Here is a 125,344-nt window from a genome sequence, read left to right as displayed (position 1 = left end):
CAACTCGCCCTTCTAAGGACCTGCCCGCAGGCAAGGAGACCTAAGGTGGTCTCGGTTTTTTGCAGGAGCCCCCTGCGGCCACCTGGGTCCTGCTATACCCCGTGCAGGCTGGCGGGGGGGGGGGGACGCAAAGGGGGGGAGGCGGTACCGGGACCGGAGGGACGGAAGACGCAACCAGAACCCCGCGGCTGACAGCGGAGGCCCGCGTTCCAGGCGGCGCGGACACACGCCGGCAGGCCCACGCCGACTTTCCCTCACCGCGCGCGAGTGGCGAGCCCCACAGCCCTTCCGAAGGATCCCCGACCTGGGCGGCCAGGAACGCCACCGCCTTCTCCACACCGGACCAGAAGCCGCTCCACAGCCGCACACTTTCGATTTCAAACTCTAGACCGCCGCTACCCGCCAGCCAGCTCGCCTTCTGATTGGCTGGCGGCGTAGGCTCCCCGTGCAAGGATTGGTTGATATCGGCCCGAGGAATTCTCGCGGACAAACAAGGAGCAGGGCATTCTGGGCTTCGTAGTTCTTAGACAGACTATGGATCTGTAGTGAGGTAAGTGGAAGGACTTAACCACAGGACGAAGAAAAATGTAAACATTGAAATTTAATTGCATTCTTTTATGAAATGTATACCCCTCTTCTTTGTACTCATTTTAGTTTGGAAATGACAAAATATTCCTGAACTGACTCCAGTTATGGTTGATTAGGCAGCAACATCCTGAAAGTTACCAAATTATTTACCAAAACGATTTGAATTTCCCAATCTTCTCTAACATTGCTTTATCTTGAGTATTTTACTTATTAAATTTCTATGTTTGCGTGTGTTTATTGAACAGGGCATCGGATTCTTCGAATAGTTGCAAGACATTGGCAATTGGCTAGTCTACAGGAACAGCAGGCACTCTCCATCCTTGAGCCATCTGCCAGTCTGCCACATGTTGATTTTTAAACCTACTGGTCACAAGAACAATATGCTCCTGGATCTTGCAGAACTTCAAATTGAATGGGACCCGAATACTATCAAAGTAACCCATGCTCCCTGAAGATAGACAAGTAGGAGACACCAAGCTATTTTAAAACACATACTTTAAAAGTAGTATCAATAATAAAGATTTAAAACTAGATATGGTAGTTTGAATGTAATTGGCCCCCATAACCTCATAATCTCTCAGGGACTGGGACTATTTGGAGGTATGGCTTTGTTGGAGTAGGTGTAGCCTTGTTGGAGGAAGCATGTCACTATGAGGGGTGGCTTTGAGGATTCATATACTCAGGATGCTGCTCAGTGAGTCAGTCAACTTCCTACTGCCATCTGGTCAAGATGCAATCAGCATCAGGTCTGCATGTGGACTAATCATCTGAAACTGTAAGCTTCCAATTAAATGCTTTCTTTATAAGAGTTGCTGTGGTCATAGTGTCTCTTCACAGCAATAGTAAACCCTAACTAAGACACTAGGACTTGTTGGAAGCAAACTTTCAGTGGGGATGTAAACTTCACAGGTGAAGCAGACTTGCTATTTACATTTCTTTTTGTAAAACTGAGAAAAACAGGGAGTTGAGAATGTGTCCTATAAAGAAAGGGAACTAGAGATGGTTACTATTGAAAGATTAATTTATTGTTACTTTCATCTTTGCTTATGATACTGTTTTTGAAAATAACCTCCTGCTTGAAGATCAAAGGTCTTTACCATACAACTGTTTCTTTTGATTGCCTCGAAGTATCCAAACAGCAACTGCAAGATTAAGGTATCTCAGGGATGCCAGATTTTGGCCATTTAATCCTCAAGAATTAAAAATCAAGATTTATGAATCAGGACAAGTTATCATCATTTAGCATACCACAGTGTGTCTGAAAGTCACATTCTTGCCTGGGGCCTGTTAGTAACAAGTTTAGCCACCTTTGCTGAGGGCCCAGGTTGTGTTCTTAGTAACCACGTGTCTCCATGGACGCTCCCATTCATTTGTACATATAGTGCCCCAACAAACACGACTTTTATTCATTTATTTATTGTGTATAGGTGTTTTGCATGCATATATGTTTGTGTGCCATGTGAGTACATAGTGCCCTTGGAGGTCAGAATAGGACATCAGATCTCTGGAACTGTAGTTGCAGACAGTGAGTCACCGAGTATAGAGGCTGGGAATGGAATACAGGTCCTCTGGAAATGCGCCAGTGCTCTTAACTGCTGGTCTATTCCTCTAACCTCACAAACACATTTTCTTAAATTAAATTAAATCATTTTAATGATTTTTAAAATTGGACCTATAGTTTGCTGTGAAAAGCCTTTGATTTTAAATGTGGATGCACTAACCTCTGCTTTGGGGTATGTGGTAGCATTCATCTTACCTTTCGTGTCTTGGGTGCCTTAGGTCTTCAACTGGCTGAATGCTAATACTTGCTCTAGTTTTTCCACTGACACTAAGATTCAAGGCAGGGTGCTATCTGAAGGCCTTTTCCTGCTCACCTTTCCACTGTTCTTCCTTTGGCCAGTGGGTGATGAGAGTCTAGGTGCCAAGGACTGCAGACTGAGAAAGAGATTGCCTTTAGCAACATAAGGTTTCAGAGTGGCCTACTCTAGGATGGAGATTGCTTTCTTTGTGGGAGTCATGGAGGTTGAGTTGTTTCTGTATTTGATCTTGCTGTGTAGGCTAGGCTAGCTTTGATAACCCTCCCTTCCTCCCTCCCTACAACCTCTTATTCCCTCTCTTTTTTTCCATATTCAGTTTTGGACAGGTAGCCTGGCACATTCCAGACAAGCAGTCTACATCATATCTCCAGTCCTCTTTTTTATTTAAAGACAGTCTTACTATGTTGCTTAGACTGATCTTGAACTTGTAATCCTCCTGCCTCAGCCTCCTGAGTGGACTAGGCTTCTGGCCTTGATCTCTGTTCTTCCTTTGCTAGCCTCCTGAGTGCTTGTACATCATTACACCTGTGTGTGTACATCATCATACCCAGCCATAACCACTGACTTTTTGTCCAGGCTTCTTTTAAACTAAGATATAAGAAAGAAATCGATATCATTTGTCAAATTTCTAGTATCTGGAAGACTGGATAGAGAAAAATATGCCCGCCACCACCACTTCTTCTCATCAAGAAATAGCTTTCTAAGCCTTTGAAAGGAGAAAGCAGAACTTTTCTATCACCATCCATAAACACTGTCATCATATCCATCACTATATTCATATGCCATTCATTTCAACCCAAGCAGTATTTATTGTGAATCTATTAAGTTGAAATGAATGCTGCCTTCTCTGGAATATATATGGTCTATGACCTGTGTTGTCTTTCTTCAGGGTGGTGAGGAAAAAGATATTACATCTTGCAGTCAGTGCTTCTCAAAACTAAGGTTCCATACCTAATAACATCACCACTCTCTGAGAGTTCAGTAGACATATACTCGAAGGCCCTGCTCCATTACTACTAAATCTAAGACTCTGGAAACAAGTTTCTGAGGTATTGGTTTTAACAAGCCATCTAAGTGAGGAGGATGCAAATTAAACAGCAAACTCACAGCAACTTTCCTGCTTCCGTCTCCCTAGTGCTGGGAACAGGTGCAAACTATCATGCCTGACTAGCAACCAGTTCCTTGAGAGAGAAAGTAGAAGAGTGGGTGCCAGTGCCCAGGAGATGGAGAATGGGATTTATTGTTCAGTAGCCAGTGAGATATGTGTATTCGGAGTTTTTGTTCTGCCTGGTCCCACAGCTGTTTAGCCCCAAATGAACACACAGAGACTTATATTAATTATTAATCTGTTTGGCTGATGGCTTAGTCTTCTTACTGGCTAGTTCTCTCTTAATTATTAACCCATAACTACTAATCTATGTATGTCTACATGATTTTATCTCACCGAGAATTTCCAGCATCTTTTCTTCCCAACAGTTACATGGTGTCTCCTGATGGCTCCTCTCCTCATCTCGTAGCCCTGCCTATACTTCCTGCCAATCAGTGTTTTGTTCATCAACCAATAAGAGAAACACATGTACAGAAGGACATCCCCCATCAGATATAAGTGGCAGTAGTGGTGGTACAACGGTGTTAATATAGTATCTATGCTACTATGCTTAAAAAGAGTTAGGTTGTAAATAATATTTATTTTTATATATTTTACCACATTTTCGAAAACCTGAGACGACTGTGTTGCAGAGGAAGTGCTCCCTCAGCCATCTAACATGAACTCAACTACATTAGACCTTAGCCACACCAAGAAGAAAATGAAAAGCACTATTCCCTGGGCAACGCTATTGGTTTCTCTGTGATCCAAGTCTCAGCTTATGGGTATATAGGTCATGATCAGTTCTAGAAAGTAGTTCATAATGAGACTAATGGAAGGGGTACCTGAAAGCTGTGGCAAGATAATTTATAATAGTGTCATTACTGAATGTCAGTATTCCTGGGATGCCAGCCAGAATGGAGGTAATTATTTTCTAAAAGTCACTAGAGTCTAAACTCTAGAGTCTGAAATAAATCCACTTACTCTGCAAGGCGACACTGGAGAGTTCTCAAATATGATTTATTTTAGAAAAGGCGGATAGGTTTGTTAGAAAAGGATAATGGCCATGAAGACATTTAAGGCCTATTTTTGTTTGCTTCTAATACATGATCAGTACTAGCCAAAGTCAAGCATGTCTGAATGGTGCTGAATTGCAGCAGCCACTATAACTCAGAAACAAATAGTTCATTTTATGACAAGAACATAGCTTGTTTTTTTAAAAAAATATTTTCTATGGTAAAACATACTGGGGAAAGTCTGCCCCATATAGGGTCCCCATGTTACAGTCTAAAACAAGCAGGGTTTACTTAAAACCAAGGGAAAGTTTAAATAAACCAGAATGGGACCATCTGGAGAGAGCTGAAAGTATTCCGTTACTAGAACTCACTTTTAAACAGGCAACAGCATAGATTTTTTTTGAGACTGGCTACATTAGTGAAAGAAAACACCCCCACACAGTCATTAAAAGGAAGTAAATCATTAGCACAAGCCAGTTGCACTGGAGAGAATGGAATATTGAAGTCATCTCCAAGGAAACCCAGGGGAGGAGGGATCCTGGGAACAGGCACAGTTTAAGTGTTTGAGTTAGGGGTTCCATTGACAATCTGATGAAAGCTATGGCCTCTTTGAAGAAATGTAAGGACAAACATTTTGCATGTGATTTCAGGAAGTTCAGTGACCTCTAAATAAATTGCAGATGTGACTGAAAAGATTTGCCCAAGACTGGACCCCAAACTAAGGAAAATGTTTTCTTTTTTTCCCACACAAAAAAATGCTTTTATGGCATAGCAAAATTCTAGTTGTTGAAAACCTAGAGAAATCAGATGGAGAAGTAGCCTACAGCAAGAGGAAAATAGACTGACTTTGACGGAAATGGTCGCTGGCGGTGTACGTTTGAGCACTCTTTGCTTTGTGTAGGAGAATTTTGTGTGTGTGTGTGTGTGTGTGTGTGTGTGTGTGTGTGTGTGTGGGTGGGTGTGTATGTATGCCCAGGTGAGTGGGGTCACTGCTCTCCTGTCAGGTGTGTTCCTGAGCTTGAATTCAGGCTCCCAGGATTGGCAGCAAGTGTTCATAGCTGTTGAGCTATCTCATGGGCCTTGGTTTAATTTTTAAGTGCAATATTGGACAATCCATGTTTATTTGGCTAGGAAGTGTAAAGATGGTGACCAATTTGAAGATCCAGATAATGTTAGAACTGGAGATTCAAGGTCAAACTGGATCGCCTGTCTTAAACAATTAGAGTGAAAAGTCTAGATAATTAAACCTCATAATTTATGTGAAAAGAGGTGAGACAGGACAGCGAAAGAATAAGAGAAGAAACAAAGACAGGAAAGGAGAGACAAGAATGCAATGGGGACAAGTGCAGAGGGGACACCATGTAAAGACATGCAAAGTCCCCCTTCCCCTCCCCCTTCCCCTCCCCCTCCTCTCCCCTTTCCCCTCCACCTCCCCCTCCCCCTCCCCTACCTCTCCTCCTTCTTCACAGGGTTTCTCTGTATTTCTTTAGAGCCTGTCCTGGAACTCGCTCTGTAGACCAGGCTGGCCTCGAACTCACAGAGATCCGCCAGCCCCTGCCTCCCGAGTGCTGGGATCAAAGGCGTGTGCCACCAACACCTAGCTTCATCATAAACTTCTACTTTCCATGATTATGAGAAAATAAGTGTGTGTTTATCTTGCCCCCCCCACCAGTCTGATGCTCTCATGATGCCCTAGAAAGGATGATGCCCTAGAAAGGATGCCTGAAAGTGATGGGGATTTGTTCAGAGATGGCAGCGCTGAGACAGTGCAATGAGAAAGACATGAAAAGACTTGGCAAATTATGATGGGATAAGAAGATTCTGCAGACCATATTAGAGGAAAGGGGGCACTGAGATGCTTTTGCTTCTGTTAATTATCCTATAATCTACAGAGCCTGTCTAAATTAACTACTTGAGATGATCAAATGTGCAGTCAGCTTCATCACAGTCCATAGACTACAAAATGTTGAATGAGCACAAAGTTTAATTTTTAATTGTAAGACAAAATGTATCTGAAATCATTTGTACCCTGATTTAAGGACGAGACACTTCTGAAGAAAATGACTATCATGAATTATGTAGCTCAAACACTTCTGAGAAAAAGAATAAAGGGAAGTTATGTCCTTCCTCATGGCTCATTAGAGAAATTATGGAAATTAGGGAACCTGAATATGCATAACAAAAAAGTCTGGAGTAGACATTGGTTGGTCAAGTCAAATGCTTTATCTGGTTTATTTTAGCACAGTTATTCTAAGCACAGGTTCTACATTGTAATCACTCACAGTGTTTTCATATGAACAAAGCCCAAATCCTACCACCAAGAATTCAGTAGATCTGGGATAAGGTAAGGCCATTGCCTATGATAGCCTGAGGTATCTACTTGCCAGTTAAGAATAACTCTACTAGTGTATGGGACTGCAGGCAGTGGGACCGGGAGCCATCCCTAATAAATGAACTGGCTTTTTGGAACCCATTTCCTATGGAGAGGTACCTTGCTCAGCCTAGGCACTGGGTTGGGGGTCCTGGTCCTGCCTCAATGTGGTTATGGCACAGAATTTGTTGACTCCCTATTAGGAGGCTTTACCATCTCTGAGGAGCACATTGAGGGATGAGATGAGGGGAAGGTGGGGGAGAAGGGAGGGAGTGGGAACTGAGATTAGTATGTAAAATAAATAAATAAAAATGTAAACATTATCAGAAATAAAAGAATAATTTACTAAATCCATTTTTGTTAAAAAGAAAAAAAGGCCAATATTCCTCCCAGTTCCCCTTTGTCAAAAGAACTATGCCCCCAAACATTTTAATGGTCAGTCAATCATTTATTCCAGGGGATGCAACAGAGGTCAGCGAGGTACCTGATGGGATATCATTAGAAGAACATCACAGTGACAGCTGTAGCTGTTGTTCTTCTGTTACAGTTATAAGAATAAAACCTGGAGAAGGGGTGGGGGGAGATGGTCCCGAGTGAGGGTCCCAAGTGAGTGGGGTCCCAAGGTAAGGGACCACGTGGGAGAGCATAGCAGGTTCCATAGCAGGTGAGGGTGACAGAGGCATCGAGGCGGAGGGAAAAACACGCTAGGCAGGTAGAGCTTAAATGAGGAGTTTAGACAGGGGAGTGAGGGAGAAGGGAAGAGACATAGAGGCACCCAGAACAGAAGAGGAGAGAAGGAGGCAGAGGGGGGGTGGAGAAGAAGAAGGGGGTAGCTGGTGGCCAACTGAAAGCAGGAGAGAGAGAGCGAGAACGAGAGGGAAAGGGAAAGGGAGGGAGAGGGAGAGAGAAAGGGGGAGGGGGAATGGGAGGGGGAGAGGGGGGAAGAGAGGGGGGAAGAGAGGGGGGGAAGAGAGAGAGAGCGAGCACAAAAGAGAGCTTAACTGGGCAGGGCTTGACTTTTAAAGGGTCCTTTACACCTGCTAAAAGACTAGTACTCATAGAACCCTGGGCTGACCAGGGTACTGCCTGAGTGCATTCTGCCAGGTGACAGGGGCAGGCCAGCACAATGCCTGAATCCTTACAGTAGCCAGTGAATGCAGTTTCTAGTAAAGGAAACTGCAAAAACAACTATCTGATAGAGGGATGAATAGTGCATTACTGGCCACACATTCAGCACCTGGAAGGGTTTAATTGACCCATCACCAACCCTGCTAGACAGAAGTGGAATCTCAGTTTCACAGGGGCATATAGGTCTCCATGATATACTCTCAATGTAAGTGTTTGTTTGTTTGTTTGTTTGTTTGTTTGGGTGCTTCCCATTTACTTCTAACGAGCAATTTTCAACAATTTCTATCTTTGTCACAGTGCAGTTTCCCAAACCTCACAACTGTATTCTCTAGTTAGTTAAAAACAATATAGAGCCAGGGAGATGGCCCAGCAGTAAGAGTGCTTACTCCGCAAGGCTGGTGACCTGGGTTCATGCCCTGAAACCCTAGGTGCAAACAGAACTGATTCCTGAACTTTGTCCTCTGACCTCTATAAATATGCTGCACTATGTGCAAGCACCCATAGACAGACAGACATACACACATTGTAATAGTAATAATGATAATAATAATTTAGTCTGAACACATTTCTATTACCCAAATAAGTCCAAAGAAGTTCGTGGGGTTTTTGATTGTTTGCCTTTTGCCTCTATTTTATTTATTTATTTATTTATTTTGCCTCACAATCAAACACTTAAATAACGTATGTTCCTGCTGAGTTCCTTTTCTTTGTTCCATATATATCCTGTCATTCTTTATTAGTGAAGATATACCCAATCATTTGTTACTTTAAAAACCTATGATCAGAAATTAATCAGTCAAATCATAAAAATTTTCAAATGAAAATTTCACTCTCTCATTTTCCTGAAAGATGCTGTAGAACAGTTGGAAAGCCACAGTCCAGCTGAAATTAAAATGTGTGGCTTTGAGGCTTATTTGACAAGGAATAATTATTTATGTAGACTGCTAGACAAGCATAGAGATTGCTAATGTCTGCCCTTGAAGGAAATGAACTGTGTGAGAAATTTCAAGCAAACATGATCCAATTGTTCATACAAAAGAAGGAGCAGAAGAAACCCACGTGCTTCTCTCCAAAGTGCTCCCAAATTGCCTCAGATCAGCACACACTGCACCTCTTTTCCAACAACTAAAGTCATAAACAGGTGAGCTTGGGGGGGGGCATCATGCTTCCTCCACAGATGGCCAGCATCACATGGCACAGTGATGGCTCAACACATCACAAGGGTACCATATAAAGGCACCCAAACTTAGTGCTCTGCAGCTCCAGTTGCTTCAGGATTAGAACTGCATCTTTTCAAGATGGATTTCCTTCATAGGAGTGGAGTACTCATCATTCAACACCTACAGAAAGACTACAGGACCTACTACGATTTTCTAAATTTTATGTCCAATGTTGGAGACCCCCGGAATATCTTTTCTGTGTACTTTCCCCTTTGGTTTCAACTGAATCAGACTGTTGGAACCAAGATGATATGGGTAGCAGTCATAGGCGACTGGTTCAACCTTATATTCAAATGGTAAGACTGCTGATTTTTTTTTCCTAAAAACTTATTCTTAAATGGGTAATTTTAGCTTAACAAGCAAGCTACAGGTGAATACGGTTTGACTTGGAGTGTATTCCAAACAAACTGGTTACTTTGAGACACCAGATTCCTAAGTAGAACTTAGAAAAAAGCATAGAAATATTTACTTTGACTGAATGACAAGTGATTCTAAAACCCACTAACACATGATAACCAAGAAGTTAGCAGTATAGTAGTGTCATTGATGATCCTAAGGACTGCTTTGATAGTCCCACTCTAAGTATCCAAAGCAACCACAGGACTTCCCTGTTTATGGGAGGAGAGGGTGTCCAAACCCCAGCTACTACCATCTTCTGTAATGATGAGAGACCAAAACCCAAGTTATTTCCGGGTGTCTTAATTATGAGCTTTTCCCCTTGACTCATTTCTTGAGTAATTTTTTTTCAAGAATCACCAGTCTTCACTTAGTTAACTGTTGTATTTAAGTAGATGTGAAACTCATATGCTTATAATTACAGGATATTATTTGGGCATCGTCCTTACTGGTGGATCCAAGAAACTCAGATTTACCCAAATCACTCAAGTCCGTGTCTTGAACAGTTTCCTACGACATGTGAAACAGGCCCAGGTAAGCAACTAAAGAAGCCTCATTTTACTGAAGCTACTCTAAGTCTTTATGGTGATTAGCGTCCTGTAATCATATGGTATCTAGGATCTCAAAGAAGATGTCATGAGTGGAGATGCTTAACATTAATTGTAAAAATTGCTAATGAGGAAGGCAAGCATTTTATGAATAATCAAATTCTATATTATTTGTGAATGACTGTGTGGGGAGAATACCTCCCAAATCATTTTATACCTAGGTATTTACTTTTTGAAGGAATGGTTTGGTATGATGGTTTGGTATGAAAAAACAGTAAGCTAGAACAAAGTCCCAAAGAACTACATTTAAGAGTCTACAAATGGATGGACATGGTAGTGTACACCTTCAATCCCAGCACTCAGGAGACAGAGGCAAGTGGATATCTGTGAGTTAAAGGCCAGCCGGTCTATAAAGTGAGTTCCTGGACAGCCAGGGCTTTGTTCTGTTACACAACCCTGTCTCAAAGAACCAACCTCCCCTCCCCACAGAGAAAGAGAGAGAGAGAGAGAGAGAGAGAGAGAGAGTAGAAATGTTGATTTGTCTGTTGTCCAACAGCTTCCTGGCTACAGGTTTTCTGAGAATCTCATGAGGGAAAGACATGTTTTGTAGGAAAGGTGAGGACTTCCTTGTGTTCCTGTTGCTAGTATAGTGTCTCTAACATTTTCTTTTCCTTTTCTTTCTTTTTTTCTTTTTTCTTTTTTGCTCTTGGTTGTGTAGCAGGCTTCTTAGGCAGTTTTTAACTTTCAAGATCTGTATTAATTATGACACATTATGAAGTTGAATTTAAAGAGAGTAAAAAGTATATATAATGGAACATTCATTACATGTTGCCTTAAGTTATGTGAAAGTGTTGTATTGTGCCACATCATAGTTTGTTGAATAGCATAAAATACTGGCCATTAGGCAGTCCTTTGAAATAAACCCTAAATGCATGAGCTCCTGATAAATTTTCTGAATATCTTCCTTTGCTCTCATGAAAGCATACACTATAATTAATTCTTTAGCTATCTGCTGCTCCAACTGTATGCCCCATTAGCCAAGGGTTAAATGTATTTCACACTTGTGTAACCTATATGTGATGAGTAGGTAGAGGGATCAGTGAACAGCTTTGGGGGTGACTGAAGTGCTCTTTTCCTTCATCCTGGATCTTCCTAGTGTCTATTCCATCCTGTGAGAGAGAATTCCTACAGTGAAAAACGGGTGCATCCATGTTTACCAAAAAAAAAAAAAAAAAAAAAAAAGTGACTAGTGTTTTGTTTTGTTTTTTTAAGATAGTTTGATATTTAGCCTGAGTGGCTTTCTGCTGGGTGAAAAGTTATGTCTGAGTAAAGTGGTTAAAAGTAAAACAGTATAGGAAAGCTATCAGTTCTAGTAATAAGGAAAGGCCTGATGGCAGGTGTTTTCTGTTGAGATTCACACCACTTTTAGTGTCATTGTAGATTGGATTCTCCATTGTTTAGCAGAGATTCTCACAGCAGTGGCCACAAAACTCTGGTTTCTGTATGCACACAGCAGTTGTTTGTGAGTCAATAGTAAACACAGGCAGAAGACTGTTAGCTTAAGGAAAATAAATCAATTCAAGATCAAGCAGAAGTACTTTAATTTTCTTGTCATTTGAAAACAACATATGAAGAATGAGTAAGATTCTGTTAGATTTGGGTGCAACTGTCCATGCTCTTAATTATACTTGAATATATTGATTTGCAGAATCCAATCAGCTTGAAAATCTGGAGGAGAGAAGTTAATACACAAAGCATTTTCATTAAAGAAAGTTAAGGTAGAATTTCATAAAGATATGGTTGATTATATATATTGTAAGTTCATGATATTCACAACTTCTCATGGCCCTATTATGTCGTGGAATTGTCAGAGAAGTTACATTCCCTATATTTGACATGGCAATTTTAATTCTAACCATCATTATCCATATTATAAATGATCAAGAGTGGGCTATTTAGGGACAAAGAGGAAAAATCAGATATTTCTAGCAATTTTCTCTATGTTCTTTCCTTTTTTTTTAAAGTGTTTTTTAAATGGTGAATTTGAGTCTCAAATTGACTCAACTTTTATCTACTTCTGTACCGTACATATTAACCCATTATTGTAATTTTCACGACAAATATAACATCCTATTGTCTGATACTTAATTCAGCCCTTTTTGAACAATGCTTGTTACAGGAAGTCCATCTGGTCATGCAATGGGCTCATCATGTGTCTGGTATGTCATGGTAACAGCTGCCCTAAGCTACACTGTCAGCTGGCTGGATAAGTCCTCTGTCACTCTGCACAGGTCAGTTCGCTCCACATTAACAAGACAGAGTTGAATATGTGAAGTTGTTTCTAACTATTCACTTTAATACATTCTTAGTTGTTCAATGAAATGTACTTATTCTATTCTTTCACAGCCCATGTAGCAGAATGAGTGGGAAATGAATATTCTGCTTTAAGATAATGTCCTAATTAACTCACAGTTATTTCCACTTTTATAATCGAGTTGGAAATGTTTATCTGATTAATGACTTGCTAAATACGCCTTTGGGATTCTGAAATTCAATTATTATTTTGATACCTCATAAACAAGTCATCTAAAATTGCATAAGGAAACATTTTTGCTTGAAGGTTCTCTTGCCTTAAGATTAACTTAAAATTTTAAGAATCATCGTTGCTCTTGAATGCATTGATTTATCTAGTGAAATTATGTTCCCTACTTTGAACACCCAATACTTTTAAGATCGCTAAAATATATTCTAGCTGTTAAAAACCCATGCAGTCATTTTAATTAAAACATTCTCGAGGCAAAATTAAATTTGCATGTTAGATTTACTGCCAACAGATTTCTTAATGTGTAGCCCCATACAGAACTTTAAGATAGTGCACCATTGTAGAAACTGGCTTTTTTCTTCTGTGCTTCTTTTGAAATTCTTTGTAACTAGAGCAATCCCAAACACCACTTTAGTCATAAATTGTGCAGTTTTGGTTAGAAGCAGAAATCTTATCAAATATTAAAATCAAACCATTAAAAGAATTGCAAGCCAGAAATCCTCACATGCTATGTTGTTGACAAGCATACCAAAATTTAGTTATAGAAAGAAAACATGTCAATCTTTTAAAAAATCTGGTATACAACCATTACCAATATATAAATTTCTTCTAAAATAAAGAATTGAAAATACTATCCACTTCTTAAGAGTGGGGATGAAAAATGTAAGAAATAAGTCTATGCAGGTCATTCTTTCCTTGAATTAACAATCCTAAAAATATGTTCGTTCTAAAAAAAAAAGTGCTCCTATTCCTTTTGATGTTTATAATGGCAATATTTTCTTCATCTATAACACTTTAGAGAGTGGGAGATGAAGAGATGGCTTGGTGGTTAAAAACACTTACTGATCTTGCAAGGGACCCAGATTCAGTTCCCAGAATCCATATGGGGGCTCACAACCATCTATGACAGCAGTCCCAGGGGATCTGATACCCTTTTCTGGCCTCCAAGGGTATCTGGGTCACATGCAGATGGCGTTTGATACATACATGCAAGCAAAACACTCATACACATAAAATAAAAATCAATTCAATCTTTAAAAGAAAATGTGGTAGGTTCCTACACTTTAAATCGACATTTTCAGCCCCTTGTTAATTCTTCTTCCCTTTGGATGAACACTGATACATCTCCTTTGACAGACTCATTTCTTCTTTTTAATCTTTGGTTTTGCTATAACTAAATTTTGTTCTGATTGTCAACAATAAACCATCTGAGAATCCCTAGCACTAAATACAGCTTTTTTTTAGAAATGGATTTTAGTATTCTACATTTTTGTTTTGTACATTTCTTCTTCGAATTGAACGTATACAGTATGTTTTCTTGTTCCTTCTTTTTCTGTACCTCATACAATGAGTCTACAAGATTACATAATGAGGTCATGGGCTCAGTGGGACATCCATGAGCTTTTCACCTTTCCAGTGTTTTCCTCAAACAAAGGAAAGCTGAGAGTGGAGGGCAGAGAGGAAGCACACATGAAAGTAACATAAATCTTTATGGTTCATTCACACATGCACACACACACACAAACACACACACACACACACACACACACACACACACACACACACACACACACACCAGAACCTTCCTTGTTTCTTTTTTCCTATTTTAAGGTCATCAAAATGCCTTCATCTTTAAGAACAATATTTATAATTCTTCGATAATTTCATACAATGTATCTTCATATTAATCTCCTCTCATTCAACTTCTCCCAGATCCAAACCTTCCTCCTTACCAATCCAATTTTGGGTCTCTGTTTCTGTGTGTCTTTCTCTCTTAAACTCATCAAAAGAAAATTGTGTTATTCAACTATTCTTGGGTGTGGAGCCTGACTGGAACAAGGTGGACCTACCAGGTATCACACACTTAAAGAACAACAACAAAACTAACTCTCCCCTCCCTGTGACTGTCAAATACCAGTAGCTCCTCTGTTGAAGTAAGATTTCATGCCCACATACCTGTCCCCCATGCTGGAATCTTGACTTGAATGCCTTGCTTTTCAAAATTTATTAAAGTCTTAGGAGATAGCATTAAGGAATGTGAAGTTCTGTGCTTATGCCTTTGAATCCATATGAGGACGTGTGGAAAAAGAGACTCTCAACTGGGTTATGTGGTGCCTGGAAGATTTCCATAAAAACTATCAGGTGTCACCCACCTAAGTTTATAGGTGCTGTGATTTCTCTGCTATTCACAAATGTGTCTGTTCTTCCATCACAGACTGACCTGGTCCTTCCTTTGGAGTATTTTCTGGTTAATTCAAGTCAGTGTCTGCATCTCCAGAGTATTCATAGCAACACATTTCCCTCATCAGGTCATTCTTGGAGTCATTGGTGGTAAATATATTCTCTTATGTCTAGTTGTGTTAGTTCACCTCTGCTTTGTTTGCCACATTGTGGTGTCACATGCTACCTAGCCATTGGTTTTCTGATGTCGGAGGTAGTTCTATCAAGCCACTAACACAAATGCTACCACAGGGGCTTAGGTGATTTACTACCTCTCTCCTGTGAAGTGTGAATTCTAATTTGTCTTAATAATAAAAACCTGGAGTCAGCTATCAAGGGCGAAAGCTGAAAGATCAGAGAAGCAGAGCAGCTGGCCACTAGAGTTCTTACCTCCACCAATGCTTAGACCTAAGGGCCATCCTGTCTCTATGAATCCTCAGACTGAATGCAATTAACTCTATCTCCTCCCGCCGTATATTCCTCTCTCTGCCCAGCCATATCACTTCTGTTTCCACCTACCTAGTGCTGGAATTAAAGGTATGTGGCTCCCAAGTACTGGGATTAAAGGTATGAGACACCACTACCAGACTCCATTTCTCTTTTAGACTGTATTACTCTCCTGTACCCCAGGGTGGCCTTGAACTCACAGAGATCTGTTTGCCTCTGCCTCCTGAGTGCTGGGATTAAAGGTGTGTGCCAACTCTGCCTGGCTTCTATGGCTAACTAGTGGCTAGCTCCGCACTCTGAATTTCAGTCAAGCTTTATTTGTTAAAGAACAAACAAAATATCACCATACTCCTGCACCTCTGTGTTCATGCTGACATAGTTTCTCTCACTGAAGTAAATGGGTAACTGCATGGTAAGATGGGCCTTTCTGAGGTGTAATTGGAGTGAAGTCCGTCTCCCAAACCATCATGTCATATACTGTGCTATTGGGGACTTCATAAAGATCCTGCAACCCACTCTGTCTGAGTTATCTAAGTTCTTATAGCATGGCTTAACTCCACTTAGGGACAGCTTTGTATTGCTCAGTGTTCTGCCTGCAAAATGGGTTGCCGTTCAATGCTATTGACTTTTAACTGATCCTTCTTGGCCCATGTAGGTAGTTGAAAGATGATGGGACTGTCCTGATTTCAATTAGTGTCTGAAAACACTTTAGGAAATTGTTAGAACCTGGCTGTCTAAGGCCCTCCACAGTGCAGAGGTGAGGGATTCCTGAAGGGCTCAGGGTCACACACTCATGTCAGCATCTCTTTGTAATCCCTAGGGATGCTAGTAGCAGAGGCCTTTGAATACACTCCAGGAATCCACATGGCCAGCTTGAATATGTACCTGAAGACCAATATCTTCCTCTTCCTATTTGCACTTGGCTTTTACCTGCTTCTCAGACTGCTCGACATTGACCTGCTGTGGTCTGTGCCCATAGCTAAAAAGTGGTGTGCCAACCCAGACTGGATCCACATTGACAGCACGCCTTTCGCTGGACTTGTGAGAAACCTTGGGGTCCTCTTTGGCTTGGGTTTTGGCATCAATTCGGAAATGTTCCTTAAGAGCTGCCAAGGAGAAAATGGTTGCAAGCTGAGCTTCCGGTTGCTCTGTGCTGTGACCTCACTGGCTACATTGCAACTTTATCACTTCCTCAAGATCCCGACTCACAGGGAACCTCTATTTTACCTGTTGTCTTTCTGTAAGAGTGCCTCCATCCCGCTGACTGTGGTGGCTCTAATTCCTTACTGTGTCCATATGTTAATGAGAGCCAGTGAGAAAAAGACTATATAGAGCTGTGCTTTGTGGTCCCAGGATCACCTACTGCCTGCATTCCTCAATAGAACCACAGAGGAGGGGTACTGAAAGCCTCTCTGCCGAGGTCACAACATGGTGGCCACAGGTCCTGCCCCACCCACAGACATAGGTTTAGTCAGCTTTCTCAGTGGCATTTGAAGTAACAGTATTTGACCAGGTATAATAACATCCATATTTTCTTGACAAACCTGACAATATGGCAACATAAGAGTTAGCATAACCCATGTAGAGACAATGGACAGGGAGTGAATGCTGACTGTCCCAGTGAGTGTGATGGCTTCTCCTTTTTTATCACACTCTATAGCACTCAACAGATCCTCCAGTGTCTGATGCCTCCATGATCTTAAGGCCTGGTTGCTTCTGGCTCCCATGGGCCTGTTAGAGGCATCTACAGCCGAACCCTATCTCTTCCTGTATCCGATAAGGAAATGGGGTTCATTCATATCAAGTAACATGCCCGTAATGCTATGTTAAAACTAGAATTAGAACCTGAGACTTCTGATACATATCTCTGTGCCAATGACTTGTTAAGAGCAAATGCATGTGTTTATGGTCTATGATCGCCATGTGATACTCCTATTTTTCTTTTCAGAAATGGCATTGAAATGCCACATCTATTTGACTTAGATGCAGATTGCAGAGTCTTTTCCAGGCCAGCAATGGCTGTGTATGTGGCACATATATCCAGGGCAAAAGAGCAGAACAAGCTCCAGTCTGGACCTGGAACTCTTAACTGCTGATCTCTGTTCTATAGGAGTTCTGTCAATGTTTTAACAAACCCTGCTGAAGTCAACCCATTGGATTACTGTTTACCAGAATGAAGGGCCCAGACCCTCACACAGCCCCCTGCTTTCACAGCCATGACAGGCTGCAGAAAAGACCCAGCAAGATACAGGCCCATGACCTAGCAACATGTGCTGAGCCCCCAACCTTGCCCCACCTTGCCCCACCTTGCCCTAATCACTAGGAAGCCAGATACCCTCCATGTGGCAATGAACCAATCAGAAGTTAGCTGGCAGGCTCTGGATGTGCTTAACTGATAATAGTGGAATGCAGAACATATCAACCACCCTGGGATGACCTCTAGGAATAGCAACCCTTCTGCAGCTGCAGTTGACCAATCAACTCAGGATAGGTTGCCCAAACCCAGAGGTGCACCAATCCTGAGACTGTTGCTATGCAACTAGTGGACTCCCCTATCAGATACTTTCCTTGCTCTACCCCAATATATGCTCTGCCCCACTGCTGCTCAGGGTCCCTCCTATACCACCCACTGTGTCAGTTGGATGGAGGACCCGAGTTCATTCCAGTTAACTCGTTAATAATAATAATAATAATAATAAAAGACTCTTTGCTTTTGCATTGGATCATGTCTCTTGGTGGTTATGGTGGTTTAGAGTCTGGGCACAGCAGGCACGACACTGAAAGGCCTCGTTTCTTCACTGTGGCATCCCCATGTTTTACTTTTAAGAATCAAGTCTTTCAAAATCAGGAAAATCAAATTCTTCTACCTCAGAAAAGCTATTAAATACTTGTGCATCAGTTCATTGGACTAATCTCTGTGCTTTACAAAATTAATTATGGGTTATTAATATTACATCAAAAACTTCTCAGAAAGCCTTTTTTCTTCCTTATTGAATTCTGGACTTTTAGTTGATAATGATGTCTTTCTGATCAAGTTCAAAGATTGTGCATTTGTCTTTGCTAGATTTTTATGGCCTATGGTCTCCAACAACACAGTCTGTAACTCTTCTTAAGAGTATTATACATGAATTACTTTAGGTAATCATACACTAAATAGGTCATAAATATATATGAAAACATACCAGTTGATAGCAGTCATGGAAAATTACATCACCAACACCTAATAATTGGCTGCTTTCCAAGTGTATTTATAGAAAAGATACTGTCGGTTTTACAAGACACATTAATTATCATTCTTTTTTAAAAAGGCAATTGATTCCTTAAGTGAGGGGTGGGGGGTAGCCAGGGCAGAAGAAGCTTTTACTTGAGAATACATCCATCCTTTGTTGATTGGGGAACTGGTGGGAAAGAAGTAGGAAAGAATTGTTCTTGAGGATTTCTTCAGCATTCCTTGCCACTGTCTCTGTACAAGTCTAACGTAGTCCTCAAACATTGTGTTTTTGTCAGTCCCACCACATCTTCTGCAAAAGTAAGAGGTCTGCTTCCCTCTGAACTTTTTTTTTTAAAGTTTCCTGTAGAGTCAATAATGTTCATCTTGAATCCTCCATCCAAGTACACTGTGAGCCATCTTTCACCTGGGCCTGAGGGGACTAGGACATCAAGTACCAGGGGTTTCCTCTGCTGTGCCCACTCTACCAGTCATTCCCTGTAGGCTCCCATAGAGGAACTTTCTTCAGCTACCCTACATGGCTGTCTGTCAGATGACATGTGATCCTCAGGGTATATGGGATGAGGCATGGCTTATTTTCAGTAATTAATCTCCAGCAACTCTACCCCTGTTTCCCATGAAGCCTTTGAGTCCCTTGTGAGGAAATTTTTCTTTCCATCTAGTTGAAATCTCCTGGAGGAATCCATATGGAGGCAATTTGCTTTTGTGATTGAAATTGCTTAGGCAGCAAGAGGAACAGCTCTGTACAGCCTTGGAGGAAATGCCTGATTTTAATCATGATGGAGAAGACTTTGGCTTTCAATTTATTCACAAGAAATAAGCAAAATTGAGCTCATTTGACTCGCTGTATCCATCCATTCACAGTGTGTACACATCTGCATATTCAACAGAAAAATGTCAATATCATGAGCTGTCAGGATGATAAAATCTAGACAAGCGGCTTGAGAGGCTGTCCCAATCAAACTTGCATTTAGAAGAAATGCAAGGGAATGTATTATTGCTAAAACTAGCTACCAAGAAGAATGTTGAGTCTCTTTTGGTAGCCTATTGATTGGGCTTTTCCCTTAGAAGGTTAAGTTGGTGCCATCTCTGTGGTATGTTCCTATATACCCTAAATTTTACAAGTCCAACTTTTTAATATAAAGTTTGAGACCAAATAGACACACACAAAAAACTCTTAGTTAAACAAATTTTAACTTTTGATTCATTAAATATATTCAAACTACTTTCCTAGCAGTTTTTAATTGAACTTTTTAGAATGATAAAGACATCTGCTTCTGTATAATATTATAGTTTCTGGCTAATACAAATGAGGAAGGGTATTGTCTTAGAGTTTCTATTGCTACAATGAAACGCCATGGCCAAAAGCAAGTTGGGGAGGAAAGGGTTTGTTTGGCTTACAACTGCTGTGTATCATGAAAGGAAGTCAGGACAGGAACTCAAACAGGGCGGGCACCTGGAAGCAGGAGCTGATGCAGAAGCCATGGAGGGGTGCTGCGCCCGTACAGACTTGTTCTTCATGGCTTGTTAAGTTTGCTTTGTTATAGAACCCAGACTGCTATCCGAGGGATGGCATCATCCACAATGGGCTGGGCCATTACGGCCAGATCTTATGGAGGTATTTTCTCAATTGCGGTTCTCTCCTTTTAGATAATTCTAGTTTGTGTATTAAGTGGACATAAGAAGAACAGTTAGCACAGGTGCTATAAAATGTTATTTATTCTTAGTTAATTTAAATGTGTGTCTAGTAGATCCTGAATTGGATATTACAAGTCCAACCCCACAGTGCTTTTCTGTGAAAAGCAAAAGAAAATTTATGTTGTCCTCTATCCCAAACTACATAAAGGTGAGGCTGGGAGTTTGTAGCAGGTTGACATTGGGCTCTACAGCATTTTCCAGAGGTTACCACAATAGAGACCAGACCCCTTCTCCTTGATCCCATCCTCTGAGATTTGGTGTGGGTTAATTCTCCCTGCACTATGTCTTGGGAACCTAATGGCAACAAAACTGTGTGCTTTATCCATAATTCATGGCCATATTCTGGATAACTGGATGACTCCAGCTGCCCTGAAGACTTTGTCTTCATTAATAGTCTTGGTCTCCTTGTAAACTGTACACAGCATTTTTGGATGCATACCCGAATCTAATGTTGTCAAGGAACTAAAGAGCCATTCCCGACTGTTCTCTTATCTTTAATGTGTCATCTGATGACCTCCACCCCACGATGAAGGTCAGGTGAGGCTACTTTGTCAAAGTTCTCATCCTGCTTCTATGAAAAGAACTTGAATGGTAGAAAGATCCAGAAGCAACTCCAGCGACAACTCAGGAGAAAATTCTAAGAATAAATGTTTCATTTTGGGCTCTGCAAAGGACAAATGCAGTTATGTCAAATCTGAGGCTGGTTTGTGAAGAGTACTAATTACTGTCTTTGCTGTCCTTTGATGGGGATTGCAGTAATGATTTAAAAGGAACCACATCTCATTTCTTTAGGCAGCACAGAAGTGATCTCCCTAAAGTAGGGAGAAAACTCAAAGATTGGGGTTATAAAGGTTAGCAAGAAACCAATTAATTCTGTTCTGTTATGAATTTTTAGCTTCTTAGGGTCTTTCCTTTTCCACCAACACTTTGCCTTCTGATTCCTGAAGTACTCTGTCTTCAGTTCAAAGACTGTGTTGCTTCCTCTGAGAGGTTGCCAGGACAGGGTCAGGAGATGAATGAATGTGGCAGCCTGGGCCCTGCTGGGTTAGGTGACACAACTAGGGGTTACCTTGGCTCCCACTGCTCATCATCTCATTTCCAGTGCTGACCCAGATGAGGACTGACCCCTTCTCTGGGATCACCTGGGAACCATGTAGGAAGAGCAGGTGACATGTGTGCCTGAGAAAGAACCCACCTCCAAAAGAAGAAAATAGCCCCCTCCTAACTCTTATGTGCTGTAGCACATTGATGGCTCCATCACACTCTAACTCCCAATCTAAAATTGACTTTCCAGGTCCTTCCTGGGCTCTGTTTCCTAAACAGCCCAAGCTGTCTTCCAAGACCATGCATCCTGCTTTCACTGGACAGTGTTTTACCCACCACTGCCAGTAACAAATGCTGACATCTCTAAGTTTAGCAATCCACATTAAAAACGCATGGTCTTTGAGATACTTTTCCTTTACAAATATTCCTAGCTCTGCCATTAGAAAGTTTGGGTGGGTGAAAGAGTAATGGAGTTGTCAATATTTTCTTATCTAAAGACTTAGAAAAGAAGACGCCGTGTATCTTATTCTCTTAGCTTTGGCATCCTCATGCCTTTCCCATCCTGGCCAATCAGGAGGCACAGTTATAGCTCAATCTGTGTGTACCAAACAGCATTAGAATTCGGCAGGTAGATGCCAGCAAATTCAAGGGCAGTGGATGCACAAAGGACTTCATGGAGCTTATCAGTCATCACCTTGGACAAGTGTCATCAGTCTTACATTACAATCTAGTTCTAGACTGTCATTCTGAGACCATTCAAAATGAAGTATAAGTTTAGTAAACATTTCAAAACACTTTTATTCTTTGAGAATTTCATATAATATAATATCATACTTCTTAGTTATTTTCTCTTGCTTTGAAGAGACACTATGACCAAGGCAACTTATAAAAGAAAGCATTGAATTTAAGGCTCATGGTTGTAGAGGGCAAGAGTCTGTGACCATCACAATGGGAATTGGCAGCAGGTGGATAGACCTGGCGCTGCAGCAGGAGCTGGGAACTTCTATCTAATCTCTGATCACACAGGCATGAGGCAGAGGAGAGAAAATATACTAACTGAGAATGGCATAGGCTTTGAATACTTCAAAGCCTACCCCCAGTAATATACCTCTAACAAGGCCACACCTAATCCTCCCCAGTCACATCAACTTCAGGCCAAGTTTGAGCCTATATTCAGTCCTCCCCCTCACCCTTTTCAGATCTACTCCTGCCTGCCTTTACCTTCTGCTTTGGCTTCCATCAATGATGAGCTGTAGCCTGTAAGCCAAGTAAATCCTCCCCTCACCCCAAGTTGTTTCAGGTTAATGGTTTATCACAACAAGAGAAAACAGACTAGGACACCCATTGAGTGAGGCCAATTTGTGCTACCCCTATACTGCTAAGTGTGAAGCCATCCACTGGAGTCTGGTCAACCTACCAGAGACCACAGCCTTAAAGAAAAATGACTTTTCCTCTCTTGAAAGGAATAAACTGTGCATGCATCCTTGGCTGTGGGTTGGGACCATGAACCACACCCCATATTCTTCCATGCTACAATGATTGGGTTGATCATGTGTAGGTAAACACACCTGTTTCGAGTTCATGAGTACAGTATTCCTGTCATGTCCAGAAAATATCCGTGTGCTCCAACCCTCTTCAACTTCTGGCTCTTCCAGTCTATTCGCCTCTTCTTCCTCCATGGTCCCTGAGCTTGGGGAAGGGGCAGTTTACTACGGATGTCCCATTGGTGGCTGCTCCACAGTCACGTGTTCTCTTTGACCAGTTGTGAGTTTCTGCATTAGTCACTATCCACTGCATGAAGAATCTCCCCTGATGAAGCCTGAGAAGTACACTAATCTATGGATAGAGAGGTGTGGATAGAGGGCGATTTGACACTTCATCCATTAAGCAGAACAATACTTTATAAATCTTTTTATTTATTTATATAATTATTATTTTTTCTTCTTTTACATATCGATCTCAGTTCCCTCTCCCTCCCTCCCATGCCTCCCGACCCCCCCTCCCATTCCTATCTCCACCATAACTCCACAGGGAGGGTGATGCCTTCCAGCAGGGATCATCAAAATCTGTCAAGTCATTTGGAGTAGGGTCTAGGCCCTCCCTCCTGCCTCTAGGTTAAGGGAATATCCTTCCATGGGGAATGTGCTCCCAAAGTCCTTTTGTGCATCAGGGATACATCCTGGTTCCACTGTCAGAGGTCCCTTAGACTGTCCAGGCCTTCTAACTGAAACCCATGTTCAGGGGATCTGAGTCGGTTCAATGCTGGTTTCCCAGCTATCAGTCTGGGGGCCCATTAGCTCCCTCTTGTTCAGGTCAGCTGTCACTGTGGGTTTCTGTAGCCTAGTATTAATCTTTTTTCTTATCACTCCTCCCTCTCTGCAACTGGATTTCAGGTGTTCGACTCAGTGTTTTGCTGTGGATGTCTGCTTCTGTTTCCACCAGCTACTAGATGAAGGCTCTAGGATGGCATATAAGTTATCAATCTAAATATCAGGGAAGGGAAGGGCATATAAGGTAGTCTTCCACTATTGCTCAGATTGTTAGTTGGGGTCATCCTTGTAGGTCTCTGGATATTTCTCTAGAGTCAGTTTTCTATAATGCTCCCTCTATTATGGTTATTATGGTATCTCTTTTTTCTTTTCTTTCTTTTTCTTTTTGCTCTTATCTATTTGTCCTCCAACTCAATCTTCCTCCCCTTCTCTTTCTCCTAACTCCCTCTCAACTCACTGCCCCCTGCCCACTCCCAATATGCTCAGGAGATCTTGTTCCTTTCCCCTTACATGAGGGATCTTGTACGAATCTCTTAGGTTCCTCCTTGTATCCCCGTTTCTCTGATGGTGTGAATTATAGGCTGGTGATCCATTGCTCTATGTCTAAAGTCCATATATGAGCAAGTACATAAGATGTTTCTCTTTTTTGTGACTTGGTTACTTTACTCAGGAAGGTTTCTTCAAGTTCCACCCATTTGCCTGTGAATTTTAAGATTCCATTGTTTTTTTTTTTCCGCAGAGTAGTATTCCATTGTGTAAATGTACCACATGTTCTTTATCCATTCTTCAGTTGAGGGGCATCTAAGTTGCTTCCAGGTTCTTGCTATTACAAATTATGCTGCTATGAACATAGATGAACAGATGTCTTTGTTGCATGGATGTGGATCATTTGGGTATATGTCTAAGAGGGGGATTGTCGGGTCCTGTGGTTGACTGATTCCCATTTTCCTGAGGAACCAGCATGCTGATCTCCAAAATGGCTGTACAAGTTTGCACTCCCACCAGCAGTGGAGGAGTGTTCCCCTTTCTCCACATCCTCTCCAACATAAGTTGTCATTGGTGTTCTTAATTTTAGCCATTCTGGCAGGAGTAAGATGGTATCTCAGAGTTGTTTTGATTTGCATTTCCCTGATAGTTAAGTATGTTGAGCACTTTCTTAAGCCTTTTTGATTTCCTCTATAATTCTCCCTTCAGTTCTGTACCCCAATTTTTAATAGGGTTATTTGGTGTTTTGGTGACTAGTTTCTTGAGTTCTTTGGTGTATTTTGGAGATCAGCCCTCTGTCAGATGTAGGGTAGGTGAAAACCTTTTTCCAGTTTGTGGGCTACCATTTGGTCTTGTTAATTGTGTCCTTTGCCTTACAGAAGCTTCTCAATTTGAGGAGGTCCCATTTATTGTCAATCTCAGTGTCTGTGCTACTGGAGTTATGTTCAGGAAGCGGTCTCCTATACCAATTTGTTCAAGGGTACCTCCTACTTTCCGTTCTAAGAGGTTCAGTGTGGCTGGATTTATGTTGAGGTCTTTGATCCATTTGGACTTGAGCTTTGTGCATGATGATAGACATGGGTCTATCTGCAGTCTGCTGCACACCATCCTTAACGAAGTTGTGTAGCACAGACTAAGATCAGAAAGTTCATTCCAGCTGTAACTCAGGTTCATATCCAATTAAATATAATATTCTCTGGCTCTCTATCATTAGTCACTTCTTGTCACTGTCACCAAAAGCCCAACAAGAACCAACTTAAGGGAGAAAAGACTTACTTTGCTACCTAGTTGAGGAAGCATGGCAGCAGGTGGATCCACAGTGGCGAGAGCTGGTTGCAGCTGCTTGCTTACATTTCCATGAATCAAGAAGCAGTGTGGAGAGAGGAAATGGTTATCAACTTAAAGGCCCGCCCTTACCCAACCCCATCACCCACTTTCTCCAGCCAGGGCCCATCTTCTAAAGGTTCTGTAACACTCCCCCCACATCTACACATTGAGCTTATAGGGATCATTTTAGATTCAAATTGTAACCCTTCCTCATATCCCTCCTTTGTTTGCTATTGGGAAGTACTGTCTTGGTGGAAGACATAGGTATATTATTGCCATTTCTCTTTAAAAAGGAGCAAGAACGATGATAGGAAAGGCTGCAGCAAATGTATTTCATAGGTACTGTTTTAGTTTTACTTAATGAGTAGAACAAGCCTATAAATCCTAATCTGAATTGAAATTTGCTCTTTTGTTAAACAATTTTGGATCTATAAAATACATCTTGGCCTTTAAAACATTCTATACCAATTAAAATTCAAGTTTATAGCTATGCAAGGAAATACGTGATGATGTGAAACAATTCAACTGATATAATGAGGCAAAATTATTAACATGAGAATATTCATAGACTTCATGCCCACTGATTGTTCTTATAATTAAATTACCAATTCCATTCTTCCTCGACACTTTAAGATGAAAATTCTTGCTGGAAGAGATACTTAGTGGTTAGCAGATATAAAAAAAAAAAAAGAAAGAAAAAATACTAGGCTGAGTGAAAGAGGAGACTTTTTGTGGTGTTGGAAATGTTCACTCTATGAGAAAAGTGACTCTATGTTTGAACTAGTGTTTTCATAATTTACTGATTGTGCATCTCACAACCAACTTGTTATTCAATGACAAATAATCAGCCTTGAAAATATACATGAAAGCAGCAATATACAGACTTAGATGGCACATGTATGTATTTAGGAATATATACAAATATATGCACATGTATGTAGCAACAATTATTGAGAAGAGACCAAGAATTGGAAAGAGTTATGGAAGGGTTTCAATGGAGGAAAGGGAGGTGGGAAATAATGTAATTATGTCTCAAAAAAATTAAAAACATAAAGATAAAGACATATTTTAATTTTCCAAGCTGTTGGTATGTGCTTCTTGAATGTAACACAACTCTATCAGTTAATATTATGATACCAAGGTAATTGAGAATAACCATGTGAAAGAAATACTAGAAAAGTTTCAAAAACTGTTCCAAGATCACCCCAGGGTCAAATTGGGCTTTTCTTTTCTAACCTTTCAACCATCCATTTGATGTTAATCAGGTGCCTTGGGGTGCTGGAGGTGTAGGGATGAGTCATGTCCTGGGGTCACACACTGCTATCTTAGAGTGCCATAGCCTTTGCTGTGAGGAGGGTCCCATTGTTTCCCCACCATCTGCTGTAGCTCTAATAAATGCTAGGAATGCTTCTATCTGGTGAAGCTGAGACATTTTAATTGAGTCCAAAACTGGCTATGAATTGATTGGTGATATGACTTCCCATCCTTGTAGGCTATCCTTTCAAATCTACTCTGTCCTTTATATTCTTTCTTTCCAGTTGTTTAAAACCCTTTAGGTGGGATCCAGATGTTCCCAGTGTAAGCCCAATACACTTATTGAGGGGTAGAGAATATAAGCATCATAGTTCCAACACTATGATGCCTAATATGAAATGCCTAATTAACTTCCTTTATTTAAATCAGGGGAGGTGAAATATATTTTGAAAAACCACTAAAATAAGCTATAGGAATATTCGCCCTCCTTTCCACAGTAGTAACTTGTAAACAGATGAACTGGTTTCTCCTTTAAATTAGTAACTTTGAGATTACTCTAAAAGCCAGGCATGCTAGCACAATGCTAACTATTCTAGCACTTGGAGATTAAGGCAGGAGAAACATGAGTTCCAGGTAATCTGAGATATGTAGACTGTTCCGGGATAGACTGAGTCAAATAACTAGAACCTGCCTCCCAAAACACAAAAATAAGCAAAAATAATTTTAGAGTATCTCTCAATATAAAGGTCATATCTGAAGGTCATTCAAGCACAGTATAGTTTAGTTTTCCATCTACTTATTCTTCAATATCCTTATGAATCAAAACCTGTTTTTAAAGCTGTGTTAATTCATAGTTAACAACCACAACAATGATGAGTTTGTTTTTTATTCCTTACTCTTTTTGCTTTTTTGGAGGGCCACCACCCAGCTTCCAAATAAACCATACACAGAGGCTTATTCTTAGTTATGAATGCTTGACCTCAGATTGGCTTGTTTCTGGCCAGCTTGTCTCATCTTAAATTAACCTGTCTACCTTTTGCCTCTGGGCTTTTATTTTTCTCTATTTCTGGATACCTTACTTTACTTCTTACTCTGCGGCTGGCTGTGTGGCTGTGTGGCTGTGTGGCTGTGTGGCTTGGTGGCTGGGTGGCTGTGTGGCTGTGTGGCTTGGTGGCTGGGTGGCTGGGTGGCTGGGTGGCTGGGTGGCTGGGTGGCTGGGTGGCTGGGTGGCTGGGTGGCTGGGTGGCTGGGTGGCTGGGTGGGGGCCTCTGATGTCCTCCTCTCCTTGTTCTCTTGCTGCTCATTTCTTTTCTTTCTTGTTTCTACTTCTATTTATATAGCCCTGCCTGTCCTCGTTCCTGCCCCAATATTGGCTGTTCCCCTCCTTATTAGACCATCAGGTGTTTTAGACAAAGAATCATAGCTTCACTGAGTTAACCAAATGCAGCATAAACAAAAGTCACATACCTTAAAATAAAATTTCACCCCACAACAAAGTATTTTAGGGCCTTATGCAAACAAAAATGTGCTTTTTATCTTTTGTCAAGGTGGTTGAGGTAAGCAGCCAAGGCTGGTGAACCAGCTGGGGGATATACAGGAATCAGGCTTATTCTTTTTTGCTCTGCTATCACAGAGTAACATAGTCCTTGTCCAAATGATCTCAATGTGGCTGCTTGCATCTAGACAAGAAGGGAAACGACTGCTTTCCCTGTCTGGGCTTTATTTAGGAAGGAAGAGCGCACACAGAATCTAATGCCTATGTCCCATAAGCTTGACAGGATCACCTGATCTTCTCTAGCTGCAAGAGATTCTGAAAAGGTAAAGAAATTATAGCCTTTGTAATAGAGGAAAACAAAGGGAAACAGTGTAGCCAATAAACAGCACCTGCCATGACAGTTTCATTAAATATATATATATATATATATATACATATATATATATATATATATATTGTGTGTGTGTGTGTGTGTGTGTGTGTGTGTGTGTGTGTGTGTGTCCTCTGCAGCTTGCTGATTTCACACTAACATATTGAAATTATAAAGGCAAGGTCCTCTCTAAATTATAAAATGCTTTACAGTCATATGGAAATGATTATTGGAATTTTCAACTTTCATTAAAATTTAAGACCTTGTTTATTTTTACTTTGATTCTGTACGTCATATAGTACAACTCCATACTCTCAGCTAATGAACACAAAGTTTTTTTTTTTCCTTTTTGTATCTTTTCATGGTAATTATTGGAACTTCTGTTTCATATTGAGTGTGCATTTTTCTTTTTCTATAGAGGTTTTGCTGTTCTTAGATTTATCTCTTTGTGTCTGAGTAGGAATTACACCTGAATTGTAGAAAAGAGAAAACTGTCAATTCACCAGCTGGCTATGAATTCGCCTTTCCTTTTATAAGGCACATTTCGTCCTAACTCTGGTTTATTGGGTTGAGTAGCTACATCCTGAAGCTACCCATGCCAATCACGTACACCCTGATTACTAATTATGAGCCTTAGGATACTACACAACTCACTAATGAGCACATTTTAATGCTGGACAGTGCTAATTAGATGATAATCATGTGCATTATTTTATTTACAGTCTATCCATTTAGATTAATTGGGCATTTAATTGAGCACAGTTTGAAAGAAATTGCAATTGAGTTGTTTATTGAAGTTCCTTTCGCTTGTCATCTCATATGCAGGTGAGATTATTCACTTGCTCTCAAAATTCAGAAATATACAAATGAACATAATGCCTATTTTGCAATGGTGCCTGTGTGTATGCAAATTGCTCTCAAAGTACGATAGGAAGCAGCAATGAAATTCACAGTTCTTTTAAAATTCTCTACTGACATCTTTCTGTGGCCTGATTACAGAGAGATTTGCATGCATAAGAAATATATAATCAACCAAACCCTTAGGTAAATGAATGAGATTATATCCAAAGCCAGCCTTGTGAGAATGTTCCGATCATTTCTTCCTTTTAAAAAAGGTAGAGAACTTTAAAAGTTATATATATTTAGTGTGTATTTGTGCCCGTCTCTGTGTGTGCACACATACATATCCATGCCTTTATGCACACATGCATGTACCATCCATGTGTATGGAGGCCAAAGTCCAAATTGTATGAGTCTATTATGGTTCTCTTCTTCCCCTATGTGGGACCTGATGATCAAATTCAAGTCATCAGCTTGTCAGTAAGTGTCTTTACCCACTGAACTATCTCACAAATCCACCAATATTTCCTAAGATAGAAAACTAAAATCTAACTCTTGACTAACATATGGCAAAATACTCTTAATTTGGATCCCATGTATTTTCCTGTACTAGGACATGATATCAAATATCCCACTGCTGAAACTTGCATGTTTGCATGCAGCTCTAAATTCATGGTGTCCTTTTGCTGAGATGCTTTGTTCCATGTTCTCACAGAGCAGACGCAGAGCGATTGGAGTTGGAAGAGATTTGGACAAAAGAATCAGGAGGTCCGTTGTATCAGTGAGGATTCTACTACTGTGATAAACATCACAATCAGAATCAACTTGTCCAGTCAGCCCTTTCCCTCTCACCAATTACTTAGAGTCACTTTATTTAACAGGACAAATTTTATCCATTCCTCTTGAAAACTCCACAGATGTCTTTCTAGGAAACAGCCACCCTCCCAGAAAACAGGCCATCCTCGCCCTCTGCAAACCTGACAAGGGAGTTGTATTCTTCCTTATTAAAGAGTTGAAGATGAGGATGAGGATGGGTATGTGTTTACTACAGAGCTTAGTTCCTGTCTGGCAGTAATTTATTCTGAAAGTTACTTGCCCTAGAGGCATTCCTCCACCCTCTGACTCCCCAGCTGACCTTTCAGGTTAACCTGCTACCCCCCCCTGCAGTTATTTACCAGGGACCATCAAATGACAAATAAAAACAGCGACAATAATTGTACATTTCCAAATCTCACAACTCAGTCTTGCTCTGTAGGCAGATAGTCATTTGGTGGGCATGGGTAGATGAAGTCATAAGCAGGATGGACTTGAGAGGAAGATGGACGAGGAGGAGAAGTGGTGAGAGTATGGCCCATGGGAACCGGGCCCTGGGCTGTCCTGTTACTTCATTTTTCATCTCTTTTATCAGGAGCCCTTTTTTTTTGCATAGTGTGTGTGTATATTTTCTGCATAGTTAGTGTGTATGTATGTAACATGTATATACATGTGTGCATGCATGTGCATGTATGTGTGTGGTCATTTTCATAGACCCCTATTTTTATTTGAATAGAGAGAAAACTCTCTTGTCTCATCTCTGTTTTCCCAATCTCTGCTTTGTCTGTTACCTGCCATTTCCTTTCTCTTGGTGCTCTGTTGAAGCTGCTTTTGCTTTACTTGTTCAAATGTGTCCTACTGATCCTAGCCGGTCTTTTTCCTCCCAAGAGAGACACTGAACAGCCAGAGAAGAGCAGACTCAGTGGATACATGTTGCTAGGCTCCATGGTAGGGTGGTATGTGGACAGGGATATTAAATCTCCCTAGATCAGACCGTAGAACTTTCATTTTTGTTCTGAAGAACTGCTCCAGTCATAGAGTCATTCTTTGATCCCCTGCCAGACAGGGCAGCTGCAAGATTTTCTGTTCATCTGTAGTCTTACACCCAGTCCCTCATCTCTTGCATATGACTCACCCCTTCAGCTGTAGTTTATGTCTCTACACTCAAGCCTTCCTGTGGTCAAGGGAAGCAGTAGCTACTGTTCTTCTGGTACTGAACAAGGGCTGCCAGCCTGCTGCAGAAATGGGTTGTGCACCCACAAAATTGACACAAATTTTCAGTCCATTCTTCTAACTTTGGGCTCATCTGTTCCTCTTTCCCCTCCTTCCAGAAGGACCCTGAGACTTTTGCATCCTAGCTTTTCCAGGGGTCTGAAGTAGGAAATGTACCTACAGGCTTGGCCTGGCTAGTAGATTACGTGTCAGTTTCCTCTGGTCTTTGAAATTCGTTGTTACAAATTTAGCTCACACACTTTTTTTCCTGGCATCATTCTGAAATTTTCTATATTCTTAAGGCTACAGGTGTTCTTCGATACCATAAGAAGTGGTATTTAGTGGTATTCTGAAGAAAATGACAAACGTGGATGTTTTTCTATGATGCTTAACTGGATTATTATGTAACAACTTCAGATGGTGATGCATTTCCATTGCATGACTAGGATTTCATAGCAATGAGGGACATCAGGTGATGCAGGGGAGGGAAATGAATAGTAGGAGTCCTGGAAAAGAGTTCCTGCTCCACACTGGCAGATCCAGCTGTAGTACATGGTGACAGCAACACCTTGAGTCTTCATTCTAAGTCAGTACATCTGTCTGGTGACCTCTACTACTCAGCTCACGCTTGCCCTCCCCAAGCCCGAGAGATTCCAGAATGTGAAAGCTCTCTTTTCTCTACTCACAGGATTAGAGGTAAATGGATTTGATTCCATATAGAAATAAACAAAACTTAAGAAATACAAGTAGCCTTGATTCCTCTGTCCTTGACCTTGATCTGACTCCAACAACAGTTGAGTATGGACTACACAGCGGGATTAGTGTACAAGGAGCTTTCACATGTGCAAGAGATAGTTCTCTGCCCTAAAGGAGGAGTCCATGTCCTCTCATTAGGTCCTAGATGATGACAGCGATCAGCTCCCACCCAGAGCAGCACTGGGTAGTAGGTAAGCAGCTGCCTGACCTTGGATTTTCACTCATTCTGACCATGGGCTCTCACTTTTCTACACAGACATTTCAAAATGAATTGTTACTAAAGGTCACTCAAAATTAGTTTGGATCCCAGTGGGCGACTATATCTGTAAAGCACTAACGATTCTCTGTATAGCTGCAACCACCTGTAGCCCTCCTGGAATTAATGCATTGTTATCTGTGTGTGAAGGTCTTGAGTCGGATCAACTGATGGGGGCTCCAGTGCTGACCAGCTTGTAGTACGCTCCATTTTGAGCCATCAGTTCTTCATGGGTCCCCTTTTCAATCACCACCCCTTGTGACATGACAGCGATGATATCTGAGTTCTGGATGGTAGACAAGCGATGGGCAATGACAATACAGGTCCGACCCTCTCTGGCTTTGTCCAGAGCAATCTGCACAGTCTACGAAAAGAAGACAGAGAATTCATGAAAAGATGAAAGATTGTTCCCAGCCCACTACTGTGAGGGTCCGTTTCAAATAGCACCTGGCAACAGCTCTGTGCTTAGGCGTAACCCCAAAGACTGAGCACTTAAGGAGATTAAGCAAATGGCTGTGCATGCAACCCAGCTATGCTTTATTTAAAGTCCACACACTGAGAAAGTTCAGTGATGCAAGAATGAGCTAAATACAATGTGACTGTGTAATTTCACAAGACTAAATTGTCCAATTTACTAAGAAAGAACCAAAGAGCAAAGCATGGGAACAGTCAATCGTGTCTGATACTCCCTTCACAGAGGACGTTAGCACGCTCGAAAATGGAATAATGATTTTAAAGTCATAGATTATAAACTGAATTTCATAGTTGTTTTTCTCTCTACTACATGCTCTACTGTGGAAACTCCACAGGGCTACCACCTCCTTCTAGGTGTTGCGTATGGCCTACTTACTCTGTCACATAATTTGAAAGCTATAAAACATGTTATGTTTCACAGATGACCCAAACTGTTTTAATTTATATAAGGAAACTAATTGCTCGCCTTTGGGAAAAACCATGTCATTTAACGTAAAGCATCTTATAGAACAATTATTTTAAAGTACAGTTCTTTTTAGTGGCAGTAACCCTGTTAAACTGTTATTTGTAGTTTATTGTCTTTTTCTTCCAAAGAAAAATCTTGTCAGTTTCCACTACAAATGAATAAGGCAACTAAAAATAGTGTCGTTTTATATGCACAAATCTTTGAGCAAAGACTCTTCTCTAGCAACCTCAGGGTTTAGGAAACTAACACGTACCTTTTCACTTTCTGTGTCTAGGGCAGACGTGGCTTCATCTAGTAGCAAGATTTTAGGATCTCGTACAATGGCCCGGGCAATAGCAATGCGCTGTTTCTCCCCTCGAGAGAGTTGAGAGCCCTGGCTCCCAACATTAGTATCATATTTCTAGAAAACAACATAGTAAGTTTGAAAACCAAAGAACACAGCCATTGCCCCTGTGTTGTTTGGAGCCCACAACAATAACTCTTCTGTGAGTTTACATTTTTTTTGAACTCAGAAACAGTGATTGAGTGCCATAAAATATATCAAATCTGCTTAGAAATATTAAAATATGAAGTTTGGGCTGGAAAATGGGGTTAGTAATTCCCATCTCTACATTTCCTTAAGGAGTATACTTTTGATCCCTCCTATGTTTAGCTGAGATTCCACATAGCAGCTCTTCCTTGCTTTGAGATTCTTTGATTTCATCCAAAGATCTTTTGCAATATAGGCTAATCCCAGGGGTAGAGAAGCCTGTAGGGCTTTCTGGTTGACTCTTTCCCTTGAGAGAACATTTTGGGTCACAAGGCTTGGTTTGAAGGTATGTTCTGTTGTTAACTAGCCTTGTGAACATCAACAACTTGTTTAAATGTCTCTGAGCAAACTTACCTGTAAAATGCAATGTTAGTATATTTACTGTGATTTTTTTTTTTATGAAATTAGGAAAGAAACTGCCTGGCTAGATACCCAGTACAGAGAAGTTAAAAATAGATAACATCCATACAGTATTTAGTCTGCATTTAGGATTGTGTAGTTGTTGTTGTTACTATTCTTCCTTCTCTTCCTCTTCCTCCTCCTTTCCCTCTTCCTCCTTTTCTTTCTCTTCATCCTCTTCCTCCTCCTCCTTTCCTTCCTCTTCTTCCTCTTTCTCATCTTCCTCTCCTTCCTCCTCCTCTTTTTCCTCTTCCTCTTCTTTCTCTTCACCCTCTTCATCCTCTCCCGCCTCCTTCTTTGACAGAGTGACAAGGTCTCACTGTGTCCTGGAACTCTCTACAGGATGGCTCCAAGCTAACAAACTCCTGTCCCTGCCTCCCAATTGCTGGGATTGAAGGTGTGCACACCGCAGCTAGCTAGTTATTCTGAGTAGAGTACCATTTCATAACAACAGACATTATATCCTTTTGATTCAGTACATTATAAAACTGAGGCAAAGAGATGCAAGACAATTGCACAAAGGCAAATAAGCAGTAAACAGCAAATACGAAGTGAAGTCTTGACTTATCTAGTTCTGATCCTCTGTCCTTGTCCATTACTCTAAGCTGCCTACTTATGTTTCCCGTCCTTACCTCCTGAAAAAATTCAACTAAGCCAGGAGAGACCCAAGAAAAATTATTATTATTTCTTGTACTTCATAGGCACAGTACGTTTTGTTATCACACTGCAAAATGTCTACGAGCATTTTGAATAGGAAAACACTGCTTTAATAAATTAAAAAAAATCTTTGCTTTTAGGCACATGAGCAAACACAAGTGTTCAAAATGTTCCTTTGCTTTTCAATTTAGGAATTTCAATATGCTTGCTTGTTAGGCTGCCCAGCTATGAGCCTCAGATTGAAAGAAACTATTAAAAGAGCAAGCAAAGAAAGAAAGAAGCACATCACAAGTAGACAGTTTACAAATGTCACAATCTAAGAAAAAAAAAGCAATTTCCAAGTGGTGTTGTAAAAACTGTAGTGAAGGAGGCCTATAACTTAGATTTTACGTATTTTTATATTTGTTTCTTGTAGATAAACAATTTTCTTGCAATTAAACAAATATTTCTTGTAATTAAATAATCACCAGGAAAGATAGCTGGTGAGTGGGAAAATGCATAGTAGAGGACACCAAACTCAGACTTGGCTCTGCAAAAATAAAAGGTGCCATGACAGATGCAATTTAACCCATCACACACATGCTGCAAGTAAAGGATGGCCGTCAATTGCTGCGAGAGCTTTCTTTGTGTGGCTAATTGTTGAACCCAAGGTTTCATGCATGAGCTCCACCAGTAATCTATTTCCCTAACTTTCGACCTCAGTGCCCCCTTTTAATGTTTTGGGGGTTTCCTTGCATTTTGCAGACAGAATAGACAATATCAGATAGGATAGGTAGGCCTCCCAAAAATTACACACTCAGGTAATAAATGAGAAAGCTTGCATTCAAACCCATGTTAAACCTCTGGATTTCTTTCTACCAGGCTTTGTGGGTATTGTTTTGTAGGCAGCAAATTCTACAGCATCCATTTTGTTTGACACTATCATACTTTCTAACACGTGGTTATAGAGGGCATTTATTTTGCATAAAAAAAACAAAACAAAGACAACATAAGACACTGGAAAATAAATTGTGTTGCCCTTGAACCTCAACCTGAGCCAAACTCCTGCTACTTTCTGGGTTTCCTTCCTCTACACAGCACTGTGTTCCAGTACGGAACAACAGACTTGGTGCTTACCTGTGGGAGTGACATGACAAAATCGTGTAGCTGAGCCTGCTTTGCTGCAGCTATGACTCTCTCCATAGAGATTTCTTTGGTGTTGTCCCCATACTTGATGTTGTCCATTATGCTGCAGTCAAACAACACTGGCTCCTGGGAAACAATTCCAATGTGTGAACGGAGGAACCGCACATTGACTTTTTTGCTGTCATGACCATCTATCATCTGCCAAAAGAGACGACAACAAAGGACAGGAAGTGTTAGCATGCCAGCAGTGAGGGGCGGTTCCTATGGTGGAGATAGGTGCTGGACTGTGTATTTGTTCCACTTAAGAGTGGACATCCCTACAGACCTGAGGGAATAAACCTCACTGCCTGTGGCCTCCGGAACTTGTTTCTGACAGTCATGCCTTCAAAGTTGATACTGATTTCTCCATTGTTTTGATGTCTTTCCCTCAGACTCTAGCTCCACAGGTGTTATATAAATGAGAAAGGTTCTCAGGACAGTATTTAGTTAAGAAAGAAAACTCTCCTTATAGTTTGGCATAGCCTAATCTGCTCAGATATGCTTTTTGTATTCTGAGGCTTTGAGACTGGCAAGGGAGAGGTTAGGGGCCAGGGAGAGAGACAGATGCTAGTAGATGACATGAAGATCAAACCTGTGTCCTTGGCTTTATTGACATTCTCTGGACAGATGAGCTAATAAGTCCAGGGTAAAATAAAATGGTTCACTTAGTCCCCATCACATATGGAATCATCTGCCAGGAGGCACCATGTAAACAGCCTGTGTACTGTATGAGAACGCCATGTCTGTTTCCTAGAAACTCACAGTCGGGAGGTTAGATAAGTTCATCCACAAAATATGTGCTATTTAAGCTGGTTCACATAGGATTTTGAAGATTCTACTCCAAAGGTAGAGTAAATCTAACTTATTAATTGTAAAGTATTTGACAGTGTGATTTCAGAAAAAAATAGATCACTTTAAATAATGTGAGCAGGATATATTTCAAATAATTCCTAAGCAATGGAAAACACTATTTAAAAAGAAAAGGGCGAGGATAGCAGCCCTCAGTTAAGAGTTAGTCCTTGCTCAGCCTGAGGTATTTCTACAAAGCGTAACTTAATGTTAAATCAGAAATTGAGCTTTTTGCTAATTGCTGTTTATGTGCTATATTATAACCATACAGGAAACAGAAGACATGTGTTCCATGTTGCTGAAGAATCTCCCATAGGCTGTACTGGTCATATCATAGATGGCTAATTAAATATTGACCATACTGTAGCTATGTTTGGTAGCTTGTCTAAAAGCAAAGAGGATTGTTTTTAATGGATTAAAGCAGTATTTTTTCTACTTAGTGTTCACAGATACCTTTTACAATGAGTTGACAAAGTGCATTGTGCCTCTTAAATGCAAGAAATCATAAAATGATTGCTCCTTCCAGAGACCAGAGAATTCAATGTGAGCAAAAGGGAAGCATGTTAATGTCGAAGAGGTCAAACATGGTGGGTTCAGGCTGCAGCAGTCCACATCTACCTGGACAATAGGCATGGCAGGGCTGACATTTTGGAAAATGGGAACTCTTTCCCTTTTAGAGATCAGATCTCTAAAGCAATGTACTTCCTAGGTTCGTCAGTCACCAAATACTTGCGAATAAATTAAAATCTTTACATCTAAAATCAATAACAGCAAGGGTCACGAAGCACAGGCAATCGATTCCTACTTCTTATTTTCATACCCTCCTGCATTCTGCCAATATCTGCTTGCTTTTTGTCTTTGTTCCATGCAAGAGAGCCTTACCTTTCTCTTGGTTTTTCTCTTCAAAATGTTACCTGTCCCCATTGCAGTGAAGATTACACTATTCAGGAAGATCAGAAAGAGCATTTTTTAAAGCACTGGGGTGGGCTATTGAGGGGAGGATAAATAAAGCAGCAGTGATTCTAAGTTAGTTAAATTATGAAAACAGAAATTGGAACAATTAGAGACACAGAAGTAAAAAATATTAGAACACGAAACATGAAGTGGTGAAGGGAGTTGTCTTTGAGCAAAGAAACACAGAGGAAGGTTGCTTTTGATTAAAAACTCTTTCTTATTTGATTGTATAGTCTGATGAATATATTACCCGAGAAGATGGTGGGGGAGAGGAAAAAGTACTTTGGAGAACAAGCAATAAAGTAGATCACCAATATTTCAACTATCCTTGCTAAAACTTTACCAATGTGAGCTTATTTATTAGATAGGCTTCAGCTTCTTGGACCAGATTGTTTCAAGTTTTTCATGCTTGCTATCTTGTCTTGCTTACTTATCATTGTGTCCCTTGTCACCCTACTTTTTCCATCCCAGCCATTAGTTTCCTGATTAGTCTGCACTTTCTACTCCATTTACAGGTAAGTAAATAGCTCTCAAAGACGCCGGCCTCCAGCTTTGCAGTGTGTCCAATCTTCTTTCCTAACTGGTCAGCAGGCCATCTGGAACTGGGAATAATATGAGACGCTGTGGGGTAGAATCAGGTCAACCAGCAGATGATGGAAACGAACACACCCACAGACAGGGACAAGGGTCCAAGACAAATAATTCCGTCCAGCAAGGTTCAGCCTTGGAGACCACGTGAGGGCAGATCGTACACAGAAAGCAAAATTCTCAAAGCCATTTGCCCCACTTACCACCTTCCCCTGATCGGGGTCATAGAAGCGTTCCAACAGCTGAATGCTGGTGCTTTTGCCACACCCACTGCTTCCAACAAAAGCCAGTGTCTGCCCTGGATCCACAGACACCGAGAGACCATTGAGAACTTGGATATCAGGTCGAGAAGGGTATGTAAATTTGCAGTCAACAAAATCAATCTTCCCTTGGAAGTTGTCCTGTGAATGAGAGGACTGGAATGATCTGTGCTCCTGCTGGAGCCTAGAACATGGGAAATGGACCTAAATGTACACAGTGCTACGAAATTATGCATCATGAAACAACAGCTCAGTGGGTGACACTCTAGTCGGGATAGTGGCACATATCAGAATTCCCAGAACTCAGGAAGTAGAGGCAGGAAGATAGTGAGTTCACTGGAAGCCAGCCTGAGCTACGTAGAAAGATTCTGCTTCAAACCAAGCAAGCAAGGGAATACCACCACAAAATGACATTTTCCTCCCAATGCTGGCAGGTATAGCATAAAGAGAGACAAGGACATTAAAGACGTTTGACCTCTTAACCTCTTTCTGAACTATTCCTTTGCAGTGAAGAGTGGAAGAGAATAGCAAAGTTGATGCACCAAGGAAGTTAGCAATTCTTTGAGTTTTTGTAACCCTGTTCTTTCAAATAATGAATTAAAAACAAAGTTGTTTGGAGTCTGTGCTACGACGATTAAAATTTAGGATGTTTCAAACTACCTAGTGGAAAACAATAGCTGTTTTCTGGCTACTTTGACAAGTGCCATATTAACACGGTTGTGAAAGTGTCTCTGTAGTGTGTTGACTTCAAGTATATACCCTAGAATGGTATAGCTGAGTGATAGGGTAGGTCTATTTTCATTTATTTTAAAAAGGAAACTCCATGCTGATTTCCATAGTGGCTACACAAGTTCACATTCTTATCAGCAGTGAATTAGGGGTTCTCTTTCTCTATTTCCTCACCAGCACTTACTGTCATTTATTTTCTTGGACCAGGGTCACTCTGACTGGGGTTATATGGTCTTTCAAAGCAGCTTTATTTGCATTACTCTGGTGGCTAGGGGTGTCAAATACCTTTTCAAGTGTGTTTTGCCATTTGTATGAGGACTGTTGATTTAGCTCCTTAGCCCATTTATTGTTTGGATAATTTGGTTCTGGGAATTTCAGTTTTACAGTTCTTTTTTAAATCCCAAATATTAATCTTGTGTATATTTGGGGATTTTTTTTCCCTATTCTGTAGTTCCTTCACTCTGGGATTGTTTCATTTCATGCAGAAGTTTTTAATCTCATGCAGTTCCATTTTTCAGTTCTTGGATTACTCTGCCAGCCTAGATATCTGTCAACAAATAACTTCATAAAGAATATATACATAATGGAATTTTACAGAGCCCTAAAAAATGAAATCACGGCATTCTCAGGCAAGAGGAAGAACTATTAATCATTACATTGAACAAAATAAGCCAGATTCAGAGAGGTAAACACTATATTTTTTTCTTATATTCAAAACCTAAATTTATGTGGGCCAGAGAGATGACTCAGAGTATAAGAGCATGCACTATTCTTCCAAAAGACCGGAACTTGATTCCAGCACCCATGTTGAGTTAACACTAGCCCCAGGAGACCCAATGCCATCTTCTGACCTCTGTAGGTACTGCACTCACCTGCACAAGCCCACATATACACAAAATTTAAAAATAAAATAAAATCATGTATGTATGTATATGTGGGTATGTACTTGTGTGTACCTATGCATAGCTTATGAAACTACAAAGGAGAAAGGAGGGAGAGATCTGAGGACAGGGTGTGGGGACAAAGCAATATCATGCATGTAACCAGAAAGCCGAGGGGGGCAGTTTAGTTGCTGGAAGCATGGAGGGGTGAAGGAGGAAGTGAGAGAGGGGAACAAGTGATCATAAAGTATAATGATGTACACGCATGTAAATAGTATGACAAGCCCTGTTACTATACATGGTAACATAAAATATTAATTTAAAACACTATCTGAATTATGAACTCTAGAAAAGGGTAAACACTTACAGAGAATAATTCTATCAAGCTGAAGGAAAAATAGGTCACTTGTCCAAAAAAATTAATAATTTAGCTTAGCTCTACTGGTGTTTTGTTCTCTTGAACTTATGGAAAAAAAATTAATGGGCAGGGAAGATTAAAAGACTATTGATATTAAATAAATTAAAAAGAAAATATTTTTTTAAAATGTTGACTATTTTCTGTAATTCACATGAGCTAAAACTTGAATCTAGATGAATATGAATCAAATCCGTATTACTGGACAAAAAAGACCTAGCCTTTCTATTTCATACCAAAACATCAACAGAAAGCATGGCCAGATGGGTCTGAAAAGACAGGTGTCTTCATTCATCCTGTAGCTTTGGTTTTTTTGTTTGTTTGTTTGTTTTTGTTTTTTTTTTAAAGATTTATTTATTCATTCATTTATTTATTTATCATATACACAATATTCTGTCTGCATGTATGCCCTCATGCCAGAAGAGGGCACCAGATCTCATTATAGATGGTTGTGAGCCACCATGTGGTTGCTGGGAATTGAACTCAGGACCTCTGGAAGAGCAGCCAGTGCTCTTAACCTCTGAGCCATCTCTCCAGCCCCTTGTTTTTGTTTTTTGAGACAGGGTTTCTCTGTATTGTTTTGGAATCTGTCCTGGAACTCGCTCTGTAGACTAGGCTGGCCTCGAACTCACAGAGATCTGCCTGCTTCTGCATCCAGAGTGCTGGCTAACTGTGTGTTTTATATTACACAAAATTCAGCATTCACCAAGACCCTGATTTATATGGAGGATGTCTCACAACAGTGTTTATGTGGACCCCACCAGGTGTAAGAAGTAGTACAGAACACTTAAGAGGTAAGAGGCTAATCTTGGGATACAGTGGTTTGGTCCTTGATGGCATTGCTCTCAGAACAAAATAATGCCATTTTAAAGAGAACTGAATAGTTCCTGTTAGGAAGTGATATACTGGAGTAACCATAGGAGCCAGGAAAGGAGAGAAAGACCACTGGGGGGGGGCAGGGTGGCGAGAGGAGCTCTAGAGAAGAGAATGCCAGAACCTAGAAAGGGTAATAGCAGAATATGGTTACTATGGAAGAGGAAATTGGAAGTGGGTATTAAATTGAAGATGGAAAAGAGAGGGAGAGAGTGGGAGACAAATAACACCAAGGATATTTGAAAACGCTGTAGCGATTCCTATTATTTTATAAGCTTACTTTAAAATACTTACTATATATTTATACTTATAATTTTAATACAGATACCCCATACAGTAGGATAATGCTCCTCCAGAAGCCATAGACTGTCTATCTAACACAAACCTCCAGAACTAGGTACAGGATACTTTGCTATGAATTGTTGGACAGTAGTGGGGTTCAACCCCCCCCCCCAGACAAGATAGACTATTGCCTCTGCTGTTGGTTACCTGCAAGCACGAAGACAAAACTATTGCTGAAGATATCATACACTTCAGTTGCAAGACTAGGGGAAATCAAGCCAGTACTGACCTAGAAACCTCTCTGAGGGCTAATTCTCATGCTCTTGGAAGACACTATTCAAACTACCAAGGAAGAAGTTACTCATGACCCTGCCCAGCTGCAAAGCCTGAGAGCCACAACAGTGGCAGACCAGCAAGATTCCCTACTTGGTGCAGTGGTGGCACTTGTATCTTGGGGAAAACAAACAGCTATCTAACTGTACCTACAGCCTCCTCAGTTGGAAGGAAATCATACCTGGTACGATAAACCTAGCAAAAAAAAAAACCAAAACAACCCCAACAAACAAACAAACAAACAAAAAGCCTCTCATGGCTCCAGAAAGAGAGCCCACAGACCTTAGGGAAGAAGCTACTGCCATATTTCTACAGTACTGTAGCTTTCCAGCTGCTTTCTAACTACGCATCTTTATATCCATAGGCAAGTGCAGCTCTCGCGTTTCATCAAACTCTTTTTAAAAAAATTATCTTTTTGCAGCAGATAAAGACTATTAGAAAGGTCCACAACTGGTCAAAACATAGAAATTAAGTGACCGAGGTATCCAGCCCCCAAATGTAACATCTATAATATGACTCCTATATCTAAGACTCAGGAAACATCGTGAAAGAGGGGCTAGAAAGATATGAGAGATACTACGAGCCTGAGAACAGTGCTGTGTGATGGTTTGTTATGGACAGTAGAGGAAAGTGGTTTCCCTGCACTCTCAACAAGACTGCTGCCTGCACAAGACCTGCAAAGACCACACCAGATGGCAAACCAAGTTAAATGGAAGGAAGTCCCACAAGGTCTCTCCCATAGATGAAGAGTGGCAGGCGGTCAATGGCTACTGAGGAAGGGAGAGCCAACATACCACCCATTTTTCCCCAGAAACAAGGTCTTAATCCCAAGGGTCAACCTTAAACGCCTGCAAATAAGGACAGCACTACTTGAACTTAGTAGGTAGTGTAGTGGGTGTGTGTGTGTGTGTGTGTGTGAGAGAGAGAGAGAGAGAGAGAGAGAGAGAGAGAGAGAGAGAGAGACTAATACAGAAAAGCAGTTGGGGGAACATGGGAGGAGTTGGAGAGGGTGTAGAAAGGATGCAAATACAATGTACTCATGTATGGAATCCTCAAATCAAATAAGACGGTGGTCATAAAAAAAAAAAACAACAAAAAACAGAACTTCCACTCACACTCTGGCTTTCTGCCTCACTGAGTGAGCCTTGCCTCAAATGCCTTTCTGTCAAACACCACTCACTATGGTACATTGTAGCCCTGGGGTTCTAAAAAGACTGAATGATGGCACCACCAGATTGTGCACTTTCAGACTCCAAACTGAAGGTCAGGTAGGCCTCAAACTTGCAATCATGGTGCCTCAGCCATCTGAACTCAGGGGTATACCAACATGCCCAACAAACTTCTTCTGTATACATTGCACATCCTTGAGCTGTGGTACTGGCAAACCAACTGATATAATTACATGTTGTAATTTGAATGTCAATGTAACACCTGATTTTTCATGCCAATCATTTCCTTCCTTTACATTTATAAATCCATTGTTTCTGGGTGTATATGGATCGATACAGGCTGCTAAAATTTAGAATCTAAAATGGAATCATCTGACCATCTTCAATGGCTTTCTTTTCTTTTTGTATATAAACACATGCACACTCATGAACATGCATGGCCATACACGTACACACACACACACACACACACACACACACACACACACACACACACACGCACCTCTCCCAGCCCGGTACTTACCCACTTTTCACCTGCTTCACTGTACACATTAATTGGAGGTTTTCTGTCCAGCAGCTGAAAAAACCGTGCAGCTGATATTTTAGCTTTGGCAAAGCTCGGGGTATAAGAGAAGGTTCTTCCAACAGCTGTTGCACTCAACATAACTGAAGAGATAGACCTGCAATCAAACACCCAGGGAGTGAGAGGTGCGTAATATGAAGGCCTAAGAGGCCAAAGCTTTAGATGCTAGAACCAAAGAGCTTAAGCAAGTCATCACTTCAGACATGTCTGGTCTTGTGGGAGTTAGAAAGGTTAGTGTCTTTCAAACTGAGGTCTCTGAAAAGGGTCAATGGATAGGGTGAATGGGGTAGGCCTCTAAACCCTAGATCTGCCACATTACAAACTTTTGTGTGGGGGGGGGGTGGAGGAGACTTTTTAAAATAATTATTTTAGAGAGGAATTTGAAAGGTGACCATATTAAGTTGGCTTTTCTTCCCATTGTGCCATTCCAGGAATCACTGACAGGTGTGTAAAAGACAGTGGCAGTGGTGGGCAGCGAAAGTACCTATTCTACGCGGGACTCCCATAGAAGCAGTGCTTCACGTGGTATAAGGAAAATGCAATTGCCTATATCCTTCTTTTTGGCCCTGCTGCTGCTAACTACATCAACGTGGACTTCAGAGATGAATGAACAAATGACTCAATTCATTATGAGAGACAACCATGCTGCTGTCTGGCTCCTTGATGTGCACAGCTTGCCCCTCAGTACAATCTTTCACAGAGGTCTTCATGGGGTGGGATGGTATGTAGGTAGGGGGTGTGCAAGCATGTAAAGCATGTAACTTACTGCTCAACTTGTAATCAATGATTGCTTCAAGGCCAAGGCTGGAAACCCACATTATCCAGGAGCCCAGGATAAGGCTTAAGAGAATGAAAGCTTTTGGGATGAGGTAGGAAATGCTAAAAAGATGACTGTCTAGTTGTTAAAGCAAAACCACATATTGGAAGTTTTTTATAGGCTCTTGATTCTCACATGCTGGCCAATGATTTGTTACCTACCTCATATGAACTGACAGAAAGAACTCAAGAGTTGTTGTTTCCTGGTCTGGGTTAGCAGCTTTGAATATGCAAGGGTTTAGAGAAGAGACTTCCCTAGTTGATGTGGGAATAGTAGGCTAGCTGGAAAGCACTGGAAGGTACCAGTTGAGAGGATCATGCCTCCATGCCCTCCAAACTTAAGATTGTCTCTGCCCTCACGACTACCCTCATGTGCACCCTTAGGCTCTCCCCTCTGGAATTAAGCAGACCCTGCCCTGAAGAACAGAGACATCCTTCTTTGGCCTACACTATCTCCACTCTGAGAAAATAGATGGAAATCAGTTGTCTTTTCAAGCTTCAAATACAATAGCCCTTGGGTCCATCTTGTTCCAGGCCTTGAGAATCTCAGCTTTAATAAGTGTAAAAATAATTACAACAGTTCATCTTATGATTCTTCTGTTTGTGATCATTTTTTTTTTTACTCCTCAGTCCAAATGTGGATTTAATTTCTCAAATCCTTAAACCTAGGCTTCATTGTGTCAGTTTCCTTTGCCAAAGAGACCATGGTAAATGAAATATGGAGGCGAGCTTCTTTTGTTGAATATGACCCTCTAAGATAATCCATGAAGGAAATGAACTCAGTTACTACTAAGGTCTCTGGAGACAGACATGCCACCAAGGCCTCCAGGAGAAAGACATACACACAGAAGTCTGTGAGGCAGCCAAGCCCAGAAGAAGTATCTCATCCTGTAGAGCTTTGAAAAAGAACAAACCCAGCTGCTTTTAGAGGGAATGGTTTGGTGGGCAGCAAGGAAGTTCAGTGACAGATCCAGGCAACTCCCCGCTAGAGTATCACTCTCATATGGCCATTTTGGATATGGCTCACCTGAAAACGTGGCTGAAATGTAGCCCTTCTTCGGCAATTAAGTAACTTCCAAATCTATAGCCAGAAGAACTTGCAAGAAATGATATGGCCTGGGAAAAGGCAAAGCAGAGTCCATAGACATTCGCCTTCCAAACAGCTGTTTGGTATGACCTTTCCAGCTCAACTTCAAAGGTTTTAATAAATCTCCTCTCCACGCCCATTCCTGCAACAGTGCGGATGTTGCCAAGGGCTTCGCTGGTGATCTGAAAAGCAAAGAGACAGAGGAATGAAAAGGTAGTAGGAGTATCTCTTTTTATGACATTCAGTCATTACACAGATTAGATTTGTCTCAAATGGTAGAAAGTAGCAGAGAGAAATTGCTAGGAGTCAACTCAACTGGACCATGGGGCCATCTGTCTCTTAAACTCAGTCCCTAGTTCTAGCATGGCTTCCTTGCCTTCACTTACTGGGGGAAGAGACAGTGTGAGACAAGGTCTCCCATGCTTGTCCTGGACAAGCTTTAAAATTTCTCTGCTTTGAAATAAAACATCCACTTAATACAAATTTAAGTTACTAGAGATGATTTTCTAAAAAGTTGTTGCCCAGCAAGCCATCCTTTCTAAAAACAGCTAACTGAATATTACTAAAGTTAAATATAAGTTAGCCTTGGGTCTACAAGGTGGGAATGTGTTTAAATACAGTTTACAGTCTACTCTTTATGCACTGGGGTATACCTCATTAGAGATGGTATTTTCTACACTGCTTTGTATTTATTTCTAAAATGCTTTGAGTACTTGGACAGCATCATGTTTTCTGTCTCAAAAGAGCTAGAACAGTCATGAGTGAGTTTATGAAGCATGAGTGTGTGACTCAGGCCTGGTAGTAAAAGCCCAGAATACCAATGCTTGGGAGGCTAAGATAAGAAAGTCCTAAGTTCAAGACCTGTTTGGTCTCCAATGTGAATTCAAGCTGTCTGGGCAATAGATAGATAGATAGATAGATAGATAGATAGATAGATAGATAGATAGACAGATAGATAGAAAAAAAGTAAAAGACATTAAATAAAAGGATTAGGGTATAGCTCAGTTATAAAGTGCTTACTTTGCATGGTAAGCTCTAGTGCCTATGTTCAGGCTCTAGTATCAAAAAGAAAAAAACAAAAGGGATGCATATTATATGTGATTGATTAATCCCTCAGTCCCTATTTCCCTCTCTTCCTCTCTCCTTACTGTCTAGTGTGTTATTGTTGTTTGAGACAGCATCTCTAGTAACTAGGTAGAACTCTAACTTACTATGTAGCTGAGGATAGCCTTAAACTTCTGATCTTTTTGTCTCCACTCCCAAGTTCTAGGATCATTGCAGACAGTGTCACCATGCCCAGCATATGTGTGTGTGTGTGTGTTATTTTTCAATTGACAAATGTCTATGCCACCATCCTCACTTATTCCTTGTGTTCAGATATTAATTAGGATATAATAATTAGAATACCTAAAACCTGAGTGTACTTGAATTCTACTTTGTAGCTCATGATTGTATTTGAGAAAGGTATTTGCCACTAGTCCTGCAAGTGATAAAATGTGAAAGTTGAAAAGTATATTTTCTGTGTGTATAGCAATACTCTGGGTAAACATTAAGCTAAGAAAACAACAACAACTCAACATAACAGTCCACCTCTGCAAGTGAAAATATAGAAAATGTAAGATGAATAACTAAGAGGAACTCAAACATACACGCTTCTGTTTACCATACTTTCTCCTTGCCTGATCAAGCTTATGTGTCAAAGCCTTATTGTCATAGCCTTCAGACAGAGGCACATGTGTCTCTTTGTATTTATCATTTTAAAAAGTTTACTTTTTAAAGTAAAGCCATAAGTAGGAAAATTAGGTTCATAAGATTACCTGGCCAGCCTTCTCCAGAGCTTGCTTGTCTTGAGATGCAAATCCTGTCAACAATTTTGTTTGTAGGGCTCCGGATAAAGCCAAGAAGGGGAAGAAGCATAGTATGAGAAGACTGAGCTTCCAGGTAAAGAGGAAGGCAATGATTATGGCCATAGCAATGTTAGTGAAGGAATTGACCATCATCCCAACTTGAGAGCCAGCAGCCTGCAAATCAAGAGCAACCAACCCATCTCAGACATGGTCTCTTGTACCCAACATTATTATGTGATATTTTATTTTTGATATTTTATATAAAAATAGATTATTCTTTATTGTGACAAAATGCATATGACAATATTTTGCTTTATACATAAAAAAACAAATACCCCTTCTAATAGAAACAAAGAAACAAAAAACACTCACAATGGAGTGTGACCATCACATCTGTACTCAATCTGTCTCATCCTCTCCACCTTTAAAACTCTTTACCTATCAAATGATTGCCTCATCTTCTTCTCCTGAGCCACTGGTAATTGTTATTCTACTCTCTGTCTGTATGAATTGCCTATTTTTAGATACCTCAAATAATAGGGTTATATAACATTTATCCAAGACTCATCTACATTGTGGAACATATTACAATTTCATTCCCAATGAAAGATATAAACACTTGGTTGCATATATAGACAACATTTTGTTTATCGATTCATCCACCGACTGTTGTGAATAATAATAATTTTAAAAAGTGGTCATCAAAATTTTTGAAAATGAAGAGCCAATAAGTTAGATTAAAATATAGTTGGAAATTTACTAACAGACTACACCAAGTAGAAGAAAGAATATACAAAATTGAGGAAAGGTTCTCTTAAACTATCATATTCAAACAAAAATAAGGGAAAAAAAGAAAATGAAGTGTGACTACAAGATCTTTAGGATGCCATTAAAAGATCAAATGCAGAAAGCTTCCTTAACCTTGGAGAAGGCATGAATGTCCTACAAATAGGATGCCTATAGAGACCAGAAAATATTCTCAACCCAGCATAGTCAAGACTAGCAGAAAAAATTCAGGACAAAGATAGAAGTTTAAATTCTTGAAAAGAAAAGCACTAAATCATAGTTAAAGACAATGATATCATACTCCAGCAGAAACTATAGGCTAGAAGAGCATGGGATGGCGTACTTTAAGCCCTGGGAGAAAATTACTTCCAATATAGATCACCACACCCAAGAAGGCAATCTTTCAGAATCAAAGACAAAATGAGGACCTTCTCCTTAGTCAACAACTAAGGGTATTCTGGGCTGGTAAGATGGCTTAGCTGGTAAAAGTGCTTGCTGCCAAGCATGTCAACTTGAATTCAATCCCTAGGACCCCCATGGTAGAATGGAAGGAACTAATTTCTGAGAGTAGTCTTTGACTTCCGAGTATGCATAGACACATGAATACAAAAAGAAAGTATTGTAATTAAAAACAAAAAACAACAACTAAGGGACTTGTGACTACCAGAGCAGGTTAATAAAAGATGCTTAATGAAGTTTTGTATCCAGAAGTGGAAGAAAGAAATGTAGCAAGACAACATGTAAAATTATAAGCCCTGTTTGAAGAGTAACATCCTTTTAATCCCAGCACTTGGGAGGCAGAGGCAGGCAGATTTCGCCTGGTACATGGTGAGTTTCAGGACAGCCAAGACTACATAGTGAACTCCTGTCTCAGACACAAACACACAAGAAGGAATGGAAGAAAGAAATGAAAGAAGGAAGGAAAGAAGGAAATAAGGGAAAAAGATTATGGAAACAACTATTATGGAAACAGCTATTATTAAAAGCAAATGGAAGTTCCTCAAAAAGAAAACTAAAAGTGGCTGTCTCACAGGATCCAGTCACCCAATTCTTGGGTATATATCTAAATCTGTGTATCTACACTTATTGGAGAGTTACAACAGTTAACGTGTGGGATTGGATTAGGTACTCATCAGTAGATTTATAGATAAAGTATTGAATATACATCAAATGGAATATCATTCATATATAAAGAATAAAATCCTGTTATCTGCAGCAAAACAGATGGAGTTAGAGCATCATGCTAAGTGAAATAAGCCAGACACTAGACAAACTTTCATGTTCTCTTTCATATGTGGAAGCTAAGAAAGGTGTGTGTGTGTGTGTGTGTGTGTGTGTGTGCATGCTTGTGTGCATGTGCGCACATGTGCACACACACACACACACACACATTTTGCACTGCAAAGGAATGGGGCAATTGTTGAGGATTGTGAGTTATGGTAGATGAAAGGAGGGACATAATCAATGTGGGACATATGCGTAAGAATCCCATTAATCTGTTGAATTAATTAGTGTTCAAAAATAAGAAAAGTGACAGTTCATTAAGATTATGTATTACATTGTTTTAAAATTTCCTTTCAGGAGGATATATAACAATGAAAATCTGCTTCTATTAGAATTTTTAGGGGAATAAAGAAAGGCAGAAATAACCTACTTAGAGTGCTTCTAAGTCTATGAAAAACATGTCTATATATAAAGGATAAGAGAATCAAAGAATATGTGTTTCTAGGAACCTTTAAGATGATTCCAGGGTCATTGGACATTTTTATAATTTTGGTTGAACTAGCTAGGAGTTGATGCAAACCACAGCACTCCTAATATAGGGAGGATTGTTTTTTTTTTCCTCCCAAGCTTCCTAAATTATGCTAGTTGTCTTCTCATTTAGAAAGTGAGAAGAGATTTGGGAGATAAGTTCAGCTGGCATCACTTTCATCCCAACCCCTTGGCTTTAAAAAGGTCCAGACTGATCATACTCAAGTGTGTTGTATCTCTTCACAAGGTTGTGGGATCTAGATACTACAGCTTTGTCTCCATGGGTTCCTGGGTCAGAAATATCGCTCTTTGTAGTCAAGGTGGGAAGAGAAAGAGAGGAGAGAGATACTCACACACAAACACACACAGACACACACACACACACACACACACAGAGAGAGAGAGAGAGAGAGAGAGAGAGAGAGAGAGAGAGAGAGATGGGGGAGTATAGACAGCAACCAAAGGGGCATCTTTCAAAGACTGTTCACAGCATCATCACTCTGGATGCTCAGGTGAAGATGTTTCCATGCACACTTTCCTTCCACTTCTAGGGGGTGCACTTGAGTCTGATGAAATCCAAGCTTCTATATCTTAGAAATGTCTGACAAAGCATCTCAGTTGCTAGACTCAAAAGATGAAATCCCAAATCCTAGCATATTAATGGGTGACATAACACTGATTCTAGGCACTGCTTAAGGGACATTGTGCATTAGCCATTGTCACAAGACTCTGGGTTATCCCAGCCCTACTAATTTCATTCCAGAGGAAATGTGTAATTCTCAGAATGTTCTATTGTAAGAACATCTGTGTAATACACCCTTACTCCCCACCCCCCACATACTATAGCTGAATGTGATTCTTTAAAATTCATGTTGAGATGCAGTTCCCACTGCAGAGTATTCTTGTTGGAGCCTTTGGGCGTGATTGGATTGTTAAAACTCTGTCTTCCAAAACAGGGTGAATAAAACCAGGGGAAAAAAAAGATGATCTCCAAAATGGATGTACTGTACAAGTTTGCACTCCCACCAGCAATGGAGGAGTGTTCCCCTTTCTCCACATCCTCTCCGTATAAATTGTCATTGGTGTTCCTAATTTTAGCCATTCTGGTATCTCAGAGTTGTTTTAACTTGTATTTCCCTGATAGCTAAGGATGCTGAGTACTTTCTTAAGTGTCTTTCAGCCTTTTTGATTTCCTCTATTGAGAATTCTCTCTTCAGTTCTATACCCCATTTTTAAAATAGGGTTATTTGGTGTTTTGGTGACTAGTTTCTTGAGTTCTTTGTATATTTTGGAAATAAGCCCTCTGTCAGATGTAGGATTGGTGAAGATCTTTTCCCAGTCTGTGGGCTGATGTTTGGTCTTATCGACTGTGTTCTTTGCCTTACAGAAACTTCTCAGTTTGAGGAGGTCCCGTTTATTAATTGTCGATCTCAGTGTCTGTGCTACTGGAGTTTTGTTCAGGAAGTGGTCTCCTGTACCAATTTGTTCAAGGGTACCTTCCACTTTCTCTTCTTCTAAGAGGTTCAGTGTGGCTGGATTTATGTTGAGGTCTTTGATCCATTTGGACTTGAGTTTTGTGCATGACAATAGACATGGGTCTATCTGCAGTCGTCTACATACTATCATCCAGTTATGCCAGCACCATTTGTTGAAGATGCTTTCCTCCTCCCATTATTGAAGGTTCCTCAGGAAAATGGGATCAGTCTACCACAGGACCCAACAATCCTACTCTTAGGCATATACCCAAATGATCCACATCCATGCAACAAAGACATCTGTTCAACTAGGTTTGTAGCAGCATTATTTGTAATAGCAAGAACCTGGAAGCAACCTAGATGCCCCTCAATTGAAGAATGGATAAAGAAGATGTGACACATTTACACAATGGAATACTACTGCGGGGGGGGGGTGGAATCTTGAAATTAGCAGGCAAATGTATAGAACTTGAAGAAACCATCCTGAATGAGGTAACCCAGTCACAAAAAGAGGAACATGGTATGTACTCACTCATATATGGATTTTAGACATAAAGCAAAGGATCACTAGCCTATAATTCACACCATCAGAGAAACTAGGATACAAGGAGGAATCTAAGAAGATTCATACAAGGTCCCTCACAGAAGTGGAAAGGAACAAGATCTCCTGAGCATATTGGGAATGGGCGGGGGGCAGAGAGTGGGGAGGGAATTAGGAGAAAGAGAAGGGGAGGAGAGGAGAACATGTGGGACCAGGGAGATTGAGTTGGGGAACAATTAGATGAGAGCAAAAAAAGAAAAAGAAAAAAATAAGAGATACCATAATAGAGGGAGCATTTATATCTTTGAAGAGAAAACTGACTCTAGAGAAATGTCCAGAGACCTACAAGCCTGACCCCCAACTAACAGTTTGAGCAACAGTGGAAAGGCTACCTTAAATGCCCTTCCCTGATAATAAGATTGATGACTAACTTATCCACCATCATAGAGTCCTCATCTAGTAGCTGATGGAAACAGAAGCAGACACCCACAGCTAAGCACTGAGGCAAACTAGAATCCAGATGCAGAGAGAGAGGACAAGACCAGGCTACAGAAACACATAGAGACAGCTGACCTGAATAAGGAGGAGCTAATGGGTCCCCAGACTGATAGCTGGGAATCCAGCATGGGACTGACTCAGACCCCTGAACATGGGTCTCAGTTAGAAGGCCTGGGCAGTCTAAGGGACCTCTGACAGTTGAACCAGAATGTATCCCTGGTGCACAAAAGTACTTTGGCAGCACATTCCCTATGGAGAGATACTCCCTTAACCTATAGGCAGAAGGAAGGGCCTAGTCCCTACTCCAAATGACTTGACAGACTTAGACGGCATCACCCTACATGTGGAGTGTGTGTTTGGAGGAAGAATGGGATGGGAGGGTGGTCGGGGGGTGGCATAGGAGAGTGGAAGAGAGGGAGGGAAGGATGGAGAGGGAACTGGGGTTGATATGTAAAATAGGAAAAATAAATATTAAAAAACTGTTTATGAGCATAGACAGATGACAAATGCAGGAAGAAACCCAACAAGAGGAAAAATCATACACTATGTACAACATTATGCTAAAGTGAGAAAATGGCATCATCACAGAAAGCAAGCTTCAGGAATTATGCTTCAGTGGGACATTCAACAGAGACTGATAACAATGTGGTCAGGTAGATCATTGCCAGAGAGATGGTTAGAGGAGTATTGAAGAACAATCGTCATGGAAAGGCAACATGCAGACATTGGGATCCTGTTTGTGACAGGTCTTCTGCACAAAACCTAGGGTGTAGATAACCATAGACCAGACCCAAAGAGTATGAAGAGTGGAGAAAGAGATTCATCTTAAAGTAAAAACCCATAGACACAAGCATATGTTCACACCATCTGCCTTGTTTGCTTTCTTATTGCTGTGACAACACACCAGAACACATTTGGGTGAGAAAAGGGCTTTTGGGGTTATCCTTTCAGGTCCCAATCCATCACCAAGGGAAGTCAGGACAGGAAAAAAAGTGTTAACAGCCAGGAAGTGGTGGCATACCCCTTTAATCCTAGCACTCCAGAGGCAGAGACAGGTGGTTCTCTGTGAGTTTGAGGCCAGACTGGTGTACAAAGCAAGTTCCAAAGCTATACAAAGATACCTTGTCTCGAACCCTCCCCCCAAAATAAAAGAGTTGATGATAGAATTCCAGCCCTTCTAACCTTCTAACACAGGCAGGTTGAAGGAAGGTGCCATCTTCAAATGATAGAGAATATACCCTTACCAGATGTAACCTGCCCTGCCTTAATCTTAAACCTCCAAACCTACAGAATTATAAGAAAAACGTGTCTGTTATCTGTACATTGTCTCATCTAACATATTTTGTTTTCACATCCACAATGGACAGACATACCCAAGGCTTACCCCTTGAACTTGGGAGGCATCTGTAGCAAGCCTAGTTGTCAGTACTCCAGGGTTATTTCTGAGGTCATCAAACCAGCCAATGTCTTGTCCTAACATTGCTTTGAAACCAAATTTACGCAGCCTCTTTGTAAGGAGCTCTCCGGATTTGGCAAAAGTGTAACCCTAAAGCATAAAGAAGGAGTCTTCAATGAGATTTTTATATGAAAATAGAGGGAAATAGGCAAATAACCTGATGAAAATAAAATTACCTGAAGAAACTGTGTGAAAATGGATACACAGCCCAGTACGACAAAAAATAGACACATGTTGCTAATCTCTGACCTTTGTTCTTCTTTATCAGGTAGTGAAAAAATCTTTAGAAGATAATAAGCAGGGAAGAAAGTTTGTTATTATAAACAGTAACAGAATAAATGCATTTATTTAATGTGTTCGGTTAAGTTCAAATTTGCCCAATCCCATGGAATGTCCAATAAGAACGAACCTCAATATCAAGCCATACTAAAGATGAGAGAATCAAGACATGTCAGTGCAGAACAGCAACTCTACTGAATGGACCCCTGTGGCCTAGGATGCTGGTGATGGAAAAAGCAGGAGTATATGGAAAACCTCTGGAACTTCCTCTTAATTTTGCTGCGAAACTTTTGAAAGTGGCTTCACTTTGAACACACTAGTTTTTAAGCCAAATTTAGTGATGAACATCATTGTGCAGTATTTTTAATCTCCTATGTGACAAAGTTCCTGAAATTTTTAAACAATTACAGAAGTCCTCCCCATCCCTCATTGTGTTATTTAAGCAGTAGTATTAGCTTTGTTTTCTGACATTGATAAAAAAAAGAAAAGATGACCAAGTGAAACTATCCTTTAAGAAATAAGGGGTGAAAAAGAGGGAAGAAGAAAAAGAGGAGGAAAAGCAGAAAAGAAAGGGGATAGAGGACATTATTGAGAATGCCAGTCTGTGGAAAAACATACTTATTGTTTCAACTCTTATTTCTCTCCAATAAGGAACATAAGATGACTTTTAGACTCAGATCTTATATTTTACTAGTCTTATAAATATAAACTAGTTTATAAACTAGTTTATAGTTTATATAAAATATATATATTCTAAAGCAACCAACTATTGCACAGCTAATGTTAGCCTATGAAAGAAAAAGAGAGAACTGAGCCTGATATTGTTGCACTGCAAGAAACTGGAACTATTCTGTCCTCAAAGGCATGGAAATTGTGACTAGAGTCTTCCTGGGCTTTTTTTTATTTATTTATTTATTTATTTATTTATTTATTTAGGTTTGGTTTGGCTTTGGTTTTGGCTTTTGGTTTTTGGCAACAGGGTTTCTCTGTGCAGCCCTAGCTGTCCTGGAATTTGCTCTGTAGACCAGGCTGGCTTTGTGCCCACAGAGATCCGCCTGCCTCTGCCTCCTGAGTGCTGGGATCAAAGAAAGGCGTTTGCCACCACCTCCGGGTGTGACTAGTCTTTAAGGTCTATTTTGATCAGTAAATGACATTCATAAGTCTGTGATGAATTCACTGATAGCACCTAGCTGAAAACCAAGCTGTTGCAAAAATAGGACAGTGACTTCTGGGAGCAAAGGTCTCCAGTGAAATGGATTTTAGTCACAACAAACCTTTGTAATTCACACTAAAGGAAGCACCTGGGAGAAGCCAGGAAACTTGTAGACTGGAGAACATACAAGTTCTTATCTGCCCCCCACCCTGTTCGCCTTTCCCTCACTCTCCCCCTCCTCTCCTCTTTCTCCCTCTCTCCCTTTCTCTCTCCAGGCTCTCTCACTGACCTGGAACTAGCCAGTTTTTCCAGTGAGTCCCCAAAAGAATCCTCTGGTTTCCCCACTGCTGGGATAACACACATGTGTCCCAACATCTAGCTCTCTGTGTGGATTCTGGGGATTGAACTCAGGTCCTCATACTTGCATGGGAAGCCCTATATTGACTCCAGTCCAACAGTTCTGAAATAATGTGAATAGCTGAAACAATGCCAATATAGAGTTTCTCAAAGAAAACAATTTATTCAACACATATTTGCTGAATACCTACTATGTGTCAAATAAATCTCAAAAACAATATGTACAATATTGCATCAATAAATCTTTTCTGTGAAGTAAAAATCATCTATTTCTCTTTCTTTTTTCTGTGTGTCTGGTCTCTGATTCATGTGATTCACAGAAACAGAAAATACAGGTTTCAGGACACATTTTACATTAATGAATAATAATGCTTGATGCCAAACAGGAAGCAAACTTATCTCCCTTTCTTCACAATCAATGCAAAGTTTACAAGTTTAATGCATTTTCATTTTATTTAGCATCATTTATAGTCTTATTGTAAAAACCTATGATGCTTTGATAGTAATGGTTCCATTCAGGTCATTATTTTGACCTGATGTTTGAGTGTTCAAAGGGTTGTGTTTTTGTTAGTTTGCTTTGTATTAATTCCAGGTCTTACAGAGCAGCTAAGGCAACTATGAGGACATTAAAAAATATATATATCATAAAATGAAAAAAGTTAAAAAATAAAATTGGAAAAAAAAAATGCTGTTCTAGCTGTCCCAGGATTGAATGCAAACTGCAGGGGGATTCTTACATTAATGAGATTTTACTGTTTCTAGGACAGTTTCTACAGCCTTAATACTTTCTAGAAAATAGGTTCTAAGACACCACAGTAGTTCTTGCCAGACTTGTGCAACTAACCACTTCAACGAATTTACAATTTGAGATTTAAAAAAAAAAATAGTTACACAGATATTCTTGGAACCTCAAACTGTTATATGCCAATGACTCCCCCCTACCCCCGAAGGTCACAGGCTGTTACTGTGGATTACAGATGAGCCTACTTAACTCATAGAAAACTGAAGTCTGAATCCATCCATCTGTGAGTTATTTGTGAATAAGGACATTGCCAGTTGCCAGCTTCAGGTACAGTGACTTTCTTCTGGGTGTGCCCTTTGGCTTATGGTATTGTCTGCATTCTTAGAGTCCAGATAGAGTAGCTATGTTAAAATCCACATGACTGTTTAATTCAAGATTAAGCCTCAAATCTTTCTCATAGTTTTTTTTGCCACAAAACCCTGTCCACAAGTTCTTTGTACATTCTTAGTTCGGAAATGCATTCCAAGAGGCTATGCACCCCTGGAGCCTGCCATCTTTAGACCAACTGTGGTTCAGAAACTTATCTTCTGTTTTGGTCATCGTGACATTTGTTTAAGGAGAAAGGGAGTCATTGGATTCTTGCTACGTGTCACATGTCAAACACATGGCTTAACCAATCTTAAATTAGGAGGGCAGGGATTCTTACTGAATCGTTATTTTTCCTGATTTGGCTAATTCACACTTATAAGACTAGAACATATCTTTAAGGTCATTGTTATCAACCCCTATTTTGTAATGAAACTGAGTCCCAGAGAAGCAGGATGTGACTACAGGGTGCTGAGGACATGGTCAGTAAATAGCAGAACCAATTTTAGGAAAAGGGTCTCTTGGGACTCAAGAAATGTTCCACAGTGGCTAGTATAGTCTGAGTAAAATTGAGTGAATATCTTGATCCCACTTTTGTTAAGGTTTATACCTTAAGCAGGCCTAGACATACTGCTGTCAACATATACTCAAAGGACTCAACTTCCTACGTCAGAGATACTTGTGTGCTCATGCTCACTGCAGCTCTAATTTCAACAGCTAGAAAATGGAATCAGCCTAGACGTCCATGGACTGATGCCTGGATAATGAAAAAGTGGTTTGTAGACACAATGGAATTTTACTCAGCTATGTCACCCTTCTTCACCCCAACACATAAAACTCAGAGTACAACATATAGATGACAGGAGAGCATAAGAGCTGGAGGATCAGTGGGAGTGCAGTGAAATGCTGTCTCCTGAAGGAGCACGGCCATTGTGGCCATGGGCTCACAGCAGCTCTGTTGACCTGACCAAACCGAACTTGTCAACATTCCAGTACGGATTAGGAAGAGGTTCATGAAATCTCACTTCTAATTGATGAACTATTGGAGTTAATGGTTTCTGGGAAAGAGAGAGTCATTTTTCTTAGTGTTACAGTTTCTGATAAGATTACTCATGCTTCTGTAAACAACGCCCCCCCCACCTCCTGCTCATACAGGCAATCCTAATTAAATCCTTTAATAAAGGTCATTGTTAATAAACTGTGAAGGTAAGACCAGTCTTATTGTGAAGGAGACCAAAGTACATGGGAGGAGGCTAAAAGAGGGGACAGGGGAGGACATGACCAAATACTAGATGTGAATATGAAACTGTCAACAAATAAATACTTTTAGAAAGAGAAAATCAGTTAAGATGCCAATATTTAGGGTTTCCTTTAGACAAGCCAGCATCAAGGTATAGGCTTCTACATTTCAGACTCAACCATACTCTTTCTATTAACATGGGTTCCTCTTGCTCAGTGAAGTCCATCTAGAGTCTCTCCTTTCTGGAATGGTAGATAAAGAGGCTAGGCAAGACCTGATTTTGTCCTCTATCTCAGGCCAGCACCAGCAATAGTGGACAGTAAACAAGCCATTGATAAATATTTGTTGAATGGTGGCTGTTCTTTATTTTTCTTTCTGTTTAACAATTGCCTCCCTCACTGCCTGGAAATCCCATAGAGAAAGTATCACAAATATAATGATATTCTCATATCGCTGGCATGATGTCTACGGGAGACCATCAATAAATGCTTGTTGGATGAATAAAAGAACATGTGCTTATACTTGGATACTGTGCCTTCCAGAAAATTAAGAAATACACATTAGTTATTTTAAAAGATTTTTTTAGCATGAAACATTGTGGCACTGAGTAACCAGAAACTCAATTAACCCTAGCTGTGTTTCCAATTGCCTGACTTCCTGAAAGTAATGAGATTAAAATGGCCAGCAACATTTCTATCTAGAAGATTCTACTAGTGGATTATTTAGGTCTTTCTATACAAGTTATATCCATTTATTTATTTACTTACTTACTTACTTACTTATTTATTTAATTATTTAGTGATCCTAGTTTCTGTCAGAGAGGGATGTAGAAAAAAGTGAGTTTTTCAAAGTATTGCTCTGACAGTGTGGTGTACTGACAAGTCCTTGAGAAAGTTGACAGTGTTCTTAAGGACGTAGTATTTCTTTGTTGAACTCTGTGTGTGTGGGGGGGGGGAGGTGCGTGCGCACGCATGTGCACTGTGAACTATGAAAACACAACAGCTTTTTAATGACTAATTTTGTGGTGTACACAGAGCCTGGCTCTATATCACCCTGACTGAATGTGAATCCCAACTCCACTATGTCCTCTGTCCCCCTCAATTCTATGAGCCATAGTTTGCTCCTCTATAAAACCACAGTAAGGAGAATCTGGGCATCCAATGGTTATTTGGAAACATAATGAACACAAAGTGTTTAGATGATGCTTAATAAACATTGCCACTGTTGCTATAGCAATAGTCAAGTGGAGAGTAGCAAAATTCCAAGGAAGTGAAAAATTAAAATAAGTTTATTCTTTCTTCCTGCTGTATTTTTACTTCTTTATTTTTTCCCCACCTCCTTCCATGTTCCCATTTTAATGCAATCATTAGCAGAGTAGAGACTTGCACAAGACACTATTACCTGATCTTTAAGTCAAGCTTTGTACCTCAGTGGGCCAGCAAGATTAAAAATTACCCTAAAATCTTTTGTATTATTATTCAACAAACACACTTTCGATACAGGAAAGCTACCCTCTTTCAAACTTCAATCTGTAATTATATTTATTTATTTTTCCATAGGTGTAATGATTGAGAGCCCTTGCCAGTCCAAATGAGAGTATCACCTTTGCATCTTCTGTATGGCGGAGACTGAATTTTTCATCTTTTAGAGCTAGGGGTATGCAGGGGAGCTAGCAAAAAAGGCTGAGTGTGTTAAAGCCAAGAGGTGTTTGATAAGATACAGCGTTAGCCAGTGATTTAATAACAGAAGGTATGAACAGAATAAAGTTAGCCCAGTTGCTTTCTTACCCCAAGGATCTGGCTGAATAAAAAGCTGTAGATGGGTGTGACTGCCCCATTGATACAGGCACTCAAAGCTCCTACCAGCATGTAGTGCCATTCTGGAAAGTTGAACTTCAGAATCCTTCTGACTGGGGCAGGTTCAACTTCTTCCACAAGCATGTCATTGTCCTTAGGGAAAGAGAGGGTTATGTCAGTTATCCAAACATAGTCATCCCCTTTGGTGCTTGTTATGAGTGACTTCCGAGACTCCTGGGATGTAGTGACTTGTCACTGGTATTGGTTGGGACTGGCCTGGCTGCGGTGGGCTGTTCACTAAATGGTGTTGATAGTGCTCACAATAGCATACTGACTTGACTCTCGAGCAGTAAAGTACGTGTTATATCTTGAAAGTAATTCCTTGTTTTAAAAACAACCTTGCTAAGTGTATGTACACATTAAGAGCTTTGGAAAGTTTTGAGGTACATTTTCCATACATATCAATCAAGGTTCTTTAAGCTGGTAACTGGCTGAAGGTCTGGGAGAGGCCAGTGTGTCCAAGGCAAGACGTATTTAATTCTCAGTGATTGTGCACTTGCATTAATACGAGTTTCCTAGTGAGAGCTCACAAGCCAGCAATACTGATCCAGAGTTCTGAACTGCACATCCCCCCCTACACACACACACAACACACACACACACACACACACACACACACACACACACACACACACACACGGAGAACAAAAATCAGTCAACACTTCCCATTCTGATTTTTTTAATTGGTATTAAGATATCACAGCTTGTAACTTTCATCCCCTTGAGGACTAGTATTATGTTGAGAACCTTGCTTTATTTTTCATCTTTTTGTCTGTTTATTCAACGATTTGTTGAATCCTCTGTGAAAAGATTCTAGGTGGCTTATACAGCTTTATACTGATGCTTAAATTTTTTTTGTTAAAATGTACTAAAAATATCTGTACAAAATTGACTACAAAGATAACTCTACAAAATGATTAATGGATGCCCTTTTTTACTAGTACAAGTTAACTTATCCTCCAGGTAGTAAAATATCAGGAACAGAAAATGACATAAAGCTCCAAAATAACATTTCCCTCCCTAGTTCAGTTTGAATGAAAGGCTGGCGTGATGGCTGTCACTGCAGTTGCCGCTGGAGCTGGTAATGAATTTGTCATCGTCTCCCTTTCAAGTTCTCTCTTGGCTGCCTTCAACACTGCACTTTGTCACTGCTGCTCACTCATGCAGCAAATCCTCCTGCTCAGCCGTTTCATCTCAGTCTACTAACTCGGACCATCAGTGCCACAGAGAAGGATGCCTGGGAGAGGACCCGTGCAGCAGGCAGAGGAAGAATGGAATTCTTGGGGGGATCCTATCTGGCCACCTGCAGAATATTCAGTGGAGCACTCAGTCCGCTGGGCCTTGGCTAGTTCACTAAAATGAGGGAGTTGGATAAATCATATTTCTGCACACAGACGTTAACTGCCTTTGTTCAGATTGTCTTTGGGGATATTTGTCTGGCCAATAATCTTAGAAGACACAGCTATTCCCTTTACCCCAAGCATTCAGCCCATCTGCCCACTACGGAGAAGATAGGCTCCCCAAGCCCCCAAAGTCTTCTCCTAACACACAATTTGCTTCAAGGTGGTATTACCTAGCCCCCTTTATGTCCCCTTTTGGGAACTGGGAAGTGAGCTGGTGAGTCAGTGTAAAATGCCAAGCAGTAGATACTGTTACTGCTCTGAGTGTTCACTATTTATCTCTGACTGTGGTAGAGTCTGCCTGCACCCTTGGAATTGTGTCAGACTAATGAGATGGCTTTCAGTATGGCAGAACTAATCTCTATAGGCTTTGGTAGTCCAGGCTTGATGCTCACAGACTCATAAATGCCATGCTAACATTCTTTGAATTCTACCTGTTCCCTAATGACCTACTACTCCATACGATGGTTACTTCTTTCATAGCCTAACAAAATGGAACCTTTCCTAGTTTTCTTGTAGCAAAGTATCCCCAGACTTAAGCAATGGGATATTTAAGGGAATTATGACATGTTTTTGCCCTATAGTTTTCATTTCAAGATAAACTAATAAACAAAACCACTTAACTTGAATAATTTTTGTTACCAGCCACACACACACACACACACACACACACACACACACACACACACAATATCTTAAAGAGAGTTACATTTGCTAGGCATGGTGGTGCATACCTTTATTCCTAACACTCGGGAGGCAGAGGCAGGCAGATCTCTGTGAGTTTGAGGCCAGCCTGGCTTACAGAGTGAATTACAGGATAGCCAGGGCTACACAGAGAAACCCAGTTTAAAAAAAAAAGCAAAGCAAAACACCCACCCCCATATCCAACTATTATAAAGCATCTTGAGATCTTGAGCAGTACAGAAGCTAGAAGGCCAGTCCCCAGACAAAGGCTTATTTGTTGTATCTACATAAACAACAGAGGAATAAAAAATTATGTGAAGTCTTCTATACTTTATAAATAACAACTGAAATCATTCTAGGAGATATAGTAGTCTCTGACCTACTGTATAGATAGTTCCATGTTCAACAGACTTTTCCTAGTTTTCTTTCTTCTATCTCCTGTGTGGGCCAGGGGAAGACAAAACTTCCTACTAGAATTTTATGTTCTTCTCTCTATACTTTTTTACAGCAGTCTCTGTATCCTAACAATAGGAGTCTCCTACCTGGATGATGACTTTAAGGTTTAATGATAAAAATGGCACATATAACAAAGAAGCCAAGATTTCCCAGATGAGTGTCAGGGATAGCCGTTTTTATAAGTCCTGTCTCTGTTCTATGTCTTAAGCTAGGACTAAACCCCATAAGTCAGTGGTGATAAAGCTACAAGTGTCTAATAAACTCTTCCTGACTTGATTAATATGTATTCCACTTTTCTTTCTATTCATTTATTTTTAGTTTTGCTGAAAAAGATTCATAAACACTAGAGACTGGAATCTACTCAGTAGACGACTCTATATCCTAAACTTAACCTGATCTGGATATCTACCATTCAGTCCCACTTATGGGAGATAAAGATACAGCATGGAGGAGGAGAACCGGCTGAGCTTTGCCACTAACTCATCCTTCGGATAAGTCACAGATTTAAGAGTTCAGAGCAAGACTTAACCCTCCTCTGTGTTCTGTAAATACCCCGAGTGACCACTAGGTGGAGGTGATGGCTTTGTGGAAGACACAGCAGACCTTCTCTCACTCAACAGAAGGTGAGGCAGCCCTTCTCTATCAGAGTGAGAAAGAGCCAGAATCCTGCTTGGCCTTGTAGACTTTAGTTAAGTGTTAAAGTACTTTGAAATACTAAGACACGGCTACACTTTCTCATATAGCCTTAGGATTAAAAATGGATTAGTCAAAAAAGAAAGAAATGGGAATTCCATTAGCCAAGTTATATTGTTTCCTTTAAACTTTTCTTCAAGTTCAAGGACTGATGAAGTTACTATATACACAAGAAGTATCAGGGAAACAACGGATCATTTCCTTTTGGAGCCTAAATGATGTAATATCAGCTTCTCAACATCTTCTTTCCTGTTTTTCATTTTAATCTCCTTTACACGAGAAAAAAATAAAATGACGTCTTTTAAAAGTTGTACCATTACCCAAGGCGGTGGTGGTGCATGCTTTCAATCCCAGTGCTCGGGAGGCAGAGACAGGTGAATCTCTGTGAGTTCAAGACCAGCCTGATCTACAAAGCTACACAGAGAAACCCTGTCTCAGGGACAAAAAAAAAAAAAAAAAAAAAAAAAAAGTACCAGCAACATGCAGATGATGTCATAAATATAAACAAAATAGTTAATTCTGGCTCCAAAAGGGAAGCTTCACCTTTATGGCCAAGTATCATCCTTACAAATGTGTGTTCCCTCATTGCAGTTCAAGGGTCTATGGAATTTATTGAAACAAATTTATTCAACATTGAGACCTCTATTCCATGTTAACAGAGCAAGACAGGAGAGAGCCTTAATAACACATAAGATTTTAAAGGGTATCATTTAAGAATTTATCGCAAATTTCTCCCCTGTGAGCCAGTGTTTGTAATGATGTTTCATGGATCCACAAGTTGGGATTTCACTGGAGGCATTTTGAAATTACATTATGCATAATGGATGTACTTGTAATTAAAATATTCCCTGGCTTATTTGGTTTGATACAGAGAAGAGTCTGAGTTTCATTTTAGTCACAGAAACTCTAATTTTTATTCCAAACAAAAACCTCTTGATACAAGGCACTGGACAAAGTGTCCGTAGTGACTCAGCACAGATGTAACGGGTCTGGAAGTCTAAGAAGTAAAATTTAGTAAGAGAAAAGAGGATGGCTTCAAAAATAAAGACTTCCAAGAAGTTCTAATGAAGGGCATATAGGGGATCCAAAGTGAGTTCATCGGAGTGGGGAAGACTTGCGGTTTGATGCATGGTCCCTCATAGGAAAGATAATGTCTACAGCAGCAGAATATCTACATTCTCATGAGTGTACCCTTTTATTTAAAATGTGTGACAATTTATATAAGGTCAATTTTATCAAATACCTTCACCAATTAAATTTTGAGAAAAAAAGCAATGATTTGGGGTATTCTTCAAAAAGTTACCTCCATAAAAACAAATAATTTGCTATGCATATTGGAGAAGCATATTTTCTGTTTATTATAACTATTCATCTAAAAATTGGTAGCTATCTCTTAACAATTCAGTTTAACTTAATATATGTTTTTCAAAGAAATTAACTAGTGAATCTAAGTTCTTTGTGGGGGAGGGAGGGTGTATGGCATTTAGACTAGGTCCCAACGTCCCCCCATTTGGTCTGACTATACACATAGTAAGCATATATGCCTATAGATAGATGGGTCACCTGGGAAAGACTGCTCTCACACCCCAAGCTACTCCCCAGAGCAATGGGAGTCTAACCTTGCTGTCTTCATAAGTAGATTTGTGATCAGCAATAGCCAATGGAGGGTCATGTGTCATCTGAGAAAGCTGAGACTTGGAGCGTTGCCTGATGGAAGCTCTGGAAAACAAAAAACAAACAAACAAACAAAACAGCAAGACAAGACAGGCTGTAGAATGCAAATTGGTTGCAATGGTGTCCCAGTCTACATCACACACCAAATCAACAGACATGTTCGGTGGCTCACATGGCATCTAGGGAGGGAGCTTCCGAGCAAAGTTTGATGAAGTTTATCTTTGGTAAAGTAAACTGGGTAGATTTCTCTCAAACCCAGGCTCTGTCCCTTCTGGATCCAGATTCAGTGTGTACCAGGGAGGGAGAGTGAGAAGGGAGCAGTTTCCCATCAGCCTACTAAAAGCTGTCGAGACTCAAGTGTGTTTGCAGCCCACATGGTTCCATCAGCTGCTACCATGGCAAAGGTGATAGTTTAGCACTTGTATTTCCTTCTGGTTTAGGCTATAGTTTCTAGTCTCTGTCTATAATTTGTACGTCTCTGCCTGTCTCTGTCTCTCTGTGTCTCTTTTCCTCTCCCTCTTCCCATCCTTCTGCACTTCAGGGTGATACCACCTGGATATAAGTGAGATAACAAAAAGAAATATACGGTCCCCAGTGAGACTATGTGTAGGTTTTGTGGGTCGCATGGCAACTAGGCCAAAGAGTTTCCAAGTTAGAGTTGATAAAACTTATTTTGACTGCCCACAGAAATGAATCAACAAAAACTTTACTTAATGCAATTGTTCATTCATCTGAAGTGTGCCTCATAGCACGTAAAACGCCAATGTTAGGTACTAACGGGAAGACAAAGACTAGCCAAATCACAGACATCTTTCTCAAGGACTTTAAACCCCAGAGAATACTGCATGTAATCAAAGATGGTGTAATGGAAAAAAATCTGGTGGGTTGAATTTGAAGTAGTACAGTGTAAGGAGAGAATTTGAAGTAGTACAGTGTAAGGAGAGAGATTATAGAAGGGAGGGGACCATGTCAACTGTTCCATCCCTAGATAGAATAATTCACATGTCCTATATTATTTGTACGCAGGGGAAATTAGACTAAAACAAATGCCAAGATGGTACTCATCACCATCTCCTTACCCAGGCTCCCCAAAAATTCAGTAACATGTCACATTCATTATGTTAATCTCTTCCCACACTATGTGAATGGCCTCCCTCTTAGTCATTCAGGTTCAACACTATGTATTTCCCAGAAGTCTCCTCTCTTCTTTAATCTTGCACATTCAAACTCTGCCCAACTCTCATTATGATTCAGGACAAAGGGCTCCTGAAACCTGACTCACTGTCCCCAACCTCATCTCTGAATTACTGAACTTCCTCTGATATGAGTGATATGTAGAAGATACATATAGAGTTATTGCTTTGGGTTAGGTGACTAATGCTGGGATGTCTCCAGACTATGAAGAAGGCTGTGTCACCTGTAGATCACAGGGTGGTCATAGGGTATCACAGGGCATATGATATGAGTGAAACTCAAATCCATAGATCCAATCAAACTCACATCAGTTGACACCAAGGTCGGAGTATATGAGAAAGGAGAGAATGTCAATATTTAATTGAGTGTTTAATACCCAGTTCCAGATGTAGGAAGACCTGTTTGTGAATTCCTTCAGGTTTCTACTATCTTTATCTTGTACTTCTTAAATTTCCCTCTCCTAGTCCTCAAACCGTTTGCCTTTCTAACATAACGGACTGCTATAAGCCCATGAGCAGTAAGTGTGCAGGGCAAGGGCTCTGCCTACCAGCTGGCCCTCAATCTGCTCTATCAGAAACACTATGGTAAGATTCCATCAAGACCCTTTTCAGAAATTATGCAACACCGTCTTTAAGAAATCCTCACTTTGTCAAAAGTTATATACCACTTTTCACTGCAAAGAGAAATAGCTAGTTTGGGGAGATAAGTGCTCTTTCTTTCTTTCTCAACATTATTATTTAGGAAATTGTTTTCTGTTGCCAATTAACTTGTTTTTGAACCTAAAATATATTACTGAAGAAAGGCTCAGCTATCAGAAAGACTATAGCCCAAAAAGCAAGATACAAATTAACATTTCATTTAGTCATCTTCTAGAAGAAAATCATGTCACCCTTTACAATGAGATATTTTGAATAGAACTCCTTATTCAAAGTTATAAGTCTTTTTCTGCAGGAGGTTAATAGCTACTTTTTGTATGTAGATTGTCTTTCTGGATTTTTTTAGTCCTAGTCATTAAAGTGTAGAATTTTGGAAAATGTACCCAAATAAGAGACACTTGTGTAAAAATGGTTATCTATTATTCATCATAAACTACTTAGAATGTAAAGAACTTTTTTTCTTAAAAATAAATAAAACATTACTTTCTTGACGACATGACCACAAGATACATGTCATTTTAACCCAATGGCAGAGGTGCCCAGTCATTGTTTGTATTCAAGAAAGTAGTTGCTCCCTTCAAGCGGTGATTTATGTATTTTACTCATGATTAAACACAGTCATGATCAAACATAGTGCCCCATGTCTATAAAATGTGCTTAACAATTCTGGTAATATCTATATCTTCTACTATATAGAGTAACTCAAAGATAATGTTTGGTTTTTCAGCTTAATAAAACTAACACTTCTTTAATTTTTTTCTTCAGTGATTTGTCCTAAAGAGAAATAAACTAAGTCTTAGAGTTTATATCTATAAAGAAAAGATATATTAGTATAAAAAAAACTATATTTGAAATAGGTACAAATACTTTTTAGTAAATTATTCCTTTAAAATTAACAATAAGTAAAATCATTCTGACTATGTGAATCTGTTACCAGAACCCCAGACTCGCTGAATTGGGTCTCAGTTAGAAAGCCTGGATAGTCTAAGGGACTTCTGACAGTGAAACCAAGATGTATCCCTAGTGCATCAACAGACTTCGGGAGCCCATTCCCCATTGGAGGATACTCCCTTAACCAAGAGACATGGAGATGGGCCTAGAATTTGATGATTCCTCATGGAAAACCTTACCCTCCCTGGGGAATGGATAGGGGATGGGATGGGAGTTCTATGGGGAGCATAGGAGGATGGGAGGGAGAGGGAACTGGGATTGATATGTAAAATAAGAAAAAATGCTAAATGAAAAAAGTGTTTCAAACAGTTAAATATGATGGGAAAATATTAGGTGTCTGGCAGTTTGTTTGTTTGTTTGTTTGTCATTGTTTATGTGTTTTTTCCTGAGACAGGGTCTCATGATGTAGTCCAACTAGCTTTGAATTTATGATATTCCTGACTCATCCTCCCAAGTATGAAGATATCTGTACCAGGTTACCATAGTAGCTTTAAAAATATTCTAGGGGTTGGAAAGATGACTCAGAGTAAGAGCACTGATTACTCTCCAGGTTTCAATTCCCAGCATCCACATGGTAGTTCACAACCATCTGTAATTCCAGTCCCAGGGGATCCAGGTCCCACTTCTGGCCTCTGTAGGCACCAGACACATACATGGTGCACAAAAATACATGCAGGCCAAACACCCATACACATAAAGTTAAAACAAATAATAAAGTAAAATCTCTATTCTAAGCTCAATAAACATTCTAATCAGAGAGCCCTTCATCATGGCCCTTTACTCAACAGATTGAGATGACAAGTTAAACAAATTGGCATAGTCTTACATCACAAGACCTGGAGTCTGCATAGTCCACAACTGTAGAGGGCTCCTAAAAATATCCGAAAACTTGAAAATCACATGGCTTGTGCTCACCTTAAACTATCCCGATAGCTCCCTCTGATAAAAGTCCTCTCAAGTGTGTCACTTCCGGTTGTATCTTTTCCTGTTTAACACAACATGAGCCATTCCTTAGAGCATACGATAAGCATGGCTGTGTTTACATAGAATAATTTACCATTTGCGTAGAAGGTAATAACTGCACGTAATACCCAAACATCCTATCAACTTATTGCAATAAATAAAACTTGAAAATTGCCCAACACATTCTAACAACAACCAAAAACCTGAAGGTACTCAATGAGGCTGACTTGTGTAAAATATCTGCTGACTGCTCTCTCTATAGACATGGGTATCTTTTAGGATAAATTGTTAAAAATTAATGAAAACTCACTGGAGTAGGCAAAAACAAACAAACAAGCAAAAACATTGATACAATCAGCAAACTTTCAAAACTTACTCAGATTTCATGGGTATTAAACATATACAATAGTTATGTGTTCATGAATTCACATTGGAGATGGTGGAGAAAGTCAAGAGTGATTGATTAATTAGCTCAGGATAACCACCAGGTCTGAAAGTTCAAATTGAGAAAAAGAAAGCATAGTAGGGCCTGGAATGTCTATCTCCATTTGAAAATAAGTGTAAAATATTTAGCCATTGTTTAATAATGGCTCACAAAATAATAATGAGAATCCTCCATATGCCTGACACATCCAGGAAGTTTGTCCTATGTGAAAAATGGTAGCGTTGAAAAGCAAAGGACTTGGGTTGAGCTCTGTGACTTGATCAGATAACTTAGCCTTCTGGGTTTTATTTTATTCCCCTCATCAACTGCATAAAGTCTGCTAGGCTTTGGGAAGATAAGCAATACATATTCATGAGTGTATAGATTATCCAGTACCACAAATGTTAATTACTTAGTATAATATAAGGTGGAAGGGAAAAGGTACTTGCCCTTTACACCCTTTTCTTTGAGGGTTTCATCTTCTTGGCTTTGCAGAGTCACAAGCATGAAGTAGACACCTTTTCTTTCTAACAGTTCTTCATGGGTGCCTCTTTCCACAGCTGCTCCGTGTTCCAAACCAATGATCACGTCTGCAGTTCTGACTGTTGATAGGCGATGGGCAACTGAGACAATCGTGTGCTCATGTTGAATCTGTGAGAAGACATGGTGTACCATCCCTGAGTCTACAAGGATGTCAATGTTGGACCCTAGGAACATCCTAAGCGGTATGAGCATATATCTGAAATAGCCAACTGTTTCTTATAGCCACAAATCATACCACAGATTGATCTGATTGTGGCAATTAATCAATAACTTAATGGGGAGCTAAATCATGTTAAATATTAATTTTAGTTTTATACTGCATCTTTGGAGAATAAATCGCAACTAATGTTCTGTTCAACTTGAAATAGATGGTAATTGACCAATACTTTATAAGTTTTCAGACTGGATGTACTGACTTGTTAACATCATTCCCTCCTTGCAGGGCCTCTGAAATGAACTGACTCTCCACAAACCTTATTCAGTGCTCCTTGTACTCGGGCTTCACTCTCATTGTCCAGCGCTGAGGTAGCCATGTCTAAAAGCAGGATCTTGGGATTCCGTATGAGAGCTCGAGCGATGGCTACCCTTTGTTTCTGACCACCACTTATATGGCCTCCTCCTTCTCCAACAAGGGTCTCAAATTGCTAGGAATCACGAGGGAGAAGAATTTGATGGCTCCTGACAGAGATCCGGTATCCCTTCTAACTTTTTTCTCAAATGTGAATGTTTAGAGGTCAAACTTCTACTGAAAGAAATACCCCTTTCCAAAATAAATTAACATAGCAATACTTGCATGTGAAATAGTTAATGTATTGAACTGTGTGAGTGTTCCTTTTTAGTTCATGTCCAAGTAAACATTTTCAACCAGAAAGAAAATAGAACAGTCTCAAAAATCCATCAATGGGATCTAAGTCACATATTACAATCTTGTCTCCTTTCTCCTGCTGAACACACAGCAAAACACGATGCTAAAGCTATCTTTATATTGTGAATGAAAGATCAAACTAGTTTTATACTCCTTGCTTTCCCAGCAAGCCCTGACTGAGTCTCCCACAGGACTAAGCTACACTGAATTAACAGTGGAGTATTAGAAGTCAGTATAACTTTCTTAGTATCAGGCAATAAGGGCAGAGCTCCTTAGCACGCATAAAGCATGGTACTGAAATTCTACAGATATTGTCTCATGTTGTCCTCACAGAACCCCAGGAGGCAATTACTGCCACTTGCCTTAATGATTGAACAAAGAAATTAACTAACCTGACAGAAGCTCATGTAGCTAGAAGGTGAAGAAGATGGTTTGAATTTGGGACAATGTAATTCTAAAGCTTTATTCTCATTAGCTACTAAACCATAGCATTCTCATAGTGACAATGCTACTCAAAAAAGTGATTTATAAGGTGTGGTGATTTGAATGAAAATAGCCCCATAGGCTCATAGGGAGTGACACTATTTGAAAGGATTGGAATGTGTGGTCTTGTTGGAGTAGTTGTGACCTTAATGAAGGAAGTATGTCACTGGGGGTGGACTTTGAGGTTTCAGGAGCACAACTCAGGTCCAGTGGCTCTCTCTCTTCCTGCTGCCTGCCGATCCATATGTAGAACTCTCGGCTACCTCTCCAGCATCATGTCTGCCTGTGTGTCACCATGCTTCCCTCCATGACTATAAAACCTCTGAACTGTAAGCCAACTCTAATTGAATGTCTTCCTTTATAAGAGTTTCTGTGGTCATGGTGTCTCTTCACAGCAATAAACTCCTGACTAACTCAGAGGGTGAATGGGATATATTCAAGGTCAGTGGCTCTGGAGGCAGACCACTTGCTGTGACTTTCCTGTTTACATATTGTATAATTTGGGGAAGTTATTGACCTCACAGAACACCATTATTCATCTATAGATGGACATAATAGTAGTTGCTGCCTGGCAAGGTGGTTGTGAGGGTGGAGAGCTAATAGATGTAAAGTGTTAACACAACATCTGCAATGTAGTAAAAGCCATGCATATAATAGTAGTGATTGTCCTGTGACTTAGCAGATCACTATGGCAAACACAGTGAGTATAAATATAGAGCTAGTTTTTGCAGACATTGTGATCATGCAGAATAGAGACATAATAATGAACTCTTGATTTGTGAGATTCAAGTCTAAGCACAAATGTAAGCACAAGGAAACTGAAGCATAAGGATGGTGGTGGTTACGATTTAGAGCTTAAGTGTTCCCTGCAATGGCTAATGTTCATTGCCAACTTGGTGGAATTTGAAACCTCCTAGGAGGCCCACCTCTCCGTACATTTTGAGGGCATTTCTAGAAAAGATAACCTACAAGAAAGGAGAGCCACTCTGAATGTAGATGACTGCTATCCCAGGGGCTGGGATTGAAAGAGCCAACAGAAAGCCAGCTGAGCTCCAGCACCAACATTCATCTCTCTTGGCTTCCTACCCACAAACGTGTGACCAGCTGGACCGTATCCTCAAACTGTTAGAATAAATCCTTCAATACTCTCTGAAGTTGCTTCTTGACAAGTATTTGGTCCCACTTTATGGCGGCAAAGCCTTTAGGAGGAAAATCTGTGGAAGGGAGTTGATTCACAGAGCAGAAGGGGACTCTACCCTTGAAAAAAGAGACATCAGGACTCTGGCCTTCTCTCTCTCTCTCTCTCCCTCCATCCATCTCTCTCTCTCTCTCTCTCTCTCTCTCTCTCTCTCTCTCTCTCTCTCTCTCCCTGGCTTCTGAGATGTGAGCTCTTAGCTCTGCTACATACTCTCCACAAGTATGTTCTATCTTGCCACAAGCAAAAGAAACAGCTGACCTTTGGCTGAAATCATATGTCCAAATAATTTTTTTCCCTCATAACCTGCTTATGTCAGGTATTTTGTCACAGTAACTGAAAGGTGACTAACAAGTAAGAAAACATTTCTCAAGCATTGCTTCATGGTAAATATTGCAAAATTTTCAACACACGCTTAATAGGTAGACAAAGAAATTATATCTGCATCAAAGGGATCTTTATGAAGGATAGTTCTCCAGTTTGACAGATGTCAACTACATAAACAACATATTTTTACTTGAAAGGGAAAATGTGGTACATTTCTAGGCATAAACTGAAAGCATGCCATTAAGGATTTAAGGACTGAGGATTCAAATGAAAAGGACATATTCTTCCTTTGATGACTTCTGTGTTCCCCTGGACCATAAGGAGGGTACCTGAGGCAGGGCCATAATGAAGTTGTAGGCATTGGCCTCCTTGGCAGCTTTGATTATGTCTTCCATTGTTGCTTCCTCTCTGCCATAACGGATATTTTCTGCAATAGTGGTAGAGAACAGAACCGGCTCCTGTTCCACTACCCCAATCTGATCCCTCAACCACCGGATGTTAAGAGAGCGAATGTCGTGGCCATCCAGTGTCACCTAGAGAGAAGAGGATTACAATGTTAGGTGATACTTAGCCACTAGGGAGAATAGACAAGAGACTAACAAAACTGGAATAGAAATAATTCCCATGGAAATGTGGCTATTTGTGCAAGGATGTAATTGAAATAAAAAGTTCATTGTAGAAACATGGGTGATGTAAAAAAAAAAAAAAAAAACAATAAATTTCTCATTGCTAGCCTCCAAATGGGCACATTTTTAGTTTCTCTGAAGAGTAGCCTATCGTTCGCCATACTCTGGATGCATTTATTGTCTTTTGGCTTGTGACCAGAGAGGGGCTTCAAAAGATACAATAAAAGGAAGCAATAGCTGCTATCTTGTAGGTGTGATTTACAGTAAATCTTGCTTTCCAATCTGATTCATCAAAAAAACACTTTGCTGCTCAAGAAATTGGAACTATAAATATGAAAAATGAAAAAAGCACAATACATACATGTAAAATGATATTAAATTTTAAAAAAATCATCACCACTTGCACTCCCTTGCTCCTACATGTTGTGGAGTTTCTGAAAGATACACACCATGCCTTCAGAGGGGTCGTAGAATCTTTGAATGAGCTGTAGTGCTGTACTCTTCCCAGATCCACTGGATCCCACCAGAGCTGTCATTTCCCCAGGTTTAATGACCATGCTGAGGTTATTTAAAATCTAGAAAGGAAAGAACTTTTTAAAAAGTTCATAATGTTACTGGGCACTTAACCAAGCAGTTAGATCATATATACATATATAAGATACTTTGTGAGGATTGTATATTGTGTCTATACATCCTGTGTGTGTGTGTGTGTGTGTGTGTGTGTGTGTGTGTGTGTTTGCTATCCACATATACTCATCAATCAATAACAAAAGAAGACTGCCTGGAAAAAGGTTTTACCATCAGCACATTGCTTAATAGCTGTGGCCAACAATAAAACGATAATGTATTAATACTGGTAAATAAGCAAGGGTCACCTTTAAAATTATGCCTTAAAATCTAATTTAAAATACATCTGACATACTAGGATACCTCAAGGAGTCAATCTCAGTTAGTTTAATAAGAAGCTCCTGTAAGTCGCAAGTGTAATGATGATTCATAGACCAAGGATCAGAAATAAACCAATTTGCAGATGATATGCTTGAATAGTATATGAGTATATTACCTGAATAACTTTGCCTAATAAATGCATGTGTGTGTTGTGTTTCTAGGTCTAAAACTCTGTGAAGGGCACGGACTAAATGCTGACATTAGGATTCAGTGAGTATGACAGAAATATTATTAATAAAAGGAAATCAGAGGTGCTAAGTTCCCAATGAAAACCAAGCATCATTTCAAAGCCAGGTCATTCAAGAGAGCAGATGGGAGTTTCTTACAGAGCGGGGTTACCTCTAACACTTCTGCTCTGTGGGTTCTGGAAAGTAGTTTATTTCCCTCACTGTGTGCCTTGCACAATCACTAAGCACAAGATACCCGAGAGCAACAGCACCAGGTGGCCTTCCTGCAAGGACTAATGCAGTGAGCGGCCTGGAGAACCCACAGACAGATGGCAGGCAAAACTGCTCAGGGCTGCTGGTTCTGCCAGTCACATTTCTGCCCTCACTATGCTCCACCTTCTGTGACTTCCAAGGAAGTGGTGACTGGAAGCTGTACTACTTGATTGCTTTGATTGCTGAGCACAAACCTGGAATGACAGGATCTGCCAGTCATTTCAACAGAGGATCACGTGGTTGACTTAGTCTGAGTCTTGTGTGAGACAGTGTTCCCACCAGAGGGATTTGCACGATACTGTCATCACCTAGAAATGCAGTGTGCCCCTAAATTGGCACAATACACAAGGACACTTCCAGAAAAACACATCTCTGTCCCATTCCTGAAAACTGAGTCAGCACTGAGAAATCAGTATGTGGCTTTGGAAATGGATTATTCAGTAGTAACAACAATAAAATCCCCATTGGGCAAAAGGTGAACACTCACCTTCACTTCTGGTCTAGAAGGGTAGTGGAAGGTCACATTATGGAATTCAATTTCACCCTTGATTCGATCTAGCTTGTATCCTTCTTCTGACATGCAGTCAATGGTGGGTTGCTGGAGTGCAATCAAAGATAAAGAGATAAGGCATGCCACGTGTATTTCATGTTCATCTTAGTATTAGTTAACTCTCAAAGTAAAACTGGAGCTGGAGACATGGGCCAATGGTTAAGAGCACTTGTTGTTCTTACAAAGGACTCGGGTTCAATTCCCCGCACCCCCATGGTAGGTACTTCACAATCATTTATAACTCCAGTTCCAGGAGTTCTGATGTTCTCTTTTGACTTCCACAGCCACCAGGCATGCATGAGATGCACATACATACATGCAGACAAAATACACAGAAAAGTAAAATGAATAAATCTAACAAAAAAATTTTTAAAAAGAAGAATTGCAGAGATATGCTAAAGATAAATTGCTTCCATATTCCATATTTACAATAGTGACAATACTAGTCACTGCTGTTGAGATTGCTGAATTATTGTTATATTACTATATATTATTGTTGAATGTGATATTGATAGAATAGTAGAGAGTAAGTTTTATTATTTAATTACTATTATTTGCTGAATTACTACTATAAGCTCATATATTATTAATATTATGTAACATGATAATAAATTGTTTATTGATACATATGATGTTAATATAGTTAGTATTTGTTGTAATATAATATATCACACACATTTATATTACTGAGATGATAGGAGGCAAAGTACAGGTGTTTTAATTTACATTGTTATATCCCCATGAACCTGATCTGAAGGCCTTTCCCATCCATCCCTCCAGCATTGCTCTGGATCCTGTGTTCATTCACACTGGACCTTCTTAACTCCTTGAGCTCACCAAGCTCTTTCCCAACCTAGAAGTTTCTCCATCAGGAATTCTTTCTTTGCTCTTCTGTCCCATGAACTCCACTCAAGGATACCTCCCACTAGCCAGTCAAAACACTTAGTCCTATTTTTGTCTCTTTTATTGGATTTAGCACTATCTGATGTTATCTTTAAATGTTTATTTCTTGCTGGGTGTGGTAGCTCATACCTTTAACCCTAGCACACACAAGCCTGAGGCAGGTGGATTTTATGGCCAGGTCTATGTAGCAAGCACCAGACCAGCCAGGACAACATGGTAAGATCCTGTCTCAAACAATCTTACTTCTTTGCATGTATCTCCCAGTATGAGTGTGAGAGCAGGAACATAATTTCTAACTCACAGATGGGTTCCCAGCTCTTAGAACCTGTATAGCACACACCTCACTACCTATTTCTTTTGGCTTTTACGTACCCTGTCTATTGTTTGAAAAATGCTGGTTGCTGCTGACCGCCCAGTGGCAAAGATGTCCAAGGAAGAAGATGCATGGCCAAAGTTTATAGCTGCTACTATGACAGAGAGGAAAATCTGAAATAAAAAGAAAAATATTATTTTCATGAATTTTTGTAAATTTTGTAAATAATGCCATTTACCATTTGGAGCATCTCTGTGAATTATTGAGATTTCTCAGCAATATTTAAAGTTAAACAGTTTGCATGCTTTCCGCAAATATATAGACTAATTTTGCGTTGTAAAGCATTTCTCCCTCGTTGTACTTTAAAATACATTTTAAAGTGATCATCACTCTCCTGCTGAGTAGAAGGACTGAGGGAGTGGTGCAAGCAGGTTGAGAAGAACAGCTCTTATCTAAACTGTTTTAAGACCACCCTCTCCAGAGAGCCCCAACCTCAGCAAAGGATGTCTTCTTGCACCCTGGATCTGGGACCAGAAAACACATTCTGTAAAAGTCCTCTAGTAAATACCTCAGGTTCTTCAGGTCAGATGGGTTCGGAACCCACATGTACACACACCATACAGCACATAACAAGCTTGGCAATGTGTAAATAAATGTCCATTGCTATGTCCCAATAAAGTGTATTTATTTTAAAAAATATGTAGGGACTGTATTTGGCCCAATGACTATTTCATTGAATATTGGAATCTTCAGTTGAAGACTAGGGGTCAAACCCTAGCTTAGCCCGTCATTATAAGCTGTTGCCTCAAACCACTTTCTCCCTGGAGGTTCTTAGAGAAGCCATGAGTGAGAGAAGACAAGAAACATGCCCAATAAGACTATAATAGAGAGCACGCATCCCAGGCAGAAGTTTTCATTGGAAATATCATAGCTTTAGTCATGTGCATAGGAAGGTAAGAAGAAAGACCATAGTGGGCAGGCAATGCATGGGGCATTCTTTTATGGAATTGGGTTCTGTATTCATTACAACATAGATCTGGAGGAAGAAAAATTGGCTGCTGGGCCAGGCCTATAGTCACTGAGACCTGAGCTCATCATCCTCTACACCACTTAGCACATATTTCTTAACTGCATAGTCACCTTTCATTTTTGTAGTGGCAGAATCATGACGACATCACAGAATGAAGTTTTGCATAATTTATGGTAATTACATTAAGCCTCTCACTCAGTGCCTGTTGCTTTATATACTGAATGAATATTATTTTCTGTTAATGTTATTATTCTTTATTATTGAAACCTGAACCCCATTTCAAAAACCAAGACTTCACCCTCATTCAGTTCTTCATCTTTCCTTAACAGACCAGAGAGCATGTTTTTGTCTGTGCATGAATGATACAAATTACAATAATCTATGTTAACTGCTCCTGTTTACAACCCAATGAAGCCACAAGAATTTTGTGCACCACAAAATGTGCTAGATTAATCTGTTTGTTAGTTTAGTGAGTTAAAAAATTTAACTCAACTTGAGTACTCAAATTTCATATTTGTTCTGTAGAAGTATAGCCAAGATCTTTCTCTCCCTCTCCCACCTCTCTCTCTCTCTCTTTCTCTCTCTCTCTCTCTCTCTCACACACACACACACACACACACACACACACACACAGGAGAGAGGGAGAGTATCATTAAAGGAAGTTTTTTTTTTTCTCTATAAAGATGCACTTATCAAGGCTAGGTATAAGCAGAGGACTACAGGAACTAAGTTGAGAATAGGATAATAACTGACAATTAAAACATTAGAGAAACATATTATGTTATGACCATACATAGAAAGTACTTTAAAAATGGCCACTGAAATGGTGACTTTCCAGGGAATGTCTAGCAGGTATGTCCAGCCAACGCTGCCATCTGAAAGCCATACAATCAAGTTACAAAGCAAAATGTACTCCCTTCCATTTCAATATTTTAAGTAAGTTTAGAAATTCTGTTGGGCCACATTCATACCTTCCTTTGGCTACTTGTATCATGTGGGTGAGAGGATGAACATACATGACAGATGATCTCATGGTCAAATTGCCAGGTAACTTAGAAATGACAACCATAAAACTAGAAAGTAGTTGCTGTAGTGGTTGAATGAGAATGGCCTCATAGGCTCCCCAGTTGGTAGAACAGTTTGGGAAGGATTGGTAGGTGTGGCCTTGTTGGAGGAGGTGTGTTACTGGGAGTGGGCTTTGGGGTTTGAAAAGCCCATGCCATTTCCCAGTCAGTCCTTTGCCCAGAAATTGAAAAGTAGCTAGGACAATTACCAAGGTTTGATTTCCTGCTGTTGTGATAAACACCATGACCAAAAGCAGACTGGGGAGAAAAGGGTTTCCTTGACTTACAAGTCAGAGTCTGATGTTGAGGAGAGCCAAGGGAAGACTCTGAAGGCAGGAGTGGAAACAGAGACCACGGAGGAACTGGTCACTGACTTGCTCCCTATGAGTTAGTTAGCTTGCTTTCTTATACAGCCCAGGACCACCTGCCTAGGGATGGCACCACCCACAGTGGTCTGGACCCTAAGACACCAATTAGCAATCAAAGACATGAGTCAAAGCCATGCCTTTCACACACATCCACAGGCCAATCTGATGAATGCAATTTCTCAATTGAGGCACCTTTTTCAGGTATGAAAAATTGATGATTGAAGCTATGACACACAGGGAATTTTACTCAGATCCTCAGATCTTTCAATTGAGTTTGTGGATATTTAATTTTCAATATACTAATTCATTTCTCCTTTGAACTCTGATTGCTGTATTACTCTCTCTTCTCATAGGCACAGAATAGAACAACAACTTTCCTCGGTGAGTGTGTTTCTGCAAAGTGAACAGCCAGTGCTGAGTTTGGCTATTGGCACCTTTGATTGGTAAATGTATAGCATAAAGCTGATGGGGCATGTCCTTCTGTATGCTGTGAATATACGTTTCTCTTATTGGTTGATGAATAAAGCTGTTTCAGCCAATGGACAGGCAGGATGTAGCCAGGCAGGAAGTATAGGTGGGGCTACCAGACTAGGAGAATTCTGGGAAGAAGAACACAGAGAATGAGTCTTAAGAGAGATGCCATGTAGCTGCTGAGGGAGAAAGAGACCATGGCATCACCAGTAAGCCAAGACAACATGGAGACACACAGATTAATAGAAATTAGTTAATAATTAAGAGAGAGCTAGCCAGTAAGAAGCCTGGACCATCAACCAAACGATTTATAATTAATATACGCCTCTGTGTGTTCATTTGGGACTAAGCAGCTGCAGGACCAGCAGGGCAGAGCTTCCATCTACATAAAGCTTTTCAATTATTTTAATTACATTGATTTATTTGTTCACTGGGGGGCTTCATGTGTGCTACAGTTCAGGTGTGTAGGTCAGAGGATGACTCCCTTTTGAATCTTGGGAACTGAACTCACATCTCGCCATGCTTAGCCATTGAACCACTGAGCCATTCTCACCAGCCCAAATGCCTAAAGTTTTCAGAAGCCATTGGGTCAATAAGGAGGAAGAACTTTAGAGACAGATTTCAAATGTACAATACTTTAACTTCCCCGCTGTGCAAAAATAGATCTAAGTTGCAGAGAGAATAGCAAATTATAATAATATTAACACTTTCCATATTATCTTTTAAAATTTATGTAACACCTGAACGTGTGTTATCAGACTCATTACTTTTAAAGAAAATTCAAAGCTATGCCAGTCATCCATTCTTCAAACACAGAACAACTTTAAAACATTCTGTTGCTTCATTATCTTGCTCAGAATGACTGGCATTGGATGATCATCTCCAGTGACATTGCAAATGCTTCCTTGTTCCCCCTAGAAATGTGTTTGTAATAAACAGTGGATTATGAACGACAAGATTTCATGCAGTGAACTCTTGATACTTTTCATTGTCCAACTGGTGCCTGACCTGTTCCATCAGGAATCTACAGCCAAAACATTCTATTTAAAAATCTGTGACGCTATTTCCATCACCACAGCAGTGGAAAAAACAAACAAACAAACACTGTTGCTGTTCCCCACTCTCTACTCCTTACAAACCTCATAGACCTTACTGTCTGAGGACAGAACGGGGTAAGGATACATGCAAAAAGATGCAAAAGTTCCCCAACATACAAGCGCTTCAAAGGAAAAGAATAGAAGTTGTAAAGAGCTGAGGACTACATGAGTGAGTCAGCTGCTGCCTTCAAAGGCAGTAAACTAAGGAAGAAAAGTATTGGGAGAGGCAACAAGAATATTCTTTTCTGTCCCAGACACGTTTGGTGACCCTGCTATTTACTATCAATGATCCCTGTCCTCTTAGGTCATAATCCGTGTCACTGTTTGCCATCATACACTTACATGATTAGTTAATAAGCTGTCATCTTTCCCAATGTGACAAAAAGAGCCACATTTTTTTTTTCTGTCCATTGTGCTTTGGATGGATGAGGCATGCAGCAGATCCCGGTCAAAGCTTGTGGAGTGACTAACTGAGAGGACACTGTGAGGCAAAGTAGCTATAACATTCATGATGGCATGGCATCCCACAGATGAATTATGAAATATGCTTGTATCATTTACTCAGTAGAAAGTGTTACTAACTTGACATGTTAATAACCCACCACATATCATAAACATAGCATGTAGGCACATATCTTGTACTATTACTAACTTCAGTTGTGTGGCCTATTCATTTTCAGCTGAGAGGTCAATGGTTTTGCATTTCTATGGCATATCGTCTTTTGGGACCACCTGGAGGGTCATTGTTGTACCGCTGTAAAATCATTAGTTAACTGGAAGTCATTAAATTGCTGGTCATCAACCCACATGTTCAGTCTCTCTTCCCTAAAGTGTCCTAATATTGTTGGTCCCTGAAGATGGAATTTCAGCAAACCACCAAGGCTTTTCCTGCCCATGACATTAAGCAATGATCCTTTTGGCTACTATGACAACTTTTCTGGTAAACCAGCAAGAAATACCATATATAGGAAACAAGACCAAAGTACCTGGACCAGTGTCCCTGCTGTGTATTCTTCTTCATCTAGGACTAGTGTGGAGCCATACCAGAAGGCCAGCGCATAACAAAAAAAAATGAGGCACCACATGTATCCGGTAAAGAATCCCATTACCATTCCTTTTCTAATTCCCCAGCGCTGGGCAAACACGAGATTTTTCTCATACCTGTAAATAGAAAAGGTTTGAGTCAATGTCAGCTGGAGCAGCTCAGGGTGTAATGTTTAAGGTGGGTCATGATGCAGAGTTTTATTCCATGATTATGGTCACCCCCAAGCAAAGCTACTTAAGTTGGTCACAGCTTGGATAAGGAACAGTGGGACAGCCTTGGCCCCAAGAGAAAACAATGTTTTAACATATGCCATTGTTTGGCATCTGTTACTATTTATGTTTCCTTGGATTATATATTAGATTTCTATCAGAAAATAAGGCAATAATTATCTCCAAATCAACAGATTAGACCAGTTACATGGTGAGTGTCAGATCAGCCAGGACTACGTAGTGAGACTGTGTCTCAAAAAACAAATAAATAAACCAAAAAACTCCAAATATATTAACTAAATTACAAGAATAAATACATTTTTTTTTCTTCCAGGACAGGATTTCTCTGTATAGCCCTGGCTGCCCTGAAAGTTGCTGTGTAGACCAGGCTGACCTCAAACTCAGAGACCTATCTGCCTCTGTCTACCAAGTGCTGGGGTTAAAGGTGTGTGCCACCACCAGTTTTTGACAACTATATCATTTTTGCAAATTAAGGGTTTACTTTCATTAAAAATTAGTACCTAAAATGATTTGTCATAATTTATCAGTGTTCATTTTTGTTCTGTTGAATGAAAAGTTATAAAAGTTATTAAATGCATTTGTCAACACAGCAGCTTAACAGAATATGTTCAATTAAAAAAAAATGTTATGAGGCTGTACCGATGACCCAGTGAGTAAAGGACCCCAGCCCAAGGACACACATTTTATTACCAGCACCCATATAGTGGACGCGGAGATCTGACTCCTATAAATTGTCCACTGACTTTCACACACCTGCCCTGGGTCCACACACCTTCCTTCTTCCCATAAATAAACTATAATCTTAAAAAATGAAAAAAGTGATCTAGAGAGATGGCTCAGAGGGTAAGAACACTGGCTGCTCTTCCAAAGGTCCTAAGTTCAATTCTCAGCAGCCACATGGTGATTCACAACCATCTGTAATAAGATCTGAAGTACAAGGATACATACAGGCAGAACCCTGCATATAATAAATAAATCTTTAAAAAATTATTTAAAAAGTGAAAAAAGTAGAATTGCACTTAGCATCATACTGTCATTTCTTTCTTCCTTCCCTCCCTTTCTTCTTCTTTTTCCTTCCTTCCTTCTTTCCTTCCTTCCTTCCTTTCTTCTTTCTTTCTTACCCCCCAATAGATGGACAACCAATTATAGTAGATGCAAACATCATCCTGGCTCAGCTTCCTTTGTGCTGGGATGAAAGGCATGGGTCATTGTACCAGGCTCCCTTAGTCTTTGAGAATGTAAAATTAAATTATTTTATTCTTATACATAAAAATAGAGCCACGCATAGTAATGAGATAAAATGTGATGCTTTGATGCTTGTACACATACTGTAATGTTTGTTTGTTTGTTTGAGTCAGGGTTTCTCTGTGTAGGTGACATACTGTAATGTTTAAACCAGATTATGTATACATATATTCTCAGTCAATGATAAACTGGGTGTGAAGTAAACTAGTGATTCTAGGACCAGAGATTCAGAGGTGTGGAGACTCCAAGTATAGTCAACATCCCTGGCTACATAGCAAGTCAAAGTCAGCTTGAGCTACACATTGAAAAAACAAAAACGCCAAAGGCAAACTTTCAAAATCCATCTTCGGTGTTTCAGTTGTACTGTACATAGCATATCAGAACTTTCTTCCAACTTCAAATCCTTTGATCACCCTTTCTCTACCCATCTCTCTCTGTTGTTCTGTCCAGTCTCTGGCAGCCATCACTCTACTCTTAACTTTTATGTTATCAACATTTTTAGATTCCACATATATAAGTGCAATTGTGCAAATCTTTCATTTGACTATGCATGTTGTTACAAATGACAAAATTTTGTGTCTTATGACCAAATTGTGTCTCACTGTATATATGTACTGCATTTTATCTATTGATCAATGAATAGGCACTAAGATTGTTTCTGTTTCTTAGCTCTTATGAACACCACTACAGTAAATATACTATGCATATATCTGTTATAGTTAGTGATTTCATTTTTTGAGGGGGGTATATCCCCAGCAGTGGGATTGTTGGATCATATAGTTATTTCAATTTATTGAGGAGCTTCCTTCCTGTTTTACACAATAGATCTTCTAGTTTGTATTTTTACCAACAGTGTGCAAAGTTTCCATTTGTTCCATATCCTCACTGGCCTTGCTATATTTGACCATTTTGCCAATAGTTATTAGTTATTCTTACAAAGGCTAGGTAATGTTGTAGGCTAATTTTGAGTTTTGTTTCCCTGTAACTGCTTGGGAAGATGTCACTGTTTTCACAGAATTAAATGTGCATCTTCTTGAAAACTGTCTACTCAACTCTGTTGCTCATTTTCAAGTTGGATTAATCATTATTTCACTAGTGCGCTTTTTAAAGCATATTACATGTTGTCTACATCAACCCCCTGTCAGATGTAGTTTACACACTCATCTTCCTTTCTGACGGTTCTCTTTTCTGTATGGTGCTTCCTTTGTGCCTGGAAGCCATTCAATGTGGTGTTGTATCATTTGTTCATTTTTTCCCCTGGGTTTTCCTTGTCCTTTGCATGTGTAGACTTTTCTTTAACTGCATAACATGCTGCTGAAGGCTGATATGAAGTAATATATATATATATATATATATATATATATATATATATATATATATATTTCTACATCATCGGAGTGTGAAACAAGTTTCTTGCCTATCTCAACTCTCTGAAAACAATCTCTAAAAGTATATTGTACTGGGTATGGTAACATATATCTTTCATTCTAGTGCTTAGGTGACTATGAGCTCAAGACCACCCTGGTCTATAGCAATATCCACAAGGGAAAATGAAAACTCAAAACATTGCTTTAGAATTTTTAAAGCACTCTGGCCATGAATGTTTGTTGACCAAACCTCTTGAAAAAACATCCCCTCATGTTGTTCTAAATGATAGTGGATATGCTACTTTGTACAAAATGAAGAAAACTCAGGGAACTGTATTGATTTATGAAATTCAAGAAACCAACAGAAGGTCAAAATAACCAACCTTTCCACCTCTTTATTCTCACCACCAAAAGCAGCCACTGTTCGCATAGATGAAATTACTTCCTCAGCAACAGATCCTGCTTTGGCATAAGCCCTCAATTCCAGCTCTGTGAACTTGGCCACACTCTAAAATCCAAAGTGGGGGAAAAAGGAAATTAGTCTGTCAATCAACAGTTCACTTAACAAAAGGAATAAATGGCACGGTTTAACAAAACACTGGATTTTCACTGTAACACACAAGGAAAAAACGCTGGCCCAAGATTAGCTTGTGTTAAACATCATCCACGGATGTTTGGAGTTTAATATCCGAAAATGACATTAAAAGTCTATCTCAATGAAAATGTTCTCACATAGTTAAGTGCCCTCAAGTCTGTTCAGTTGTTATACTAATGAGGTTCCTAAGTCAAACTATGACATACATATTCCATTGCTATTGGAAAGAAACCAATGCAGGATTTAAAACATCAGAGGTAAAGACTGGAGGCCTATGTAGGCACTTGATTGTCCAGAGTAGATAATGATGGAATCACAGAACACAGCATTGCAGAGGTAATTCCACAGGAGAGAGCATCAGGTAAATATTTTGACTCAATATAAATATAAAGGGTTTGCTAATTTTTTAATTTTTACAAAATAAAAAGACAACTGTGTTTTGTAGTTTTCAAAAAGATACTTTTCTAAAATTGGATTGGGACTGAGTCCTAGTGAAAAGTAGCTAGGCATGGTGAGAAATGCCTGTAATCACATCATATACAAAGTGGAAGCAAGAGAATTAGGGATTCAAGATCAGCCCTAACCACATAATGAGTTCGAGGCCAGTCTGGGGTTCGAGACCATGTCAGAAGCAAAACCAACCAGACAACATTTAGAAACAAGGGGGGAAGTTAATGTTGTGGAAACTCACCTAACTCAGAAATCTAAAATATATACAGTACTCAGAGGATGAAAACGTCTATTCTAACAGGATTTCCCCTCTAGACTTTAAGAGAACTGTTACTAGCAAAATATTAGACAGAGTTCTAAAATACAAAATAAATAAAAATAACATCAACAATATGTTTATTATTTCCTCAGTCCACATTTTATAAAATCTGTGAATTGAAAAGACTATTTTCACCTACGCTGACATCACATTCAAGCTCGGTTGATGACATTATAGCTTTTACCCCACCTTTATTCCTGAAATACACACATTTTTACACAGTAGTCACAGCGTTAAAGAATTATGAATGATATCAATTTATTATAAAGTCACATTGCTTAATAACAGGACACATTGGGAGTTAAAGAAACATATATTGTGTAATATCTTACAGTTGCTTTTGTTTTCTCATCCTAAAGAGAAGGGTGTTACAAAAATGCACAAAACACACAACCAGTACTTGTGTGTCATATGTTACCAATCACTTCTGTGTATGTGTGTGTGTGCATGCATGCATGTGTGCTTGTGCACGCAGGTGTGTGTGTGTGTGTGTGTGTGTGTGTGTCCTATCTTTGACAAAAGTTGCTGGGATCGTTTTACAGGGACAACCAGGCATAGAAATGGATGCAACTGAAGGAAGATACTGAACTAGAACATTCCAAATCAAGAAGCTAGAATTTTAGGCATTTAGGTAACACAAGAAACTGGACTGTGAGGTCTGCTTCAAACCGTGTTGAGGGCTTTCATTCCAACTCTAAGGTGTGAAAACACAGTGTGTGACCCACGGGGGTGTGTATATCAATTTATTATGGGTTTGAAGGAAAAAAATTACACAAGTATAGAAAGAAAATTAAAAGCCACACAATTTTTTTCAGAGCCCATGGGGGGTCTTCAGTGGAATTTGAGGCTCTCTGGAGCAAGGCAGGAAAGAGGTTTATAGGAAAGTCAATTGTAAAGCTTGCAAGGTCTTGTGGGGTTTCAAAAATAATAAAATATTTCTTTAACAGTAGGTTTTTGTGCCAGACACTGTCCTTAATGTATACCATTGTATACATTGTATCTGAATAGTCACATGATTTAGGCTGTTATCCCTGAGGTTCTGAAGGGTTAAATGTGTTATTCTTCAGTCATATATGCTTACGAGTGGTAGGGTCAGGTAACTTTGTGAAGTGAGTTCTTTGCTACTTTCACATTCAGTCCTTTTCTTCATTGCCGGGGAAGCCTTTGAGTGTTATCGGTGGCTGCTGTATGAACACTTTCCTAGAAACAATCACTATGGTGATTAACAGCTGCTGCTCAATGATGTCTAAGTATTGCTTTGAATTCTATTTATAATAAACCCTCAGCACCCCTCATACCATGACCTGTGATCTAAAGACTTTTTTTAAATGTGTTCTATAGATAAAAAAATAACAGTTCCTCAAGCCAGGGAAGGCATAGCTGCAGTGACCCCAAACTCCTATTCCTACACTTGGGTCTGGATAACTGAAGTGAGGGACAGACACTGAACCTGAGCTGACACTCAGAATAGATCCACAGAGCCCGATGGACTAGAGGCACAGCGGCAAAGGCAGGATTCTCTTTGGAGTACTCATTGCTGATCTGTGTGTACTTCTGTGCCTTTTTGAGCATCTAAGCATGGGGAGCACCAGGACTGCTGCAGACAGGGTGGCATTGGCATCAGGTGCCCTTTAACGTCTACCTGTGAAGTCCAAGTCCTAGGTAGCTCCCTTTGCTTCTCTGAGTTTCATTTATTGAATCCTAAATGGTGTTAGCACTTTCCTTCTTAGTCAGAATTAGAGTTGCCCAGTGTGAAACCCCTTAAAAAGTTCCTGGCAAAATAGGAGATGCTTAATAAATGCAGTGGATTGCTGTTAGCCAAACCATGGCCTTACTAAAACATCATTAATTCATATTCTGTGGAGTATTATTTAATACTGAGGGACAATCAAACATTAGAAATCAATATAATGACCATCACACTGAGTACACTTGGGGAGGGGACCCAAGCATTATGTTTTGGCCTTTTGTAACTGTAAGTGTACATCTGCCCATGGAGCAAAATAAAAAACATTCTTACCAGACCTATCATGGCTGCTCCGATCCCAAGGAGAGGACTGATAGAAAGAATAACTAAGGTCAGTTTCCAGCCCCTGTAGAACCCTATCAGGAACCCACAGATGGCTGTTGCCATGCGCTGAATGAAGAGGGCCAGCTGGTCGGCAATGGCTTCGTTGATTTTATTAATATCACTAGAAACAAGAGAGAGGCAGATCAATACAACTGAATTCCATCGGTTCAAGTGTTTGTTGAAACAGTTCACTTTCTTTTTCTTATGTCTCTGTCCACTGCTGCTCTTTAATGAGATGTGGGGACTACTTATTAAGCATTTGAACATTTCTCACACCTTGGAATGTTACAATGGCTCTCATTATAGTCAGGTGTGTGTGTGTGTGTGTGTGTGTGTGTGTGTGTGTGTGTGTGTGTTAACTTTCAAGCTGATGTGGCTTCTGAAACACTGGATCAACCCCAGGAAAAACTCATACTGTCTCCCCATGTCTCCAAAGCAAAGTTATTAATCTGTATATGATTATCCAGCTGTCTGTCTGTCAGTTTATATATCTTCCTCTGTATATGTCTGATAAGTACATGTGTGTGTCTGTATATAACTGTGTCTATTTGTAGACAATAGAGACTAGAAGCTAAAAACACAGACTCTGGGACCACACTCTAAATTTGAATGCAAGATCTTCCTGGAAAAATTATTCAGTTTTTTTTGTGCATCAGTTTCCTCATCTATAAAAGGTAATAATGTGCAAAAACATAGAACAATATTCAATGTAATTAGCAGCCACTATGTGTTAGTTTGGATAACTTCTTTGCTTGTTCATCTTATGCCTCCTAACAGGCTTCCAGTTATTCCAGAACTTCCAAGTGGGCATGTAAAGAATTGCACAATATTGGTTGAATACAACTGCATTAAACTCATTAGCCTGAGAGCATCCCCTTAATCTCTTGTCTAGATGGAGCAAACAGGGGTTGGTATTTAATAACAAGAAGGAACCTACGATGTTGCCCAGTGGTCAAAAATTGTCTTCTAGTGATGTTAAGCATCACAGAGAATGAAAAGCAAGTTAAATTCTGGATTCTAAGATGTCCAAATTTCCACTCTCCCTTTACCTCTGTTACTGGCAGACAGGATCTGAACCAGGTGTTTCCAGGTTCTTGGCCTCTTATCCAGAGAACTAAAAAGAAGGGTTCACATAGATTTGCAGAAGAAGCAAGATAGCTTTATTCGGACTTCAGTGATAGCACAGAGTACAGAGAATACCCTGTCAAAACTGACAGCAGTCCACATAGTTGAGAATACTTAGCGGGGCCCCATGTTACATGGCCTGGGATTTCTTTTTATGGGATCTAAAGAAAAGAGGCTGGTTTCTAAGGGGCAAAGTTTGGATGGTTCTCTATTTTTATTGATAAATCAGAGCATTATTTATTCTTCCTACTATGCATGTCTCTTCCTACAATGCATCTGACTTTAATCATATGAGAGCCCAGTTATGCACAGGCATACGATGGTAAATAAAGCATCATTCCTAAAGTTTACCCAAGGACAGTTTTACTGGGCAGGTTCTCCAAAGCACTTCAGGTCCTTCTATTCTTCATACCCAGATATAATTTCAGTAGAAACCACCAAAGTTTGGTGGTTGTTAGGGGAGGAGAAAAGAAAGTTACCCCATTGTTCAGAGAGATCTGTACACATAGTCGATACAGGTGGGGGTCCAGGGTTGCTAGGTACATTGTTAAGAAGTGTGTGTGTGTGTGTGTGTGTGTGTGTGTGTGTGTGTGTGTGTGTGTGTGTGTGTAGCTAAGCTGACAAGTACATTACTGGAAGAGCCAGGGTATGTATAACCCAAACCAAACAGAGTCCCAAGTTACTACGTCTTCCTCATGCTTGCCTGTCTCATCTCTCATCTCCACAGTGTATTCACTGACTTTTGCAAGGCTTCAAAGCTCAGGCCTTTCCCGCTTCTCCCTCTTGGCTCTCCTCTCTTTCTGCTCTTTTCCAGCTCTCTTCCCCACTATCCGTGCTGTTCCCCTGGGGCAGCCAGGACTTTTCCTGTCTCCCTCCTCTCTTCTGTCCTCTCTCTGTCTCTTTACCTCTTGTCTTTTTCCTCCCCCTCTCCCCTTTCTAATAAAACTCCTCACTTAAAAAACAAAACAAAAAACAAAAAAACAAACAAAAAACCAAAGTTCAGTTCTGAAGGGTCCAACTACTGTAAGCTGTTTTGGGGTCTGTTGTTTATTTTTGGTTTTGTTGTTGTTAATTGTTTTTAACTTTCTTAAGCTACTTTTGGAATTTGTTTTTGGATTTGCTGCTGCTCCTCCATAGACAAAGCAAAATAACTATTTCCAAGTGTGTTTCTTTTCCATGTGTGTGTAGGTTGTCATAGCCATCTCTCAGTTTCACCTTATGTCAAATAATGACACATATCGAAAGTCTCTCCTGTAATAATTCATGCCTGATAGTTTGACCAATGATCTGTAAACAAATTTGCAATACCCTCTTTTTTTAGTAACTATGTTACTAAAACGAAATGAAAATGCCATACCTATGAAAGTCTAATTTGTTTTTACTTATTTATTTGATTTTTTTTTCTAAGCCAAGCTGTCACATAGCCCAGGTTGCCATTGAATACCCTCTATAGGCAGCAGTGACCTGGACCCTCTGATGATTCTGCCCCCACCGTTCACCTGCTGGGCCAAGAAGCACTCAACTTATAACTATGGTTTTTTTGTTTTTGTTTTTTTTTTTTAATTCAAAGTGATACATTATAACATAGCTGTACCAGCTACTTACTCAGAGAACCTTGAATTCAGCTCTCCCACAGAAGTGCAGTCAAACCATCCAATCTCCATTCTCATTATTCTCTGAAAGTAAGTTTTCCTCATTTTCTTTATTTGACGAGCCCCAGTGATTACCCAAAGTCTTATCTGGAAGTCAACAAAGGCATGTTTAACATTGCAGCATTAAACACACCTGCTTATTCTTTCTCCTATTTCCAAAAAACATCACTTCCCATGATTATGGCTGGGAATAACTGAAGAGGGAGTTGTTCACAAAGCCTCTCCTTGGGCTCTGATGCCCCCTGCTAATGGGAGGTGAGTGAACATCCTCAGGGTGACCAGGGGTCCAGCTTTGGCTCTGCTTCTGGCAGGTGGACAAGCCTTTGAATTGTTTCACTGTCTGAAGCATCCACACTAAGACACAGATACCCTATATTATTGCTTTTGCACTCCCCAGCTTTCTCCTGTATATAAACACCTCTAGGCATTCATGTTCAAAAGTGATTTGGGGACATTATAAGCCAAAAATCATGATAAAAGCAGGGGATCTCATTTGCTGGTTCATTTCCCTTAATTAAAAAAAAAAAAAAAAAAAAAAAAAAAAAAAAGGTACCATGACAACCGGAGCCACAGTAAAAGAAATGGATCTATTTCTCTTTACAACTAACGTTATGTGGAATCCCTTGATAAGTAGCAGAGAATTCATTACCTTTGTTTCTACACAAGGTGGCAAAATGTGAAATATTTTCTTCTTTAATAAAGTTTAAGTATCCTTAAACCCGTCTATCGTTTAAGACTAGAAAACCTGATGCAGAATTACAGAATTGAACCTGGAATGTCACTCGGTTAGACTTCAGCACAGAAGGAGAAAAGGGGAATGTACTCTCGGTGCTCCTAATCTCCCATTCCCTGGCTTTCTCCATGCTGCTCAACTTCAGCCTACAGATACACTGCAGCTCTTCATTCCTGGGCTGAAAAGAGCCAGGCAGACAGGGACGTTCAGAGAGTGGAGGCCCCGCATCGCGGAAACGGCTACTCTCCATATCCCTGCACAGTGGCTTGCATCCTGCTCAGCTGTCCGTTGAACCCTTTTGCTGTCTCACATCCTTCCTAAATAGAATTGCAGCTCTTAGGACTTCTGAGCAGTTTAAAAGCTAAAAGCAACATTTCCCGTTTCATCGTGTTGTCTATGGGACCAGATATTGGTCTGTAAATAAAACGGAGGTGCGACTAACTTGAATGTATCCTAGGATAAATACAGCCACACCGACTCCTGCGTAGAGGCCAGAGTACTTAATCATTTCACTTTCAACGTCCAACAACCTGAAAAAGAGGAAAAAGTACTGAGATTTACAAGTTGGATCCAATTATTAAAGGTTGCATTGGTAAGTTTAGAGGGCTTTAGCATAAACTTACTACACATTTCTCTTAAATAGGGGAAGGCATTGTGTTCCATCAATGTAGGATTACAAATGATCTAGTCAAATCCCTAAATAGAGATTACAGCACCAATTAGACCACAAATATGTTCAGCCTTTTTATTTATTTATTTATTTTTTCACAAAGATGCTAGGATTGTGCAATAACACATGGCAGTTTCCAGAAGAGGCTGGACCCAAATGAATTCCGCTGGGACCCTTTGCTCGTGCAGAGAAAAATTTTAACTACCAGTTGGGCTGCCTGGAAAGATAATTACAGAAAGAAGAGAGCTGCCAATCAAGAGCTTACTGTTCACACCTCTGGGAAAGTACGCCAGCTTTCCCCTTTCACCTTCTCCATTCCACTATGTGTTTGTCATATTCCTATGGGCGACAGAAATCCCCTCCTCCATTAGCCCTAGCTTTCTGCTAACTACAGCCCATGAAGTTCTAAGCTTCTCTCTCTTGGATTAATTCAGGAGTTGAAGAAGAAATAATAACAGGGAACCCTAAGAAGCTCTCTCGCTCTCTTGCTCTCTCTCTCTCTCTCTCTCTCTCTCTCTCTCTTTCTCTCTCTTTACTCTCATGCCAGTAAATGAGGGATTCTTTCAATGTGAGAATGATCATATTTGTTGATAATGAAGCTGGCCTTTAACAACTAGTTAAATGGCACTGACCGATCCCCCTTATTTAGGAAAGGAAAGCAAAGCAAAGCAGAGAAGACGTTCTTCAGTGCACATGCCCCATCCTGAATGGTTCCACATGTCTCTGTCTCCTGGTAACCTGAGTTTGCTTTTATTAGAAAGGGCCATTTTCTCATTTATGTGCTGTGCTTCAGATTCCAAGTCCAAATCTCATTGTCTAGCCTACAACATGAAAGTAATCTCAAATACAACTATAAAACTTGAGAATTTAAAATATATATACATATATACACATGTACACATATACACATGTACACATGTACACATATACACATATATACATGTCAGTGGGTCTCTTGAGTGTACTTTCTTACAGGTTTTACTTTTAGTCCCCACGAACTCCTAATTGCCCTGGTATCACATAAGAAATTATCAGCATCAGCCCAGCGTTAGTGGCACATGCCTTTAATCCCAGCACTCAGGAAGCAGAGGCAGGCAGACCTCTGTGAGTTTGAGGGCAGCCTGGACTAAAGAGCTAGTTCCAGGACAGGCTCCAAAGCAATGCAGAGAAACCCTGCCTCAAAAACAAAATAAAACAAAAAAACAAACAAACAACAATAACAACAAAACAGAAGTTATCTTTCCTCCATTGAATTTCTTTCCATCCTTACTTAACCTTACTCAAAAAATAATAAATGTACTTATTTTTGTGAACAGATTCCTGAATACTATCTGTCCTCCACCGTTACCACAGTCTCTATTGCTGTAGCTATGATTAATATTGAAAAGTGTTAGGTTTATTTTATTTTCAATAAATTTAGTTCTAGCTTTTTGTTTTTCAATACATATTTTAAAGTAATCTTGCCTATATTTTAATCAAAGTAAGTATTCAACAATTCCTCGATGAAGAAAACATAGCATATATACACAATAGAATACTATTTAGCCTTCAAAAGGAAGGGAACACCCTGTCAGCTGGAAGCCATTTTGTGAAATGGAATCAGCCACACACAGGAAGTGACATCATAAAATCTCATACAGAGAGTCTAAAAAAGTGGAATCCACAGGAAAGAATAAAATGGTGGTATCTAGGAAATGGGTGAGGATACCAGAAAGTTTCTTTTTTTCTTTTCTTTCTGTTTTTTGTGGAGAAGGGGGTGGAGAGGTTTGACACAGGGTTTTTCTGTGTAGCCCTAGTAGTCCTGGAACCCATTCTGTAGTCCAGGCTGGCCTCAAGCTCACAAAGATCCCCCTGCCTCTGCCTCCCAAGTATTGGGATTAAAGGCCCGTCACCACCACCTGGCAAAATCTGGAGACGTTTATCAAAAGATAGAAAATTTGGTAGCAAAGGGAGCAATTGTAAGAGTTCTATTGTTCAGCACAGCTATTATAGTTAGTAACTGTGTCTTTGTATACTTAAGAATGCTAAAGGAGGGCTTTTGAGTGTTTTCATCACAAAAAGTATATATAATTATATATGTGTTAATTAGGGTAATTTAGCTACCCCACAATATATACTCATGTCAAAACACCTTGTACAAAAATATACATGCAATTTTAATGTATTAATTCAAAATTTCATATAATAATAATAATAAATAATAATCAGAACAGATCTATATCCAGTAAAGAGACTGAATTAACAATCAGAACTGGTCAGCAATGGAAAAACTAGACAGCTTCACCAATAAATTTTACCAAATAGTTAAATATCCATACCATTTATTTTAAAGCTTAAAAAAGTGACACTTTCAAATTCACTCTGAGTCCAATTTAGTTACCTCATTCCAAAAGAACAACAACATGATGATATGTCCAATGAATATAATCACAAGACTTCTTGACAACTAGGAGGCCTTGGAAATGCTCAGTTGGTGAAGTGTTAGCCATGTAAGTCCAAGAACCTATTTTTGATTCCCATCATCCACATAAAAGCTAGCCACACTGTAATACCAGCACTGGGAAGGCAGAGCAGGGATACTTTGGGGCTTATTGACCAACCTTATAACAGACCATGTATGTTCTGGGTTCAGTGAAAGACCCAAACACTAATGAGATAACTAGTGAGTTCTCAGTGCCCCAGCAGATACCTTCACGACTGTGCTCACATGAATGGCGCTGGGTCCCAAAGCAGAACAAAACAAAAAGACATAAAAGTGAGATGGGACATACTGGCAGAAAGGGGAAGGGATGCTAGGGTTGAGAAGACAATTGAGAGTGGAGGGATGGGTATGCCCAGAGTGTATTATATAGATGCCTGAAACTGTCAGATCATAAATTAACTTTAAAACATAAATAAAAATAATGTGGAGAAGGATTGATGAATGCAACTAACGATGACCTCTGGTCTCCATACACATCCACATACACAAGTTCACAAACACTAACACGTACACACACACACACACACACACACACACACATCCTCAGCTAAATACTAACAAAATTCATTTTTATATATTGTAATATATAAATTATAGTATATATATTTATATATAATCACTATATAATTAATATATAATATTATATATTATATAATAACATATTAACAGGATCACTCACATGACTAAGTACAAGGTATTCCTGGTGATTCAACATATGAAAGTCAATCAGTAATATAGGCCATATGAAAACTATAATGTACAAAATCCACACAGTCTCCTTACTACAGAAGAAGTTTTTGACAAAACTCAGCACCCATTGATTAAAAACTCCTCAAAACTAGAAATAGAGGACAACCCCCCTCAATGTGATAAAAAGCACTTGTAGAAGCCTACAGCCTTCTTAGTGGTGAAAGACTTCACCTCAGACTCAAGACAAAGACAAGGGTGCACAGTATCACTGTAGGGGAACATGGACTCAGAGCAACTATACAAGAAAAAATATCTAGTGAGAGATGAAATACTGTTGTCTCTATCAGATGACATGATTGTCTATAGAAAGTTCTAAAGAATTTACTGGAAACTATTGGCACTAACACATAGGACAACAATGTTGTAGAAGCCAAGATGAGCACTATAATAAATTGTGTATCTATATAACAGCAGCGAAAATCTTGCCATGCAATTGAGGAAATTAGTCTGCTATTACTATTATAATAGCACCAAAAAAGTAAAGAATACTTAGCAAACAGATTTAATAATAGTACAGATTTAATATTATTAAAATTATAAAACCTTGTTGAAATTAAAAACACAACTTAAGTAATTGGATCACAGACTTACTGTAGAGAGAACAATATTCCTCTGAATTAATTTACGGATTCAGTTCTAAGTATAAGACCTGGTTAAGTAGGAACCCATGTGTGGTGGTAGCAACAGGAAATTCCTTGCTTTCAGCCAATGCCTGTGGTGTAAACACCAAAGCTAGATTTGTTCTTCAGTTCATCTGACAAACATCTATAGGTAGCTAATGTGATGGAAATGTCATGCATTTTGACCTAACATTTATTTTCAGGATTTTAAGGACCAGTGTCATCAATGGATGTGGTGATATCACTCTTAAAAAAAAAAAAAAGTAGTTCATTTATGCTCTCCAAAAGAAAGAAATGGAGAGCTTTAAAGGGCTCATTGAAAGCAGTGTTCTTGTAGGAACTGTCGAGTCCCTCAGAAGGAAATATCTTTGCAAGCTTGGACAAAGATACAAATTCAGATGCCAGCAAGTTTATCTCCAGTGGGCAGCTTGTTAATTTTTAACCTTGTTAATTTACCTTTTTAAATGCCTATGTGTGGTATATGCAAGTATACATGTTCATATGTGCATGTGTATGAGGGATGCACACTACATTTTCACCTTATTTTTGAGACAGGGTCTCTCTGCACTCCTGGTGCTCACTGATTGCCTGGGCTGACAGTCCAGCAAGCTTTGGAACATTTTGTCTCTCTCTGCCCTTTCCTTCAGCTCTGGGCTTATAGATGCAGACACTGATATTCCTGATTTTTTTTCATGTTTATTATTAATTAAACATATTCATTTATTTTATATCCAAACTAGTTTCCTCGTCTTCCTCTCCTCCCATTCCCTCCCCACATCTTAACCCCACCTCCCCCAATCCACTCCTCCTATGTCCCCAGTGCTGGGATTGAAGGTATGTGCCACCAACGCCGGGCTTCCTCTTGTGCTTCTGTTCAGAAGGGAATAGGCCTCCCTCTACTTGTGGGACTCCTAACAATGTGAGCAGAGCCTGTCCCTAACACTTTGGCTGGCTTTCAGGAATCTATTCCTCATACTGGGTTACCTTGCCCAGCCTTAATACAAGGGAGGAGCTTATCCTACTTCAACTTGATGCTGATTTTGATGTGGGTGCCAAGGATCTGAACTCAGGTCCTCAGGTTTACATAGAGATCACTATACCCAATGAGTGATCTCCTCAGCCTCTGCTTATTAATTTTTAAAGGATAGTTCTATGTATTACATAGAATTTTGTGCTTTTTAATCATCTAGCACCACTAGTTTATAACTAATATTTTATGAATGATCACTGAATGGATGACTGTCTGGCTTACTAAACCAGTCCTGCAAAAACATCGATGTGCCTCGCAGGATAGTGTATCCCTGATGCTTCTATAAGTCCGTGTTACTTAACTGGTATTCAAAATGTTTTGACTGAAGGAATGAAAAACCCTCATAGTGGATGACATCACAGAAGAATTTTAATGATTTAGAAAGACTCATAATTTAAATCAGCCCGATCAACATCTTCAAAAGTTAATATGAGAATCAAAAATTTATTTGAGGAAGCCATCCCAAGTGTCTTTCAGGAAGAACGTGCCCTTCCTTTGACCCATGAACCTGAGCATATAGATTCATATGTGCCAATGAACTTGTTCTGTGTCTGAGGCAGCACAAGGCAGGTGCAAAATCCATGCCACAACGGTGTCAGCACGCATGCACTATGGACTCGCTGATTACAGAGTGGTCTGTTGGGTGTATCTCAGAGACCACGGTAGTCTGAGTTCAGTCTATTTCTTCAGGGCCACCTTCTTGTCACTGTACTAACCACTCTTCTACAGAGACTTAACTACTGGCTGTAACTTGATTCCTATTCCTCTAACATAGCATACACATGAAACACATGAAGAGGGAACAAAGCCAAGAAGCAAATAAAAGGTTAGTGGGGAAGGAGCTTTTGTCTAGGAGACTCAAGTGAAGTTCAGTTCTCTCCTTGGTGGCTATAAATATGGACAGTGTCATGCTCAGGCATGTAGTTACTTGTTGCTGTAGTATTTGATCAGCAATGTCTGTTGATACTTTGAGACCTGAAAGAATGGAAATAACTGCAAAGTTAAGGAATTTCTATCAACATGGGTAAGTTTGTCTTTCTGTTCTTTTGTGTTTGATGACATCCCAACTCAGTCAATATTATCTTTGGATGTTTTGAATTATAACAAAATGAAAAATGGCCTACCCACAGCGTGTTCCATTTGTCATGTTCTGGTTGAAGGAGCTGTTGATCCATACGATGGTATTATTTATACACACGTTTCCTGGAATCTCAAGTTCTTGTCTTTCAATTTCATATTCAATAAAAACATCTATCATCATACCAAAAACAACAAGTATGCCTGGCTGGGCTAGTCCATGGAGCATTGCACATATACTTCCCAGAAACATCAGCCAAGTGTCAGTCGATGAAGAAAATCGAAACTTGAAAAAAAAAATCCAAAGGGTTCACAGATTATTTATATATGAAAAGCAGGTGAGGTAGAAGGCCTATTTAGTTTCACTTCAATTCTGATAAACAGCACTCAGCACCAGGTGCTTGTGGGTGTCATGTTTAAGTAGTTGTCTTCACACTAATTATGTAGAAGTACTATCCATCAATTGTCTAAAACGTTAGACTCTTAAATTACATCCAAATCTTTGAAACTATTCTCCTGAGGTCAGGAGCTGACTTTACTACCTTTCACAGATGCCATTACCAGGTAGATAAACTGTGTGAGCATTCAACAATGCAATAACATGACTCTCAGCTCAAAGAGCCCATGTGGACAATGGGCAAATTTTTGCTTTGAAGTGCCTCCATCCTATAGCAGTTTGGGGTGACTCCCTAAGCTATGGAATTTCTAAAGAATTCTCATAAGAATGGCTATATATGCTCTATTGCTTTGGTAGTTATCCTTATCAAAATTATAACTGTGACTCCACTGATTCTATTCCAAATGGCTACACTGATCTCGAACATGACTTGTGAGTGTATTGAGCAATGAATTTCTAATCACTATTCAGCATGCTACCACACAGGTGAAGCTCATGACTGCATGGCTGATCACTAGAGTTAGATCCTGCCAATGCAACTAAAGAATTGGCACTTTCTCCAGGGTGTGAATCATTCACAGTTGTAAAATCAACCAAATAAATCAGCATAGTTGTTTTACCAGTTCAAAGAAGCCAACTTGAATGTCTTCACCTTTCTTTTTCTCTTCTGACCTGAGGAGAAAAACAGGTATTTAAAGGTCTTTTTTCCAAAATTGATGAGAAATTCTCCCTACTCGGTAATTCCAGAGTCATTTTCTTCTTGAAGAAGAAGAAGAAGAAGAAGAAGAAGAAGAAGAAGAAGAAGAAGAAGAAGAAGAAGAAGAAGAAGAAGGGGGGAGGAGGAGGAGGAGGAGGAGGAGGAGGAGGAGAAGAATCATCATCATCTCCCGTCTAGCTGGGAAAGTCTGGCCAAACCCAGTAGTTTGCACACATGAATTTTCAACAACTGTGGATGCCTGACAAAGACCTGCACAGGCTCACACCAGGCACCATTCCAGCATGGATGGAGAAAGGACTCACAAGGCCCCACACCTAGTTAGGGAGCTACAGGCAGTCAGTGGCATCTGAAGATATGTGTGAGGGGGTGTGTTTGCTTCAGGAATAAGACCCTTAGTAAACTGCCCACACTCCAGGGGTCAGCCACAGACCCATGTGTATATAGGCAACACTAACTGGAATCAGAGGAGATATCAAATATGCATATTCTAGTTCTTGTGAAGCCAGTCACCCACCTTTGCCAATGTGCTCCCTCCCAAAACGTTCTTTCTTAGACAGCCGCATGGACAGTTACTCAACTTGGGATTCTCACTCCAAGTCTCCTCATCTTCCTTGGCAGGCCATTCCCTAGCTAATATGGTTAAGGTTTCAATAACATCTGCCTTGCTACCCACATTCTGTCTTAAATCTTCATTTCCAACTTACTCTTTTATTAGAAAAAAAAGTTATATGCTCTCAGTAGCTACCATGCAATCAATATATTTTCTAAACATATACTGTTTATTCTATCTCCCTATTAATACACCCTCCTCATGAGCCTAGGGGGAAATGTACTACCATGATTCTGCTAACAGAACATAGCACTAATGACACATTGCTATACCCATAGATCAGAGCAACACCCAACACTCATCAGAGGAGCTCCTTCTTGCAATAGATGGAAATTAACACAGAGATACACCACTGGACAACCTGCAAAGATGTCTTCATCAAAGCCCTCCACTCAAGGCGAGGGGAAGAAGAGAAGGCAGAAATATTTAAGAGCCCGAGGTGATGGAGGACTCCAAGGGACTGATGCCCATGTGAACTGGCAGAGACTGTGTCGGCACACACAAGGCTTGCACAGGGTCAAGCCGGACAGGGTCCCAGCACTGAGAGGACAAAGAGGACACAGGATCTCACCCTTAACAGAAAAGCTATCTATCATGTGCTGCTGTGTGCATGCCTTTAATCCCAGCACTTGGGAGGATCTTTGTGAAGCCAGCATAGCCCACAAGGTGAGTTTCAGACAAGCCAAGGCTACACAGAGAAACCCTGTCTCAAAAAACAAACAAAGGAAACAGAGAAGCTATTGCCATTGATACCTTTTAGCAAAGGGAAATTCATTGTCATTGTTTTCAATTGTGTGTCACTGGATATGTATCACTGGATGAGATATATATGATATATATATATATATATATATTATATTATATTATATTATATTATATTCCAAAGCAGCCCCATGCCGCCCCAAGAGTAGCTGACTGACACAAAACAAATTCTGTGATAGTTTGTTTGTTGTGGGTTTTAAAAATTCCTTTTATTTGTTTATTTTCTGAATTTTGTGTTTGTTTATTTGCTTTTTTGGGGTTTTGTTGTTGTTGTTTGTTTGTTTGTTTTTTAGAGAGAGAGAAAGGACATGAAGTTGTGTGGGTAGGGAGATGGGAAGGATGTGGTAGGAGTTGGAGGGGGAAAACATGATCAAAATATGTTGTATGAAAAAAAGATTAGTGGAAAAAGAGCGATCTCCTCTAGGCGTAGGGAGTGACTGCTTCTTTTCTGCCCTCCCAGTACCTTCCAGTGGACCAGGGCCACCTGACTCCTCCTAGCCCAGAGTGAATTGTACAACTGCTACCACCTTCTTCTGTCATAAAATACTTCACACTTCTTAAACTAACCTTCTGCCATTCCCCATGCCTCTGTTCTGATGCAGACCCCATTTAATCCTGCCCCATACACAATTTACATGTCAGTGTGAGTGCTGAAGAGAAAACTCTAAGAATTCACCTGGGGTGGGGGTGGGGGTGGAGATGAAGTTGGAGGACCTCCCTTTAGTGATATTTTGTTTGTGCTTTAAAAAATAAAGCTTGCCTGAAGATCAGAGTGCAGAACTAAGCCACTAGAGGCCAGGCAGTGGTGGCACACATCTTTAATCTTAGTACTCCAGGGACAGAGTTCAAGGCCACCCTGGGCTACACGAAATTGATGCAGTCTAAAAGAGAAACAGAGCTCATACAAGGTGATCCCAAGCTGGGATCACACGCCTTTAATTCCAGCACTAGGGAGGTGGAGACAGGAGTGGAGAGAATTTTTTTTAAAGACCTATTAGAATTAGTGTACACCTGCCAGCACTCATGAAATCACATCTATTGTCCCACCCCTTGCTGCTTGTTTGAGCTAGCAGCCCTGGTGGACTGAAATGCACAGGAAGAAGCCTGGAATAATCAGAAAGGGATATCCCAGGAGGCTTCAAAGAGGAGAAAGCATCGAACACACCAAGCATGGGAAGTAACGTGCATGAAAATGCTCTGCTCTGTGTTTGGAGGAATACTCTGAAGCCATCCTAGAGAAGATGCTGTGCTGCTGGAATGACCACTCACCTTGGTTTCTTTTCATTGTTACCTGTCAGGATGGAAACAATGTGTAAAGAGGTTAATAAAATCACATTCAAGCACAACACTAGTCAATCAAAAGCAATTTTATAAACTGCTTTTACTTATGAAATATTATAAAATAATTGTTGGCTGTCTAGATCTATCTTCTTCCGTATCTTTCCCATTCTTCCTCTTTTTCTCTTTCTCCTTCCCTCCCTCAGCTTTGACTATATATCTGGATTTTTCTCCAGATCACTAAACATGTGGTTTTTTTCTAAACATCACAAAGAAGTTCGGGTTTTTTGTTTGTTTGTTTGTTTTGTTTTGTTTTTTCTTTTTAAGATAGGGTCTCTCACTCCATGATGCAAGCTGGCCACATGGGAACTGTGTAGTCCACAGTGGCCTCAAACTCAGACTCACAGAAATTCTCCTGCTTCAGTCTCCCAAGGGTTGTGATTACAGATGTGAGCCACCATGGTGACAGAAATTTCTATAGTTTCTAAATTAGTTGAAGTGATTATGATTGTTTTAAATCATCCGTTGAAATGGGAATTGATTTATTGTTAGAAACATCAAACATCTTTCTATTTAACAGACCCCGGATCTGCTGGAAGGTGTCTTTAATACTTCATAACCACCAGAGCCCATAAGATGCAGCTGCAGGTTACTTTTTGTCAGCACACGCAGAGCAATGGAAGTGAGTGTCTACAGGGACATAAGGGAGCCACAGAGAACCCTAAGGAATCCTTCTTACCATGGCCATCATTTCCTAGGTCTGCTGACATTTTTAATATAATTGCAGTAAGACAAAAGAGATATCACATTGTAGATACATGGCTTGAGAATCAGAAAATGATTACATAACTAGTATATGTGTGTGTGTGTGTGTGTGTGTGTGTGTGTTTTAGCAACTTTTAAAAAGAGTGTGCAAAGTCCTAATTTCTCTGTCTGTATAATATAGAAACATAAGATTTATTCAGTGGATGGCAGCTTAGGGTGTATGCTCACAATGTGCCAGGGACTAATGCCACAGCCACCCTCCCACACACTCTCATTCCTGCCAGGCGCAGAAACCTTAACAATTACTGTTACCACAGTGATCAGAAATGATACAGGATAAAGATACTGTAATGGCCAGGGTTGAACAACCCTTCCCTACCTAGGAAGGAGGTTCTCATGGGGGATGCTTCCACTCGCTCATATATTGTGATTTCCAACATAGAGCTATCAGATGTGACATGACATGGATTCTAGAGAAAGCCCACTGGCTGGCTGTCAGGTGTGTGCCCAACAATAAATCTACATGTTGTAACTGGTTTTTCTCTGTCTTGAAACTTCAATGCATTAGACTCACATTTGTCTTGACTTTTCTTTGCACAATACTTGAGTGAATATAAAGGCCACTTACATGATCCATCTGATTCAAAAGCATGATTCTCCTCTCCAAATTTCTTCACACTGCGAAGAATTACCGAGTCAGACATGGTGTTCACAATCTGCACTCAACAACCCTGTAAAATAAAACAATTGATGCAGTTACTATATATTTTCTCTTTCACAAAAGTAGCCAAATAAACAAGCTTCTGTAAATAATCTCAAATAAAAATAGATCGTATAACCCATTCACATCGCAGTGAAGGAGACTAAATATGAGAAAAGAGAAACAAAAAACTGGACTAAAGTCATGATTTCATTAATTGTTAGTCAAATGACCACTGCCAACTTCCCAAAAATTAGCCCAATGGAAAATGGTTTTCTTGCTTTTCAGCTTTTGTCTTGGAGGAGGCTATGGTACGTCCTTCAGTCATCCCGAATCTGGGTTCATTGAACACCACCATGCTGCCCAAGTTCAAACCCAAGGAGATCAAAGTTGTGTACTTCAGGTTCACTGAAGGGGAGGTGGGTGCCACATCTGTTTTGGCCCCCAAGCTCAGTTCTTGGGTCTGTCTCAAAAAAAAAAAAAAAAAAAAAGTTAGTGACGACATTGCCAAAGCATCCATTGACTGGAAAGGTCTGAGGATTACGGTGAAGCTGACCATCCAGAACAGACGACCCAATGAGGTGGTATCCCCTGCCTCCACCTGGTCATCTGAGCCCTCAAGGAGCCACCAAGAGACAGAAAGAAAGGGAGGGAGGGATGGAGGGAGGGAGGGATGGAGGGAGGGAGGGAGGGAGGAAAGAAGGAAGATGGTTTTCTTTAGTTTAAATTAAAATTTATTTGTTCTATTTGTGATTTAACAAAATCTCATCAAAGCACTAAGTATAGAATAAAACAACTGATGACATTCTGAAGTGTAGTTGGTACAATGACACCCAAGTCCTTTCAAGTAGTATCAGTGGTCTTTTGTAAGTATATCCCAAAGGGAAGGAGAGTCCAAGCAGAGCCAAGGAAGCAGAGAAAGTACTGAAAGCATCTCCATGTACCATAAGGGAAAGGAGAGCACAGCGGTTGGTATTTTCACTATAGGCTCTAGACACAGGCGTGGATGTGAGAGTTTAGGCCCTGACAGGACTACAAGTTTCCCACACCCACACCCACACCAGACAGGGGAGTAAAAGGGCCCTCTCTATGTGGAGCCACAGGCTATTATGGACCTTCTGCACTGCCTGGAGACCCTTGAAAATCACTGCCAATCATTGCCTATGGAGTTATATCTCATGATGAAATGAAGATCTATGAAAGTTACATAAGGAGATATTGATATATATATATTATACACACGCATTATACATAAGCAGACATATACATCCCTCTGTATAATATACAGATAAACTATGCATGCATATATATGTACATATACATATGCATATTATACAGATAAAAGAGTTGAAGTGAACTTGTGAAAAGCTTCCAACTTCATCCAATTGGAATTAGAGAGGATGGCAGATATTATAATTAAAGAAACAATTGGTAACATTTTCTGTTATTGTATTGTCTTTAAATTATTTGACTGCTGAGGAAATAGCAACAACTGTTAAAACAAATGCTGCTGGATTAATCCAATTTATATATTTTAAAAATGCTTTGACTACCAAATTTTAAGTCTAAGGACAGGTTACTGGGGAAAAGATTTCTACTTTTGTTTCCACAAAAAAATAAAAATCTATGGATTCCCTCCAGACTAACATGGTTTGATGAAGCAAGACCCCCTGAAGCAATGTCCATGATCCACCATTCAAAACAGCTTGGACAAGGCAGACCAGGATTTCTGCATTTTCTTAGGATCCCCCCATGACAGTGCCCCCTACCAGAAGGAAGCAGTTTGGAAAGAATGACACCCAAATTCCCAAATATTGTCTATAAATGTTTGTTTTCATTTAAATGGGGTTGGTTATAAATGGTTAATGACCACAACCAATCTCTTTAAAGGTAAAAATGGGATTGTGGTATATATATAAATACTTTGTTTTGAAATGGATTTTTATTTACTCATACAAATTTAAGGTCAATTTTGTGATATGTATATTTCTCTTGTTTAGGTATTGTGTTTGTTTATATAGTCATTTAAAATGTAATGTATAATTTAGTACAGATTATAGATAGTTACCTATAATAGTCAAAACTTATAGTTAGGTATGTTAGGTTTCTAGATACACAGAGATGTATTTGAGATGAATAGGCATTCTTCAAACCTTTCAAAGACCTACAGAATATGGCATTTAAAATGGCTTAGGGTTTTTCTTAACAATGAGGCACAATTGCTCCTGACAACACCACCTGCATCAGAAAGGAAGATGGACATCGAAAAAACTCGTTATGGAGTTTACTTCCAATATGGCAAGACTAGCCATTTGGAAAAGATACTATTCTTGTTTGGACTGTTTGACTTTATGCTATATAAACTGGACCTGCAGGCCCACAGGAAAGTGACTGCTGATATAAAATGGACATTGCTACAGGGTTCCTGCTTCATGAAAAAGTCTGCCAGACAGTCTACAGGACACAGAGAAAAGTGACTGGCAAACTACCAATACAGGTGGATAGTTTAAAGTTTCCTGGTTTGCTGAGGAGTCTTCCAGACACACTATGGCATATACACTAAAGATGGAACATTACAGAAGAACTTCAGGTGACTGACCAGGCAAGTTGTCTCTGTCATTTCTAGACTTTGTATACTATTCTTCTGTGGTCTTTGATAGAGTTAAAGACAGATAGTTATGGTTATGGTTTTCCTTAGTTAGGATTAAAGATAAGTTACATATAGAACTTTAGAATCACAAAGATAGGATAGATGATAAAATATTTTCTTTAAATCTTGCTAAATGTTAATGGACTAAATGTTGTTAACTGTGGTTCTTATTTGATAAATGTTTTGTTATATATTTTGCTATGTTAAGTTTAAAACCCTTCTTTTTATTTTAGACAGAAAAGAGGAGATGATGTGAGATGTCATTCTATAAATATGTTTCTCACATTGGTTAATGAATAAAGCAGTGTTGGCCAATAGAAAAGCAAGATAGGCGGGATTAGGAGAGAAGAAGAATTGAGAAGAGTAGGGAGCTTCAAAATATAAGACCGAGAGAGAGAACTTGAATCCTCTCTGCGGTAAGCCAAGACCATGTGGAAGTACTTAGATTAATAGAAATGGGTTAATATTTAAGACAGAGCTAGCCAATAAGAAATGCTAGTAACAGGTCAACAGCTTTATATCTAATACAGCATCTCTGTGTGTTATTTGGGGCTCACGAGCAAAGGAACCAGGACAGTGGGAAAACATGCTTGTAACAGGCCCTGTCTGGGTCTGCTATCCTGCTTTGGCTGGGGTCTGTGCTGATGTCAATGGCCCGTGTTACCACAGGGATCATAGGAACCAAGCATGTTGAAATCCAAGGGCTGTTCTGAGCTGGCCTTGCCCTTCACTGGCCCTGGAATAGCTGCCCTTGCCCCTCACTGTATATTACAGCAGAGAGCTGCCCCTCATCCCCCCACCCCACAATCAGGAAAGATGGCCCCACCTTTCACCATGGACCTGCACCTCACCTGGCCAGCACACTAGAGCTGACCCTGTTGTCTGGATGCAGGCAAGCCAGCACTGAGGGTATGAGAGCAGGAGAGCTGATCCCTCCCCTTGTATGTCCCTTGTATGGAGAGAGAGCAGACCACAAAGAGAGACCACGGAGCTGGCCTTGGTGGTGTGAGCATGGGTGAGCTGTACCAGAGTGCCTGAGAGCAAGAGACCTGGCCCTGCTCCTTGCTGTAGGCTGCATTGGGTGAGCTAGCTGAGACGGTGCTGGAGAGACAATGAGGGAAAGTTGGCAGGCTGACCAACCCAGCTACCACCCAGGCCCAGAACCAGGACTATGAGTTGGCCCATCCCAACATCTACCTGATCTATGAGCTGCTAGAGCATATGAAGGGGATACACCTACAGATGCACAACTGCAGGGTCCCCATGACACAGAGCAACAGGATATCTAAAAGGACCCCCAGGGGGAGCCCATATCAATGGCTTAGCAGAAGCCAGAGGCCTTGAACCAGACCAATGACTCAAGGCGATGAACAGTTGCAAGTAAAGATGAAAGGGTTAATGGGTGCACTTGTGGCTCAATGGACCACACCACAGCTTCCGCGATGAGATGCTTCTCCTTTGGGTTGTTGTGTTGCTTTTGTTTTTGTTGCTTGTTTTCTGGTTTTGTATTGTTTTATGTCTTTGTTTTGCTGCTTTTAAAATTTTTGTTTTGTTTTGTTTTGTGGGGAAGTTGCAGAAGTAGAGGTCATATATGTGGGGGGGGGATGGGCAGAATCGGAATGGGATGCATGATGTGAAATTTAGATTTTAAAAATTTGCCAATATCCAACTATTTTTATCTAGAAATCTAACATTGGATTTAACTATTATTTTAAGTTTTAAAACAAAAATAAATAAAAGCACCATTAAAATAACAACCTCTGGATAAACAAAGTGTTAAAACTGAGAACATACAAAAGTTCAGCAATCAAAAAACAAGTCAAAGAAAAAAAGAAACTATGAAAAAGTATAAAAAATAGAAAATGTGCATAGAGGGAATAGAGAAAAATGCCCAAACATTCCAGTAATTATGAAAAGTATGTCCAGATGGATATGATTCAACCTACTAGGATGGACCTGTGAATAAACACAGTGGCAATGTCCCCGATCCCCGATTATCTCTTCCCATTTGTGTATACGAAATGTGTACACAAATTATCTGTTTCCACTTATGTATACTCAATGTCAGTGTAGCCAACTAGTGGAGACAGTAAGTAATGAGAGTCTAGGTCTGGGGCAATTGTAAAAGGCAGATCAAGAAAGAGTGACTGATAATGAAGACAAGGTTCCACTGGGCAATGAGGAAAATATGCAAATATTAAATTGCAGGGGTAGTTGCATAATCTATCAATGCACTAAAAACTAGTGTGTTGTACACTTCACTCAAATGGACTTCATGCTATGTAACGTCTACTTCCATGGGCTGTTAACATGCACACAGAACACTTAAGGTGAGAAGAATCCACCCTGGAGAAATAGAGTGATGAACACTGATGCTCAGCTAGCTCGCTCCTTTTTTCTGTAGTTTGGGACCCAAGATCACAAAATGGTGCCACCACATTTAGGATGGGTCTTCCCATTTGACCAACCTAGTGAGAAAAAAAAAAATCCTTCACAGGCATAGGCAGAGGATATCGAATCTACATAATTCTTTCCTCACAAATAGGCTCATAGGTGATTCTATATCTTGTCAAGTTAATGAACTACCACAATTAGGAAATATAGGAGCTTTGACACATTCTTGTTTAACACCAGTGTATGGAATCTGAAAATAGGAAATATATTTAAGTTACAATTGGCATATTTATAAAAATTGACTAAATTTGGCAAGACGTGTAGATAAATTATGCTGACGTGAGCCAAAGGCTTCCTCCATACTAGCCTTCATTAGTGCTAGAAAGTGCTATACAGGTTGCTGGAGAAAAAAGTTATCAACAGTCTTGCAGAGCTATGGATCCTGCAAACTATAATAATGATCTGCCAGAAAAAAAAATGTATCATTTAGTACAACACTATCGTGACTATTATGGGGACAACCCTTCTCTCTGGTTGAATTTAAGATCCACTTCACAGGAGAGAACTTATGCTTCCTAGTCAAGAGCCCGTGGCTGAGGAGGTCATGGGCCATAGTGGAAAATGTCTACGATTATTTTCCTAATTGTCATGTTGTCAAACTGTCTTCTAAATACTCAGGTTTGTACCCACAGATAAGTGCTATGCTTGGCCTTCATCAGAGAAGCTTCTAGACAGTGGTTAACACAGAAGCCCCTCAATGGCCACAGGTTGAAGAATGTTGGGATGGTGGAGTGTTGAGCCCTAAATGGGAAAGCTGTATCACCCTCTCCAAGGCCCAAAGGACATCATGGAAGAGGGAGCAGAAAGATTAAGAAAAACAAAAGATGTGCAGCCAACAGACATCTTCTGAGCATGATACAGCCATTGCACTCATAAACTCACTGAAGCTGTGAGTTCTCTGCAATAGACCTGCACAAGGCTGGACCTCTCAATGTTTCGTCATGGATAGGGCTAGCCCAGGCTGGCCTTGAACTCACTGAGATCCTCCTGCCTCCTCCTCCGGAGTGCTGGGATTACAGGAGTGCGCCGCCGCCGCCGCTGCCACCACCACCACCAGTTCTTCTTTAATCTTTTAAAAGATTAAGTGCAATTATGTTTATGACCAAATCTTTGAGTGTCTTTTTTAGTTGGACCCCACAGCTTTTCTATCTTTATTATCAAGTTCTAAGCATTTCCTAATTTTCATTGTGTCCACAAAGTGAGTTCCAGGACAGCCCCATTTCAAAAAACAAAAACAAACAACAAACAACAACAAAGATTAATTAATGAATGCCATTCTTCTTAAGACCCTTTCTCTCCCAGTGGCAGAGAATTTGCCTAACACTAGAAACCCTAGGTTCAAGCCTCAGCATAGTAAAGGGAAAGGGGGGTGAACCTCAAAATTAATAAGATTTAAAACTTAAAGAAATAAAGATTGAGAGGGCAGAGCAAATATAAAAGCTGATCTTTTCAAATAGCCAAAGACCAGACAGAACTCAGCAAAACATGTCAAGAAAAAAATGGATGTCACAATAAGCAACAGAAAACAAATAGACAGAAGACTAGGCAGAAAAGGTTAAAATCATAATCAAGTACTATGAGAAACTTCATGATAATAAACTTGAAAACCGGGGTAAAACTGATTTTCTAGAAAAGCTAGAAATGTCTCAGAAGAAATTTTTAAAATTTAAAACTAATAATTATTAATGACATTTATTTAATATTCAACCACCCCCCAAAAAAATATTAAAACTGAAATGGCACTTTGGATACACCAGGAATGTTCTTTACATGTGTCTTGACTTTAAGTCCTTCAATAGGGAGCTGGTGAGATGGCTCAGCTGCTAAAGGTGCTTGCCACCAAGCCTGACTACCCTGGTTTAACCCCCAGAACCTGAGTGCCCAAATGGTAGAAGAGTGGTAGAATGAATCCCACAAACTGTCCTCTGACTTCTATACCCATGCACAGGGTAGGAGGTGCTCAGAAGTAAAAACAAACAGAAAACCCAATCATCAAATCCTTGTCCCCTGAGATGGAAACTAATTCTTTCCACACTTTCCAGACACTGGCTCTAAGGCATGAAAAGATTAAGCTACATGCTCAAGAGCACATTAGTAACTGGTTGGTAACTGGCAGGGCCTATATTCAAACTCACATCATATGAGATCCATGTTGACACATATATTGGTGTATTTACTACGGCATGTCTTTAGAACCAAAAGCTTGAAGAAAATATAAAAAAACAAGAGAATGAGTCTACAGTGTACTGAACTTTCATAATTCAGACTAAATGAATTAATAAGGAGATTCCAGGAAAAGTATAGATTGGAGAGATATACAATACATCCTTAATTTTTTCTCTCTCCGTGTCTCTGTCTCTCTGTGTGTGTCTGTCCCTCTTAGCACCTTCCCATCCCTATCAGTCTCTACTCTCCCTCTTCCAGATTCATAACTTTGTGCTGCATTGTGTGACCTGTTTACTTCAACCAGAGCCACCAGTGTGACCATCGTACTGGAGTGGTCCACTGAAGCCTGGTGGGGGTCACAGTAGACACTGAAAGCAATGATTCCCCCTCTCCCTGAAGAATCACAATAGCAAACAGTGATGGGTAGGTTCCCTTGAGACCAGCAAGATGTGTCCTTTTTTATTCAGTCACCAATTATTTTTCCTAACTTACTCCTTCATTTAAGAAATTTCTGTCCACTGCTGTGCATATCTTCAGCAGTATTAAGAGGCCAAAAGTTCAGTGCCTTCCCTCAGATTTTGGAATTCCACCAGCCCTGTTGTTGCTTGCTGCTCCACTGTTTTTGGACCAAGGGAACATTGGGGATTGACAGAAGATCTTACTACGCCTCCTCTCTGGCCAGGAACTCACTATGTAAACCAAGGTTGGTCTTTAACTTGCCTCCTTGAGTGCTGGGATTATAGGTAACAACACCAAGCCAATCATGTGTTAGTAACATATCTGTGAGTCCACAAAGCTGGTCCTGGTAAAATCCACAATGGAAGAGAGCACAGTTCCTTTTGCCCTTTACACTCCAACACCTAATCCCCTTGACCCTTCCCTAACTCAGCCTTCCGGGGTCCTGTGCAGTCAACCCACTAACCTGAGTTCATTCTCCTATGCTAGCCCCTTGGCATCCCACACATGAGGTTTCCTACAGTGTGTGCCTTCCTGAAAATCCTTATAACTCATTTCTGTGCTTTATTCTATTCCGAAAATGAAACATTCTCAAACAGAAAGCTTTATTTCAAGCATGAATTTCGATGCTCATAACATCACTAACGTCCTTCAGCAAAGACCACCATGAACACAACTCTGAGTCAACAAGTTGAGTGACAGAGGGCACATTGGTGGTCATGATGTATCTCAGTTGAGAATGTCAGAAAGGTCTAGTTATGGGACCTAGGCTTCCATTAGAGCAGTTGAGGAAGGGCCTAAGGAAACAAGAGTTGGCTCTAAATAGATGCTGTCAAAAAGTTGGGAAACTTAAAGATGGGCAAAGAAATAGCACTCACTCATGCTCTGCATCTTGCGGCAGAACTGTTAATTGTTCTTGTGTTGTCAAATTTTATTATGTATGTTCTCGGAGTAATGCCTGAGGTTGGTGGTGTGTGCTTGCTTATTTCTGATAGGAGAAGAACAGAGCTTAACTGATGTGTCAGACCAGCTACTAGATGTCAGAGGGTGTTTTCCTTTTCTTCATTATTCCGAACTACATAGTCCCATTCTCTCTCTCTCTCTCTCTCTCTCTCTCTCTCTCTCTCTCTCTCTCTCTCTCTCTCTCTTTCTCTGACATATTTTACAAGACGCCTGTGTCCAGGGCCAAAGAAATTAATCAGTTTTTCTGTGAAAATTGGAAGGTGCTGCCACAATCTCTGGTGGTTCAGCCAGGGCAGGGATGATATTTGAAAGCCATTGTGCTGAAATTTTAATGATTTCAGATCACAAAGACACTGAAGTTTTTTAACACTAAGTGCATCTATTTGAAAATTAATAGATCGTCTCCTGAATGGGTTGTCTGATACCATTACAACATAGAATGCATTCAATCTGTCATTAAGCCATGCTTTCATCCATTGACTGATTTAGGAAAGGTTCCAGAAAAAGCTTGCAGCAGTCCTGGAGGACATCTCTGCTAGACTCTGAAACCCTAGCAATGTAGAAATAGTTTACCATGATGAACAGATCTATTTGGCAGGATCTTGAGGATGCCCATCCTCCCTCAGAAGTTTTTCCCCCCTTATCAACAGAAGCAGTCACAATGCCACTGAACCCTACTTTCTCAGCTAACACATTGTAAGGCTTAATTAGCACCTAAACTGTTTTATCCATTACCAAAAGCCATAATCAGGATGTCTTAATAATTTGCTATAATATTTTTTTAATAAACACAAGAAAATTCAGAGGGAAGGAGGAAGGGAAAAGAGGAAAGAATGGAGGGAGGAAGGAAGGAGGGAAAAAAGGAGAAACAGACTCTTAGAAACTGGTTTCAGAGTAAAGAATTCTACAATTCTATTGAAATAAGGGCAATCAGCTGACTGCCTGCTTGCTCAATCTCTCTCTCTCTCTCTCTGAATCACTGTTTTATTGGAATATAGTTATTATATTCACTCAGCTTTATATTTTATTTTTATGAGTATCTCTAACATAAACTGAATGTCCTTCGCTGTATTTACTCTCTGGCTCTTTACAGAAACCCTTTCCACTCTAGTACCATGAAGTCAGTTCAGAAAAGTGAGAAAATTCTCAAGGATGTGATTTTTAAACTGAAATATATAGCACCAACCTTCTAACTAGCTTCATTCTCGTGAGCTTCTGGAGTGAACAAAAGACGGATGATGGACTCATGGAAAAATTGCAGGTGTGATGACTGTTAGTATTCAGGCATCTGTACCGGCCTGTCCTTGGGGTCCTGACAGGATATGTGCCCTCAGCTGCAGCCACTAAGAGCACCACCTGTGCACATTCACTATGTTCCCTTTTAGAAGGGCGCTGCTTTCCTTCTCTCCCTCTCTCTCTCTCACTCTCTCTCCCCCTCTCACTCTCTCTCCCCCTCTCTCCCTTTCTCTTTCTCTGCCTCTCTCTTCTCTTCTGCCACTCCTGTCCCTAGACAGAGAGGTCTCTCCTCTCCCCTCCCCCATTTTCCCATTCACTTTCCCCAATTAAAAATAAATAAATAAATAAATAAAACCCTCCACCCAAGCTGTGTCACATGGTGCCTTTTTCTCATGGGCAGCTTTTTTAAATTAGTACAATGACCATGGTGAAGGGGATGTGGGAGCACTAGCTTGGGAAGTCCTGGAATGAACACATTCACCATGAATTTGCCCTGGAGAGAAACCCAAACCAGGCAGGGGAAGAACAGAAGGAAGGGAGGAGCATATGGAAGGCCCAGACCCCAGAGACAGACCGGCAAGGGCTGAAGAATACCGGTATGTCTGGGAGGAGGATGGGGTACAAACCACCTCTGGAGTTGCTGTTGATCTTTAATACTGGAGTCTTGGGGCTTTATCCCATGAAAAAAATGAAAGCTAATGAAGGGTTTTAGTCAAGAAAAGAATAACTGATATTTTAAAGTGTCTGATAAGACTTATGATTTTATATTAGTTCAAACACGGCCATGCTTTCATAATGACAAGTTTTAAAAGCACCTCTCTGGCATTTTTCCTTTTACTTTGGGTGATCTTTTTTTCCCAATTCACCCATGTTAACTATACACACACACACACACACACACACACACACACACACACACACTTTCAAGACAACTGATGTACAAAATAGCATTGCTGTAAGACAGTCACCAAGCTTCCCTCATTGAATATATCAAGAAATCTGCCAAACATCTACCCAAGGGCTGTAGCCTTATTATATGACAACATTGGACTTTCGGTAAATCTGAAACACACACACACACACACACACAAACAGCATAGACTTAAAACACTACAGGCAAAATCCAAATCACTTACCTTCAGAAGTGAATTTGAAGACGGCAAAAGCGGGAGACTCCACTGAAAGTCAGGGTTGTGTACCCCTTTCCTAGTTCAGTTTTCATTGTAATAAAGCACTGAACAGAAATCAGGCTTTGTCCAGAACACTATTTGCTTATAGGTCAATGCCCCAAAGTCCAGATCTAACACAGTTCAGTGACATGAGAGAAAAGGTCAACCGTACTCAAAGCAGTAACCCCAAACCCAGAGTGCACTACGAACCCTTAGAGGGTATCTGTCAAGCTTCAGAAACAGGTGCTTTGCCTTAGGATGAGGCCTAATCAACAAGGGCCTGGTAAGAGGCCAGAGTCTTCTTCTGTAAGCCCCTGACTTTAAAAAGTTGCTTACAGAAATCTAACAAGACAAAAATACTTCTAGTCTTCTCTTCTCAATTTGAAGTGGCCTTTGTGACACTTGGGGTTGCAGGCCCTTGGTGATCTGGAACCAGTCCCGTCGTTTGGTGGAGGATTAATAACATGCAATTGCCTTCTGTTCAGAGTCTGAGCACACAGATGATCCTTGAACCCTGGTCTGATCAGTCAATAACCTCAGGCTCTGCCCACCGGTGGCAGTGGAAATGCATGACTTTGAAAACACATTTCCATTAACGAAGACTCAAGGAAAGTAAATGCTTAGAGCTACTCAGGTCTCCTCTTCTGCCTTCTTACTGTTAATCCCCTCCATATATTTCTTTAAATTTAAAAAAAAAAAGTGTGTTTTTTTTTTTTTGCTATTTTTTCCTTTATTAATTTGAATTACATTTTTTAAAGAAATATACTTATATGACTCAAAATGCTATTCATTTTTTATATTTCTCCTTGAAAAGGGGTGATAGTAGGATTACTACTGATTGTGGGGTCACAACTTGTGCCCAAAGTCAGGACTGGCCACCTGTCATCTCTACATCAATATAGATAGGCAAGTTAATAATGGAAAGCAGAAAGGGAGATTCATTCAGTGTTCCACAAAGAGACAGAGATGCAGTGAACACCCAGTCCCTGCAATACTGAGATGACATCAAAGTTTAAATAGAGAACCAAAGAAACACACATTAAGTGGTCCAGTCAAGGTGTAGTCCTGCCCACCACTGACTGCCCTTCAATCCTGTCTAACAAGTTGTTAGAACTGAGGGAAACCTCAAGAGACAAGTCCCCACCCCACCCCACCTCCACTGTTACCTCTTCCTTCTCCCAGCGTGAGATTCTCAAGGATATTTCCATTTCTTTGGGGGTGCACTGTTTCAGTAGTCTGAAGGTCAGATTGAGAGACACAGAGTTTTTTTTTTTAGAATATCTTAATTTCTTCCCGCCCAGTTAAAGGACCATGAAAAAGACTGATTTTACGGGACAGACAGTCGTTCTTAGAGCATTCCCTCCATGCCAGAGATAACTATTGAGCAAAAAGGCTGGATGTTCCAAGACACCAGCATGCATGTTTACCTAAGGAGGGGAAGGCAGGTCAAGAATGGCTTTCAGAGGCAGGGAGGTGAGCTGTAGTCTGAGACAGGAATGTCAGCCCAGTAGCCCAGAATAACAGGGAATGGCCAACGATGAACACTTTTGCTTGTTATCATCACCCTGCGGATCAATATAAATTGTAAAAACTCAGCAAGGACCTAGCATGACAAAGCTTCCGTCATCCTGAAGATGTGGTTCTCAAGGTCTCCAGGGATACCGGCCTCTGACTATCACACAGGGAAGGATGGCATGGGATATTTTACTTGAACAGTTTCCATGGGCCAAATCTAGGAATGGCATTTAATATTTCTGTTCACATTACATTCACAGGGTCTGTGTCACCTGGCTACCCTTTACTGAAAGAGAAACTAGGAGATTAGGTCTAACTATGTGCCTGGGAAATCTGGTTAAAGCTAGCCAACCTCAGGAGATGGGTTTTGAAATCATGAAGACTATAGTTTATGTAGTACTACTTGTATGACTGAAGTCAATGACTCAATCTCAAGTAATGTCAATATCTCCATCTGTAAAAAGGGAGTGGGAATACCACATTCCTGCTGCCCCCCTCCTGCTATGCATTCTGGGTAGGTGTACAGTGTTTGGATATGGAGGCAGAGCAGGCTCTGTCTCACTAAACATGGGTGCTGAAAATCAGTTGGCCTAACTGGGAGCCTCCCAGGGAGCCTGCTGCAAGGTTAGCAAGTGTAAGAGCTCAGTCAGAAATTCACAAAGAAACAGAAGGGAAAATCAGTAAAACGAAATCCCAATAAGCTCCCTGGAATGCAAATAATAGCAGAAATCTCATCCAAAAGCTAAGTCAGGGGGCCAGGTCAAAAAGAGACTGGCAAACCCACTCACAGCTCTACAAAGCTCCAAGTCCAGTTGCAGATTTCCATGAATCAGTGACTCCTCCAGCCAGCCAGGCCAGTGAATGGAGAGGAATTTCCTTTTGTCGTTTTCCATGATGCACAGATCTGGGCTAAAGGCTGCTTGAGAAAGAACTTAACTGATAAAACGAAGATCATTTGAGAGCCCAGTAATGAGGAACAATCAAAATCAGGGAGACCAGCTATAACCCCAAGGTAAAAGATAGGCAAGGCCACAGTGCTGAAGGCTAGATATCTTGATGCCTACAAGTGCAGGCTGTAGGAGGCTCAGAGCAGGCAGTGGAGTGTGCAAAGAACAATGGCCCTGCCCTTTGTGGCGAAGAGAGAAATAATTGGGAATTAATCTGGAGTCTGCTGCCCCTGAGGCTAAGCAGAGGGGGAGCCAGCTATGAGTTGTGTGGTTCACTGCTGTACGGACTGAGAAATCTGAAGACTGGAAGACTCTTGACTTCCACAGGCTTACTTATCCAGCAGGAGGATTCCAGCTTAGTGGATTTGGAAAGTGCAGAGACAAGTTTGCTTACGTAGATCTCTGGGCTATGTTTGCTTGCTACTCCCTTCTCTTTACATGTGGGAGGGATGCCAGCTAGAACATTAGCCACTCCAAGGTCTATGAACTGAGTGATCTTAGGAAGATGGGAAAAGCTGCCAAACCAAGCAGTTAAAGACCTCCATAAGGAAAGCATTGAAATACTGAAAAAAGGCTGGGCATTGTGGTGCACATCTTTGATCCCAGTTCTCAGGTGTCAATGCAGGCAAATCTTTGAGTTTGAGGCCAGCCTGGTCTACACAGGAAATTCCAGGATAGCCAGGGTTACATAGTGAAACCCTGTTTCAAGAAACCCAAATAAAAAGTTTTGAGGAAAGAAACCAAAGAGGACATTAGAAGACAGGAAACCTCTGCATTCGTTGTTTTATAGAATTAGTATTGTGAAAATAGTTGTACTGTCAAAAGCAATCTAGAGATCCAGTGCAATGCAAACTCCATTAATATTCCTACAATATTCCTCATAGAACTAAAATAAATAAATAAATAAATAATGAATGAATGAATGAATAGATAAATTTCATATGGAAGCCATAGGTTGCCAAATAAAAAGCTCAGTCCTAGGTGTAGCATACCTCACTTCAAATTATTGTTCAGGGATATCTCTCAAACACCCAGAAAAATACAAACTGTTGCCATTATTCTTGGTTCCACACAAGAGCTTGATGGTAAGGTCCTATTGCTGAAGTTATCACACATATTAGTCAAAGAATATAGAGAAATCACGTTGGAGTGGACCAGGAAGCATGCTGCCTGATGGCTAGCTTTCATAGTATGGAAAGGTGCTACATAGGATGCTGGGAGTAGGCGGGCATGGGGTGGGGTGGGGTATATGGATCATCAACTCTTACCTGGTTGTGAGTACTGTGAACGACAGTAATGACTAACATGACAAGCTATGCTCCTGGGTACAAAGTAGCATGAATGGGGAACCAACCACTTTCTAGTTGGACTTAAGACCCTCTTCACAGGAAGAAAAACATGTCTGGTACTATAAATCTGGCCAAGAATCAACCACAAATGGGCAATCTCCCCAAAGACTTAGGACCATTGTGGGAGAAGGGATGGAAGAATTGTAAAAACCGTATTTGAGAAGGACCAGCAAGAAGCAATGTCTTCTGGAAATGCAGAACTCACAGTAGCTGTGCTTGCCTGCATAGGTCTTGTACAAGGTCAACTGGTCAGGGTTTTGTTTTGTTTTTGTTTTAATGCTTTGTGGTTTATTTGTTTTATTTTGGGGGTTGACCCTAGTAGATCAACAATGCTTCTCTGGCTGACCCACACATGCACATGAGTATTTAAGCAACACTAATTGGATTTGAAGAGTTATTTAAAAAAAAATGAGGATGTGAATTTGGACATGGGATGGGTGAGTTCAATAAAGATGAATGGTAAGTGAATATGATCAAAACCCATGGTAAGAAAGTCTCAAAATTAACAAAAATGTTATTGTTTTTTAACTAAGAAAGAAAACTTAATATGGAAGCATAAAAGACCCCAAATGGCCAAGTCGTGGTAAGGATACAGAACCATTAGAGGTAGCTCAGTGTTTAATTTCAAATTGTACTGCAAGCTATAGTAACAAGACCATCATGGTACTGGAACAGAAACAGATAACACCAACGAACTAAAATAGAGGACCCACACAGCTATAACCATGTAATTTTTGACAAAAATGAAAAAAGCACAGAGAAAAGACAGCCTCTTCAACAAATAGTCCTAGAGAGTAGAAATTCACATGTATAAGAGTAAAACCAGAACTATATGTCTTGTCCCGAAGAAAGTTCAGTTAAAATTGACACAATTAGAGAAAAATAGGGAAACTATTTCAACATGTAATACAGACTAGGAGTTTCCAAAACAGGGTTCAATGGCACAGGAAATACTCCCAAGAACTGATGAATGGGATTGCCTGAAATCAAAAGGCAGCACAGTAAAGGAAACAGTCCCCAGTGGGAAGACAGGCGAGAGAATGGAAGAAAATCGCTGTGAGCATCTACAAAGAACTTCAGAATTTGAACAGCAAAGGACCAACGTTCCAATCAATAAATGGGCAAATGCATGAAACAAACAGTTCTCAAAGAAGAAATACAAATAGCAAAAATGTATTTGAAAAGCTATTCGGCATTCTTAGCCGTTAGGGAAATGTAAGATAAAACTGCCTTGAGATGCTATCTTATCTCAGTCCTAGTCAGAATGTCTACTAACCAACCAACCAACCAACAAACAAACAAAAAGCAAATAACAGGAAATGCTGTCAAGGATGTGGAGGAAGAGAGACCTTTATACACTGTTGGTAGGAATGGAAACTACAGTCACTACAGAAATCAATCTGGAGGTTTTACAGAAAACTAAGCACAGCACAACTATATCATCATCCAGTTATACACTCTGAGATATACTTGAAAGACTCTAATCAACATATCACAGAGATACTTACCTGTGTATTCCTATTTATCACTACACTGTTCATGTTAGTCATGTTAGGGAACCAGTCTAGATGCCCTCCAACAGATGACTGGATAAATAGAATGTGATAGCTACAGGTATAGAAAGTTATAGAGAAGTGTGTGTGTGTGTGTGTGTGTGTGTGTAGAGAGAGAGAGAGAGGTAAATTTTATTCAACCATAAGGAATGAAATTATGGCATTTGCACAAAAATGAGTAGAACTGGATATCATCATGTTAAATGAAACATCCCAGATTCAGAATACACACACACACACACACACACACACACACACACACACACACACACCTACCTGACATGGAAGTAAAAAGGAGACTATGTGGGAAAAGAAGGATCTAAAAGAGAAAGTAGCAGAGGAAGACAAAATAGTACATTTTTCTCAGTTGTGGAATCTAAGTTTAATTGTATGTATTTATACATATGTATTCATGACATGAAAATAAAAAGGAGGACTACTTGAGAGAATAAAGAAGAGCAGTGATGTGGCAAGAACAAGGAAAGAACAGATTTTTTAAGTGTGAAAATGTCATAATGAAACAAGAGACTTGTGAATCACTACTAAAAACTTAATACACTTGCATATGGCACACAGACATGCCTGCAGGCTTGACACCCATACATAGAAAACACTAAAATAAGAATCCAAAGTCTTTTAAATAAATTTAAAAATTTATAAAATAAATAAGTAGATGAAATGCATTGGTTTCTCCAGCTACTTGACATCTTTAGTACACAGCTCCTGGACAGAATTTATAGTTTCCTCTCTGATGGAGAAAAAGCACAAAACTATAGACTTGATTCTGTTGGGGGATATGAACCCTGAGTTTGTATTTGTGTTAATTAAATAAAATTAACCTTGGGTTGGAAGGTTGAGTTAGCAACTACTTGACAGAAAGTAGTAATAGAGCACAGAGGGCATAAGGGAGAGTTAGATAGATGCACAGGAAGTAGCCAGGAGGGATTTGGAGCCACTGACTTTTATGCTTTGATGGAGCAGAAGGACACTCTCTTTCCAAGACTAGCAAGGAGAGAAAGTTAGCTAGTTGATACACAACCTCTCTGAACTCATGGGTTTTCACCCTAGCCTTTTATTCTTGAGTCTTATTCATAAATAGAATGATAGAGATTCGGTTAAAGCTACCCTTACTGGCATTGACAGAGCCTGTGCCTGCAGGAACAGGATTCCCACCAGGCTGTGGTCTGAGAGGCCAGGCTGCTGCTGGAAAAGCAGACTGGTAACTGCAGAGTCACAATTTGCAGGCTGAAATAGCAGTAGATTAAGGTGCAGCCATTGTGCTGAAAATAAAACAACATAACTCATTAGCAAAATTTTTCTCCTAAACAGATGTGATGGCAGACACTCCTGTCATGATCCAGTGCTTAAAAGGATAAGGCAGGAATTTATTGTAAGTTTGAGGCTTAAACTATATAGTGAGACCCTGTTAAACAACAGACAAAAAAAACAAAAAAACAAAAACAAAAACAAAAACAAAAAAAAAAAACCTTGGTTGTAATGGTCCTTGGTTTTTTTTCTTTCTCCTTCCCTGAAGCACCATCATAGAAAATGTCAGAGATTTTACAACAGAGAGTATCAAGTAGGATATATGGGGAAATGGGGCAGAAATCTGCTATAGAATAAAAGAAGTCATTAGTAAGTACTTGTGCCATGGTGTCACATGGATTCTCTCATCCCTGGAGGGGAACCAGCCCACCTGATGCCTTGGCTGATGGATTTTTCATGTCTGGGCTTTATCCAGAATACCTCCCTCTTAATGATGCATCAGTCTTGGATACGCTCCTTCGCTGGTGCTTGTTTACAGGCAAGCATGGGTCACGGAGATGCATGCCAAATGATTATAAATGTGGAGTGGGTGGTGTCTATGACTCCTTTGCTTAGAGCAAGGTGGTTGGTTTATACCTCACACAATATAGACTGGTAATAGGGAACTGCTTTGCCAAATTAGTCAAACGTGTCTTGAAAAGCAACCAAATAAACTCCTGAACTCTGTATCTATCTTTCCTTAAACTTTCCAACTACATATATAATGAAAATGAGACAGGCACATTATTTTTAACTATTGTGTTTCAAATGGCTGCTTAGAGTCTCTCAACCTTTTTTTTTTTTTTTTTTAATTAATGCAGTGACATCTTAAGAACCAGGAACCTTGACCTGTGTTTGAAATGCTATTGCACTGGTGTACTATCAGGGTCCTCTTAAGAAACAAAACTTATAGAATGAATATATAATAATAAAAGGGGATTTATTAGACTGGCTTAAGGATGAGGTCCAGGTAGTCCAACAAGGTCTAGTTCATAATGGAAAGGCCATCTGGTAGTTGTTCAGTCCATGAGGTGGCATGTCTTTGCAGACCTAATGCTGGAGCCCTGGAAAGTTGCTGGTCCTCTACTACCTAGTCTATGTGTTCTCCAATCAAAAAGAACATCAAATTCCTTCAGAAACTAGTGCCACGCCGAGGACTTGAAAGACAGAGTTCCTACTGTATATCCCTTTAACCCTCCTAATTGACCTGTGCAGAAGACAAATGGATCATTGAGAATAATAGTTGATTATCACAAACTTGATCAAGTAGTGACTCCAATTATATACAGTGTCTTTCTTGAGTAGATTAATACATCTCCTGGTACATGGAAGGCAACTACTGATCGAGCCAATGTCCTTTTCTCAGTACCTGTCCATAAGGACCACTGAAGTCATTTGTTTTTAGCTATCAAAACAAGCAGTCTATGTTTAGTGTTACCTCCAAGTTATATTAACTCTCCTGTTCCATTTTATAACTTCATAGTTCGAAGGGATCTTGAATCTTGTCTCTTCCACAAAATATCATGTCGATAAATTATATTTGCAGCATTCTGCTGAGTGGACTAAGTGGGCAGGAGGTAGCAAACACTTTGTACTTGTTGGTAACACATGTACATCAGAGGATGGGAGATAAGTCCAACTAAAATTCAAAGACCTTCTACCTCAGTGAAATTTCTAGGGGTTCAGTGGTATGGGGCATGCAGAATGTTTCTTCTAAGATGAAGGATATACCTGGGCACTCCCGCCACCAAGAAAAACATTGAATAGGCTTCTTTGGATTCTAGAGGCAGTACATTCCTCACTTGGGTGTGTCTGGACAATATATCAAGTAATTCAGAAAAGCACTAGCTTTGAGTGGAGCCAAGAACAAGAGGAGGCTTTCCAACAAGTCCAGGCTGCTATGCAGAATGCTGTGCCATCTGAACCATATGATCCAGCAGACCTGATGGTGCTGATGATGCCAGTGGTAGACCAGGATGCTAGCTGAAGCCTTTGGCAGGCTTCTGCCTTAGTTTGCTTCCTACTGCTCTGATAAAGACCAGGACCATAGGCAACTCCTCATAATGTAAACAACTCAAAAGCTTCAGAAAGTCCCTGAAACTGACCAGATTCACTAGACCCCTCCCTCCCCAAATTTATATAACTAGTAACAACTGCTAAGAGACACTTTCAGACAAGTAGAACTGCCAGAGAGAGGCAGAGACCAGCTAAGCTTCCTGAGAAAGACATTGCCCAACCTGTTGAGCTGCCTGCAAACTATGCACTGAGCTCCAGGTTAAGCATTTGTGTTTCCAACTTTTCCATGCTATGGTGAGCTTTTGATGATGTAGCCATCTTTGAGTCATTTCTGCTCCTGTAAGTGATCTCCCACTCATACTCCTGTAAGGAACCCCAATAAAACTCATTATTCCACTAAGTCAAACTTCAGTTGTATCCTTTCTTTGGTCTGTATCTAGCTCCATATCTGGGATGAGCACAATTATACATATATACATGCATGCATACACACATGTGAGAGAGAGAGAGAAAGGGAGAGGGAGAGGGAGGGAGAGAGAGAGATTTTAACATAGGGAATTTAGAAAGTGGCACAAGAAAGCAAAAGAAGGAAGGACAAAGCAGTCCAACTAAGAGACCCCTCAATGACACATCTCAGATCCCTAATCCAATGACTCATGACCTTAACTGCCTCTAACTTCCTTCATCTCCCTCATGTGAGTCCCTGATGTGTCACTACTCATTCACGCCCACTATTAAAGCAGTAGACATCCCTGTCCTCCTCACTCCCATTTCCTGAAACTCTTTCTTGTTGCCTATCGTGATTACACTGGCTCAGCCAGCCATTCAGGTTACCATCATGCTGAAGTCATGGTATGGTCTACCCATAGCTTCACTGAGAAGACTATGATGATGATGAGCTTAAGTTTGAGCTACAAATAGGAACTAAAGTTTTGGCAATGTCACCAATCCCAGAAAAAAGAGTATCCTGGTCCATCTAAACAGTTGATAGTTGAATGAAGCTGTGCTGAATGCTAGAGTATAGATATAGCTTTTTATCTGTGGGATGATAAGCAAAAGATTGGTGAAGACCAGTCTCTAACACTGGTTATTTTACTTTATTATTTGCATGTTGTTGAACCAAGTGTAATCAGACTGTTACCTACATAAAATAGGATCATGCATCCTCTTTCCTTCATATCCCACTTAAAAAAAACATTTCCCCCTTTCACACAAATACAGAAACCCACAACCAGACAGGTAGAGAGAAAGAAAGACCTTTGAACACACAGCTCTAAGTGAGATGCCTCCATCAAATCCCTCCCCTCAGAGCTCAGGCAATCCCACAGAAGAGGAGGCAGAGGGGATGGAGAACACCAGCCCCTCTGAAGCAACTAAGCAAAGCTCATATTAACCCCACAGACCACAGCAGCAAGCACAGGGCTCTCATGGGTCTGGCCCAGGTCCTCTGTGTATATATTGTGGCTTCCAGTTTAGTGGTTTTATGGGACTCCTGAGTACATAAATAAATGGGTTTCTGATTCTTGTGCCTTCTTCTGGGTTCTTTTCCTTCTGTTACTTTGCTTTGTCTGAATTTGGTGTGATGGTTTATGGTTTGTTTTTGTTTGTTTGTTTGTTTTGTTTTTGTTTTGTTGTTTTCTTCAAGACATGGTTTCTCTGTGTAGCAGTCCTGGCTCTCTGGAACTGATGGTTTATGTTTTATATTATTATATTTTATTTTGTTATGTTTGGTTGTTATCTCTTAGCCTGTAATCTTCTAATAAGAGACAAAAAAGGGAGTAGACCCAGATAGGAGGGGATATGAGGAAGAATTGGGAGGAGTAGGAAGGGGAAACCATAATCAGGATATATTGTTTGAAAAAAGAATCTATTTCTAGTAAAAGGGAAAAGTGTAAAAACAAAACTTTTTATAATAATATTTTATTTAAACTTGAAACAAGCTTGTTTTACATGTCAATCCCTGTTCCCTCACCCCCTCTTCCCCTGTCCATCCCCCAATAAAACTTTTTTAAAGAATAAAAAAATTCCCCTTTCAAGGGCTTGCAGCTAAGTTTTTTTTCATAGCTGTCAGATTTTATCTTACTTCTTGTGACGTTTGTCCTCATTTTCATTTGATTCACATTATCCCTAACATTTCTGATGAATTTGTCTTATTAATCTATGGCCTTAAAAGGTCCCTAGACAATCCAGTGGGTTTAATTTCTCTTCTCCATTATTGGAAATTTCTGACTCATCTTACGCCTAAGAAAGACTTCTCTTTATTCTTGACTG

At 40.1% G+C, this 125,344-nt stretch overlaps 2 protein-coding genes across 2 annotated transcripts; one reads left to right on the top strand and one right to left on the bottom strand.

Moving 5' to 3' along the window:
• The first annotated feature begins 9,305 nt into the window (after positions 1-9,305).
• On the top strand, positions 9,306-16,712 carry G6pc2 (glucose-6-phosphatase catalytic subunit 2). The gene is made up of 5 exons (XM_051183843.1): positions 9,306-9,523; positions 10,048-10,157; positions 12,351-12,462; positions 14,929-15,044; positions 16,201-16,712. The coding sequence occupies exons 1-5, from the start codon at positions 9,306-9,308 to the stop codon at positions 16,710-16,712; spliced, it is 1,068 nt and encodes a 355-aa protein (XP_051039800.1).
• A 15,367-nt stretch (positions 16,713-32,079) lies between these two features.
• Abcb11 (ATP binding cassette subfamily B member 11) lies at positions 32,080-114,885 on the bottom strand. Its single transcript, XM_051184534.1, has 28 exons — positions 114,725-114,885; positions 103,223-103,325; positions 101,821-101,842; positions 99,082-99,133; positions 98,112-98,350; positions 91,878-91,965; positions 90,656-90,789; positions 87,875-88,046; positions 84,874-84,998; positions 81,590-81,764; positions 76,633-76,746; positions 75,295-75,405; positions 73,869-73,994; positions 73,123-73,326; positions 70,397-70,567; positions 69,830-70,031; positions 68,909-68,978; positions 65,138-65,237; positions 60,217-60,378; positions 54,469-54,573; positions 54,221-54,382; positions 47,755-47,958; positions 45,878-46,119; positions 43,975-44,131; positions 38,713-38,910; positions 36,071-36,277; positions 33,623-33,769; positions 32,080-32,793 (listed from the first exon to the last, which is right to left on the bottom strand). Exons 2-28 carry the CDS (start codon positions 103,296-103,298, stop codon positions 32,593-32,595), a joined length of 3,966 nt encoding a protein of 1,321 aa, XP_051040491.1. The 5' UTR covers positions 103,299-103,325; positions 114,725-114,885; the 3' UTR covers positions 32,080-32,592.
• Positions 114,886-125,344: the final 10,459 nt, after the last annotated feature.

The sequence above is a fragment of the Phodopus roborovskii genome, unplaced genomic scaffold, assembly GCF_943737965.1.
Source record: "Phodopus roborovskii unplaced genomic scaffold, PHOROB, whole genome shotgun sequence".
Taxonomy (NCBI): Eukaryota; Metazoa; Chordata; class Mammalia; order Rodentia; family Cricetidae; genus Phodopus; species Phodopus roborovskii.
This window is presented reverse-complemented; position numbering and strand designations above follow the sequence as displayed.

Excerpts from the sequence above, each read along its gene's own strand:
- G6pc2 (XM_051183843.1), top strand. The coding sequence starts at position 9,306 with ATGGATTTCCTTCATAGGAGTGGAGTACTCATCATTCAACACCTACAG. Across the intron at positions 9,524-10,047 it reads TTCAACCTTATATTCAAATG|GATATTATTTGGGCATCGTC; the intron begins GTAAGACTGCTG and ends TTATAATTACAG. Across the intron at positions 12,463-14,928 it reads TCCTCTGTCACTCTGCACAG|ACTGACCTGGTCCTTCCTTT; the intron begins GTCAGTTCGCTC and ends CTTCCATCACAG.
- Abcb11 (XM_051184534.1), bottom strand. The coding sequence starts at position 103,298 with ATGTCTGACTCGGTAATTCTTCGCAGTGTGAAGAAATTTGGAGAGGAG. Across the intron at positions 98,351-99,081 it reads AAGTTGGCTTCTTTGAACTG|TTTCGATTTTCTTCATCGAC; the intron begins GTAAAACAACTA and ends TTTTTTTTCAAG. Across the intron at positions 76,747-81,589 it reads CAGCAGGGACACTGGTCCAG|ATTTTCCTCTCTGTCATAGT; the intron begins GTACTTTGGTCT and ends TTTTTATTTCAG.